Source organism: Pleurodeles waltl, chromosome 9, assembly GCF_031143425.1.
Source record: "Pleurodeles waltl isolate 20211129_DDA chromosome 9, aPleWal1.hap1.20221129, whole genome shotgun sequence".
Classification (NCBI taxonomy): domain Eukaryota; kingdom Metazoa; phylum Chordata; class Amphibia; order Caudata; family Salamandridae; genus Pleurodeles; species Pleurodeles waltl.
Window position 1 is genome coordinate 406,061,518 of NC_090448.1, and position 137,118 is coordinate 406,198,635.

The 137,118-nt window shown below is 47.3% G+C and overlaps 1 protein-coding gene across 3 annotated transcripts; it reads left to right on the forward strand.

The window, feature by feature from the left end:
* The first annotated feature begins 60,051 nt into the window (after positions 1–60,051).
* LOC138259407 (estrogen-related receptor gamma-like) lies at positions 60,052–118,271 on the forward strand. 3 transcript variants are annotated; one of them, XM_069207152.1, is made up of 7 exons: positions 60,052–60,248; positions 92,502–92,847; positions 98,573–98,689; positions 99,671–99,796; positions 103,341–103,508; positions 107,256–107,525; positions 114,627–118,271. In XM_069207152.1, exons 2-7 carry the CDS (start codon positions 92,508–92,510, stop codon positions 114,872–114,874), a joined length of 1,269 nt encoding a protein of 422 aa, XP_069063253.1. In that variant the 5' UTR covers positions 60,052–60,248; positions 92,502–92,507; the 3' UTR covers positions 114,875–118,271. The 3 variants fall into 3 exon arrangements, with proteins under 3 accessions (XP_069063253.1, XP_069063254.1, XP_069063255.1); XM_069207153.1 differs by lacking the exons at positions 60,052–60,248; positions 92,502–92,847; positions 98,573–98,689; positions 99,671–99,796 and adding an exon at positions 101,636–101,721; XM_069207154.1 differs by lacking the exons at positions 60,052–60,248; positions 92,502–92,847; positions 98,573–98,689; positions 99,671–99,796 and adding an exon at positions 102,314–103,181.
* The last annotated feature ends 18,847 nt before the right edge of the window (positions 118,272–137,118 follow it).

The window sequence follows — 137,118 nt, forward strand, 5'->3', positions numbered from 1 at the left end:
TTTGGAAGAGGGGGTGACAGACACACTGGGAGAGGACACAGGGGACGTGTAAATGGCAGTGGGGGTGGTGACTGCACGTGTGCGGACTGTAATGGAGGGTGTGCTGGTGATGGAAGTACTGGCTGATGGTGGTGTGCATGCAGGTGTGAGTGGAGACGTCACAGGGAGGGAGGAGGGAGATGAGGAGGTGGGGGACACAGAGGTGTTAGTGTAGGAGGCTGGACTGGCTTGTAGTGAGTACCAAGGGGTACTTGCACCTTGCACCAGGCCCAGTTATCCCTTATTAGTGTATAGGGTGTCTAGCAGCTTAGGCTGATAGATAATGGTAGCTTAGCAAAGCAGCTCAGGCTGAACTAGGAGACGTGTGAAGCTACTACAGTACCACTTAGTGTCATATGCACAATATCATAAGAAAACACAATACACAGTTATACTAAAAATAAAGGTACTTTATTTTTATGACAATATGCCAAAGTATCTTAGAGTGTACCCTCAGTGAGAGGATAGGAAATATACACAAGATATATATACACAATAGCAAAAATATGCAGTATAGTCTTAGAAAACAGTGCAAACCATGTATAGTTACAATAGGATGCAATGGGGAAACATAGGGATAGGGGCAACACAAACCATATACTCCAGAAGTGGAATGCGAACCACGAATGGACCCCAAACCTATGTGACCTTGTAGAGGGTCGCTGGGACTATCAGAAAATAGTGAGAGTTAGAAAAATAACCCTCCCCAAGACCCTGAAAAGTGAGTGCAAAGTGCACCAAAGTTCCCCTAAGGACAAAATAGTCGTGTTAGAGGGAGAATGCAAGGAAAACACAAATCAGCAATGCAACAACGATGGATTCCTGTCTGAAGGTACCTGTGGAACAAGGGGACCAAGTCCAAAAGTCACAAGCAGCTCGGAGATGGGCAGATGCCCAAGAAATGCCAGCGGTTGGTGCAAAGAAGCTCTTACTAGGCTGAAGAACTGTGAATACTGCAGGAACGACAAGGGTTAGAGACTTCCCCTTTGGAGGACGGATCCCCCACGCCTTGGAGAGTCGTGCAGACGTGTTTTCCCGCCGGAGGGACGCCAACAAGCCTTGCTACACGCAAATCGTGCGTTTGGCGTTTTTGGACGCTGCTGGGACCCAGGAGGGACCAGAAGGTCGCAAATTAGACCTGCAGAGAGAGGGGACGTCGAGCAAGACAATGAGCCCTCACTAAAGCAGGTAGCACCCGGAGAAGTGCCAGAAACAGGCACTACGAGGATGCGTGAAACGGTGCTCGCCGAAGTTGCACAAAGGAGTCCCACGTCGCCGGAGACCAACTTAGAAAGTCGTGCAATGCAGGTTAGAGTGCCGTGGACCCAGGCTTGGCTGTGCACGAAGGATTTCCGCCGGAAGTGCACAGGGGCCGGAGTAGCTTGCAAAGTCGCGGTTCCCAGCAATGCAGCCCAGCGAGGTGAGGCAAGGACTTACCTCCACCAAACTTGGGCTGAAGAGTCACTGGACTGTGGGGGTCACTTGGACGGTGTTGCTGGATTCGAGGGACCTCGCTCGTCGTGCTGAGAGGAGACCCAAGGGACCGGAGATGCAGCTTTTTGGTGCCTGCGGTTGCAGGGGGAAGATTCCGTCGACCCACGGGAGATTTCTTCGGAGCTTCTGGTGCAGAGAGGAGGCAGACTACCCCCACAGCATGCACAAGCAGGAAAACAGTCGAGAAGGCGGCAGGATCAGCGTTACAGAGTTGCAGTAGTCGTCTTTGCTACTATGTTGCAGGTTTGCAGGCTTCCAGCGCGGTCAGCGGTCGATTCCTTATCAGAAGGTGAAGAGGGAGATGCAGAGGAACTCGGCTGAGCTCATGCATTCGTCATCTACAGTTTCCCCAGAGACAGAGACCCTAAATAGCCAGAAAAGAGGGTTTGGCTACCTAGGAGAGAGGAAAGGCTACTAACACCTGAAGGAGCCTATCACAAGGAGTCTCTGACGTCACCTGGTGGCACTGGCCACTCAGAGCAGTCCAGTGTGCCAGCAGCACCTCTGTTTCCAAGATGGCAGAGGTCTGGAGCACACTGGAGGAGCTCTGGACACCTCCCAGGGGAGGTGCAGGTCAGGGGAGTGGTCACTCCCCTTTCCTTTGTCCAGTTTCGCGCCAGAGCAGGGGCTAAGGGGTCCCTGAACCGGTGTAGACTGGCTTATGCAGAATTGGGCACATCTGTGCCCAACAAAGCATTTCCAGAGGCTGGGGGAGGCTACTCCTCCCCTGCCTTCACACCATTTTCCAAAGGGAGAGGGTGTCACACCCTCTCTCAGAGGAAGTTCTTTGTTCTGCCATCCTGGGCCAGGCCTGGCTGGACCCCAGGAGGGCAGCTGCCTGTCTGAGGGGTTGGCAGCAGCAGCAGCTGCAGAGAAACCCCAGGAAGGGCAGTCTGGCAGTACCAGGGTCTGTGCTACAGACCACTGGGATCATGGAATTGTACCAACAATGCCAGGATGGCATAGAGGGGGCAATTCCATGATCATAGACATGTTACATGGCCATATTCGGAGTTACCATGGTGAAGCTACATATAGGTAGTGACCTATATGTAGTGCACGCGTGTAATGGTGTCCCCGCACTCACAAAGTTCAGTGAATTGGCTCTGAACAATGTGGGGGCACCTTTGCTAGTGCCAGGGTGCCCTCACACTAAGTAACTTTGCACCTAACCTTTACCAGGTAAAGGTTAGACATATAGGTGACTTATAAGTTACTTAAGTGCAGTGTAAAATGGCTGTGAAATAACGTGGACGTTATTTCACTCAGGCTGCAGTGGCAGGCCTGTGTAAGAATTGTCAGAGCTCCCTATGGGTGGCAAAAGAAATGCTGCAGCCCATAGGGATCTCCTGGAACCCCAATACCCTGGGTACCTCAGTACCATATACTAGGGAATTATAAGGGTGTTCCAGTAAGCCAATGTAAATTGGTAAAATTGGTCACTAGCCTGTTAGTGACAATTTGAAAGTAATGAGAGAGCATAACCACTGAGGTTCTGGTTAGCAGAGCCTCAGTGAGACAGTTAGGCACCACACAGGGAACATATACATGCACACCTATGAGCACTGGGGCCCTGTGTGACAGGGTCCCAGTGACACATACATATAGGCCACAAACCTATGAGCACTGGGGTCCTGACAAGCAGGATCCCAGTGACACATAACAAACATACTGAAAACATAGGCCCTCATTCTGACCTTGGCGGTCGGCGGAGAGGCGGCGGTCGGACCGCGAACAGACCGGCGGTATTAAAAATGGCATTCTGACCCTGGCGGGAACCGCCAACACAGCCCGCCAACTTAACACTCCGACCGCCACAGCGGTACAAACAAACAGCGCGGCGGTTCCCGCCAACAGCCCGGCGGCAGACAAAGTACCGCCCACCCTATTACGACCCACCAATCTGCCACCTTTTCCGGGGCGGGAGCACCGCCGATAAGAACACGGCGGAAACAGACTACGAACGGGAAAACGCTCACCTCCACGCGAGATTCCGGCAGTATGGAGCCAGAGTTACAGGTCATCCCCGCACTCCTATTCCTCCTCATATACCAGGAGCACGCCCGGCGGCGCGGAAGACATCGGTGAGTACTGCACCTACGACACAGGGGAGGGAAAAGATTACCGGCACACACCCACCCACCCACACCCACTACAACACACACATCAATGCATTCCCACAGATCACTGTCACAACCCACAAACCACCCCCCTCCGAAATAATGCAAAGACCAAAAGAAGAGATCATAAACGGCCAGATATATTGAAATATGGACACCAGTAATCCAAATAAATAAATAAACTATGTACAAAATATATACAGCTACTAAATGTAGTCCAACCACTGTCCGTGGATCACAGGGGTCCTGTGCAAAGGGGCAAGGCCCAGTCCCACGACAAGAACTCCACGGAGAGAACACTGCAGGGGCATCAGAAAGAAAATAGGACAGGCACCTCAGGGGGAAGGGAAGGGGGGGCACCTCAGCCACTTGAGTACACGACGCCAGATCCACGAGGGGACTCCATGACCACTGGCCCATCCTGGGGAGTGCAAAGCCACAGTCCATACAGTCCATACAGTGGGTGGCCTGCCCACTGGCCCATCCTGGGGAGAGCAAAGCCACAGTCCAAACAGTCCATACAGTGGGTGGCCTGCCCACTGGGCCATCCTGGGGAGAGCAAAGCCACAGTCCATACAGTCCATACAGTGGGTGGCCTTCCCACTGGGCCATCCTGGGGAGAGCAAAGCCACAGTCCATACAGTCCATACAGTGGGTGGCCTGCCCACTGGGCCATCCTGGGGAGAGCAAAGCCACAGTCCATACAGTGGGTGGCCTGCCCACTGGGCCATCCTGGGGAGAGCAAAGCCACAGTCCAAACAGTCCATACAGTGGGTGGCCTGCCCACTGGGCCATCCTGGGGAGAGCAAAGCCACAGTCCATACAGTCCATACAGTGGGTGGCCTGCCCACTGGGCCATCCTGGGGAGAGCAAAGCCACAGTCCATACAGTCCATACAGTGGGTGGCCTGCCCACTGGGCCATCCTGGGGAGAGCAAAGCCACAGTCCATACAGTCCATACAGTGGGTGGCCTGCCCACTGGGCCATCCTGGGGAGAGCAAAGCCACAGTCCATACAGTCCATACAGTGGGTGGCCTGCCCACTGGGCCATCCTGGGGAGAGCAAAGCCACAGTCCATACAGTCCATACAGTGGGTGGCCTGCCCACTGGGCCATCCTGGGGAGTGCAAAGCCACAGTCCATACAGTCCATACAGTGGGTGGCCTGCCCACTGGGCCATCCTGGGGAGAGCAAAGCCACAGTCCATACAGTCCATACAGTGGGTGGCCTGCCCACTGGGCCATCCTGGGGAGAGCAAAGCCACAGTCCATACAGTCCATAACAGACCCCACTGCCACTGGAGGAGGCAAGTTGGCCAGAGGACATCCTGCAGCCCTGCCCGAGATAGATCCTGCCCTGCCACGTCTGCCAAAGGGCCAGCGGTTCTTGCCCTGAAGGGCCCAGTTCAGCGGTTCTTGAGACGGCGGGGCCCAGTTCAGCGGTTCTGGAGACGGCGGGGCCCAGTTCAGCGGTTCTTGAGACGGCGGGGCCCAGTTCAGCGCTTCTTGCCTTGAAGGGCCCAGTTCAGCGGTTCTTGAGACGGCGGGGCCCAGTTCAGCGCTTCTTGCCTTGAAGGGCCCAGTTCAGCGGTTCTTGAGACGGCGGGGCCCAGTTCAGCGGTTCTGGGGACGGCGGGGCCCAGTTCAGCGGTTCTTGAGACGGCGGGGCCCAGTTCAGCGGTTCTTGAGACGGCGGGGCCCAGTTCAGCGGTTCTTGCCTTGAAGGGCCCAGTTCAGCGGTTCTTGAGACGGCGGGGCCCAGTTCAGCGGTTCTGGAGACGGCGGGGCCCAGTTCAGCGCTTCTTGCCTTGAAGGGCCCAGTTCAGCGGTTCTTGAGACGGCGGGGCCCAGTTCAGCGGTTCTGGAGACGGCGGGGCCCAGTTCAGCGGTTCTTGCCTTGAAGGGCCCAGTTCAGCGGTTCTTGAGACTGCGGGGCCCAGTTCAGCGGTTCTTGCCTTGAAGGGCCCAGTTCAGCGGTTCTTGAGACGGCGGGGCCCAGTTCAGCGGTTCTTGAGACGGCGGACGGTCTATGGCCAACTGCTAATTGCCTGGTGGTGCCCTCCTGGGCAGCGGGGATGGTGCTCCTTCACTGCCCACCTGGGCTGTGGGTGGTGGGGCCCTCCTGGCCAGCTGGGCTGGGTCCTCCCTGGGCAGCGGCTATGGGGGTGGTGGGCTCTCCCGGGGCAGCTGTGCCGGTTCCTCCCGGGGCAGCGGCTATGGGGGTTGTGGGCTCCTCCTGGGCAGCAGGCCTGCTGCCTGACCTCTCCAACTTGCTGCCCTTGCCCTCCTTAGTCGTCGGCCTGTGGCCCTTGCCTCCCTTTGGAGCTGTGGCTGGTGACTGTCTCTGGGTGGTGTCCGGGGGGGGATGTAGAAGGCGGGCTCCTGCGGCGCCCCTTCCGCCTTCTGCTCCTCTTCCCAGGGGGTGGGCTGGCTGTCCCCTTGCTGCTGGGCGAAGATCCAGACATGCGGGCTGGCGGGCTCCAATACCCCTGCACCCTTGTCAAGGGGGCTGCAGGGCTGGTGGTGGCTGAGGTGCTCTTCTTACCCCGACGAGAAGGAGGGGGGGGCTCAGGGTCAGGAAAGAAGTTAGTAGTGGCGAGGAAGAGCTTCTTGGGACAATGGAGAGTGGTAGGTACAGTGGGAATGGGAGTGGAGGGAGAGGATGTGGTTGTAGGTGAGTCATCTTTGCTGTCTTTGGGTGCAGGTGCAGGAGGGATAGGCTGTCGTGAGGTGGATGGCTGTTGGGTGGGTGGGTGGCTGCGTTTGTGTGGTGTGGAAGAGGGGGTGACAGACACAGTGGGAGAGGACACAGGGGACGTGTAAATGGCAGTGGGGATGGTGACTGCACGTGTGCGGACTGGAGTGGAGGGTGTGCTGGTGATGGAAACACTGGCTGATGGTGAGGTGAATGGAGGTGTGAGTGTAGACGTCACAGGGAGGGAGGAGGGAGACGAGGAGGTGGGGGTCACAGAGGTGGTAGTGACTGTTGGCATGTCTGCATCGGAATGTTGCGTGTGTGAATGTCTGGGTGATCTGTGGTGCTTATGTTTGGATGAGCTTCTCTTGGGTGTTGAGGTGTGTGCAGGCTGGTCTGATGGTGTGGGTGGGACAGGCAGAGGAACAGGAGACTGGGAGGAGGGAGTTAGTAGAGGCAGGCAGGAGACAGGGACAATGGCTGCCGTCAGTGCTGAGGCCAGAGCCTGGAACGATCGCTGATGGGCAGCCTGACCCGAATGAATGCCCTCCAGGTACGCATTGCTGCGATGAACCTCCCTCTCCACCCCCTGGATGGCATTCAAAAGGGTAGTCTGCCCAACAATGAGCGTTCGGAGGAGGTCAATGACCTCCTCACTGAGGGCAGCGGGGGTAACAGGGGCAGGGCATGAGGTGCCTGGGGCGAAGGAGATGCCCGGCTTCCTGGCAGAGCGGGCACGGGGCGAACGCGGAGGGGCTGCTGGGAGGGCGGAGATGGTGCGCTGGGTGGCGGCTGTACCTGTAATGGCGGGGGGCACGGATGGTGCCACCCCCGCAAGGGAGCCCCCTTCCGAGGACATGTCCGTGTCGCTGCAGGCTCCAGTCGTCCCCGTCGTGGAGCTCCCCTCGCCCTCCGTCTCACTGGTCCAGTCTGACTCTGTGGCATGGCCCTCCTGGGCCATGTGAGATGCAGCTCCCTCCTGCCCCGATGCCACTTCTCCTCCGCCTGATGATGCTGATGCACACAAGCACAGAAAGACAAACAAAAAGGGGGGGGGAGAGAGAAATAAAGGGATATTGAGTACATGGATCTCCGGTACAGTTAGCGGACATGACAGACACAGATGCCCCCTGCACTAAGTTGCGCACTTGGGGTCCGCTACGCATTCCGTGGAACATGCCCTACACGCCTAGAGTTGTCAACTGCACCCATGGATGACACGGCCCAGGGATGGCTGTACTGACACACTACTGAGGGTGGTGGCTGGGGACACAGGGGCTTACGGGGGTGCCCAGCCTACAGATATCGCCCTGGCCTAGGGGGACCCACAGCCCTCCTCCCCCACCCAGACACCTCCACTGCACGACAACAGAGTAGATGATGCTTGTACTCACCCCCTTGTGTCTGCTGTGCTGCCCTCACGCGCCCATCCAAATCAGGGTAGGCCACCGCCAGGATCCGGAACATCAGGGGGCTCAGTTGACGGCAGGCACCCCGCCTACGTTGGGAGGCCATCCCCAGCAGAGACTCGGCGGTCTTCTTGGTCCCGCGGCGGATGTCCTCCCACCTCTTGCGGCAGTGGGTGCCCCGTCGATGGTGGACCCCCAGGCCCCGGACTTCCTTGGCGATGGCACGCCAAATCCCGATCTTCTCATGGGCGCGGACCTATGTGACACGTACAGGGAGGGAGAAATACCACGTTCAAGTTACTCAGCATTTTCCTTTCCAGTGGCCCAACGCCCCCCATCCCCGCCAGGCCCCCCGCCAGGCCCCCCGCCATGCCCAACATGCACCCCATCCCCGCCAGGCCCCCCGCCAGCCCCAACATGCACCCCATCCCCGCCAGGCCCCCCGCCAGGCCCCCCGCCATGCCCAACATGCCCCCCATCCCCGCCAGGCCCCCCGCCAGGCCCCCCGCCAGGCCCCCCGCCATGCCCAACATGCACCCCATCCCCGCCAGGCCCCCCGCCAGCCCCAACATGCCCCCCATCCCCGCCAGGCCCCCAAGCCAGCCAGTGGCCCCAAATCCAGATAGAATTAAACTCACTTGTTGGTCTGGAGGACCGTAGAGTAGCGCATACTGGGGGAGGACCCCATCCACAAGTTTCTCCAACTCCTCTCCAGTGAAGGCAGGGGCCCTTTCCCCAGTCGCAGCAGCCATTGTCCCTTCCAGACCGAGGTCACAGCAACACTTGCAGTATAGGTCCTCTCCTGTGAAAGTTCAAGTCGCAAGTGGATAAGTAGATAGAAAATGGCGGTCACGTCCGCGGCGGTGCGTACCGCGGCGGTGCGTCCCGCCACCGCCGGCGCCCTTCGCCATTGGCTCCTGAAACCCATAGGCTTCAATGTTAACCAATGCGGCTTCGCGCCGCGGTCTTGGCCCGCCGCCCGCCGCGGTGTGCCACGCCAGCGCATTGACCTCACATCCCATTGTCACACTTCACAGGTCAGGCAGCCGCCATTTCCAGGGCCCACATGGCTCAATTTCAACTGCGTCACACAGGCCTAGGCCTTGCATAGCCACTCATACACGCCATTCACTGCATAGAGAATCGTATACTGTGCTAGCTGTGAGTACGTACCTGTGGGTTGCCTGACTGTGTGCTCCATGTTGTCCTTCCTAGGCACCGTCCGCTGGGTTGGGCGAGGAGACGGATGAATCCTCCCGTGTACCGACCGCTGGTGGACCTGTCGACAATGGAAGAACGCCACATTATCCTGACCTACCGTCTTAACCGTGCCACTATCCATGAACTGTGTGCCCGGCTGGAGCCCGACCTGATGTCCCCCATCCGCCAACCCACAGGGATTCCCCCTCTGGTGCAGGTCATGTCAGTACTCCATTTCTTGGCAAGTGGGTCATTTCAGACAACCGTGGGAATTGCTTCTGGGATGTCTCAGCCCATGTTTTCAAAGGTGTTATCCAGAGTGTTGTCTGCCCTGATGAAATCCGTGAGGAACTACATCATTTTCCCTGAGGTGGGCGAACTGGCTACAGTGAAGGGTGATTTCTACGCCCTTGGACATATTCCCAACGTAATTGGTGCCATTGATGGGACCCATGTGGCTTTGGTTCCCCCAAGAGACAGGGAGCAGGTGTACAGGAACAGAAAAAGTTACCATTCAATGAACATCCAGGTGGTGTGTTTGGCTGACCAGTACATCTCGCATGTAAATGCCAAATTCCCAGGGTCAGTGCATGACGCCTACATCCTCAGGAATAGCAGCATCCCTTACGTGATGGAACATCTACAGAGACACCGTGTATGGCTAGTGGGGGACTCTGGGTACCCCAACCTGTCGTGGCTACTGACCCCAGTAAGGAATCCCCGGACCAGGGCAGAGGAACGGTACAATGAGGCCCATGGGCGTACTAGGAGGGTGATCGAACGCACCTTTGGCCTCCTAAAGGCCAGGTTTCGCTGCCTGCATATGACCGGTGGATCCCTAATGTACTCACCTAAGAAGGTGTGTCACATCATCGTGGCCTGCTGCATGCTTCACAACCTGGCTTTGCGCCGCCAGGTGCCTTTCCTGCAGGAGGATGGTCGAGACGGTGGTGTTGTGGCAGCGGTGGAACCTGAGGAGAGTGACGAGGAGGAAGACGACGGGGCTGAAACAGACAACAGGGACAGAATCATTGAACAGTACTTCCAATAGGACACAGGTAACATTTCAAAGATAATTTAGTAAAAGTTAACTACTCTGCAGCATCTCTGCTGCCTGTCTATTTGCCCCAGTGTATGATGACTGAGTTTTGGCTTTTCCCTCCCTATTTCAGATCTGGGGTCCCCACTACGAGTCCTGTGCTTCGTTTCCCCATGGACTACAGCTTTGTGGCAGCTGTTTGTTGACTTCACCATGTACAAGGACATATTTGCACTGTCATGTCAATTACAATCTATTGAAATCACAGCCAGACTCCTGATATTTTGGTGCAAAATAGGTGTTTATTGAAGTGCTCAAAATGGGATGGGTGGTTTCAAGTGGGTGGGGGCTATGGTGAAGGAATGTCCATGGCAGAGTCCAGAGTAACAGTCACACAGGTGCATTGTCCAGAGGCCTGTGGAGAGATGGAGCATGGGCAGTTCGAGGATGGACAGGGTGACAATGTGGGACAGTGGGATGACATCAGGTGGTATCCATTGCTGGCGGGGGTCTTGACATCCTACTCTGTCTTGCGAGATCTCAGGGCCCTCTTGCGGGGTGGTTCTTCTCCTGCAGGAGGTGGGGGTCTGGTGGGCTGCTGCTGTGCGGGGGCCTCCTGTCCACTAGCGCCGGCGGAGGTGGATGGCTGTTCTTGGTCCCGGCTAGTGGCAGGGGCCCTTGGGTGTTGTTCAGTGTCCGCCCTGCTGTTTACGAGGTCCTGCAGCAGCCCTACCATGGTAACCAGGGTGGTGTTGATGGCTCGGATGTCCTCCCTGTACCCCCGATAGTGTTCCTCCTGCAGCACCTGGATCTCCTGGAACCGGGCCAGTACCGTCGCCATCGTCTCCTGGGAGCGGTTGTATGCTCCCATGATGGTGGTGAGGACCTCGTGGAGAGTGGGTTCCCTGGGCCTCTCCTCCCCCCCCTGTCGCACAGCTGCCCGCCGAGTTGCCCTGTTTCCCTGGGCCTCTGCCCCCTGGCCGGTGTGCCCACTACCACTGCCCCCAGGTCCCTGTTGTTGTTGGGGTGGTGGGTTATCCTGGGTGCCCTGTAGTGGTAGACACACCGCAGATTGACGCGCCCTGGAGACAGAGGCATGGGCCCGCTGGGTGGGAGCTGTGCTGGTGTTCCCAGAGGGGTTAGGGTCTATAGTGGCCTGTGCCTGTGTGAGGGGAACCGACTGTCCAGAGGTCCCCGATGGTCCGGGCTGGTCATCGGTGTCCAGATCGACAGAGCTGCTGTCATCGCTGACGGCCTCTTGGGTGGGGGGTGTGGATAATTCTGGCCCCTCCGCCGCGGTGTGTTGACGGTCGGGTCCTGCAGGGGTATAGAGGTATGGTTATAGTTTCAATGTGTGGCATATGGGTGTATCTGTGGGTTCCCGTGTCCCCAAGTGCTGGCATTCGTGTGTGGGGGCTTTGGTGAGGGTGGCTTGTGGGGGGGATGTGTATATGCATTGGGCATGCTTTGGTGATGGGTGTCCATGCTTAGTGGACGCATGCAGGCCTAGGTTTTGGGATGTGTGGGTTGTGATGGTGAGACATTGGCGGGGAATAGGTGTGCTGGGGGTGGGGGTGAGGATGGTGGTGGGGGTGAGGATGGTGGTGGGGGTGAGGGTGGGGGTGAGGATGGTGGTGGGGGTGAGGGTGGGGGTGAGGATGGGGGTGGGGGTGAGGGTGGGGTTCGAGGATGGGGGTGAGGGTTGGGGTCTGATTTGGCATGCAGGTGGGGGGGAAGCAGTATTGAAGCTTCAACTTACCAGTATCCATTCCTCCGCCGACTCCTGCGAGGCCGTCAGGATGCAGGATGTTCAAGACTTCCTCCTCCCATGATGTGAATTGTGGGGGTTGAGGTGGGGGTCCTCCGCCAGTCTTCTGCACGGCGATGTTGTGCCTGGATACCATGGAACGCACCTTCCCCCGTAGGTCGTTCCATCGCTTCCTGATGTCTTCCCGATTTCTGGGGTGCTGTCCCACTGCGTTCACCCTGTCGACAATCCTCTGCCATAGCTCCGTCCTCCGGGCAATGCTGGTGTATTGGACCTGTGTGCCGAACAGCTGGGGCTCTACACGAACGATTTCCTCCACCATAACCCTGAGTTCTTCGTCTGTGAAGCGGGGTTGTCTTTGGGGTGCCATGGGGTGGTGTGTATGATGTGTGGGGTGGAGTATGTGTATTTAAGTGAGTTGAGTGTGGTGGTGTGTGTTGTTTTGTGTGTGGATAGTGTGTGGGTGATGGTGTTGAGTGGCTGTGGCTGTTATGTTTTGGATGCTGGTGTCTCGCTCTTGCCTTCTTTACGATTTTGTAAGCGTAGGGGTTTGTGGGTGATGTGGGTGGGTGTTTTATATTGTATTGTGTGTGTGGGAGTGGTGTGTGTATGTGTATCAGGTGTGTGGGATTCAAATCGTCCAATGTGGGTGAGTTTTGTTCGTTGGTGGGTATTCTGACCGCGCCGGTGTGTCCCGCCAATGGAATACCGCGTTTGAATGACCGCCGCGTGGATTCGTGGGTCGTAATGGGATGGGCGTATTTCTGGTGGCGTGGCGGTGGAGGTTTGGTCACCTCCACCTTTCCGCCGACCGCTGGTCTGGCGGTCTGTTGTGGCGGTCGGATTTTCGGAGGTTTGCCTTCTGCGGGTCAGAATGACCGTGGCGGGTTTCCGCGACCGCGGCGGGATTCTGGAGGATTTCTGACCGGCGGTAGGCGCCTTTTACCGCCGAGGTCAGAATGACCACCATAGTGTTTTCACTATGAGCACTGAGGCCTGGCTATCAGGATCCCAGTGAGACAGTGAAAACAGTGACAAACACCCTGACATACACTCACAAACAGGCCAAAAGTGGGGGTAACAAGGCTAGAAAGAGGCTACCTTCTCACACAACCCCCCCCCAAACGAAGGACAATAAGGCTAACCTTGGCCAGTTGAGACTTTATTGTCTAAGTGGTGATAAGTAGAGAGTAGCTCTGCAATAGACTGGTTACTCCCTTTATCATCCACTATATGGTTACTTCCCTGTGGGGATGTAAACCACCCTGTTTGAAGTTTTTTAGCTAACCAACAATGTGAAGATGTATTTTCAGAGTTTCTATCAGTAAGTTTTAGTTTAGAGCAGTGGGAATTATCCACTGAACCTATTTGTAATGATGGAAATGCCAGACAGGGATGCTGTCTCAGTAAAGCCATAGCTGGGCAAAAACTTTGTCCATTTGGCTGGAAGAGGGAACAGGGATGCTGTTTCTCTTGAGTTGGAGCAGGGCAGGGATGCTGTCCTATGAGCTCCACACTAGGGCAGGGATGCTGTCCTAAGTGTTGTGAGGCAGTACAGGGTTTCTGCACTAAAGTTTCTCTGGGAGGGTTGGAGGGATGCTCCATGTTAACTAAAATGGTGCTCTTTTTGTCACCAATGTTAGTTATCCCACAGAGAGGTACTTCTACCTCAGGGAGTCCAGCTTTGCCAGCTGATGATTCCCTTGGAACAGGTGCCACCCCAGGAGAGGTTTCTCCCACCACAGGAATGGTATCCTGAATGGTAGGGTGGTTAGGGGATACTGTGATACCCTTTTTACCTGTTGATGGAGAGGGATCCTGAGTTTTCAGGCCTTCTCTCCTTTGCTTTTTCATTTCAGTAGAAATGAGAGGGAACAATTCCTCAGGGATGCCCAGCATGGCTGCATGGGCATAAAACTCTACATCAGCCCAACCTGAGGCCTCTAGGTCATTACCTAAGAGACAGTCTACAGGTAAGCTAGGTGATACCACCACCTGCTTAGGGCCAGTAACTCCACCCCAACTAAACTGAATTATAGCTAAGGGAAGAAACTTAGTGGAGTTATGGACATCAATAATCTTATACTGTTGTCCAATGATGTGTTGTTCAGGAGGCACTAGGTTTTCAGTCACCAAAGTGAAACTGGCACCTGTGTCCCTGTAGGCCAAGGCCTCAACACCATTTATTGAAACTGTCTGCCTGTACTTATCCATTGTAAGGGGACAAGCAGCCAGTGTGGCAAGGCCAGTGCCACTAGGTGTGACAGAAACTGTCTTGGGACTGATGACATCAGTTTCCACTATGGACCCATAAGTGAACCCAACTACACCCTTTGCTTGACTGTTGCCAGCAGTCCCACCACTAGTACCACTACTGCTAGGGGCACTAGAGCTTGATGTATTAGTGGTGGTAGGCTCAGGGGGTTTACCTGGACAGGACTTATCCCCTGGCCTATGGCCTCTGTTTTTACACACAAAGCACCAAGGCTTTTTAATGTGTGCAGGTTGGGAAGAAGAGGAATAATTTGTTTTATCCCCACCCTCTGAAGAGTGTTTAAGATTTGAAGTGGGATCTTTGGTTTTACCCTTATCCCCATGCTTATCTTGAGATTTTTCACCATCTTTCTTCTTATTGCCATCTTTGTCACCCCCTGTATGAACTCTTCTGTTCACCCTTGTTCTGACCCATTTGTCTGCCTTCTTTCCCAATTCTTGGGGAGAGGTCAGATCAGAGTCTACCAGGTACTGGTGCAACAAATCAGACACACAATTATTAAGTATATGCTCTCTCAGGATTGTGTTATACAGGCTTTCATAATCAGTAACTTTACTGCCATGTAACCACCCCTCCAAGGCCTTCACTGAATGGTCAATAAAATCAACCCAGTCTTGTGAAGACTCCTTTTTGGTCTCTCTGAACTTTATCCTGTACTGTTCAGTGGTTAAGCCATAACCATCCAGGAGTGCATTCTTAAGAACTGTAAAATTATTGGCATCACTTTCTTTCACAGTAAGGAGCCTATCCCTACCTTTTTCACTAAATGATAGCCATAGGATAGCAGCCCACTGCCTTTGAGGGACATCCTGTACAACACAGGCCCTCTCAAGTGCAGCAAACCACTTGTTAATGTCATCCCCCTCCTTATAAGGGGGAACTATCTTGTGCAGATTCCTGGAATCATGCTCTTTTGCAGGATGACTATGGGGAATACTGCTGCTGCCACCATGGGTATCTAAACCCAACTTCTGTCTTTCCCTCTCTATTTCTAAAGACTGTCTATCCAAATCCAGCTGTTGCTTCTTGAGCTTCAGTCTGGTTTGTTCCCCTCTCAATCTATTGAGCTCCCTTTCTAACAATCTGTCATCAGGGTGGGTGGGAGGGACATTTCTAGATACAGAGGTATGATGGGAATGAACAGAAGGAGACCTGTCCCTTACAGAGGGCACCCTAACAGCTTGGCTACCAGCATAATGTGAGAGCACACCATCAGTATGGTGTGATTCAACCTCTGTACCAACTATGCTAGACTGTCTAGTAATGGGCAGGCTGAGAAGTTTCTTTCCTGAACCTTTTCCTGGGGGAGTCCCTGGATCAGATTGAGAACCATTAGCTACTTTTTCTACAGATTGGGCACTTATGGCCTTATCCTGTACTCTAAGCATATTAATTAACAGTTCTAAGGAAGGATTCTTCCCTACACTCAAACCTCTCTCTATGCAGAGACTCCTTGCTCCTTTCCAGCTAAGGTGATCATATGCAAGTTTGGACAGTTCAACATTTTTTCCTGTGCCAGACATTTTTTAGAGAGAGTTAAAGTGATAGAAAAAGAGAAAAAAGTTTTCAGAACTTTTTGGAAAGACAGAAAAAACTTTTTAAACTTTTAGGAACTTTTTGAAAGTTTAGAAGTACTTTTCAGCACTTAGAAAAGAGTGAAAAGAGGAAATGCAAAACTTTTTGGCTATGTGTATATACACTGACCTTGTTTTGTATATTTTTCTCTTATGAAAAGTACAATGACAAGAGTGGTAAGTAGTCTCAAGCACTTATCCCACCACTGCACAACCAATGTAGGAGGCTGGACTGGCTTGTAGTGAGTACCAAGGGGTACTTGCACCTTGCACCAGGCCCAGTTATCCCTTATTAGTGTATAGGGTGTCTAGCAGCTTAGGCTGATAGATAATGGTAGCTTAGCAAAGCAGCTCAGGCTGAACTAGGAGACGTGTGAAGCTACTACAGTACCACTTAGTGTCATATGCACAATATCATAAGAAAACACAATACACAGTTATACTAAAAATAAAGGTACTTTATTTTTATGACAATATGCCAAAGTATCTTAGAGTGTACCCTCAGTGAGAGGATAGGAAATATACACAAGATATATATACACAATAGCAAAAATATGCAGTATAGTCTTAGAAAACAGTGCAAACCATGTATAGTTACAATAGGATGCAATGGGGAAACATAGGGATAGGGGCAACACAAACCATATACTCCAGAAGTGGAATGCGAACCACGAATGGACCCCAAACCTATGTGACCTTGTAGAGGGTCGCTGGGACTATCAGAAAATAGTGAGAGTTAGAAAAATAACCCTCCCCAAGACCCTGAAAAGTGAGTGCAAAGTGCACCAAAGTTCCCCTAAGGACAAAATAGTCGTGTTAGAGGGAGAATGCAAGGAAAACACAAATCAGCAATGCAACAACGATGGATTCCTGTCTGAAGGTACCTGTGGAACAAGGGGACCAAGTCCAAAAGTCACAAGCAGCTCGGAGATGGGCAGATGCCCAAGAAATGCCAGCGGTTGGTGCAAAGAAGCTCTTACTAGGCTGAAGAACTGTGAATACTGCAGGAACGACAAGGGTTAGAGACTTCCCCTTTGGAGGACGGATCCCCCACGCCTTGGAGAGTCGTGCAGAAGTGTTTTCCCGCCGGAGGGACGCCAACAAGCCTTGCTACACGCAAATCGTGCGTTTGGCGTTTTTGGACGCTGCTGGGGCCCAGGAGGGACCAGAAGGTCGCAAATTAGACCTGCAGAGAGAGGGGACGTCGAGCAAGACAATGAGCCCTCACTAAAGCAGGTAGCACCCGGAGAAGTGCCAGAAACAGGCACTACGAGGATGCGTGAAACGGTGCTCGCCGAAGTTGCACAAAGGAGTCCCACGTCGCCGGAGACCAACTTAGAAAGTCGTGCAATGCAGGTTAGAGTGCCGTGGACCCAGGCTTGGCTGTGCACGAAGGATTTCTGCCGGAAGTACACAGGGGCCGGAGTAGCTTGCAAAGTCGCGGTTCCCAGCAATGCAGCCCAGCGAGGTGAGGCAAGGACTTACCTCCACCAAACTTGGGCTGAAGAGTCACTGGACTGTGGGGGTCACTTGGACGGTGTTGCTGGATTCGAGGGACCTCGCTCGTCGTGCTGAGAGGAGACCCAAGGGACCGGAGATGCAGCTTTTTGGTGCCTGCGGTTGCAGGGGGAAGATTCCGTCGACCCACGGGAGATTTCTTCGGAGCTTCTGGTGCAGAGAGGAGGCAGACTACCCCCACAGCATGCACAAGCAGGAAAACAGTCGAGAAGGCGGCAGGATCAGCGTTACAGAGTTGCAGTAGTCGTCTTTGCTACTATGTTGCAGGTTTGCAGGCTTCCAGCGCGGTCAGCGGTCGATTCCTTATCAGAAGGTGAAGAGGGAGATGCAGAGGAACTCGGCTGAGCTCATGCATTCGTTATCTACAGTTTCCCCAGAGACAGAGACCCTAAATAGCCAGAAAAGAGGGTTTGGCTACCTAGGAGAGAGGAAAGGCTACTAACACCTGAAGGAGCCTATCACAAGGAGTCTCTGACATCACCTGGTGGCACTGGCCACTCAGAGCAGTCCAGTGTGCCAGCAGCACCTCTGTTTCCAAGATGGCAGAGGTCTGGAGCACACTGGAGGAGCTCTGGACACCTCCCAGGGGAGGTGCAGGTCAGGGGAGTGGTCACTCCCCTTTCCTTTGTCCAGTTTCGCGCCAGAGCAGGGGCTAAGGGGTCCCTGAACCGGTGTAGACTGGCTTATGCAGAATTGGGCACATCTGTGCCCAACAAAGCATTTCCAGAGGCTGGGGGAGGCTACTCCTCCCCTGCCTTCACACCATTTTCCAAAGGGAGAGGGTGTCACACCCTCTCTCAGAGGAAGTTCTTTGTTCTGCCATCCTGGGCCAGGCCTGGCTGGACCCCAGGAGGGCAGCTGCCTGTCTGAGGGGTTGGCAGCAGCAGCAGCTGCAGAGAAACCCCAGGAAGGGCAGTCTGGCAGTACCAGGGTCTGTGCTACAGACCACTGGGATCATGGAATTGTACCAACAATGCCAGGATGGCATAGAGGGGGCAATTCCATGATCATAGACATGTTACATGGCCATATTCGGAGTTACCATGGTAAAGCTACATATAGGTAGTGACCTATATGTAGTGCACGCGTGTAATGGTGTCCCCGCACTCACAAAGTTCAGTGAATTGGCTCTGAACAATGTGGGGGCACCTTGGCTAGTGCCAGGGTGCCCTCACACTAAGTAACTTTGCACCTAACCTTTACCAGGTAAAGGTTAGACATATAGGTGACTTATAAGTTACTTAAGTGCAGTGTAAAATGGCTGTGAAATAACGTGGACGTTATTTCACTCAGGCTGCAGTGGCAGGCCTGTGTAAGAATTGTCAGAGCTCCCTATGGGTGGCAAAAGAAATGCTGCAGCCCATAGGGATCTCCTGGAACCCCAATACCCTGGGTACCTCAGTACCATATACTAGGGAATTATAAGGGTGTTCCAGTAAGCCAATGTAAATTGGTAAAATTGGTCACTAGCCTGTTAGTGACAATTTGAAAGTAATGAGAGAGCATAACCACTGAGGTTCTGGTTAGCAGAGCCTCAGTGAGACAGTTAGGCACCACACAGGGAACATATACATGCACACCTATGAGCACTGGGGCCCTGTGTGACAGGGTCCCAGTGACACATACATATAGGCCACAAACCTATGAGCACTGGGGTCCTGACAAGCAGGATCCCAGTGACACATAACAAACATACTGAAAACATAGTGTTTTCACTATGAGCACTGAGGCCTGGCTATCAGGATCCCAGTGAGACAGTGAAAACAGTGACAAACACCCTGACATACACTCACAAACAGGCCAAAAGTGGGGGTAACAAGGCTAGAAAGAGGCTACCTTCTCACAGTTAGTGACTGTTGGCATGTCTGCATCTGGATGTTGCTTGGGTGAATGCTTGTGGGATCTGTGGTGCTTATGTCTGGATGAGCTGCCCTTGGGTGTAGAGGTGTGTGCAGGCTGGTCTGATGGTGTGGATGGGATAGGCAGAGGAACAGGAAACTGGGACTGGGTGGAGGGAGTCAGAAGAGGGAGGCTGGAGACAGGGACAATGGCTGCCGTCAGTGCTGAGGCCAGAGCGTTGAACGATCGCTGATGGGCAGCCTGACCCGAATGAATGCCCTCCAGGTATGCATTGCTCCGATGCACCTCCCTTTCTACACCCTGGATGGCATTCAAAAGGGTAGACTGCCCAACAATGAGTGTCCTGAGGAGGTCAATGACCTCCTCACTGAGGGCAGCAGGGGTAACTGGGGCAGGGCCTGAGGTGCCTGGGGCGAAGGAGATGCCCACCTTCCTGGGTGAGCGGGCACGGAGCGAAGGTTGAGGGGCTGCTGGGAGGGCGGGGCTGGTGCGCTGGGTGGCGGCTGTATCTGTTGTGGCGGTGGGCACGGATGTTGCCGCCACCGCTAGGGAGCTCCCTTCCGAGGACGTGTCGGTGTCGCTGACGTCTCCACGGGTCCCCGTTGTGGAGCTCCACTCGCCCTCCGTCTCACTGGTGTACTCTGAGTCTGTTGTATGGCCCTCCGGGGCCATGTGAGATGCAGCTCCCTCGTGCGCCGATGCCACTTCTCCTCCGCCTGATGATGTTAATGCACACATGGACAGGAAGACAAAGAAAATGGGGGGGGGGAGAGAAATGAAGACAGGTTGAGTGCATGCATTGGCAACACCATTGTCGGAGAGGACAGACACAGAAGCCCCCTGAACTAGGCCGCGCAATGGGGGTACACTACTCAGTTATTGTGACTAGGCCTACGGGTCTATGGACAACAAATGCACACATGGGTGAGGCCGGACCATGGATAGCTGTACTTGGCACCCTACAGAGGTGGGGGCGGGGGCACAGGGCCGTGTCTAACGGAGGGGCCTAGCCTACAGAATGCGCCCTGGCCTGGAGATAGCCACAGCCCTCCTCCCCCACCCAGACACCTTCACTGCGCGCAAAGATAGCAGAATGTGCTGATACTCACCCCCTTGTGTCTGCTGTGATGTCCTCACGCACCCATCCAAATCGGGGTAGGCCACCGCCAGGATCCGGGGCATCAGGGGGGTCAATTGGCGGCTGGCACCCCTCCTACGTTGGGAGGCCATCCCCAGCAGAGACTCGGCGGTCTTTCTGGTCCCGCGGCGGATGTCCTCCCACCTCTTTCGTCTGTTGTGGACCCCCAGGGCCCGGACGTCCTTGGCGATGGCACGCCAAATGTCGATCTTCTGATGGGCGCTGACCTATGTGACATGTACAGGGTGGTAAAGGACATCGCATCAGTTTTCTGCCTGGTCAATGTGAGTGGCCCCCCCCTCCCCAACCTTGCCATGTGGCACATGCTCTCATCTTTCGTGCGTTGCACTCCTCATTCGCTCCCCTCCCCACCATCTTACATACACCCCACTCAACACAGGCATAGCCCATTCAACGTGCACCCTGTGTACTAACCTGTTGGTCTGGAGGACCGTAGAGTAGCGCATACTGGGGGAGGACCCCATCAACAAGTTTCTCCAATTCTTCGGCAGTGAAGGCAGGGGCCCTTTCCCCAGTCGCAGCAGCCATTGTATCTCCCAGACCGAGGTCACAGCAGCACTTGCAGTATAGGTCCTCTCCTGTGGATGATCAGGTCTCGAGTGATTAATCAGATAGAAAATGGCGGTCATGCCCGCGGCGGTGCGTACCGCGGCGGTGCGTACCGCGACCGCCGGCGCACATCGTCATTGGCTCCTGAGACCCATAGGGTTCAATGTTAACCAATGCTGCTTTGCGCCGCGGTCTTCGACCGCCTACCGCCACGGTGTGCCACGCCAGCGCAGTGACCTCACATCCCACTGTCACACTTCACAGGTCAGGCAGCCGCCATTTCAAGGGCCCACATGGCATGATTTCTACTGCGTCACACAGGCCTAGGCCTTGCATTGCCACTCATACAAGCCTTTCAATGCATAGCGATTCGTGTACTGTGCAAGCTGTGTGAACTAACCTGTGGGTTGCTTGACTCTGTGCTCCATGTTGTCCTTCCTAGGCACCGTCCGCTGGGACTTGCGAGGAGAAGGATGAATCCTCCCGTGTACCGACCGCTGGTGGACCTGTCGACAATGGAAGAACGACATATCATACTTACATACCGGCTTGACAGAGCAACTATACATGAACTATGTGCCCAGCTGGAGCCAGACCTGATGTCCCCCATCCGCCAACCCACGGGGATTCCCACTCTGGTGCAGGTTCTGTCAGTACTCCATTTTTTGGCAAGTGGGTCTTTTCAGACAACAGTGGCCCTATCATCTGGGATGTCTCAGCCTATGTTTTCTAAGGTTTTGTCCAGAGTGTTGTCTGCCCTGATGAAATACATGCGGAGCTACATTATTTTCCCTGAGGTGGGCGAATTGGCTACAGTGAAGGGTGATTTCTATGCCCTTGGACATATCCCCAACATCATTGGTGCCATTGATGGGACCCATGTGGCTTTGGTTCCCCCCAAAGAAAGTGAGTAGGTGTACAGAAACAGAAAAAGTTATCATTCGATGAATGTCCAGGTGGTCTGTTTGGCTGACCAGTACATCTCCCATGTAAATGCCAAGTTCCCTGGGTCAGTGCATGACGCGTATGTCATGCGAAATAGCAGCATCCCTTATGTGATGGAACAGCTACAGAGACACCGTGTGTGGCTAATTGGTGACTCTGGTTACCCCAACCTGTCGTGGCTACTGACCCCAGTGAGGAATCCCCGGACCAGGGCAGAGGAACGGTACAATGAGGCCCATGGGCGATCTAGGAGGATCATAGAAAGGACCTTCGGGGTCCTGAAGGCCAGGTTTAGGTGCCTGCATATGACAGGGGGATCCCTCATGTACTCACCAAAGAAGGTGTGCCAGATCATCGTGGCCTGCTGTATGCTTCACAATCTTGCATTGCGACGCCAGGTGCCTTTTCTGCAGGAGGATGGTCCAGATGGTGGTGTTGTTGCAGCTGTGGAGCCTGTGGAGAGTGAAGAGGAGGAAGACGACGGGGACGACACGGACAACAGGGATACAGTCATACAACAATACTTTCAGTAGCACACAGGTAAGAAACAGCCACCCCAATTTACATTTACTTGAGGCCTCATGCGTCTCCACTGTCTGTGTTTCCCCCCAGTTCCTGTTAACTGATTTGTGACTTTCCCTTCCCTTTTCAGAGCTGTATGACCCACTGCCTGACTTCAGCTTTGTTTGCCCATGGACTAAAGCTTATTGAAATTGGTATGTTGTCATCACAAAGTAACTGGACATTATTGCACCGTTATGTGTAATACATTTGTTAAGAATACAAGCAGACTCCTGTTTTTTTATGTGGAATAAGTGATTTATTTTAAGTGCTACATATAGGTAAATGATTGGGAAGCAGGGATGGGTGGGGGTGGAGTAATGTCCATGGCAGAGTCCAGTTCTCAGTCGCACAGGTGCATTGTCCATATGCCTGTGGAAGGATGGAGCAAGGGCAGTTCAAGGTTGGACAGGGTGACAATGTGGGACAGTGGGATGACATCAGGGGGTATCTTAGGCTGGCGTGGGTCTTGCAATCCTACTCTGTCTTCTTGTGAGATCTCAGGTTCCGCTTGCGGGGTGGTTCTTCTTCTGCAGGAGGTGGGGTTCTGGTGGCCTGTCGTTGTGTGGGGGCCTCCTGTCCACTAGCGCCGGCGGAGGTGGTAGGCTGTTCCTGGCCTGGGCTAGTGACAGGGGCCCTTTGGGGTGCCACATGGTCCCGCAATGTGGTGACGATCTGGGTAAGGGCCAGGACGATGGTCCCCATTGCGGAACCGATGTTCCTCAGTTCCTCCCTGAACCCCATGTACCGTTCCTCCTGCAGTTCCTGGATCTCCTGGAACCGGGCCAGTACCGTCGCCATCGTCTCCTGGGAGCGGTGGTATGCTCCCATGATGGAGGAGAGGGCCTCTTGGAGAGCCGGTTTCCCGGGCCTGCCCCCCCCCTGTCGCACAGCAGACCTCCCAGTTCCCCTGTGTTCCTGGGCCTCTGTCCCCTGGACGGTGTGCCCACTACCACTGCCCCCAGGTCCCTGTTGTTGTTGGGGTGGTGGGTCAACCTGGGTGCCCTGTAGTGGTGGACACACCGCTGATTGACGTGTCCTGGAGACAGAGGCATGGGCCCGCTGGGTGGGAGCTGTGCTGGTGTTCCCAGAGGGGGTTGGGTCTGGTGTAGCCTGTGGCTGTCTGTGGGGAACCGACTGTCCAGAGGTCCCCGATGGGCCGGGCTGGTCGTCTGGCTCCAGGGAGACAGAGCTGCTGTCATCGCTGGGGGCCTCTTCTGGGGGTGGGATGGACATCTCTGGACCCTCGGTGGCGGTGTGGTGGCCTTCGGGTCCTGCAGGGGTATAAAGGTATGGTTATTGCTTCTGTGTGTGGCATTTCGTGTGATGGGTGGGTGTCCGTGTACCCATGTGCAGGCATTTCCTTGTGGGGGCTTTTGTGAGGGTGGCTTGAGGGGGTGATGTGTGTGTGCAGTGGGCATGCTTTGGTGATGGGTGTCCATGCTTTGGGGTCACATGCAGGGCTTGGTGTTGGGATGGGTGGGTTGTGATGGTGAGCCTTTTGCTAGGGGTTGGTGTGATGGGGGAGGGGGTGAGGGTGGGGTTATGATTTGGCATGCAGGTGGGGTGGGGGTGGGAAGCAGTAGTGAAGATTTGCCTTACCAGAGTCCATTCCTCCGCCTACTCCTGCGAGGCCCTCAGGATGCAGGATGTGCAAGACTTCCTCCTCCCACACGCTAAATTCTGGGGGAGTAGGTGGGGGTCCGCCGCCAGTCTTCTGCACCGCAATGTTGTGCCTTGATACCATGGAACGCACCTTCCCCCGTAGGTCGTTCCATCTCTTCCTGATGTCCTCCCGATTGCGTGGATGCTGTCCCACCGCGTTAACCCTGTCCACTATCCTTTGCCATAGCTCCATCTTCCTGGCAATTGTGGTGTGCTGCACCTGTGCCCCAAAGAGCTGGGGCTCTACACGGACTATTTCCTCCATCATGACCCTGAGTTCGGCGTCACTGAACCTGGGGTGTCTTTGGGGTGCCATGGGGTGGTGTGGTTGAGGTGTGGGGTGGCGTTTGTGGTGATGAGTGTGGTGCGTGTGGTGGTGTGTGGTGTTTGGTGCGTGGATTCTGTGTGGGTGATGGTGTTGTGTGCCTCTGTGTTGTGGGATTCTCTGTTCTGTGCTCTCTCTCTAGCCTTCGTCAATGATTTCGGGTCGTAGGGGCTTGTGGGTGATGTGGGTGTGTGTTTTATATTGTGTTGGGTGTGTGGGAGTGGTGTTAGTATGTGTATCAGGTGTGTGTATTTCGAACTGACCAATGTTGCTGAGTTTTCTATGTGTGTGTGTATTTTGACTGCGGCGGTGTGTACCGCCAATAGAATACCGCGTTTGAAAGACCGCCGCGTGGATTTGTGGGTCGGAATGGTATGGGCGTATTTCTGTTGGCGTGACGGTGGAGGTTTGGTCAGCACCATTTTTTCGCTGACCTTTGGTGTGGCGGATTTTTGTGGATGTCGGGTTTTTGGCGGTTTGCCAGTTGCGGGTCAGAATGACCGTGGCGGTTTACCGCGGCCGCAGCGGTGTTATGGCGGCCTTCTGGCCGGCGGTAAGCAACTTTTACCGCCGAGGTCAGAATGACCCCCTCTGTCTGTTCACTGAAATCATCTACTGATGGGAGCTTTACAGGGGTGGCCAATGTGGCCTTAAGGGCAATTTGTCCCCACGGGCAGGGCACAGACCATGCCATGATCTCCCTTAGTTGGGAGATTGACTCAGAGGTAATCCCTGAGGGTGGCAGACCTCACTTACACTAGGTGGAAGTGAAGGGGGTCTCAGTCACTGCTCTGAGGGTCACCAGGGCTAGCCATACCATGATACAATGATAGTGAAAAGGCTAGTTTCCTCAGAGCAGTACACCGGCCAGGTGGGTGGGGTGACCCCGGCCCATGGTAGGACTTTTTCCGCCATATGGCCCTGGTATCCCTGAAGTGCGGTAGGGAGATGAGCCAGTGGAGGGCCACAGTTAGTACCCAGATGCCCATAGACTGCATTCTGGGGAATGAGTTGCCCTCATGGCAGGGGAACTGAGAGGGGGAGCCCACCAGGGTGCCGTAACAGTTCAGTTTTCTGGGCGTACCACTCCCAAACAGATGGTACAGGAACCCAGATGGAGGAGCAGAGTTGGGGAGGACTCAACTCTGTCCCCTAATCAGCCAAGTGGTCAAGACCATGGGAACATTGACCAGTATCAGGATACCACGCCCAAACTGGTGGGAGGTAGAGTGGAGAAAAGGTGCAAGGCACCAGTGGCGGCTCCTCCACTATGGCGGTGGAACGTCTCCCCCTCCGCCAGCAGCAACTGCTGCAAATCCTTTAACAATTAAAAAGGACAATAAACTAAGTTTATTATCCTTTCATTGTTAAAGGGGAAGGCATTGGGGATAACGGGACGAGGGGAGTGTACTGTGCACTCCCCTCGGAGTGCATGTGTGTTTGGCCAGCCATGTCGGGCTGGCCAAACGCACATGAGCAGTAGGCTATCTCCAGCCTGGCACTGTGCTGCTGGGCTGGAGAGAACTGGCACATGCTCCCAGTCTGCCTGGGAGCACCCTGGCTGGGCAATCCAAGCCAATCCTAATGCTGCTCTGAGCAGCGTCACGATTGGCCACAGGGGAGGCTGGGAGCTTGGGCCTGCAGCTTGCTGAGGAGACACAGGAGCGGCGGCGTAGCATGGCATACAGGTAAGTTTATTTTTTACTATTTTTTTCAAATGTTATTAATATTTTCCCCGCCACTCCCCACCCTGCCCCGTCCCCTGTAACACTTGTGAGCCACGACTGCCAGTCACCTGATGCTACTGCCCCCACTCTGCGAAACCACAGAGGTCAGAGATCCCTGGATGGCCTGGGGCCTGGTTCTTGACACGGACAGTGTCAGTGGCCTCTGTTGGTTGCGGTCCTTGTGGGCAGAGATGTCCCTGGGATGGAGACAGAAGCCTCATCCAAGGGGTAGAATGGGCCACATCACTTTGTTGGCCACAGTGGGACTGTCTGCCTATTAGAAGGCATCTGTGAGAAAATTAAGGTTAGGTGCTCCACAGGTGAGGAGAAGGGTTACCCATGGGTCAGTCCAGTGGCTCAGGAAAGCATAGACAAGAGGTATCCAACTGAGTTCAGAGAGGTGTAGAACTGACAAGTGCCCCTGGAGTAGAGGGCCGCTGACCATGTTTTAAGCAGGGAAGTGCGTCAAGGTATTGATTAGGCTCCCCTGGTTTTAGGCTGGAGGGGAGTTGAATAACCCTCTCTGCTGGATCACCCCCAAACCTTTTGCCTTTTACCCTCCACGTTTTGCTGAATTTGTTTTTCTTGGCCCTAGGACTCTGTGTACTTTACCACTGCTAACCAGTTCTAAAGTGCATGTGCACTCTCCCTAAAACATGGTCAAATTTGTTTATACCCATTTGGCATATTTAGTTTGCTTGTAAGTCCCTTGTAGAGTGGTATAACATATACCAAGGTCTGTAAATTAAATGCTGCCAGTGGGCCTGCAGCACTTACTGTGCCACCCGTTCCAGTAGCACTTCAAAACATGTCCCAGGCCTGCCATTGCAGGCTGAATGCAGTGTCACACTTCCATGTCAACTTGACATTTAAAACCCCTTGCCAGTGGGGGGTGTCCAAGATGGAGCCCAGACGATAGCGAAACCTCGGAGCTCTGCCGTCTGCCTGATAACAGTGGTGGAGATCGGACCTTCAGATCACCGCTGGAAGGTAGGGGTGCATTAAAAAGTTGGAGCCACAAGCCTTGTGCCCCATCTTCGAGGTTCAGATGAAGCACTCTGTGGCTTGCCTGACTTTAAAATGGCAGCTGCCTGGAGCTAGCCGCGGACAAGTCTACTTGCTATGCGGGATACCACGCACTGTAATCCTCGATGCCAGAGACCTCTATCTAATTCAGATCCAGAGTCCTCCCATAGAGTCCCTGACTCCAAATAAGGGACAAGATTGATCCCCAGCAAGGCTATTTTAGTGGAAGAACCAGCGAATGGCCCGTGCAGCAGTAAATAACACGCAGCGGCGTGGCAGTCCGCACTGGGGACATTAGAGGAGCACAGCATGACACCGGCACTGCTGAACAGTGGTGCCATGTTTGGTGTGGGGTCCCCCCTGTGCGCCGCGGGGAACGGACACAATCATAAGGTATTGCAGCACCTGGATGGCCTGGGATGCCGCTTAGGCTCGTTTGGATCCCGCCCACCTTGGCTGAGAATGGTTTGGGCCCACTGTGTCATGACAGTGGGCGGTGAGACCCGGTGGATTCAGTGGGCAGCACTGAATGTCCTTGAGGTGAGTGCTACCTGCCTGTGAGCCGCGCACTCCAGTACAGCTGCAACCAAAAAATTGGGAGCATCAGGCCTCCTAGTGTGCTCTGCCAGGCAGCTGGGTAGACATTCGTGGAGTAGCTGGAAATATGTGCTACCCTTAGAACACTAGAACATAGATTGGTGGCTGACAGAATAACTTTTGTGGAACCTCAGGGATCGGTACGGGCCTACTCCAGGGAGAATCATGCAGGCCCACGCACCCATAGAAGAGACACCTCCATTAGGAATCTGCTTACTAAGCCACTGTGGAAAAAACTGGGCCACCACGAGTAAGCAACCCCCCTGGCATCCCCACCAACAGATGGCGACACCACAGGAGCGACCAACGGTGCTGTGCCCATCACATCTGCCTTCCTGGAGACTCTCTTTGGAGCTCAAAGAGCGGATATCGCAACACTTAAACAGGACATTACAGCAACCATCAGGGGTCTCACAAAAGAAATGAATGAACTGCGAAACTAGCGACGCGCAGGGAGAAGAATTGGATGCCCATTGTCGTGAAATACTGGACTTGCAAGACAAAAATGGAGAACTACGATACCAGGTGGAGGACCTTGAAAATAGGTCCAGGAGGACCAACATAAGAATCAAGGGAGTTTAGCTGCAAGCAGCAGGACGGAACCTGGAAGACTATGGCCCTCATTACAACCCTGGCGGTAAATCCCGCTTACCGCCGTGCAGAAGACTGCCAACACACCGCTGCGGTGGTGGAATTCCACTACAGCCATTACAACCCAGAGCTCGGAATCCACCATAATCCAGACACCCACACAAGTCCGCCACACCAAAGGTCAGTGATAAACTGGCGATAACAAAACCGACACCATCACGCCAAAAGGAATACTCCCACACTATCATGAGCCACGAATCCACGCGGCGGTCTTTCAACCGCGGTATTCCATTGGCGGTACACACCGCTGTGCTCAAAATAAACACACATTTACAAAACACAACCACATTGGACAATTCAAAATACACATACCTGATACACACACCACACCCACACACCCAATCCAATATAAAACACACACCCACATCACCCACAAACCCTTACTACCAGAATTCTGATACCATGCCCGAGAGAGACACCACCATCAACAACACCAGCATCCACAGACACACATCATCACTCACACAACATCCAAGCACCTCAAACAACACACAACACATCCTGTCACACATCACAACACACACCACCTCACACATCACCCACACCACATCATGGCACCTCAACGACACCCCAGGTTCTCTGAGGAGGAGCTCAGGGTCATGGTGGAGGAACTCGTCCGGATAGAGCCACAGCTATTCGGATCACAGGTGCAGCACACCTCCATTGCTAGGAAGATGGAGCTATGGCACAGAATCGTCGACAGGGTCAACGCAGTGGGACAGCATCCAAGAACTAGGGATGACATCCGGAAGAGGTGGAACGACCTACGGGGGAAGGTGCGTTTCGTGGTCTCCATACTCCAGATTGCTGTACAGAGGACTGGCGGTGGACCCCCACCTCCTCCCCCACAACCAACAACATGGGAGGAGCAAGTCTTGGCAATACTGCATCCTGAGGGCCTCACAGGAGTAGGAGGAGGACTGGACTCTGGTAAGGCAAATCTTTACTACCTTATCCCCCCCACCCCACCTGCATGCCATCACTTACTCCCACCCTTACCCTCACACCCATAACCCCAACAACCCACAGATATCCCACCAACACAACCCACACATCCCAAAACCAAGCCCTGCATGTAACACCAATGCATGGACACCCATCACCCAAGCATGTCCAGTACAGATACCCACACAGACCCCAAACCAATTATCACACAAGGACTTAGACAAGAATGCAAGCACTGGAGTACAGGGTCACTCACCCATTGCACACAATGGCACACACAGATGCAATAATCATGCCTTTATACCCCTGCAGGACCCCTACCCAAAGTCACCGGACAGGAGGTACCAGACATATCCAGTCCCCCCACAGAAGAGACCCACAGTGATGACAGCAGCTCTGCACACCTGGATCAAGATGACCAGCCCGGCCCATCAGGGACCTCAGGACAGTCCGTTCCCCTGACACTGGCACAAGCCACCACAGAGCCTCCCCCCTCAGGAAACACCACCACAGCACCCACCCAGCGGGCCCATCCCTCTGTCCCCAGGACACGTCAATCAGCAGTGTGTCCACCACTACAGGGAACCCAGGCAAACCCACCAACCCAAGACAATCTGGGGGCAGTGGCAGTGGGCACACAGTTCAGGGGACAAAGGAACAGGAAAACAGGGGAACTGGGAGGACTGCTGTGCGACATGGGGAGGACAGGCCCAGGGAACCCACTCTCCACGAGGCCCTCTCCAACATCATGGGAGCATACCATCATTCCCAGGAGACGATGGCAACGGTACTGGCCAAGTTTCAGGAGACCCAGCGGCTGCAGGAGGAACACTATCTGGGGATCAGGGAGGAACTGAAGTCCATTACCACCACCCTGGTCACCATTGCATGGGTGCTGCAAGACCTTGACAGACTTATGCTAGCTCCAACAATAGTATGAGATGTGTGAGGCAGTGACATCTTCTTACCTGTGTCTCACTGGAAGTATTGCTGGACAATGTTGTTTCTGTTGTCGATATCCTCTTCTTCTGCCTCCTCTTCTTCACTGTCCACAGCTGCCACAAGACCACCAGCTGGACCCTTCTCCTGCAGAAAAGGCACCTGCCGTCGCAAAGCCAGGTTGTGCAGCATACAGCAGGCCATGATGATCTGGCACACCTTCTTTGGTGAGTAGTAGAGAGAACCACCTGTCATATGGAGGCACCGGAACCTGGCCTTCAGGAGGCCGAAGGTCCATTCAATCACCCTCCTAGTTCACCCATGTGCCTCATTGTAGTGTTCCTCTGCCCTTGTCCTGGGATTTCTCACTGGGGTCAGTAGCCATGACAGGTTGGGGTAACCAGAGTCACCTGCAAATGTTGAGGGACAACTGTTAGACACACACTAACCCGTAGGGACAACCCCAGACCCAGACAACTATTCACACTGTATAGGGTCCTTGTCCTCACCTATTAGCCACACACGGTGCCTCTGGAGTTACCCCATCACATAAGGGATGCTGCTATTCCTCAGAATGTAAGCGTCATGCACTGAGCCAGGAAATTTGGCATTCACATGGGAGATGTACTGGTCAGCCAAACACACCATCTGCACAGTCATCGAATGGTAGCTCTTCCGGTTTCTGTACACCTGTTCACTCCTGGGGGGGGGGGGGGCAGTACCAAGGCCACATATGTCCCATCAATGGCACCAATGATGTTGGGGATATGTCCCAGGGCATAGAAGTCACCTTTCACTGTGGGCAAATCCTCCACCTGAGGGAACACGATGTAGCTGCGCATGTGTTTCAGCAGGGCAGACAACACTCTTGACAACACGTTAGAGAACATTGGCTGGGACATCCCTGATGCAATGGCCACTGCTGTTTGAAAGGAACCACTTGCCAGGAAATGGAGTACTGACAGGAACTGCACTAGAGGGGGGATCCCTGTGGGATGGCGGATAGCTGACATCAGGTCTGGCTCCAATTGGGCACACAGTTCATGGATTGTTGCATGATCAAGCCTGTAGGTGACTATTACGTGTCTCTCTTCCATTGTCGACAGGTCCACCAGCGGTCTGTACACCGGAGGATGCCGCAATCTCATCACCTGCCCCAGCGGACGTACCCTATGGACGAGAACAGCGAGCAGAGAATCAGCCAACACTGAGGTATCACAAAATGTCATTTTCACACATTTATTAATCCGCAATGTGCCTGTTACTGTGTGTATGCAAGGCCTACATTGGTGTGAAGCAGTTGAAATTAATGCCATGTGACTCCCTGAAATGGCGGCTGCCTGACCTGTAAGGTGGAACAAGGGGATATGAGGTAACTGCGCTGGCGTTGTACACCGTCGCGGTAGGCGGTCGAACACCGCGGCGCAATCCTGCATTGGTTAACATTGGACCCTATGGGTCCCAGGAGCCAATGGCGATGTACGCCGGCAGTGACGGTACGCACCGCCGCGGAAGTGAACACCATTTTCTGACTGTTCACTCACTTGATACCTGACCTTCACAGGAGAGGACCTACACTGCAAGTGCTGCTGTGACCACAGTCTGGGAGCAACAATGGTTCATGTGTCTGGGGAAAGGACCCCTGCCTTCACTTCGGAGGAGTTGGAGAAACTAGTGGATGGGGTCCTCCCCCAGTACACACAACTGTACGGTCCTCCAGACAAACAGGTGAGTACACTGTGAGAATGCTGCATGGGCAATGCCTGTTTGGAGTGGTGTGCATGGAAGAAAAATGGGGGGGGACTGAGGCCTGCATGTGCAGACGGTGAGTGTATGTGCGTCAGGGCAAGGGTGGGAACATGTGCCAAAGGGGATGACGGTCCGGACGGGTAAAGATTTTCCTTTTCCCCTGTACATTCCTCTAGGTCAGCGCCCACCAGAAGAAGGACATTTGGCGTGCCATCACCCAGGACGTCCAGACCCTGGGGGTCCACCACAGACAGAGCACCCACTGCCGGAAAAGATGGGAGGACCTTCGCTGCTGGAGCAAGAAGACAGCAGAGGCCCAGCTGGGGATGACCTCCCAATGTGGGAGGGGTGCCCCTCGCTCCATGACCCACCTGATGTTCCGGATCCTGGTGGTGGCGTATCCGGCGTTGGATGGGCGCTTGAGGGCATCACAGCAGCCACAAGGGGGTGAATACACTATCCTTCAGCTGACTGTGCGTGCATTACAAGGTGTCTGGGCGGGGGAGGTGGGCAGTGGGTTCCCCTAGGCCAGGGCAAGCTTTGTAGGCAAGGTCCCTTGTGAGGCAGGCTCTGTGGCACCCCAACCCCACTAGTGGTTAGTGCCATCTACACATAGTCAGGCTCCTGTGACTTCCAGGTGTGCATCAATCGGGCTTAGGCCTTGTACCCCATGGGCATGTGATATATCTAGAAACTATAAGTGCATGGCGTAGTGCAGAGGGCTGCTGTGTCTGTTGTGTCCGCCAACGGTAGTGGTGTTGCATGCACTGAACATGTCTTTCTTCTGTCTTCTTCCCCCTCCTTTTTTGTGGTCTCCCTGTTCTTGTGTGCAGTAGCATCATCAGGCGGAGGAGCAGTGACACCGGAGCAGGAGGGAGCTGCATCCCACTTGGCCCTGGAGGGCGAAACAACAGAGTCTGAAGCCACCAGTGGGACGGAGGGCGAGGGGAGCTCCACGGCGGGGAGAGGAGCAGACAGCAGTGACAGCGACTCCTCCTCTGATGGGAGCTCCCTTGCGGTGGCGGGCCCCTCTGTGCCCCCCACATCAACAGGTACAGCTGCCCCCCCTACCAGAACCGCCCTCCCAGCAGCCCCTCAGCGTGTGTCCCGTGCCCGCTCACCCAGGAGTGTGGACATCTCCTTCGCCCCAGGCACCTCAGGCCCTGCCCCAGTCAGCCCTGCTGCCCTCAGTGAGGAGGCTATTGACCTCCTGAAATCCCTCACTGTTGACCATTCTGAATGCCATCCAGGGTGTTGAGAGGCATTTGCAACAAACAAATGCATACCTGCAGGGCATTCATTCTGGTCAGGCGGCCTTTCACCGAGCTTTCCAAACTCTGGCCTCAGCACTGATGGCAGCCATTGTCCCCGTCTCTAGCCTCCCCCCTCCAACTTCCTCCACCCAGACCCAATCCCCTGTACCTCTGCCTATCCCAAGCACACCATCTGACCAGCCTGCACACACCTCACCACACAAGGGAAGCTCAGGCAAACATAAGCACCACACATCCCACAGGCACTCACGCAAGCAACACACACATGCAGACACACCAACATCCACTGCCTCCACTGTGTCCCCCTCCTCGTTGTCTCCCTCCTCCCTCCCAGTCTCATCTACACTCACACCTGCATGCACTACCTCTACAGCCACTACGTCCCTCACCAGCACACCCACCAGCACACCCCGCTCACGAACAGGGCACCGCCAAATCAAGCACCGCTGAACAGGGCACCGCCAACTCAAGCACTGCTGAACAGGGCACCGCCAACTCAAGCACCGCTGAACAGGGCACCGCCAACTCAAGCACCGCTGAACAGGGCACCGCCAAATCAAGCACCGCTGAACAGGGCACCGCCAACTCAAGCACCGCTGAACAGGGCTCCGCCAAATCAAGCACCGCTGAACAGGGCACCGCCAACTCAAGCACCGCTGAACAGGGCACCGCCAAATCAAGCACCGCTGAACAGGGCACCGCCAACTCAAGCACCGCTGAACAGGGCACCGCCAAATCAAGCACCGCTGAACAGGGCACCGCCAAATCAAGCACCGCTAGCCCATGAGCGGCAGGGACACTGACGCAACTGGGTCAGTCACGGGGTGAGAGATGCACTCTGGGCACCAGTCCCCCTCCAGAACCAGTGGAGACATCCATCCACTACCTCTGTCCTTCACAGGATGAAGCACTCTGGGCACCAGTCCCCCTCCAGAACCAGTGGAGACATCCATCCACTACCTCTGTCCTTCACAGGATGAAGCACTCTGGGCACCATGCCCCCTCCAGAACCAGTGGAGACTGTTATCCACTTGTGAGACTGTGGCTTTGTACTCCCCAGGATTGAACAGTGGGCAAGCCACTCACTGTAGAGACTTGAGAGACTGTGGCTTTGCACTCCCCAGGATTGAACAGTGGGCAAACCACCCACTGTAGAGACTTGAGAGACTGTGGCTTTGCACTCCCTAGGATGTTACAGTGGGCATGTATCCCCCTCGTTGATTTGGCGGCGTGCACTTAAGCGGCTGAGGTGCCCCCCCTTTCCCTCCCCCTGAGGTGCCTGTTTTCTGGCTCTCTGATACCCCTGCAGTGTTCTCTCCGTCATGGTCGGGGATCTTGGGTGGGCCTCGCCCATACCGTGTGGTCCCAGTGTTCCACGGACTTTCTTTGTGCAGTACCTGGACTTCTATAACTGGTATATATTTTGTACATGGTGTATATATATATTTCTGCCTACTTGTTTGTAATATATTCCGATGGTTACACTAATATTCTTTGGACTTTGCATTCTTCCGGGGGGGTTGGGGGGTGTAACTGTGATGTATTGATATGCATTAGTGTGTGTGTTGTAGTGGGTGAGGGTGGGGGTGGGGGTGTTGCGTGTGTGTGTCCCTGTTTTTTGCCTCCCCTGTGTCGTAGGCGCAGTACTCACCGTGGTCTTCGCCGCCGGCGTTCGTGCTCCTGGTAGAGGAGCAGGAAGACTATCGCAGGTAGGATTTGGAGTTCCAGTTCCATGGTGTCCTCGTTCCTCGTGGAGTGTGTAGAGGTGAGCGTTTTCCCTTCGAAATTCCTGTTTCCGCTGTGTTTTTATCCGCGGTGTATCCGCCCCAGAAAAGGTGGCGGATTGGCCTGTCATAATAGTGTGGGCGGTACATTGGCTCCTGCCTGTCTGTTGGCGGTGACCGCTGCGCTGTTTGTTTGTACTGCCGTGGCGGTCTGAGTTTTAAAGTGGCTGTCTTTGTTGGCAGTTTCCTCCACGGTCGTAATTGCTATTTTTTTACCGCCGGCCTGTTGGCGGTCTTACCGCCGCTTTAACACCGTCCGCCAGGGTTGTAATGACCACCTTGGTATCCTTGCTTGCTGGGCTGCATGTCCTCACCAGGACCGGTTTGTTGCACGCTACAGAAATTTAAGAAGGACAACACAACAACACTATTTAGCACTACCCTTCACAAATCCCAGAGGAGGCGTGTTCCTTTCTGTCTTCTTTTTCTTTCCCTATCTTTTCGTTCGCCCCCCCATTTATAAAAGAAAGCCCACCAACAAAACAATTACTTACCCCGTTTTCCTTTGTTCCCTGTTTTCCCTTGGATACATCCTACAGTGGGAACTGCTGGCAATGAGATCGGGAAGATATCTAAATAAACAAAGAAAAGAAAGAGAAGGACCAATAAGCAGAAAATTCAAGAAGTAGTTTTCTGCTTATTTTCTGCCCAGAACAAAAGGAACAGAAAGAAACAGAGAGACCCAAAGAGGAACAGTAAAAAGGAAAAAGAGTGAATAAAGAACTACATAGAGAAACATATAGGAATAATAAAGTCAATTCACTATTCTTTTACCATAAACCGTTGTGGGAACCCTTTTTGTTTCTCTAGGTTAAGCCCTGACAGGATACCTTCTAGCCAACCCACGACATTTTGGTGTCAGAAGTGGGATTTGAATATCCTGTGGGAAACCCAGGAATATAGAGGGCAAACCCTCTTTAGAGGGTATGATACAACAACTTGCTGAGGGATAACAACATTTGCAAATGGTTTGGGAGGAACAACAATGAGAGGCCCAAAATGTCCGAGAGACTCTACAGAAAGCATTAAGGAATCAAGCTACTATAATAGCCAATAATCAATTGGTAAATGAAACAGCGCTTCCGAAATTAACAGACACTATCGCTACCAGTCTGGTACATCCCAACGTCCCCAGTTCTGTACTGCAAAGATTTCAAGAGGGAGAGGACCCTGATGCCTTTTTTACAAACTTTGAAAGGGTGGCAGCTTCAGCCAATTGGCCTCAGGATCGGTGAGGATAATTTGTGGCACCTCTGTTGACACGAAGATTACAAGCTGCCTACCAGGCCGTCAATCCCGGGGAAACGACCCCTATCCAGAGATAAAGAAGGCTATTCTAGAGAGGGTGGGATTTGATTCGGAATAAAAGAAGGCTATTCTAGAGAGGGTGGGATTTGATTAGGAATATTACTGTATAAAATGTAGGAAGACAAAGTGGATTTCTATGGAAAAACCCCGAGCCCTATATTATAGCCTTTGAACCCGCCGTAGCGGGCTCTTCCGGCTATTAAAGGCCCGCTCCCGCGTAAGGGAGAGGGCCTTTAATAGCTGGTAGAGCCCGCTACGGCAGGTTCTAAGGCTATTAGAACATTCTGCCACTCAGGGCAGAATGTTCTATTAAATAAAACAAATTCCTCACGAAGCCCGAGGGGATTAAAATCCCCTCGGGCTCCATGAGGCTTTGTTCACAGCTCTTGCTGTGAACAAAGAGAACAATGGAATGTTGGCGCTGCGGGCTTTTACCAGCAAGTAAAAGCCCGGAGCACTCCATTGTTTTCAATGGAGCTGCCAACGTTCCAATGTTCTAATATAAGACTTGGGATTAAAATGGTTAAGTCCGATAGGTACCAACAGAGAAGAAGCAATTCAGACCATATTATTAGAGCAATTCTTAGAAGCCCTACCTTTACAAACACACAACTGGATCAAACAACATCCTAATGTAGATACGACTACAGCTATAGATTTAGCATGTGCGTTTCACCGAGCTCCTGAGTTTAGAATAGGGTCCCAGAAGGGACAGACTTCTGGAGGGCGTGTATCTATATCCTCTTCCCAAACACGACCGGTAAAAAGCCCAGAGGAATTCCAGATTCCTAGAATAACCGATAGAGAATCAAATCAAACACCCCAATGTTATAACTGTGCTGAGTGGGGACATACTGCACAAAACTGTCCCCACAAAATACTAAAACCAGAGCCAATGGAATTAGGAGTGACCTGAGGCAGGGTATTTTGCACTGCCCGAGAGACATCCCAATATATAAAGGAAATGTTAGTAAACTGTATACCCACTCAGGTGTTGATTGATTCAGGGTGCAGCCAGTTAGTTATTAGGGCAGATTTGGTACCAAAAGTTCAAATAAAGAGTAATGAATTTGTCTCCATCTGCTGTATCCATGGGGATATGGAACAATATCCCATGGCCGAGATTCACACTGAATGGAGAGAAAAAAAAGAATCTCTTATGGTGGGACTGATACCCCCATTTGGTTGAAGAAGTTATCATAGGAACTGATTATGTTAATTTTTCTGACTTACTAGACAATGTACGGTCCAGTCAGAAAACAGACTTATGGTTAAGTGAAGCTCTGTTTGCCCAAAACCCCATTACTTCGGGTAAGGGAAAAATAAAATTAAGTAGGAGTGACAAAAGAGAAGCAAAAAGATTTTTCCGTATGACTAACCCTTCTGATTCTTTCCCTGTAACCTTGACATAAAAACCCATCCTGGCGACCTTACCACCATTCCGGGCCAGTCAAAGAGAAGATTCCACATTACAACATGCTTGTGCTGCCGCCGTTACAGAAAAAACGGGACAGGTTTACTATACAGGGTTGTACGACATAATAATCAGGAAAAGACCCAGCTAGTGGTACCCAATACATATCGCATCCAAGTACTACATTTAGCAGACAGTCAGGTGGAGGGAGGACATTTTGGGAGAGAGAAAACAGAGGAATACCTGCTTCAACAGTTTTATTGTCCTGGGGTATTTTAAGACATTTGCAGGTTTTGTGCACAATGTCCGAAGTGTCAAGTTATTAACCCGGGAACAGTGTAAAAAGCCCCCCTTTATCCATTACCTGTTATTGACATTCCTGTTGCTAGAGTCGGTATGGATTTAGTAGGCTCATTGACCCCTTCCTCTAGAGGCTATATGTATAATAATTCCTGGTAGATTATGCATCAAGTTATCCAAAGGCTATTCCTCTTACCAGTATGACCACATAAAGCGTGGCATATGGCATGATAGGATTTTTCTCTTGAGTAGGTTTTCCAAGAGAACTGCTAACCGACCTAGGAACCCTATTTATGTCCTGTTTAATGACTCAAATATGCCAAATATTAGGGGTAAAACTAATTCGCACGACTATCACCCACAGACAGACGGCCTAGTGGAAAGATATAATCACACCCTTAAGACATGATTAAATAAAACAATATCTGACTCGGGCAAAGACTGGGACAAAAAGTTGCCTCTGGTGTTGTATGCCATACGGACTCACGTGCAAGCCTCTACAGGACATAGTCTATTCGAATTAGTGTTTGGACGTCAACCTAGAAGCCTATTAGATATGGCCGCATAAAGATGGGAAGAGAAAGAGACAGAGGAGAAAGACATTCTTGAATACACCCACCAATTAAAAGATACCCTAAGACACTTGCAAATAGGGGATAAGGTGTTAGTGTTATTACCCAGCTCAGAAAATAATCTATTGGTAAAATGGCAAGGACCTTACGAAGTGATAGAGAAAGTGAACCCCGCTACTTACCTGTTACTAATATCCGAAACACCCAGAAAAACACAGATCTATCATATAAATCTATTAAAGAAATGGGAAGAGACAGACAGCCCCCCTCCCACAGTAGACACCAGGTTTTTGGTAAATAAAGCAAAACCCCTAAAAATAAATTTATGTCCTCAGTCAGAAGATTCTGGTTATTGTCTTCCCCACATTAATCCGGATCTCCCGAAAGAACAATGAACACAATTACTAGAAGTATTATGCCAAAATCAAAAACTGTTCTCTTGGATTCCTGGAAAGACCCCTTTAATACAACATACTATAAAGACACAGGACGGAAAAGTCATCCGTCTTCGACCGTATCATATCCCGGAAGCACGTAAGAAAGTAGTGGACCAAGAAGTCCAGAACATGCTACAAATGGATAAAATTGAGCCCTCCATTAGTCCATGGTGCTCACCAGTTGTCCTGGTCCCAAAAACAAATGGAACTGTGCATTTTTGTATTGACTTTCGTCCATTAAGTAATGTGTCCAACTTTGACACATACCCGAGACCCAGAGTAGATGAGTTGCTCGAACAACTAGGGAAAGCTCAATATATCGCACCCATTGGACCTCACGAAAGGATACTGGCAAATACCCTTTAATCCCCAAGACAAGGAAAAAACAGCTTTTTCCACCCCCTCGGGTTATATCAATTCACCGTACTTCCCTTCGATCTACATGGGGCCCCTGCCACCTTTCAACGATTAATGGATAGGTTGTTGAGTAATCATGTAGGTTATGCTGCGGCATATCTCAACGACATTGTTATACATAGTGAAACCTGGAAAGACCATCTACTTCACCTCTCTAGAGTTTTCCATACTCTAATTGAGACCTGATTAACCGCTAATCCTGACAAATGTAATCTGGCACGAGATGCCATCTCATATCTCGGTTATCATATAGGAAAAGGACAAATACGACCCCAACTGGACAAAGTTGAAGCAATTCTTAAGGTACCTCCACCCTAAACAAAGAAAGAAGTGAGATCATTTTTAGGGATGGTGGGGTATTACCGTCGCTTTATCCATAACTATTCCACTATCACAACCCCCCCTAACTGACCTTTTAAAAAAGGACCATCCCACAAACTTCAGGGTCCTGAATGCAAAACAAATCAATAGTTATGAGACACTCAAACAGTTTTTGACAACTGAACCAGTTTTGCGCTGCCCTGACTTTACAAAGACATTCTATTTACAAACAGATGCATCTGATGTGGGCATAGGTGCAGTCTGGTCAGAAAAAAACAAAAATGAGATAAGCCACCCCATTGTTTTCATAAGCAGGAAACTACTACCATGCGAAAAACATTATCCAGTGATTGAGAAAGAATGTTTAGCAATTAAATGGGCTGTCAAAAGTTTGCAATATTATTTACTAGGTCATCAGTTTGTCTTGAGCACCGATCATGCTCCTCTCACTTGGCTAGCCCGGAAAAAAGATACTAATTCCAGAATATTGCGGTGGTTCATGGAGATCCAACCTTTTATATTTCAGATTCAACATTTTCCAGGAAGTCAAATAAGCACTACAGATTATTTATCTAGAAATCCTGTAGAGGCAGGCCTCGATCAGCCCTTCCTAAAGAGGGGCATGTAAAACAGGGTGGAATCGGACGCCACAAGCGTGGGGCCGACAACAGAGTGCCCCAGTGGCACTCCGAAACTACGTCAACAGGAAAGAGAGCACATGAACCCGGAAATAGAGGGTTCGAGTGGACCGCATGGGAGAGGGAGAAGTGAAGAGGACGAGGAAGACGCGGAAGAGAGGCCGTCCGGAGGGGAAAACGCTGAAAAACAAAGGACCGACAGGAGAAACCACGGAGGAGGACGATGCGAAGAACAAGGACACATTAGAGAGAGAGAGAGAGACGGGACGGACAGCGGACCCGCACGCAAGGGAGAAACAGACTGGGAAGAAGAAAGAAAGAGCCCGCCAGGAGGGACGTGGCTCATGCAAGTATGTGCCTGCATTCGGAGTCCCACTATCTATTTGTGGGGGTGGGGAGAAGGGGGAGACGGAGAGAAGAGGGGAGAGGATGAGGATTGATTTTTGGCAAACAGGGATTGCTCCTAAAAACACTTGGGGAGTCATTACAAACCTGGCGGTTGGTGATAAAGTGGCGGTAATACCGCCAACAGGCTGGCAGTAAATACCACCACATTATGACCATGGCGGAAACCGCTCGGACAGACAGACACTTTAACACACCAACTGCCAGGGCAGAATTAAAAGGCACCATGGCGATAGCCGCCTACAGTCAGGCGGAATAGAATGTTCCGCCCACTGTATTAAGACAGTCCAATCCGCCACCTTTTCTGGGGCAGTACCAACGACATCAAAAGCCTGGCAGAAACACTGCACAGAAGGGAAACGACTCATCTGTGGCGACTCAGGGAACAACCACGCCGCCATGGAGCCCGAGCTGCATGTCTTCCCCATGATCTTCTACATGCTGCTCCACTACGAACACCAACGACGGCGAAGGCGACCACGGTGAGTACAGCCGCCTTGCACACAGGGGAAGGGGGGAGGAAAAAGAGAGTGACACACACACACAACACCCCCACCCCCAACACCATACACACAAGCAGATGTAGCAACATAACATATTTACCCAGTACCCTTCAGGAATAATGCAAGGATAACTACAATAGATTAAAAAGAGTGTAATAAGATAAAATAGTAGCAATACGTGCATCCAAATCAAAAGGTATATACATATTTACAAATGAAGGGACACTGCCCAGTCCTCAATGTTCATGGGCCACAGGGCCACATTACAAAGTACAAGACCCCACTTTACTCCTGTAACAACACAGAGAGAACACTGCAGGGGCATCATGTCGAAAATAGGCAGGCACCTCAGGGGGACAGGGAATGGGGGGCATCTCAGCCAGAAGATGGTACAACGGCACTGGTCCTGGAGGGGCCAACATGCCCTGTGCATGGTCCTGGGGATCGCAAGGCCACAGTCTATTAAGTGGGTGACTTGCCCACTGGCTCCGGAGGGGGCAACATGCCCATTACTCTGTCCTGGGGAGTGCAAGCCCACAGTCTCTCAAGTGGGTGACTTGCCCACTGGCTCTGGAGGGGACAACATGCCCATTACTCTGTCCTGGGGAGTGCAAGACCACAGTCTCTCAAGTGGGTGTCTTGCCCACATGCTCTGGAAGGGGCATCGTGCCCAGTGAGCTTCATCCTGGGGAGGATGTGGTGAGTGGATTGCATCACCACTGGTTCTAGAGGGGGCATTGTGCCCAGTGAGCTTCATCCTGGGGAGGATGGGGTGAGTGGATGGCTTCTCCACTGGTTCTGGAAGGGGCATCGTGCCCAGTGAGCCTCATCCTGTGGAGGATGTGGTGAGTGGATGGCATCACCACTGGTTCTTGAGGGGATATTGTGCCCTGTGAGCTTCATCCTGCGGAGGATGGGGTGAGTGGATGGCTTCCCCACTGGTTCTAGAGGGGGCATCATGCCCAGTGAGCTCATCCTGGGGAGGATGGGGTGAGTGGATGGTTTCTCCACTGGTTCTAGAGGGGTCATCATGCCCTGTGATGCAGATCTTGGGGAGTGCAAGGTGACAGTCTCTCAGGTGGGTGTCATACCCACAGGATTTGCAAGGGGCAGGCTGCACAACAGCCCATGGACGCAGATCTACAGAATGTCAGCCGGCGGTGATGGCTGTTCAGTGGTGGCAGTGGTGCTGCTGCTGCTGCTGGTAGTGGTGGAGGGAGGCTCCAGCCCATCCCCTGCAGCCTCGGACCGCTGCCCACTGGCGCTGCTGCTGCTGGTGGTGGTGCTGGTGGCGGTGATGCTGACAGAGCTGGTTGTGTTGTTGGGGGGAGGCTCCAGCCCATCCCCAGCAGTCTTGGATGGCTGCCCACTGGTGCTGCTGCTGCTGGTTGTGGGGGGAGGCTCCAGCCAATCCCCTGCAGCCTCGGACGGCTGCCCACTGATGCTGCTGCTGCTGGTGGTGGTGCTGGTGGCGGTGATGCTGGGGGGGCTGGTGGTGGTGTTAGGGGTAGGCTCTAGCCCATCCCCTGCAGCCTCGGACGGCTGCCCACTGGTGCTGCTCCTACTAGTTGTGGGGGGAGGCTCCAGCCCATCGCCTGCAGCCTCGGACGGCTGCCCACTGATGCTGCTGCTGCTGGTGGTGGTGCTGGTGGCGGTGATGCTGGCTAAGCTGGTGGTGGTGTTGGGGGGAGGCTCCAGCCCATCCCCTGCAGCCTTGGGCGGCTGCCCACTGATGCTGCTCCTACTAGTTGTGGGGGGAGGCTCCAGCCCATCGCCTGCAGCCTCGGATGGCTGCACCACCATGGATGGTGGTGGGGTCTCTGACTGAGTCCCAGCACCAGGCCCCTTGTCCTTACTGCCTGCTGGTGCAGGCCCCTTGCCTTTCCTGCCAGCATCTGGCGCTGGCTCCTTGCCCTTCCTTCCTGCAGCACTTGCAGCTGACTCCTTGCCCTTCCTTATGCAGCACTTGGGGCTGGCACCCTTTCCGTCTGGCTGGCTCGTGGCCGGGATCCTTTTCCACCTTGAGTTGCTGGGGACACTACTGTGCCCGAGGACTGGGTGGCTGAGGTGCTTGCCTGGGTTTTGACCACCCTGTCCTGACGTGAAGGACGGGGGAGGGGTAGGGAAGAGGTCAATGGTGGAGAGGAAAAGCTTCATAGGGACATTGGGGCGGGAAGAGGGAGGTGGTTAGGGAATGGAGGAAGAGGGGAGGCTCCAGCCCATCCCCTGCAGCCTTGGACGGCTGCCCACTGGTGCTGCTGCTGGTGGTGGTGGTGGTGGTGGTGCTGGTGGCGGTGATGCTGGTGGAGCTGGTGGTGGTGTTGGGGGGAGGCTCCAGCCCATCCCGTGCAGCCCTGGACAGCTGCCCACTGGTGCTGCTGCTGCTGGTGTTAGTTGTGGGGGGAGGCTCCAGCCCATCACCTGCAGCCTCGGACTCCTGCCCACTGGTGCTGTTGCTGGTGGTGGTGCTGGTGGCGGCGATGCTGGCGGAGCTGGTGGTGGTGGTGGGGGGAGGCCCCAGCCCATCCCCTGCAGCCTCGGACGGCTGCCCACTGGTGCTGCTGGTGGTGGTGCTGGTGGAGGTGTTGCTGGTAGAGCAGGTGGTGGTGGTGGTGGGGGAGGCTCCAGCCCATCCCCTGCAGCCTCGACGGCTGCCCACTGGTGCTGCTGCTGCTGGTGCTAGTTGTGGGGGGAAGGCTCCAGCCCATCCCCTGCAGCCTCGGACGGCTGCACCACCATGGATGGTGGTGGGGTCTCCGACTGAGTCCCAGCACCAGGCCTCTTGTGCTTAATGCCAGCTGGTGCAGGCCCCTTGCCCTTCTTGCCAGCAGCTGGGGCTGGCTCCTTGCCCTTCCTTCCTGCAGCACTTTATCTGGCTCCCTGCCCTTCCGGGCGGGAAGAGGGAGATGGTTGGGGAGTGGTTGTAGGAGGTGTCAGTCTGCTGTGTTTAGGTGCAGGTGCATGGGCTGGATGCTGTTGTGAAGTGGATGGCTGTTGGGTGTCTGAGTGCCTGCGTTTGTGTTTTTTGGGAGGAGGGGGCACAGACACAGTGGGTGAGAACACAGGGGACGTGTGCATGGATGTGGGGGTTGTGACTGCCAGTGAGGTGTGTGTTCTGATAGGTGTGGTGGTGATCCTGGTAGTAGATGAGAATATAGTGCATGCAGGTGAGTGGAGACGCAACAGGGAGGGAGGAGGAAGACGAGGAGGAGGGGGACATAATGGAGGTAGTGGATTTTGGTATGTCTGCATCTGGATGGTATTTGTGTGAGTGCCTGTGGGATGAAGTGTGGTGCTTGTGTTTGCCATGTCCGCTCTTGTGTGTTGTCCTGTGTGCACGCTCATCTGCCTGTGTGCTTGGGATAGGTTGGGGTTGAGGGGAATGGGACTGGGAAGAGGAAGTTGGAGGGGGGAGGGTGGAAACAGGGACAGTGGCTGCCATCAGAGAAGAGGCCAGAGCCTGGCTTGATCTCTGTTGGGTCGCCAAGCCAGTGTGAATGCCCTCCAGAAATTTGGGCTGCCAGCCCCTGGATGGCATTCACAAGGGTTGACTGCCCAAAAGAGGTGGATCACAGGAGGTCAATAGCCTCCTCACTCAGGGCAGAAGGGCTAACTGGGGCAGGGTCCGAGGTGCCTAGGGCGAAGGAGATGCCCACCCTCCTGGGTGAGCGGGCACGGGAAACTCGCTGAGGGGCTGTTGGTAGAGCGGTGCTGGTACGGGGTGGTGGCTGTACCTGTAGCTGGGGTGGGCACAGAGGAGTCCGCCACCACCAGGGAGCTTCCATCGGAGGAGGTATACGAGACCTCCAGTCTCTGCCGTGGTGCTCCCCTCGCCCTCCGTCCCACTGGAGCCCTCACCATCGGTGGACTCTGCCTCCTGGGTCCTGTGGGATGCAGCTCTCTCCGTCACCAGTGCTTCTACTGCTCCGCCAGATGATGCTAATGCACATAATGACAGTATGACAAAACAAAAAGGGGGGGAGAGACAAAGGATACACTTGGACAGGGGCGGCACCTACACCACCGTTGGCGTACACAACACACTCACACACAGGGAACAGCCCTACGCACTAGGCAATGCACTACCAGTTACAATGCTAGTCACCAGGCCATGGGTAGGGACACATACCGCCAACTGCAGCATTCCTAAGAGCCACACACCCCTGCCCAGTAGTGGATGCCTACTAGCTAGGTTGGAGGGATTTCACATCAGAACCCTGCCCAACATGGGACCTATTCTGCAATGTCAGCCCTGGCTTGGGGGCACCCACAAGTCCACATCCCCCACCCGGATACCACCCCACCAGGCGTAAGTAGTAATGAAGGGCACTGTACTCACCCCCTTGTTGCTGCTGTGATGCCCCCAAGAGCCCATCCAGCTCCAGATAGGCCACCGCCAGTATGCGGGCCATCAGGGGGTTCAGGGTTCGACGGGCACCCCTTCCTCGTTGGGAGGCCATCCCCAGCTGGGCCTCCTCTGTCTTCCGTGCCCAGCGTCTCAGGTCCTCCCACTGTTTCCGACAGTGGGTGCTCCACCTGCCGTAGACCCCCAGGGTCTGCACATCCTTGGCGATGGCACGCCATATACACTTCTTTTGATGGGCTTTGACCTGCAGAGAAATACACACAGGGAAAGGTATTAGTCCGACCGTTCTGCCATTTACACCCCCATCCCCATTAGCACAGACATGGCCCAGCATACATGCTGCACGCTGCCCAGGGCCCATCCACCAACCCCCCCACATGAGGCCTTCACACACAGCACTCCATGCATTCATGCCCTATGCATGATACTCACAGTGTACTCACCTGTTGGTCTGGAGGCCCATACAGCAGTCGGTACTGGGGTAGGACCCCATCCACTAGTCGCTCCAACTCCGCCGAGGTGAAGGCAGGGGCCCTTTCCCCAGTCACATGTGCCATGGTAGGTTCCAGACACAGGTCACAGCAGCACATGCAGTGTAGGTCCTCTCCTGTTGAAGGTCAGGTAGCAAGTGAGTAAAAAGATAGAAAATGGCAGTCAAGTCCACGGTGGTGCGTACCGTCACAACCGGCGCACATCACCATTGGCCACTGTACCCCATAGGGCCCAATAATAACCAATTATATCTGCAGGTGACTCTGGTTACCCCAACCTGTCATGGCTACTGACCCCTGCGAGGAATCCCAGGACAAGGGCAGAGGAACGTTACAATGAGGCACATGGGCGAACAAGAAGGATTATTGAACCTACCTTCGGCCTCCTGAAGGCCAGGTTCCGTTGCCTCCATCTAACAGGTGGATCCCTGTGCTACTCACCGAAGAAGGTCTGCCAGATCATAGTGGTATGCTGTATGTTGCACAACCTTGCCTTGCAACGCCATGTGCCTTTTCTGCAGGAGGAGGAGGCTGGAGATGGTCATGTGGCAGCAGTGGACCCTGTGGACAGTGAAGATGAGGAGGATGAGGATGAGGACAAAAGTGAAGTCATTTGTCAATACTTCCAATGACACACAAGTAAGACAGCGTTTTTCACAATTCATTGACAGTTTGATGTGTGACAATGTCACTGGCAGGCTGTGAATTCCTTATTCTATGCCCACTCAATGTACCCATTGGCATCTCTTTTTGCAGATGTTGGTGCCCCACTATTGCACCTGCTGTGTTCAGTGCAGCCAACTACAGGTCTTTCCTATGTAAACATTACTGTACAGTTGAATTGCAATGTTTGATCCTTGTTAAACGAATACATTTTTAAATCATTTGAAATACTCCATACTTGTATTTTTTCAAAGTGTGTTTATTGCAGTGCTCTGAAGAAAAGGGGGAAGTGCAATGGGCTGGGGTGATGAGGGAGGAAAGTCCAGGTTAGAGTCCAGTCTGTTTGTATCACAGGTGCATTGTCCAAGGAGACATAGGAAGGGGAGCAATGGCAGGTCAAGGTGGACAGGGTGACACAGTGGGACGCAAGGGTGACATTCAGCAGAGTCTCATTACCTGGCAGGGTCTTGGCAATAGTCTCTGGCTCCTGCCTGGATCGCAGGGAACGTTTGTGAGGTGGTCCTCCTTCTGTAGGGGGAGGGGTGCTGGTAGCCTGTTGGTCCTGTGGCGGGGCTTCCTGTCCACTAGCGGTAGCGGAGGTGGATGGCTGTTCAGTAGTCTGGCTAGTGTCAGGGGCCCGCTGTTGTGCCACTGCCTCCCTCGTGCTGTTGGCCATGTCTGACAGCCCCCCTGCAATGGAGACCAGGGTGGTGTTTATGGCCTTCAAGTCCTTCCTGATCCCCAGGTACTGTCCTTCCTGCAGCTGCATGTTCTCCTGCATCTGGTCCAGAATCTGGGCCAGCGTATCCTGGGAATGTTGGTATGCTCCCAGGATTGCAGTGAGTGCCTCCTGGAGAGTCTGTTCCCTGGGCCTGTCCTGCCCCTGGTGCACAGCAGTCCTCCCAGCTTCCCTGTTGTCCTGTGCCTCTGTTCCCTGAACCATGTGCCCACTGCCACTGACCCTAGGTCCCTGAGTGTCCTGTGTTTGTGGTGTGCCATGTGGTCCCTGTAGTGGTGGACACACTGCTGATTGACGTGTCCTGGGGACAGAGGTATGGGCCAGCTGGTTGGGTGCTGTGGTTGTGTTTCCTGAGGGGGGAGGCTGTGTGGTGGTGTGAGACTGTGCCTGGGTAACCGACTGTCCGCAGGTCCCTGGTGTGCCAGGTTTGTCATCCATATCCAGGCGACCAGAGCTGCTGTCATCACTGTGGGCCTCTTCTGTGGGGGGACTGGATGTTGCTGGCACCTCTTTTCTGGTGACATTGGGTGGGGTACCTGTGGGGATGTAAATGCAGTGTTATTGTTTCTGTGTGTGACATCTTATGCATGGGTGGGTTGCCCTCTACGGTTGTTATTGCCCTGGCAGCTTTGCCTTGTGTCAGTTGTTATTTGGTGGGCTAGGTGATTCTCTCTAGTGTGCATGCTGTAGTGTTAGGTGTCCATGCAGGTCTGTGAGTGGTGTCCATGCATTGGTATGGCATGCAGGGCTTGACATTGGGATAAGTGGGTTGTGATGGTGGGGTGTGTGGGAAGTGGTGGAGTGATGGGAGTGAGGGTAAGGATGGGGGTATGTGATGGCATGCATGTAGGAGGGGGTGATAGTAATAGAGAGTTGACTTACCATAGTCCAGTCCTCCTGCTATTCCTGCCAGGTCCTCAGGATGCATGATCGCCAAGACTTGCTCCTCCCATGTTGTTAGTTGTAGGGGAGGTGGGGGTCCACCGCCAGTCCTCTGTACTGCGAGCTGGTGTCTTTCTGCAATGGAACGTACCTTCCCTGTAGATCGCTCCACGTCTTCCTATTTTCATCCCTTGTTTGGGGGTGCTGTCCCACGGCATTGACCCTGTCCACGATTCTCCGCCATAGCTCCATCTTCCTAGCAATGGATATCTGTTGCACCTGTGATCCAAATAGCTGTGGCTCTACCCTGATTATTTCGTCCACCATGACCCTTAGCTCCTCCTCAGAGAATCTGGGGTGTCGTTGTGGTGCCATGGGTGTAGTGTGAGTGGTGTGGGTAAGGGTGTGTAGGGTGACGTGTTGGGGTGTGTGATGTAAAGTACATGGGTGGTGTATAGGTGATGGTGGTATGTGGCTCTGGTTGTGTGAGTGCTCATGCTGTCTCTCTCTGCTAGCAATTGTTTGTAGTCGTAAAGGGTTGTGGGTAATGTGGGTGTGTGTTTTATAGTGGTGTGGGTGTGTGGGTGTGGTGTGTGTATGTGTGTCAGGTGTGTGTAGTTTGAATTATCCAATGTGGTGTTGTTTTGTATGCATGTATGTATTTTGAGCGCGGCAGTATGTACCGCTGATGGTTTACCACCATTGAATGTCCGCCGTGGTGATTTGTGGGTCATAATGTGGTGGGTGTTGTTCTGTTGGCGTAACGGTTTGGGTTTTGATACCACCAGTTTATCACTAACCTTTGGGCTGGCGGATTTGTGTGCGTGGTGGAATAGTGACGGATTGGTGTGTGTGTGTCATAATATGGTTAGCGGACATCCGCAGGGCGGTATGTTGACGGCAGCCAGCATGGCGGTAAGTGGGATTTTCCACCAGTGTCATAATGAGGGCCTTGGTATCCTTGCTTGCTGGGCTGCATGTCCTCACAAGAACCGGTTTGTTGCACGCTACAGAAATTTAAGAAGGACAACACAATGACACTATTTAGCACTACCCTTCACAAATCCCAGAGGAGGCGTGTTCCTTTCTGTTTTCTTTTTCTTTCCTTGTCTTTTCTTTCGCCCCCCCCATTTATAAAAGAAAGCCCACCAACAAAACAATTACTTACCCCTTTTTCCTTTGTTCCCTGTTTTCCCTTGGGTACATCCTACGGTGGGAACCGCTGGCAACGAGACCGGGAAGATACCTAAATAAACAAAGAAAAGAAAGAGAAGGACCAATGAGAAGAAAATTCAGGAAGTAATCCACTAGAACAAAAGGAACAGAAAGAAACAGAGAGACCTAAAGAGGAACAGTAAAAAGGAAAAAGAGTGAATAAAAAACTATATAGAGAAACACATAAGAATAATAAAGTCAATTCACTATTCCTTTAACATAAACCGTTGTGGGAACCATTTTTGTTTCTCTAGGTTAAGCCCTGACAGGATACCTACTAGCCAACCCACGACACTATGCTACCTGTCTTCTCCCCTTTTCCTACCTATCATGTACAGCGAGAATTAGTTGTTGTACTATATTTACCTGTGGGATGCTAGTTGGTCATTTCCAGGTAAACCATGGTCTGTCTCACAGGCACACACTTCCACACCATTCCCCCAATTATTATACACATTATCTGTTATAATATTTGGTGGCTTAACATGCCCACAAAACGTTTTGCATTTTTGTCTATGCTCTGAGAATCCAAAAGTGATATTTATCTGGTACAGGAAACTCACCTCATATAGGCTGACTGGAAGCTTCTAAGATCCAAGTGGTTTGACCGGCAATACTTTTTCTCTGGCACAGGGAAAAATGCTGGAGTAGCTATTCTCTTGGCCTCCCACTTCCTGTGCAAAGTTGTTCAGACAGAGACTGATATCCCAGACAGGCTCCTGTCTCTTCGCATCACACTACAACAACATACCTTTACACTTGCTACCCTCTATGCACCCAATGAACACCAGGAGGCTTTTATTCTAGAAACCTTCAGTAGGGTGATGGCCACTGCAGATAAGGATATACTAATTGGAGGGGACTTCAGTTTAATGCCCCATACGGGACTGGACAGATCTGCGCAACTGGTGGGACAGACAGGGGCGTTTCCCACACAGTGTTTGGAACAGCTGATTAACTATGGGCCCACAGATGTCTGGCACAGTCGCCACTCCACAGAGAGGGACTACACCTTCTTTTCAGCGGCCCACCTGACCTATGCATGAATAGATCTCTATCTAGCTACACCGCACCTCTTGCAGTCCATCACTCATGTAGATATAGGAACTGCAGCACTCTCAGACCATGCTCCTCTCCACACCACCATACTTCTCTCAGACCTAGCCCCTAAATAACACACCTGGAGCCCTAATCATCGAATCCTTACTAGTGAAGCAGATATCACAGAGTTACCGGGCGCCATTGTGTACGCCACAATGACCTCCCGGACACACCCATTGCAACGCTTTGGGACACACTGAAATCGGTACTTGGCTGCCACCTGATTGTCCCGGTGACCTGCCTTAACAGAGAACAGAGGGATAAAAGAGTTTTGCTTGAGGGGAAGGTGAAAGAACTAGAAATGGACCACAAACTGACAGGGTCTTACAAAGATACGCCAACAATTAAAAATAGCACGCAAACAACTTTGGGCGCTGGACATGGACAGATTGGCATACGCTCTTGTCCACACCAAACAAAAGTTTTATGTGGGGAGAAGTAAAGCCAGGTGACTCATAGACACTGCTTGCGGGCCCAAGTAATCCGACAACTGATAGCAGCACTGGAGGGACCCAAGGACGAACGCCTGGATCAGGATGAACAAATTGCCCACTCCTTCTAGCAATTTTATGCCCAGCTCTACTCCGCTGACTGCTTAACAAAAGGAGACTTTCTGCCATATTTAGCACACACCCCATTAGAGCATTTACCCACATCAGACACTCTGCGTTTACACCAGGATATCAGTGTGGATAAAGTGCTAGCTGTAATCTCCCATTTACAATCCGGTAAGGCTCCCAGGGACGATGGTAATACCTCAGAATTTTACAAACTATTTGCTGGCCAAGTGACCCCTATACTCACTTGCCTATACAACTCCTTCAGCACCATAGGCACCCTTACAGAATCTATGAAACTCACCATTATCACAGTTTTTCCCAAACCAGGTACGGACCTACTATACTGCTCCTCTTTTCGACCGATTTTGTTACTAAATGTGGACACCAAGATAGTTACTTCTATCTTGGCGGGTCTATTGGCCCCTTATATGCTAGTCCTTATTGATCCGGATCAGGGGGGGTTTATCCCCGAGCACAACTGCAGTGATAATACAAAACGCATATGTCACCTGCTGGATAAGACTCAACACTCCCAGACACCGGTACTGTTGTTATCAGTTGACACTGAAAAGGCATTCGACCAGGTGCATTGGCCCCACCTGTTTGCAGTGCTTTGGAGGGTAGGCCTGGGCGAGCGGTTTATCAGCTGGGGACAGTGCAGTTATAATGGTCCTAATACAGCGGTACAGGTGAATGGACTAACATCTTCCCCCTTTCAGGTCGCTCAAGGCACCAGACAAGACAGCCCATTTTCCCCACTACTTTTCGCACTGTACATGGCGCCCTTTGTTAAGCGTATTCGTTGAAATCCTATAATAACTGGCATCCATATAGGGAGACAAGATCACAAGCTAGCACTCTATGCAGATGACATTTTGGTGGCCTTGGGGCACACCCTTCAGTCTTTGCCCCCGCTGATGGAGGAGTTGGAGGCTTTTGGAAAGTCCTCTGAGTTTAAGGTGAACTTACAAAAATCTCAGATTCTAAACTTGACAGTCCCTGCAGCAGATCATGTTCTTCTACAACGCTGCATCCCCTTCACCTGGGCGGCACAGGGAGTGATGTATTTGGGACTTCACATCCATTCCACCATGGTTCAAACAGCAGTATCTAACTATGGTGCCTTACTGTTGAGCGCACGTGGACCTTCACTCCTGGAAGGCCTACGCACTCTCCTGGCTGGGCCACATTGCAGCAGTTAAGATGACCTTACTACCTAGAATTCTAAACATCAAGCAGACGTTGGCTCTACCTCCCCATGTGCTGACTAAACTGCAACATCACACGGAGGACTACATTTGGGAAGGGAAAAAAGCATGCATAGCCAGGAAGCAGACTTACCTGTCTCCAGAGATGGGTGGCCTGGGGATCCCTCACCTTATGCGCTATCAGGCCACTCAACTGAGGTACTTAGTAGAGTGGACCAGACCTCTCACAGAAAAAAACTGGCGCTTCATTGACCAGGCTGTCAATGGCATACCCATCAGGAAGATACCGTGGCTACCTAAGCACCATAAACCGTCAGGAGTTATATCTCCCCAATTTTAGGAGCCACAATGGGACTCTAGGACAAGGTACAGACAAGCAGAAATCTTTCCACCCGAATCTCGCCCCTCACTCAAATCATAGGTAATCCAAACTTCCCCTCGCATATCAGGGACCCGGTTATGTGTTGTGGCAGCAGGCCAATTGTAAGAGGATTGGTGGCTTGTTTAATTCATCCAGTCTTCTGACTTTCGCTTAGATCCAACAACAATATGGTGTCTCTGAAACCGCTCGATGGCAGCGTTTGGCCTTGTGCCATTGGGTCACTCAGCCTTCCACTCAGCCATACGTGAGCTGCCCCGTATTCCCGTTATAAGCCCCACCTGCATCCTCTGCACAGTGGCGCTGGGCGAGGGAGTGCGAGCATTCCTTCACACCTAGGGAGTGGTCCAAAATACTCAAATGGGCTAACTTGTCGGCACGAAGCACCTCGAGTAAAGAGACACTTCTTTAGGTAAGACACTATTGGTATTGCACACCGTACGTGTTGCCCAATGGAAGAGGGATGGAGAAGCTCACTGTTGGTGGGCTGTACTCAAGAGGGAACCCTGACACATCTCCTTTGGAGATGTCCGAAACTACACTGTTACTGGTCTGAAGTTTTAAACGCCATTGACAAAATATATAACATAACAATCCCTAGGTTTCCAAGCTATATCCTTTTGGGCCTTCCAGGAGTCTTAAACTACCCCTTGAAATCGCTACGGGGACGAGCAATCACATTGGACCTATGTGCTGCTAAGCAGGATTTGCTAACACGATGGGGCACTGGCACCATACCCACACATCTAGTTTGGCTATATAGACTCTGGGACTTAATAGACATGGAGAAGCTGACAGCCACAGTAGATCAAAGTTTGCCCCAATTTGATAAAACATGGGGGCATTGTTTGTCCTACCTCTCACAAGAATTTGGAACTCACTTGCCCCGCTTATCTACGGATCCTCCGCCTCACACCCACAGACTCAGTACCGCCCTAGTTTTATACATTATAGAGGAGGACCCTGGCTTGATCCATATCACGCTCTGCAATCTCAGCTTCATTGCTTCAGGCACCTGCTCAGCGGTATAGGTACACATCTCTTTTCCTCATGTTTCTTTTACTATCTTTATTCCTTCTCTCTATTGTTCCTCTCTATGCAGTGGATGCAGGTGAGAGGTGTGTACTGTTTTATAACTATCATGAAAATCAATAAAAATATTTAAACCTAAAATCCCTTTCCAAGCTTTAAACTCCCCTTTCATTACATATAAGGTGGGCCGTAAGTATCCCATAGAGCAGGGTGCTATAGAATTAAAAGGTCTGACATGTGCCTTTCAGTTTTACATGTCCTGGTACTTAAAAACTCCCAAATTCGTTTTTCACTAATGTGAAGCCTACCAATCTCACAGGATAACACTGGGGATTCCTTGTTACATTTAATAAGCTGTAATTCCTGATTGAGAGTAAGTAGATCTGTCACAATTGGTATCTATGGATATTGTAATGATAAATTCTCTTTAATGGAAAAGTCAGGTTTTTGGATAAAGTTTTGAAAATGCTACTTTTAGAAAGTTGTCATGTTTCCACTTTTAGCACTGTGTGCCTGCAAGCCTGTCTCTGATCACATGTCTGGGGTCTGTGGCAGTTGGGCTGTGTATTCCCTCTAAACAGCCACACACAATGGGAGCTTAGGTGTGAATTGATGAGCTTTGATGGCCATCCTGACAGGATGGGGGGAAGGAGCTGACGAGAGGCTCACACTTATACCAGAATAAGCTATGGTCTTGGCCTAACACAAAGGGCTGCATATCCCTCTTTAGTGAGTTTGGAGCAAGGACAGGAAGGGACAACCTCTGTGCGCTTCAAAGAATTCTCGGAATACTCCTCAACTTCAAAGGCGCCACTGGGTATAAGAACTGGACTACAGACCCTACCCCTTCAGTACACTTCTAGATCTATGAATACCCTGCCTGGAAGGACTGCTGTGCTGCTCCAGGGACTGCCTCTGTGCTGGAATACTTCTCTGGAAGAACTGCTGCCTGGCTGTGCTGACCTGCTGTCTGCTGCCCTTCTTGCATTGGTAAGAAGGACTGGACCTGTAACTCTCCAACCCGGTGACTCCAAAGGACAACTGACTGGTCTCCTGATCCGAAGTCTCAGGGACCTAAAAGACTTCCAACTAATCTAACACTGCAACTGGATTCTGACAGCTGTGAGCATGACCTGCCCAGTGGTGCCACCCCAGTCCTGGCTCCTTGGAAGTAGATCTTAAGGTATTGCTCCAGCAGAACCACTGCATCCCCACCGTTTCCAGAACAGAACCAGCACATCTCTGCAGTTCCGTGGATAAAACTGGTGCATTACATTCAGAGACAGCAATGCAGTGCTTCCCTTGGTGCAAAGTCCCTGCATTTTTATCACCGGCAGCCTCAGTGACAACACCAAACTCAGCTTTGCAGCCACTGCGCTCAATGGAATCAGTGCATTGCCTGGACATCGACGCAGCTGGCACCTGCACCCGAACTCCCTTGCATCTCAGCTCTGTTGCATTGCTACCGCTGTGTGGGGAACTTTGTTACATCTTCTTGACTGAGTGTGAAAAATCGATGCATCTCAACAGTGTGGTTCAGAACAAATGCAATACTCCCGCACTATGATTTAAGATACTTTGGTTCAGCAGGCCCAACGGAGTCCCTGCAACCGGCCCGCGCTCCATCGCTGTTGGACTGAAATTTTGACTTTGTCCCAGTCTGACACCACCATATAGCCCAGGTTGGCGCTTTGTGCTTCTAAGTGCTTTTCTACCATTTATTCTTTAAAAATTCATAACTCAAGTTCTACTTATTGGATTTTTTTAATTGCGGTCTTGTATTATTCATTGCATTAAGTTCCTTTTTTCTAATCAGGTGTGGTATCTTTCTGTGTGATGTCTTCACTGTTTACTCTTTGAAGTTTTGCACAAATACTTTACACATTGCTGCTTAAGTTAAGCCTGCCTGGTCTGTGCCAAGCTACCACAGGGAGAGCATATGTTATTTAAGGGTGCGTTTGTGACTTACCCTAACTAGGACTGTGGTTCCTGCTTGATCAGGGTGGATACCCCATTTCTAACAGTCATTCAGATTTCTAGCTTGATCTGTGGGGGTAGGCATATGTCCCAATTCAGCTGGCCACTAGGAGAAGCCCCATGGAGAGCTCCGGATCCCGAAGCTCAGGACTTCAGTATTGTCCGTGATTAGTTTTAGGCAGTCCTCTTTCATCCATTTTGCCATGTTGGTCATGCAGGTTGCAAAGTTGGTTTTGGTGGTGTTGTTATCGTCTCTGAGGAAGAGACTGGGCTGGTTGTCGTCAGCATAGAAGACAATGTTGATTCCTTGAGCTCTAATGACGCAGGTGGGAGGTGCCATGTTTATGCTGAAAAGGGTTGGACTGAGGGAAGAGTCTTGAGGGACTCCGCAGACAAGGTTCTTGTATTTGGAGGTTTACGGTGGGAGTCTGACTTGCTGGGTTCTATCAGAGGAAGGGAGTGATCCATCGCAGGGCGGCTCCTTGTATTCTGGAGTTGTGGAATCTTGAGATGAGAGTGCTGTGGGATGTGGTGTTGAAAGCTGCAGAGAGTTTGGGGAGGATGAGAACAGCAGTATCCCCTCTAACCTTGATAGTCCAGATGTAGTCGGTTACTGTGATGAGGGTGGTTGCCATGCTGTGGTTGCTGTGGAATTCTGACTGTGTGATGTCCAGGAGGTAGTGCTTTTCTAGATGGTTGGAACGTTACCTGTTGATATTTTTCTCCATTACTTTGGAAGGGAAGGGTAGGAGTGAGACTGGTCTGTAGTTACTGAGTTCTTCTGGATCTGCCAAGGGTTTTTCCAAAAGAGCTTTGACCTCAGTGTGTTTCCAGTTGCCTGGGAAGGTTGCGCTATGGATGAAGGTGTTGATGATGGTTCTGAGGTTGGCGCTCATAAAGGTAATTCTCCAGTTGTACATATGGTGTGGGCTGATGCTGGTGGGACTCCTGAGTGGATAGTTTTGATAATTCTGGTAGTGACTTCTGCAGCAAGAGGGCTGCAGTCTGTTAGTTGATGGTTGTTTTTGATGGTGGTGGGCAATAGTCTGATGGTGTTCTTCTGAAGTGTGTTGGGGTTCAAAGTTACTGTATATCATGAGTATTTTGTTGTGAACAAATGTTGGAGAGGTTGTTGCAGAGGTCCTGTGTTGGGGTGATGGTGGCTGCTGCAGAGGTCCTGTGTTGGGGTGATGGTGGCTGCTGAGGGGTTGGAGAATTCTTTGACAATGTTGAAGAGTTCTTTGCAGCTGTTGAAGCTGGTTTCTAGTCTCAGTGCAAGCTGCTTTACTGGCTTTTTTGATCTGTGTGTAGTATCTTCTAGGCATGGATTTGTAGGTGTTCCTTGCGTTATCATCTCGGCTGGTTCTCCATCTTCTCACCAGATGTTTGCAGTAATGTTTAGAGTTATACAGGTCTTTTGTATAACAGCAGGATTTAGCGTTGTTTTTGTATGTCTGACTTCCTTCAGGGGGGCTAGTGTGTCAATGCAGTTTGTGATTGATCCAGTTGTTGAAGGTTCTTATGTCGTTCTGAAGGTCAGCAGTGAGGTCAAGTTTGTTGGAACTTAGGGTGTGAGTCAAGTTCACTTCCGTTATTGTGTTCCAGCTGCGTCTGAAGTTGCTGTCTGGGCTTGGTATTGTTGAGTGGGGTGTCTTGGTGTAGAACTGTACAATGGAGTGGTCAGTGTAGGGGAGCGTGGTGAAGTGGCTGAAGGTGACTTTGTTGCTGGGTTGAGCAATGAGGAATCAGAGTAATGGAGATTACCACCAGTTATCTAAGCATTTGCGCTGTTTTATGATAGTGAATGTGCATGTTATACATTCGGCAGCAGATTTCGTCTGTGGGGCCAAAATGAATGATCACATCCCACAGATGTTGTTTACTCTTGACTGACTACCCATTGAAGCCAGGGCCATATACAAGATGGCTTGTATCACACACAAAGCCTTACACACACACACACACTCCATGCTACATGACAGACAAATGTAAATTATCCACGGGTACTAGACCATTGCAAAATACTGAAGCAATGCTGCTAGAGGCCTGACCTTTAAAAAGGAATGACTCATGTCACAATCCTTGCCAGGCAGAGCAACCAGAATACTGAACAACTTTACCTCTGAACCAACACACCACCTCTTTAAATGTTATCTTTAAATCGGAGATGAAAGCCCTTCCCCTTCAAAGAAATTTTAGCTAACCAATCCTTCTCACGTTTAACCTTGATGGTGTAGTCTCAGCAATGATTATTGCCCTGTGAGCTACTGCACTACTGTCCAGAACATGGCATCACCTGACAACCTGTTACTCAAATGTTATCACTGCTGCAATACATACTATACTTAGGGCCACTGGAATTATGAAATGCTGCAGCTTCTTTTTGCATAATTATGAATTTGCTGGTTTTGCCACATATTCCATGATAGAGGTGGGCGAGCCACTGAAAGCTCAAGCCTGAAGCCAGACTTTTACTCAGCTTGAGGTCCTGTTGGACCCTTAAGCCCATAACGAACCGAGCTTTCATGTGGCCTCTACTCACCTCTCTTTCTATATCCAGGATGTGACCTTACAGCCAGTGTTGCCGACTATGGAAGTGGGAACCAGGTTTGAGTCCTGCATCAGCTCAGCATCCTGTGATTTCAGGCACAGCACTTAATCCCTCATTGCCTATAAACAATGAATGTGACCTAATGTAACTGGTGCTCGTGTAAAAGGGCACAATGGTTGCGCTAAGTAAAAACTGCAGAAAAGTGTACAGAGGGGAAAAACAAAGGCTTAACATAAGAAAAGACAACAAGGTACCTATTTGCTGGCAGATTTGTATAAAGTGAGAACAGAAAACCTGGATAAACTGTGGCTTTCCTGATTAATTTGTGTGATTTTGGGAAAATATTTTATTTAACCAAGTCTTTTTTCTTCATTATTGTGTTTGAAAGCACTTTCAAATATTTGAGTTCAGAATACCAGTGGTGTAACAACATATTCTGTCTACTAGAAATATGATGTTGCTCTATAATATTCTAGGCCGGGTACAGGGTTTACATGACAATTGTTTTGTCTCTTAGTTCACTAATGGTTTACACTTACAAATCATCACTTGTAATAAGTACTTCTCAGTGTAGTGGTATAGTATGAGATATTAATGTCAGAGCTTTCACGTGTTAGAGAAATAAATACTTTTTGATTTTTGAAACAACATTTTCATATTTTATGTGATGTCTACTGTATGATTTCCATAGCAAACATTTTCAGGGCTCAGCTTGTGTATGAGCTCTAAGATCTGAGCCAGACCATTGGTTCAGCTCTGGCTTGGCTCTCCCTCTTAATTTGTTGGTTTGACCATCTCTAATCCTGCTGTATAATCTGCAGATTTAAACAAAACAAATTGTTTCTAGCTCAAATGGATCTAAAGATAGTAAAAACATTGCAACATGTATTTGCATACAGTGGAAGGCCCTTCACAGAGGTTAACTGATCATCTTTCAGTTGCTTATTTCTGTATTTGGTTCTTAGACTGGTACTAATAAGGTAAACACATTGCTCAGACAGAATTAACATATACAAATTACAGAATATTTAAGTAATACTTTCAAAAAATGCGCTGCATTATTCTGCATAATTTGGCTTTTTCGCTGCATAATTTAGTCAACACTGCCACATAATTTGGTGCTGTCCTGCTGCATAATTACAGTGGCCCTAAATATACTCCTGTGTCCACTGCTTCTTTATGGTGCTCTTTAATGTACATAGGTGTTCAGATAACGTAATGCTTCTCCCTATATAATGATCTGTCATCTTCGGATTTTTATTTTTTATTTTGAGCTTCAAGTTGAAAAGAGCTCTGGTACTTTTGGGTACTGACCGCGCTATATAAAAATAGATAAGTAAATAAATAGATGCGTCATTTTGAATTGTGCCATTTGGAGCAAGGCGATACCGATCAGCTTGTCGCCAGGCACCCAAGCCTCCGCGACTCTGTCAGACTGACTTAAAATCTGGCTGCACAGCTAGGCCTGACAAGGACAGCTGGACCTGTCCTCTCTCTCCGTCACTCGGTCTCTGACCGTCTGCAGCATTCGTCCCCTCTTCCTTCTACCACCTCTTTTCCTCCCTTCCTATAGGCCATGAAACGGCAGCACGTGCTTTCTCCTCCCCTGAGTCACATGGCGCCGTGCCTGTGATGGTGGGGGCAGGGGGCGGTGGAGCACTGAGGTCCCCTCCCCCAGCTCCTCCTCTGCCTCCCCACTCCTCCCGTGTCAGCTGGAAGCTCCTGAGCAGGAAGTGTGCTCAATGCCCTTTGCCTGTCCTAGAAGCCGAGCGGAGACAGGAGGCTAGGGGGCCATGCTGGCACCCAGGCTCTGAGGATCCCCTACCGGGGAGAGGGCCCCCACATCAGCCGACAGGGGATGCTCGCCTGCTGGCCTCCGTCCAGGTGAGCGCGCCCACGCTACTGCTTGCTGCCCATCCGCCACTTGCTCCAATCTGTCGCCGGGTGCCAGCGATCCCGCAGAGCCCCCCGTACTCACAGTGCCCTGTCTGCCTCTCGATGTACCTCTCCGAAGACTGCTCCCCTTAACGCCCCCGTATCCTCCGCGACCTGCTGTATACATAGATTTCAAATCGGTTTACCTCCGCTTAGTTTGTCACCACACATAATACAGGCTTGTGTTTTCAGGCTGTTGGATGGATACAAACTTTATGATGCCATTGCATGTGGGGGCGGGGGTCTGAAGGGCAGTCCTCAGGAACCCCTGCCTCCTTCCTGTAACCCACGATTAGTCCTCATTGTCACATTATACTCGGCGCTCTTCTGCAAGGTTTACGGTACTTCCACTCAACAACCGTCTAGAAATTCTATTGTATATGGGGTACTCTGGTATGTTTTTTCCTCCCGCCCACCCAGTACTGGGTAACAGCAGAGGTCTACTGAGGGGTGTCAGTGGGACTAGGTTCTGTGACCCTCCCCATCGCCCCTAAACCATGCTTCACACAGATCTCTCCAGCGGCACACTTGCGATCTTGAATTGGAAACTGGGGGTTACACCTATATCCCTGTAGCAGGCGCATTAACCCTTTAAGTATTTCACTAGGATCAGAACCAGTAACCTGCAGTTTTCACACAGATGGTTGCCTTGTGCATATTAATTTACAGATCTGTTTACAGGGATTAAAACAAGTAACTGTGTAACAGGCGCATTAGTACTTAATACTGGGGTTATCCCATTTCCGAGAGTTCCGGATTTTTATAGTTAAGACATCTGGGGTACACGTCTCTAAATATAACACAGTTTGGTGTCGTTAGTTGCCCCTAATCCTGCTGTATGATGCATTGATCTACACGGAATCATGTACTCTAGTGTTATGATTAATCCTAGATAAAATAATGTGATTAACCTATTATATGCCCAAGGTCACACAGTGTTGTCAAATGGCTTGCACAGCAGCGCCCAGTGTGGTAAAAGTTATTAGCCCAGGATCGAGCACACTGATCACGTTAGTCCAGGATCATACACTTTGTTCCACATCACATACTTTGTTCAAATGGTCTAACGGGGCAGTCTGACCTCTGTTCTCCTGGTTGTACTATTGTTAATTCGGGCACGCATCGCCCTGTTCCCCTCCGGGGAGCCACCTCTCTCCAGTCCCGCTGCTCCCGTACCAGGAGCTGCGCTCCTTTTAGCCCCTCTCCCACTACTGGATGTATGACCTTGAAAGGTCATTCCGACATCTCAAGGTCTAATTCTGTACCCTCGCTGCCAATCAGGCCCCCTACATTTCCACTCTGGACAGAAGAACGCTGCTTTCAAGCGCGCAGGAGGGAAATGACACCTGGAGCATAAACCGAAATATTTTGCAGAATTTATTGCTTGATTTGAATACATATTATTTGGTATTAAACTACCAGATACCTGTGCTACAATTATTAGTGCTTACTGTTAATAATGCTCCAACTGTGGCAGTAGTGGTACGGTTCATTCTTTAATTGGTGCTGGTAATGGTGGTTTTATATTTTTTACTTTATCGTGTGTGTTTTAATAGTTAAATATTGTATTTTGCTGCAGTGCAGTTTATTTTTCGAATATGCAATAAACTATAAATTAATATTATTTCGTCAATCCTATTATCACAAAACGCCTGATTGGATGTGGCTCTTAAGTGAGGGGCATGATGTCGGACCCTGATGTAGTAGGCTTCTGATTTCCAGTACTGACAATCATCTTTTCTTTAAACTATTGAGAATGGAGGGCAGGCGGGTAGAAAGCTAACTTTAAGTAATTTTTCGATATACTTCTGCAAAGTGCTCTGGACGTTGGAAAATGATTTTTGTTTGCTCTAGACATGCCTTGGCAGTGATGGGTGTTGCTGGGCTGGATGGTATCGCTGTGCGCTGCTTGGGCTGTGTGTCCGTGATGGGCAAAGGTAGTGCTGCATATTGCTGGTGTTGGATCGTAGTAATGTACGTTTTGAGAGTTTGGATGTCTGTGCACCAGCCTTCTGTTGTTCGTGCTGTTTCCTATGGGTGCTGGACTTGTCACTACTGTGCTGCTGCAGTTTGAGGTGTTTTTTTCGCGCTGCTGGTCTGTAGTTCAGCAGATGGTTCTATGTGATGCTTGGCTTGAGTAGCAGTGCTGTGTTTTCACTAGAGAATACACATAATAAAGCGCCAGGGAGCCCCAGATGGTGGTGGCAAAGGCAGCCAGCTGTAAAGAGCATTAGGGGTTATGGCACACAGGACGTGTGTAAAGAAGCCCACGAGGCAGTGTTAAAGAAACCCTTGGGTGCACCTATTGGGCATGGTTAGAAGCCGCAGAGATAGTGGGGGTAAGGCTAAAGGACAGAGAAATAAATAGCAGGTGTAAAATACATAGAAAATGACACATTAGTTAACAAAACCCATGGTAAGAGCACTTGGAGGATAGCAGGAGTAAAACAACCCTGGTGTACATGATAAGGGATGTTCAAGAATGGCTAAGGAGCCATTGATCAGAAGCAATGTTGGAAATAACTGTAGGTAGTTCATTCCACTGAACCCCACTCATTTATACCAGTCTGGTCCCCTAAATTGCGTCTCAACAGAGAGTTTGGGTGTACACATTTAACCTCATGCTCCCCAGTGTTTTGGTTTTTAAGGACATTGTAGTCCATCCGTCACACTCCCATGAGAGAGGCACTTTTGTGTGCCTTTTGGGCCTGCCTTCTGCTGCACTTTCGGTTCCTTAATTCTACAGGCAAGAATGGCTTACAGCAATTAAATTTGGTAGCCTTTAGACAGTTTTTACACCTGGCCTTAACACCATACTTAAAAGGTACAGCCATATACATTTCCTATCCTCATCACTGCAGTTTCTTTCATCTGTGTAACCCCAATGCTGTTTTAAAATATTACACCCATGGGCATGCTGAAATCGTTTCTTTCAACATATAAACGTGTATTTTGCTGTGTTTTTGGTGGTGGCCCCAAACCACGTGATTTTTTTAGTCCCAGCTCAAACAGGTGTTAAAAGCCCTAAATATGAACTGAGATTTTTAAAATACTTTTGCTCCCAAAATTGTTTCATCGAATTAAAGCGTAGTTCCTTCCTGTACGTTTCTAATGAGAGGGAAAAAGCACGAAATTCTTCCTTTAGTACTCACTGAAGAGAGACAATACTCTATTGCCTTAGTTCTTGTAGGCTGTTGTTGCTGTGATCGAAAGGGGATCTTCTCTAAGTATTATTTTCTTTCCAAGTCCTCGATGACAAAATTGTGTGTAGCATCACCCCGTCCCCAATATTACAAAGCTGCCGCCATCCTGAAGTACCTACACTTGCTTTAGAGCCAGGCTCGAATTTCGTTTGGAATTATCTGCATTGTCCATCACTTTATATACAGCACTGACCAGTAGTTTGCAAGCTAAGCAATTTAGCTAAGTAACTAGTGCCCATTCCTTGCCCACTTCCACCCATTATCTCCTAAGATCACCAGGATTAAAAAGAATTGGAGCTCACATCTTTGCCACTCTTGATTCTGTTTTGTGGAGTACTTTGCCTCTTGAATTAAGGAAGTAATATTCTCATCTTATTTCTAGAATGAGGCTGAACATCGTTCTTTGCAGCCAAGCACCTTTTGAGATGTAGCTTTTGCCATCTTCACAATTCTAGTGCCAAGCTAACTTTTGGGTGACAGTGCGCCTTAGAAGACTTCTCTTACTTACCCTAACCAAATACTTTATCCGGCCTCAGGGAGCTTTATACAAATTCTGTGGCATGTGCACCTTGGCAATTCCTTAGATAGGCCAGTTACTTTGCCTCTTGAGCCAGGATAGGCACGATCATTTGAATCTGCTTCTCTTGAGCCAGAAGGCAGGAAGGGTCCATTAGAACCTGCAGCCTAGGCAGCAAGGGCCTTGTCCATCCCTAGGTGGACAGGTCTTAGGCCCAGTCCTTTGAAGCACTGAGCACAAGTAACCAACTCACTGACCCTAATTGTGCCAGCAAGATTCTAAGTAGCCATCTTCCAGTCTCCGGATGTGTGGGTTGAATCGTGCGTAGCGCCTGCTCGGCCCTGTTCTCCTTTTATAAACACCCACATTAAATAAATGGTGCAAGGTAGCATGTGAGTGAGTATCTGGTGGGATCTCTGTACTTCATTAGTATGTTGTGAAAGTGCGAATTGGGCGTATTAAGACGTAATTTTCATTCTGCTTTAATAGTGACTTCTTAACTGCCAGGGGGCAGGGCAAGTACACCTAGCAGGCAGATGTAAATATACAAATAGGGCACTGGTAGAAAAGTGACAGAGGCCAACTGTGACAGCGTAAAGCGACAGGGGTGCAGGGGTTGAGAGCTCCTGCGGTAGGGACCCATGGTAATTAAAGCCATGCATCCGTGGTAAATGCACTCTGAATACAGGATGGGGAGGCCTAGTGGGTAGACACACCCCATGTCCTTTCGCTCCCAGTCGGAAATGAGGGCCCCTTCAAAGACTGCAGGGCACGCTTTGTAGTTCCTAGTCTAAACATGATTCCCTGTAGGGGGTTACACAACAGGTGGGGGTGGACAGAATAAACAACATGCCCACACAACCGTCCTATACGTTTCCTCAGTTGTCCTTTGCTGCCCTCCCAGTTGCTCAGATGGCGCCCTGGTTTCTCCTGCCTTATCTCAGACGTAGCCCGATTCCCCAAGGAGCGAAAGGCTGTAGGACGTATGAAGATCAGTGCTGAGCGCAGAGGACGAGCTGACCCCGGCCTTTGGCCGCCTGCTGTCCTTTGACGCGGCACATAAGGTGTCTGACCTCTGCTCCACTGCAGGCCTTGCGGCTGACCATTTACTCCTGATAAATATGTGAGTGTTTGCAGTGGCGTAGCGTGGGGGGTGCAGGGGGGGCCGGCCGCACCGGGCGCAACATCTTGGAAGAGACTAAATCCACGGGTTAGGGGGCACAAATTACTTGCCTTGCCCCGGTTTAGGGGGCGCAAATGACTTGCCCTGCCCCGGTGCTGACAACCCACGCTACGCCACTTACTGTGTTTGCATATCGTAAACAATAGTTGTTGGTCATCAAAAGGTGCACGCTGCCCTCAACCATGTGAGACTGAAACCTGGCCTCCACAGTTCTTGCAGGTATCCTAACAGACTGGCCTCCAAACTTGGTGGTCTCTGAGGAAGAGGGTCCCTCTCCTCACATGTTGCTCACAGTCGCTATGTCTCGGTTCTCGCTCTGTGACGATCTCTGTGTATACTCAGCTTTATAATGATACGCCTCCAGTCAGCTCTGTAGCGATCTCTCATTAATCAGCCTTGTGACAATCTCTCCACACTCAGCTATTTGGCGAATTGGCCTCATTCAGCCTTTGTGACCTCCTGTCTCCGCGCTCTTTCTCAGTGCGCAGCCTCTGTGATGCCTCTTGGTTTCCCCGCTCTGCCCTTAGCCAAGGTGAAAGTTGTTCCCTCTGTCCACAGCCCTGTGTAGAGGTTTGTTTAGGTATTTGATGGAGTCCTGACAGGCCATCTTACAGCCACTTTACAACGCTCGGAGACACAGTATACGGACATGATCAAACAATGTGTACAGTCACAGTGAGCATATTGACCTCTCTTCTCTCAGTCAGTGTGGCTGTCTTTTCTCAAACACTTAATTTTTGTAAATGTGCTTTTTTCACTTTCAACTGTGTGATTTCTCTGCATCCAGCAAGTGTGATTTTTGTTTTCTTTTTCACCCCCCCAATCTTTGTGAAGGTCTTTCCACGCTCAACGGTGCCTCTCTTTAGTGTCACCACCCCACGCAGTAGACCACCATGTTTTTGGTTGGGAAAACTGTTGATAAGTTTACTAATCTAATTCGAGACACCTGTAAGGTTAATTTATGGGCGAACCAGGTGTTACAGTGCTGTGTTAGATTACTAGCGGACACCCATCCCGAATACCAGGCCAGAACATCCAGGAGTAAACATACTATCCGTAGGTCAACGACATCCTCTGCTCCGTGTTCAAGAAGAGCTGTAGTTCTCTATAATTCTTGAGTTGCCGCACCCCAGAGGCACAGAGCAATTAAAAGCCAATCTCCAGTAGTCAGGATGCCAACAGTCGAACACCACTTAGTGTCAATATTGGCAACTTTCCCCCCAGGAAACACTGAAAAGATTACTACTTAGCCAACAAGGAACATAATAACTCGGACAACACAAGGTTCGGTGGAAAACAGAATGTTGCAGGTTTATTTCATAATTGAAATATGCCAGCTTGGTGAGTTAATTTATGGACGATCCAAGGGCAGGCAGCGATGATTAACCTAAGCTGCCCACAAGCCTGATGAGCTAAAGAACAGCACCATGGGCCAGCCCATTCGGTGTTACAATTTTCTCGATGGGGAGCTTTCTCTCTAAAGACTGTGGACCACCAGTCGAGGATTAGAACTCACGCTTCTTGAGGGCGGAGCGTCACCAAGGCAAAGCCTCTAGTTGCTCAGGGTTGCAACTGCCCGAGGGACTAACGGGGCGCCGTGGCTTGCATCCCAGTGCTCTGCCATAAAGACTCCCGGGTTTGGCCTAGAGCAACCATGGTGTGCCCCTTGAGTTGGTATGCTTATGCACCAACTGCCTCCGGATCGCCCTGTAACTCCGCCTGCAGCACAAATAAACAATTAAAATGTTCAACAGCCGAAGCGAAATTCTAACTGCTGCATGCTGGGTATGGGATGGGTGGGGGACAGCGAGGTCAGCAGCGGAACAAAGAGAGTCGCACCTATACAGGGTGGTAAATGTACCTGCCAAGCCGGTGCCGGAAATGACACATGGGAGAGAGCTGGACATGGGGCCCCCCAGGGGGGCCCAATGAGTGGAAGGAAGGTGAGTGTGCCATATGCGGCACTAAGGGGGCGCCCTCTTAGGAGGGCACACGGCATGTGCCGCAGGCAGCCACATTCTTCTCAGTGTCCCCCAATGGCCCAAGGGCATGGAGTTTGTGCCCACCCACCATAATTGGGGCTTTTCTTACTTCTTGCGTTAGGATCGCTTTGTAAGTCTGAGTCCATTGTTGAAAAACAGTAATATAACGTAATTACTTCTTGTTTTCAAAGCTGGATGGGTTGGCGATTTTCACAGCGCCAGGGTGGAAAGAGGGCACCATTTCCAGCGCCAGCCGCAATGTCTCTCGGTGGCCACAGAAGAAATACTGTCTTCACCGGCTGGTGTGAACTACTAAAAGGCTGTCCACGGTATTGTAGCCCAGCGGGCGATGTGGCTAACCACTCCCCCACTCCTCTGGTCTTTTGTTTGAATCTTTTTCAACACCTCAGACAACAACAAAAAACCGAAGGATATAAACAGATGCTACATTTATGATGAGAAAAAGACCGATTTCATGTGACGAGGTTCTGTTTTTCATAGAATCGCTTCCTGCCAGATAATTTCCCAGCAGAATATTGGATGCTGGTACAAATTCTTTCGAGAATTGTGTGCTTTAAGATTTACTACAAGCTTCAAAGTGGATTTTCCTCCCAGTGCATGTGTGCGATTTAAATATGTCGCCCCCCAATGAAACGTTTTTCAGCCCTAGTACGAATATAAATAGACAAACCTTTCTTCGGAAGGCGACTTTCCCAGTTTTCTTTACTTCATCTTGTAGAGTCCATGAAATACAAAGGTCCCCAACAGCCGAGCCATATGCAGCTTTAAGTAGTTCTTGGCACCAGCTCTGTACTTTTAACTTAAGATAATTTTGGGTTTTCGTGTTACTCATCCGGTTAATGTTCCAATTTTATTTTCCAGACTGTCATTTGCTGAACAATCTCTGTATGCCTTTGCCCTTGAGTCTGCCCTGCAGTATCACTAGTATAGCACAAAAGATTACACAATCTCAATTTGTGGGTTTTCCTATCAGGGGGTCACATGGCAAGATGTATCTAATCTGGTTGTTTTTAGGTGAAATATGTCTATCGGTATTTTTACCAAAAAGTAAACTTTCCTTTCTAATTACCGTCATGATTCGCACAATGGGACCGCTGCAGCTGCAGTTCTCCTGCCAGGTACTTGTGTGAAAGAAATGTGCTGGACAGCCACACGGACATCCATCCACGCATCCTTTTACAATTACTGCTTATTTTATAACACTCGTGCTGAAACTATTTTTTGTTAATACTATTCCCACAGCCTCTCCTCCTATTAGTTGCCTTTTAATCTCTTTTGCATTTCAGCGTGTTCCGACGTGCACCAGGTAGTCTCTTTGGGGTTTCATTATTAGATTCAAATGAAGCACACCTTACCTTCCCAATTTCACAAAAAAATGAGTACGTAGTGTATTTGTTCTAAAAAGAACTGAAGTTGGAAAATAGATGCAAAGAATGTATGGATCTTCTCTTTGGCATAGATTCTTCAAATACAAAATGTTTGTTGACGTCTCCATTGACTTGTCCCTCTTGACCCACCTTAATCTGTAAGAAAGGATGCCAGAGAATACTTTACAGCTCCTTGGAACTTGGGTTCTGCAAGCAAAATAATCTGAATTTCAGTAAAGCAGTGGAGTTCAAATATACATTGGCTAGATTCCCTTTGATTGCTGGATTTTACTGCCAGAAAATGTTTGCATGCGCTGGTATGACAGGGAAAAAGTGGGTTAGCATTAAGAGTCAAAACAAGTGATCCCAGAACTCTTGTTTCTAACCATTAGTCATGCACACTGCTCATTACCGGTGTAGGTATAGTATCCTTGCATTTATGTATTTGTAATTTCTATAGTGTGAATCTATCTTGCCAAAAAGCAGGGAAGCACTTTACAGGGTCAAAAGCAAAAATACAGTCTGTGAGTGACTGAAGAGTATGCCGGGTTCTCACATTGTTTCTTTATTTCCTCTTATCACCGTAAGATGGACAAGTCTCGGTGGACCCCAACATATACAGTAGTGTGAAAAAAGGTTGTCAGTAATTCAGTTTGCAGATTTGTGACGGGCATGTCTGCACCTATATCCCCAGAACACTGTGGTGCTGCACTTATAGGACAACCTGTCCCCTCATTGGAATGGAAACCATTTGTCAGAAACTCTATCAGAAAAGAATGTACCTGAGACTAGGATTCCAGAGAAGCAGAAGATAAATTCCCAAATCTCAACCTCTACTACAAGTAACAAGTTTTAGAACCTGTCACATACACCAGACAGGGGGAAATGGGATTGAGAAGAAAGGAGAGACTGCCACTGGATGGTGTGTTGCTTAGTTCTTAGTTCACTATCTGCCTACTGTGTTGCTTCTTCTTGAGTAATGAAAGAGTTTTCCTGCTGCACCTGTAGCCAAAACAAGAAAACAAGCAATATGTACACTCTAGTTCTCTATTCTATCTAAATTTCCCTGTGTTTAACCAATACACAAAATGCAGAGTTTACCTATTATTCACAGTGGAATTGCTGCTCGTGTCACAATTCAACTCAACGCACTAGGAGTGTTTCATGCTTAAAAAAGTTGAGCATAGCGACAAATTGTATATAGTCTTCTTTTGTGCATTTATGTATTTTGATTCCTTCTTGCAATTACTTTTCATTATCTGTAAAATAAATGTTTGATGGCATGTGTAGCTGCAGATACACATGCTTTGCAAAAGTCCGCAATCTAGTGTTGGGCTCTGAGTGTTACAAGTTCTTTTGCTTCGAAGAAGCTTTTTCGAGTCACAAGATCGAGTGACTCCTCCTTCGGTAATAGTGCGCATGGACATCGAGTCCTTAGTTAGATTGTTTTCTTTCCACCGTCTGGTTCCGATTTGTTTTCTCTCGCTTCGGTAGATCTCCATTCAGTACTATCGGAACTTCTCTCTATAAACATTGGTATAGTTTTCAATCGCATTTTCTCACTTATATTCAATCTTATTGTAATCGTCCAGGTTGATTAAACGCCCTTTCGGGCAACCGCACCCTTCTTGGGCCTACTTTGACTTGTGGTTGTCGAACAATGTCAGGCTGATGGAACGACTCCGTTTCGTTTTTGCCCTCGGTGTCATGTCAAGTTCCTATACACCAGTCAACACTCGGTGTGCAACCTCTGTCTTTCTCTGGATCATTGAGAAAAAAGCTGTGAAACGTGTCAATCCTTTCGCTCGAAGAAAACTCTTAGGGATCAAAGAGCATGTCGGTTGGAGATGGTGTCCAAGTCGTTGGAACAAACACCCGACATTTTCGGAGAAGAACATGCCCAAGCTGCAGTTCCCACCTCAGACTGATTCGGAACAAGACTCGGATGGGGACAGCCAATCGCTTCCAGCAGCGCAGTACATGAGTACATCATCCCCTTCCCATCACCCAAAGACAACTAAAAAGACTTCAGCACTGGTCTTGAGTCCACCACTGCTTGCCGGCCATGGTCAGACCAGAAAAACACATGCGGATGACCAACCCTCGGGTTCAGCACCAAAATTTAGGACCAAAGTGCATTCGGCGCTGACCGAACAGCGTGCCACACCTGTTTTGGGATCGAGTCGAAAAGCAGAGCCTTCCACCTCGGAGCTGAAACCTGTGGGTGAAAAATATGCTCCAACTACTGAGGAGTCTTTGAAAATAAGGCCCACAATAGACGTAATGGGTGCTAAACAGTGCAAAATCCAGATACACAAAGACACTGGAAGGATTATTGCTTCTCCTCCTCTTACAACAAAGAGAAAGTTCTCTTTCCAAGAGACTCTAGAAGCTGCCTACAATCAGGTCGTAGGTAGGGCAGCTGCATATCACAAAAGTGCAGTTGCATACAGATCCCAATGAGGATGATGTTTTAGTCAGCACATTAACATCCACTCACAAGGAGTATCAATGTCTACCCATGCTCCCAGGCATGCTTAAACATGCAGATGGCATTTTCAAGGAGCCAGTGAAGGCTTGAGTTATCACACCAAGGGTAGACAAAATGTACAACTCTGCACCTTCAGATCCACTTTTGATTGCACAACAATTGCCACCTGACTCTATAGTTGTCAGTGCAGCAAGAAGAAGGGCAAATAGCCAGTCCACAGGGAATGCTCCTCCCCCAGACAAGGATAGTCGTACATTTGATGCAGTGGGGAAACAGTAGCAACTCAAGCTGCTATTCACTGGAGGATTGCAAAATCTCAAGCTCTGTTAGCCAGATATGATAGAGCTCATTGGGATGAAATGGAGGAGTTCTTACAATACCTTCCACCAGAACACCAGAAAAGGGTACAGCAGATAGTTGCTGAGGGCCAGGCTCTCTCTAATAACCAAATTAGTCCTGCCTTAGATGCAGCATACACAACAGAAAGGGGTATCAACACCAGTGTGATTATTAGAAGGCACGCATGGCTAAGAACTTCAGGGTTCAAACCTGAAATACAACAGGTAGTATTCAATAGGCCTTTTAATAAGCAACACTTAATTGGCCCAGAAGTAGATACCACCATAGAGAAACTAAAGAAAGACTCTTATACAGCTAAGGCTATGGGTGCCCTTTACACTACCCCTACTCTGGAACTTTTTGTAGGCCCCAGTTCAGAGGTGGTTTTAAACCATCAACCTCAGAGTCGTCCATATCCCAACAGAAACAAGGACAACAATTTTACAATAGAGGTTCTTACAAAGGAAATAACTTTAGAGGTAGCCACCACAAGAGGTTCCTCCACCTCAGCCAAACAGTGACTTTCTGCACATCACCACACAGCATACATCTCCTGTGGGAGGAAGACTGGAAAATTTCTACGAACAATGGCACAACATTACAACCGATCAGTGGGTGCTGTCAATTACCCAGAATGGTTATTGCCTAAAACTCATTTCTACTCCACCAAACATTCCCCCTCGCTCGCACAGGCTTTCTCTGGCAAACCTAAATTTATGAAAACAGGAGGTACAATCACTTCTACTCAAGGGTGCAATAGAGATGGTACCTATATCCCAACAAGTGGCAGGAGAATATTATATATACTTCCTCATACCAAAAAAGGATGGTACTCTAAGACCAATCCTGGATCTCAGACCCCTCAATCAGTACATCCTGTCAGAGCATTTCCACATAGTCACTCTTCAGGATGCCTTTGCCCTGCTACAAAAACAAGACTACATGACAGCATTAGATCTAAAAGATGCTTACTTCCACATTCCCATACATCCAGCATATCGCAAATTTCTAAGATTTGTGATAGCAAGCAAGCACTACCAGTTCAAAGTACTACCCTTTTTAGTAACTACAGCACCAACGGTATTCACCAAATGCCTTGCAGCGGTTTCATCATATCTAAGAAGGCAACATATACATGTCTTTCCTTATCTGGATGACTGGTTAATCAAAGCTAGCACCATTCAAACCTGTCAACAGCACTCACTGTACACAGTGGATACCCTACACAATCTGGGGTTCACAATCAATTACCAGAAATCTCATCTGCAACCAACCAAATGCAACCGTATCTGGGAGCAATTCTGAACACTCATTCAGCATTAGCGTACCCAAACCCTCTGAGAATTCAAACTTTCCACTCTCATATCTCAACTACAATAAAATCACACAGTAAGGGTTTATCATGAAACTTTTGGGAATGATGGCATCATGCATATCAATCGTGCCCAATGTATGTCTAAATATGAGACCTCTACAACAGTGTCTCTCGCAACAGTGGTCTCAGGCACAGGGTCAACTTCATGATCTAGTGTTGTTCGACTGCCACACTTACAACTCTCTGCAATGGTGGAATCACACCAACTTATCAAAAGGACGGCCATTTCAGACCATAATCACAACCGATGCATCAATGATAGGTTGGGGAGCTCATATAAACAACCTTACCATACAAGGGGTTGGGACTTAATTTAACAAATTTATTACATAAACCATTTGGAATTGCTAGCAGTGTAACTAGCACTCAAAGCTTTCCAACCACAGATCATGCACAAAACAGTGTTGATAAGGACAGACAACATGACCACAATATATTATCTGCAAAAACAGGGACACACACACTCCTCTCAATTGTCTCTTCTAGCACAGACAATTTGGAAATGGGCAATATACAATCACGTTCAACTACTAGCAGAGTATATCCCAGGGATACAAAACCAACTAGCGGACCTCTTAAGTAGGACGCAGCAACAAATACATGAATGGGAGATTCACTCAGGAGTGATTCATCAATACTTCCACATGTAGGGACCCCCTGACATAGACCTCTTCGCAACAAGAGAAAACGCAAAATGCCCAAACTTCGCATTCAGGTACCCACATCCTCAATCCAAGGGCAATGCTCTATGGATCAATTGGTCAAGGATATTTGCATATGCTTTTCCTCTTCTCCCACTAATTAAATTTAAGTCACACCTCCCTCAGTACGATACTCATAGCTCCCACGTGGGCACGTCAACATTGTTGAATCTGTCTGTAGTTCCACATCACAAGATCCCAAACAGACCGGGCCTATTGACTCAAAACAAAAGTAAATTCAGGCATCCCAATCTCAGTATGCTCAACCTGGCGATTTGGCTCCTGAGGTCATAGAGTTTGGATATCTACAGCTTCCAACAGAATGTATGGACATTCTAAAAGAAACACGCAAACCTACAACCAGACAGTGCTATGCAGCTACATGGAAACATTTTGTATATTACTGTCAACCCAAAAACATTGATCCACTTAAAGCATCAGTACAAGATATTGTCTGTTATTTGCTTCATTTACAAAAAGCAAATCTTGCCCTCTCATCTATTAAAATTAATTTAACAGCAATAGTTGCTTACCTTCAAAACAAACAGAATACGTCTCTGTTAAGGATCCCTGTCATAAAAGCTTTTATGGTAGGCCTTAAAATAAGTATTCCACCTAGAGCTGCACCAGCTCCTGCCTGGAATCTTAACATCGTGCTCACAAGGCTTATGGGTCCACCATTTGAACCCATACATTCTTGCACTCTTCAGTTTCTCTCACAGAGGTTGCTTTCTTAGTAGCAATTACTTCCTTAAGGAGAGTTAGTGAAACTCAGGCATTCACTTTAGAAGAACCTTTCTTCCAAATTCACAAAAATAAAATAGTACTTAGGACAAACCCAAAATTCCTACCTAAAGTAGTTCCACCATTTCACATCAGTCAGTCACTGGAATTGCCAGTCTTCTTTCTACAGCCAGATTCAGTTGCTGAAGTGCTCTTCACACTCTTGATGTTAAAAGAGCTCTTGTGTATTATGTAGATAGAACAAAAGATTTCAGAAAATCTAAACAACCTTTTGTGGCTTTTCAACAACCTCATAAAGGTAATCTTATTTCAAAACAAGGATTAGCCAGATGGATAGTAAAGTGTATTCAGACTTGCTATCTTAAAGCTAAAAGATAGCTATTAGTAACTCCTAAAGCACATTCTACTAGAAAGAAAGGCTCTTCAATGGCATTCTTGGGAAATATACCAATGGCAGAGATATGCAAAGCAGCCATGTAGTCTAAACCACACACATTTTGTAAACACTACTGTATGGATGTGGTATCTCACCAACAAGCAAATGTTGTTCAAGCAGTGCTTAAAACACTATCTCAAACTACTCCAAATCCTACAGGTTAGCCACCGCTTATTTTGGGAGTGGACTGCTTTTCAGTCTATGCAAAGCATGTGTATCTGCAGCTACACATGCCATTGAACGGAAGATGTTACTCGCCCAGTAGACATCTGTCCGTGGCATGTAGTGCAATCCCACTATCTAAGGAGTCTAGATCATAACACTCTTCCTCCACCACTTCTACTTCAGAGCTCTCAGCCCAAGTAATCCACGCTATTTCACCCATAATTCCTTTCGCAGCACCAGTGCGGTTTAATGTGGATCCACATAATGCACAAATATTCCTCACACAGTGTTCATTGCATTTTTTGTATAGACCCATAATCTTTGCTGAAAACCAATCCAAAGCAGCTTTCATACTGTCTTACTTGAGTGGAGATCTGGCCGCTTGCTCCATGCCTTAAATTACCCGTAATGATCCTATCTTAAATCATTTAAAAGAATCCAAAGCAGAATTTTCTGATATTTTTGATCCACAAACTGTTCCATAAGATACTGACAATGGACTCATAGTTAAAACAGGGAAATGAAGGCCTGATTGCTTATTTGGCAAAGTTCAATAAATTAATTGTCACAACTGATTGGCCTAAAGAAAAAAGAGCAGCTATATTCAACCAGGTTTAAAAGACTAGTTGAAGGATGGTTTAGCACAGATTCCAAAGAGACCCAGAGATGTTTCAAAATTAATTGATTTGGTCTTACAGATTGAGCAACTAATTCATTCTTCACAAATAGCCAAGATTCAATAACAGAGAGGAGCCCTAGTCTCTTTCACTTACAGAGCCTCTCTGCCCAACACTACTCACTACTCCTTATTCAAAGAAGGCTGCTCAGAATCACGGAACAGGCTCATTAACAAGACACTTTCTTGAGTCTTGAAAAGTCCGTCAGGAAGCTTCTGTGGCATTTGAGCCACTACCGTAAACAGAAGGGAGGCACGCTCGTGAGACACTTCTCCAAGGCTTGAAGAGTTCTGTCTGGAAACCCCAGTGCAATGCGAAGACACGATCGCTTCTCTCAGGAAGACAGTTGAAGTGCACGTTGCGCTGTCTGTGCACGTGAGTTATTGTTTAGTGCCCTCGAACTGAATGTCTGAAGCAGAAACTTATATTGTAGTTTTTCTGCGAGCCAGCATCTTGGGTGTCCTGTTTTTGAGTCCTTGGAGAGCCTTGATGAGAGTGGGCAACATCAGAATCAAATGGGAGCGATTTTTTTTCCATTGTGTGTATTTAAATTACCTTTTATCTTTAGTGTGCAATTGTTGTTTGACTGTTGATGTCTGTGCATCTGCACTCACAGTCCTGACGCCATTACTCTGGTTCTTGCATGAGATTCCATCTCATAAATGTATTTCGATGATCTAAAATGCTCCTGAATGTTTTTTGGGCTCAGCGCTTCCGCTTTTTAGGTCTTACCTGAGACAGCGCATGCGCTGTCACTTGTGTGACATTTAGTTAGCTTACAGTGAGTTAGAGCCCACTTATTGCTTACCACTGGCGAGCTTCACCATGACTCTTATTTGCATGCTTTGGATTTGTTTTCGCTGCTGGCTTCAGATCCTCCTTTTCTGTTTGACTGTCCCCTGGAGCATGGCCAAAGTACTTGTGTTCTTCTACCACTCGCGTTTTGGGTTCTACTTTTTTCTTTCTGTTGAGTACTACATGAAAGTGCATGTGTCTTTATGTTCCTTGCCCGTTTTCTTTCCCCTCCATGGCCACTTTCTTGAGTTGCTTTTACCATCCCTCTCCTTCATGCCTGCTTCCTTTCCATTGCTTGTTCTCTCCCACATTTTATGTGTTGTTGCCCTCACCTCCTTCTGCTGTTCGTGTTGTTGCTTATCCCGTCCCGCCCTCTGTGTTGTTGCCTATCCCGTCCCGCCCTCTGTGTTGTTGCCTACACCATCCTGCCCTCCCTGTTGTTGCTTGCTCACTTCTGCCATCATCCACCCTCTGTGTTGTTTCTGCCCCCACCTCTTGTCCCTCCCACCCTATCTGTCCTCAGTGTTGTTGCTTGTACTCTCCTGCCCTCAAGCATTGCATCTTGCCCTACCCTGCGGTGCTGTACAACATGACAAAAAAAAAGTGACAAAGCGTATAGTTCTCTCGTAGGTGAGACCTATTGGCTTTGCCAATGCTTGGTTTACATTTTTCTTTTTGTTATTATTATCAGGTAAACTGTTATCTATTCTTCTTCGTGTATCAGCACAGCACTCTCTTTAGTCCCAATACCAAAGAGTAAAATTGCTTTGTAGATGATGCAGTTGGTTTTCAAAAGGTTGCCAGCCGCAAGGAAAGCCAGTGGAGATCTATAGGTTGTGGGTGATGTGGACTACCGCTATCTGAATCATGTCTCAATACTTTCAGACTGGATATAAGTTAAAAAGAAAGCAAAAAACACAGGTCCTCAAATTTCTAAAAATGTAGGTCCTCTTGTGTTTGTTTAAATTTGAGATTACATGTGTTCCATTCTCTTGCACATTGGGACACAGTCTTGCCTGGTGTTGAAAAGGAACCATTCTAGTCTTATCGGAGATTGGCTAAAAGTAGGGATTGGCTAGGTGTGTGGAAGCTTAAATGTGTTTTAGAGACCTGGTAGTCCTGTTGTGTGGTGGCTCTGTTGACCACGGAGAGAAACTTGAATGCGGTTGCATGTTTTAGTGATTGTCTAAGTAATTTGCGAAATAGGGGACTGAGAGTAATATTAAGGTAATATTTCCTTGTTTCTCTGATCAGGCTCTGTCTCAGAGATGGTCACGAGTGAAAAACAGGTGGTTGGCAAGCTACCATAGAGGGCCTTGTTGCTTATGAGCCTTAAATTGTCAGGCCTTTTCCCCAGAAGGCATTCAGTGGTCCCAAAAGGAAAAGGAGTGTACAAAATAACAGTTTTTCTTTGCAAACATACGCAGCGTCCACCAGGTAGTATCTTGTGAAAATAGAACATAAGTGCATACCTTGCATTCCAAAGCTACACACGAAACCAGCAGGACACTGGTTCGAGGAGAAAATATCGCTGCATCCTAGTTCCTGCAAGACCTTTACTGCTCAATCCAGTCTCTGATGGCAAAAACAAAATATTGCAAAGTTTGATGCGTGTGAAATATTGTGACTTTCTTGAGAAATAAATTGCCCAGGCGTAGCTCCTGGGCAGTTCTCTGGTGAGTAACTGTCATGACCACTTCCGTTCGATGGCTCATAGTACTACCACTTTGCTCATTGGGCGCTGAGTGTTACTATTTCAGCCTTAACTCTGTGAGGAGTTTCTAAGGATATAGAAGCCGATATTTAGTAGGACATAAACTAATGACTCCTAAATAGTTAACACTGTCCAGTCCTAGCTATATCTATGGCAAGCATTTGCATAGTCAATAGGTCTTGTCTTTGGGACCTTATAAGTGTTTAGACATGCATCACATTATCCTGGGCGCTGTGTCAGCAGGGATTGAAGAGCTATACAGTTAGTACACACTGGGTCATGCAGTCTGATTCAGGAATACATACTTGCCTCGGGAATCATTTATGGACACATTCCAAGGCTTTTTAACGCACAGACTGAAAGCAAAGGGCCTCAAAGCAAGGTAACAGCACTTAACATTGTGTGTGCGACTGCTTCACTAGAGCATTGAACAGCCTGAAGAATGAGCATTAGGGGAAAGTTATGCTTAACATAATAAGATGACAGATTTAACACACCTCCCGATGAAAAATGTGCACTGACTTTACAAAAGCCTAATTGTTCGAGAAGTGCATGAACCATGCTATATGTGAGTTCAGGCTGTCTGTGAAGCACTAGACCAGAGATGCTGTGAATCACAATACAGCCAGTCATTAGATGCAGCCAATATCCATATCTAGAAATCAAGGGCTACAGCTAATAATTGCAGAGATACACTGAGCAGAAAAAAACGGAAGAGATACTATGCAGAACCATAAATTTAAATAGAATTGTCTCCAGCTTAACTAATGTCATGTTGAAAGGTCTATTTGCATTGCCAGCTCATGAACCTGTTACATATTCATTTTTTAAATCTAAAACATTGTGTGGCCTCAATTATTAATCGCAGAATGTTTTCATGAATGTAACTTTTCATAATATAAATGACTTGGATGAGAAATGCTAAGAAGATTACACACACCGAGCTGCACTGCAGTAGAAGTTAAACAAGCATTGGCAAGGCCAAAAGCCAAATCTAAAAATTAATGATGGCAATTTCCCTTTCTGATAATTACAGCAGTGTCTGCCTTCACAGGAGATCCATAAACTACATCCTACGAAATACTTTTCCAACCATGTCAATGCAGCGCAGCATAACCCGCATACAGTATTGTGGGCAGCTTAACCACTAACAATTCGTAAATTGTGGTGTTGTTTTTTGACGGTTTTGCAATACTAAAGGTAAAACTAAATCACTAAATCCCAGAATGCTGCGTGTTCATTGGTTAAAAAAAACAGACATGTGGTTCTATCTTCTAATAATGATGGGCTCCTTGTCATGCTTGTCAGAAGGTTGGTCTAATGTGCTAGAGGAACACACTTTAAAAAGCGGCGGCACACAGGGTAGTTGTGACCTAAAAGTAATCCGTGGTATTTCTAACCCACAGTGTGAAATGAGTCATCAAAAAGCTTTGAGTGATTCGATCAATTAAAGCCAGTACCAGCTCGCCTTTACATCTGCAGATTACCGTATACATTTGCATTTTAACTCATTGCATACATTTGCACTTCTTCCAGGGAAGTAGACACCCCGGCAGAAAGACTTGTTAAGCTGTCTGCCCGGCATCAGTTTTACAGCACAGGAGACTCACTACATGACGCTTCAGCTGAAGTGTTTAAAATATCAGAATTAACCGTCCTTGGATGGTTCTCTTTTTAGGAAAGTAGGGGAATGTTTTTTCATAAAACAGAAAAGTATGGACAATTCATGCCCTTCGACCATTGCACATAGTAGTAGACCAAGAGCTTTCTCTCTGTACAGTGAGGTGCAGTTACACAGTGAAAAGCGTTCTTTTCTCATGCAGCAAAGCAACATAGTAGATAGTTCCCTCTGTGCAATGGAGTCACCAACTGCAGAGCGCTCCATCCCTGAGGAGTGAAGTCACATACAATAATGCCCCCCCTTATGTAGTAGGCACACACTACAGGCACCCGCTTCCCTGTGTGGTGAAGCCTCAATTGAGGCCACCTCCCTATTAAAGAAATTCGATCCAAGGCAACACAGAGGGTTACAAATGTACTGGCTGCTAAACTCCAGAAACTCAATCTCTTTGACAAACACACAGCTGGGCTCTTTCATATAAAAGCTAAAGTGGTATTTTGTGTATACACAAGAGTTTCTCATTATTATACAATGTATTCCCAGCCCAGGGCTCATTTATACTCAAAGTTTTCACTGTTTCCCGGCTTCGATAAGGCTATGGCCTCCACGTCCCAGAAAGGCATAAATACACTGCAAGCGGAGACAGAGCAGCGCAGTATTACTACAGAGCACGCAGTCTCTAATAAGCCAATGCATACTCTACACTAGGGTGTCACAATTAACAAGCAAACAGCACTTCTCAGACTATCCGCTAAAGAGACCGGCACCACAAACAAGCAACACTTTAAAGTCCGACAAATAAAATTGAACAGGTGCCCTCGGAAAACAGTGTCTGACATTTGATCTCAGTATTTGAATGCACCGCAAATGTGGCAAGGTAACAAGATTTACAGGCCTGTTTAACAGAGGTTAGAGTGGTTGAAAACCCAAACTATTCGAGTTCAGTGATCTTAAAGAAAAAAAAGAGTTTCTGAAGCAGTTGCTATAATGGGACAAGCGTACGGCTACAAGTACTAGGGCGGTGCTCTGTGGGAGGGAACAGTTCACGAAAAGGAGGGACAAATAGGAACGATTAACCACTTGGAAGCAAGGCTTTTTAAAGGACACTCGAAGAAACAAATTAAAAGCAATGGGCAGGCTGTAACCCACTAAGTATATACAACATGTCTCGAAGAGACAGTGCAAGTGCTGACTAGGCTCGACCTAAAAATGGGTCTTTATTAAGAACAGCAAAATGTAGAACAATGAAAATAAAGAATGATTTGGGGCCTTGACATACCCCCAAAACTTTTGTAGCACTAACACAGTGAAGCAATATACTGTGAAATAACATGGGTGTCTATGAGATAGAGTTGTGCCATGGGGAGAATATCTGAATTCTAGGCTATGCTCAGAAACATTTGGACCTCAGTCCCCTTACCATCGTTGTGTTTACTGCCCCCAGTAAGTGAGACAAAGGTGCCAGTCGGAGTCCTCCAATATACGAACATGCTGTTACACATCTGACATTTTTCCTAATTTCTGAGTGGTCTTGAGTGCAAGGAGAGGCAAATGAGTGAGTGAGTTTTTGGCAAGGAGGCTGAGAATCGGCTAAACATTTTGCAAAGCACAACATTCTTTGAATGCCTAATTGCACATCATGCAAATGCGAATCAGTATGCTCTAAAGAAAATGTTTTTAAGGTTCCAGAAACTGATGTAAGGTAAACAGTTCCATAGTCTGTTTTTAAAGTGGCTACCAGGGCTCTGGTGCCTGGTGACAAGTGAGGTCTGGTCACAGTTCTGCAGGAGATAAATAAATTCTCCATCTGGTCTCAAGAGACACAGTTGAAAAGGGGGGGGTACTGAGGCTGGAAATTAGCTGGTAATCATAGTAGGTTTCCATGGCCTGTCTAGGGTTAGTGGCCCATATTTCATGAGCTATTGGTTGTAGTCACATTTTTCAGGAAGTGACAACCAAGGAAACTGGAGCACTCACTAGCATCTACTTTTAGCTGGGATTTATGGTCCAACCGGACCAGGTATTCACAGACCCATAGCTTTTAAAGTGATTGTTCAGAGCATTCTATGACTGGGTCAACCACTGATCAAACAAACCCGGCAGACCTTAAATGAGGTCACAGTGTAGGCTCTTTAAAGGCACAGTTCTTCAATGCCTCTTTCTCGTCCGCAATTCTCCAGATGTCCTTCAGTTTGGCAGTGTGAGCAGACTTGCAAGACCTTCGTGGCTCTTAAGGGATTCATACCCTTGAGGCATCTTTCACATATGTATTCAGTCAACTGTGCATTACTCTTTGTGCCTCTGCTTACATGCCTGCTTCTTGCTCTGCAATCCAGCTGTTTTTCATTTTGGAAATAGTACAACAGCAGGGTTCTAGACTTGGTTCCCACCTTGGGGCAGATAGTGCAGCATGATACGTCCTGGTTTTGTTCAGATTCCTCTGGGCTAGGGTGCAGTTCCCTAAGTTCTAAAGCCAGATCAAGGAACTGTCTCCGGAGGGTTATTCATTATCCACTTCTCAGGCAAACGCTGGAAGATGCACCACTTCCAAAAATCCAGTACAGCGCACGTCTTCCTGAGCTTTTATTTTATTTATAAAGGGAGTGCTGCCAAGCAACAGTTGTTGAAGGAGATGTTTATTCTGAAGAGATAGAGGAGTTTTCTGAATTGCAGTACCTGTAATACCCAAACAGCTCTAAACTTAAGACAAAGGGGGCATCACAGCTGACCACCAGGCTGTGGATTGGGCCCCATACAACCTGTACAGGGTGACATAGGGTCAAGTGATCTTCAGTTAGATCTAGAAGAAGATCTGACTAGGCAGTCAAGCGAACAGCTGAGTCACACTGAGTTTTGGTATGGTAATCCAAAAGCATTCCTTTCCATAGGTCATAATGTTTCCAGGTCTAACAGCATCCAACACCCTCAAACACCTTAACATCGAACCCTTCACAGCTAATTAAAAAGAGACTTGTAGCTGAGAAGCTGGAGAAGGGCGTTGCCTAAGAATTTCCTATATATACCCATTACTGGATATGTCCCTCACCTAGGAGCATCCTCTAGCATCAGGGTTTCTCTCATGCTAGTCTCCCATCTTCGAGGTACCATTCCAGCTAACGGACTCTTAGGTTAAATTTGGTTACTTGCACCATTTTATGTTTGTTCCAGTTTCTGTCCTTGGGGCAGCACTTATGTCTCAGAGACGCTCATACAATTTCATCTCTCTCCGGTTTCTGGGTACAATCTACGCCCATGGTAGAGACCTAATAAGAAACTGAAGGCCAGCCTAAACTGGTTTGACAGGTATTCTGCTGGGAGAGTTCACAATCTGTACCGACAATAAAAAAGACCCACAAATGCAATTGTTCCTAAGTCAACTTGAAGCTATGGGTCTCAACCTATGAAGTCGAAGGTCAAACCGGCAGAAATGGGCATACACTAGACTGGACCTTAACTGAGGAAAATCGTCACCTGAAAACATTTGTACTCATTTATTTTAGTTTGACTTATCATACCCTTGTTTTATTTATGCTTAAATGAGAGGATAATATTCTTATATTGAATGAAGGCCACAAAACATTACTGTGGAGGGTTAGGAGGAACTAACCAAACTTGTTGTGGAGACCCAGTTGCTCCCAAAGCCTCCTCTGTCATTCTAAAGTAGAAAGTATTATAAAGTTGACAATACGATGTTTTAGGGATATATGACAATTTAGCTCCTCTAAGTGAAGTGATAGTATGTGATAAGGCCAGACACTTACAAAGGTTGTACTCTTCAGTGGAGAAGTGTGGCTCAATGGTTAGAGCGGCAGACCCTGAAGCAGAGATCTGGCTCAAGACCAGGGTTCAAGTCCCGCTTCGGCAGGTCTTGGGCTCAATTCCCCTTGACCAGATAATTCTCGCCTCGGTGCCTAATCTAATTCATGGGTCCCACTCTGCAACTCTGGGCAATAGCTTGCTTAATCTCCACAACGGCCCCAACAGCGCTTGGATGCCTGGCTTCACCCTGGGGGTGCTCAGGAGTGGGTGCCTCACAGGGAAAAGCCAGGAGGGGTTCCATAGCGGTATGAGTACAGCGCCTTGAGACCCTAACGGGTGAGTAGTGCGCTATACAAGTGCTAATTTACATTTACATTTCTAAGAGAGGATATTAAGAAATTGCAGACTCCAGAAATGCAGCATTGTTGGTGTTGCTCTCGGCTATATTCAGCGCCATTGACTATGACATTTTTGCTCAGTCATTCTAATAGATAGTTTAAATTGTTCTCACCAACAGCTCATCTCAGGAAGGAAAGTCTCCCCACCACCCCATTTAAGCTAGATGCTGATTGGTGTTATGTTTGCGCTTAATGCTTGACCTTTTAAATATCTCGATGGCACTGGTGTATTTACACTGGTTTTTCCTCTTGTGTAAAGATGCTATGATGAATGCTGCCCGTTTTGAAGGCTTGGACGCAAAAGACTTGGATCACTCTTAACGCTAACAAGATAGAACTTAGGCTGGTAGGTTCTAAGGCTATGGTTAAAAGTTGAGGGAATTCCTCAAGTTTAGGACAGCCTGTGAAACAAGCATTGGCTTCTCAGTGAAGGCTAAGTCTCTTAGTTTAATCTTTTTCTCCAATCTCTTATTTACAGATTTCATTAAAAAAAGTCACAGTATTCCAAAAGTACAATATTGCAACTACCAAATCACATACAATCAACTTGTTTAGAGAATACTGGAGAAAAATAAAAATCACACCACTGTATTATTAGCTTATGAGACATATCTTAGGGTACTTTGAGGCACCTTATGACAAAACAGTGGACATAGTACTGTTGCGGGTGACATAACTTTGATAATAGAAATTTAGAAAAAAATTAATCAATGTTGAAAGAGTGACACTGCATATTAACAGTCAAGGTGTCCGTTTCTGATTAAGCATATACACATACATCTCCAACCAAGGTGTGCTCACGTGTAACGGTACAAGACAACTCCAAATCCAACTTTTCAAATAGAAGAGGACCTCAAACATTGGATCAATCAGCCCATATCCAGAGGGGTTATACTAGTATGGGAGGTGAGAATGGGACAGAGATGAGGCAAATATGTTACAATGCGTCCGTAGATAGGGACAGGTGATTAGGAGAAGGCCGGTAAGGAGAATTAATCATGATTTCCCATAATACTGAAGGAAGTCGACCTATAGTCAGGACCACTGGAATTATGCGGCATGAGAAGGCCAAATTATGCGGCAGGGTTTAGTAAATTATGCAGCAGGCAAGACAAATTATGCCGCATAATGCTGCACATTTTGTAATAATATTAGTCCATTATTTCAACATTTTTTTAACTTCATAACACTGTTTAGGCATTGGTTGCACTTATAAGTTCTGGTTTAATACCCAAATGTAGCAATAAGCAACAAAAAGGTGACGAGTACTGTTTTCCACAGGGCCCTTCACTGCACAGCAACACGTGTTGCTGCACTTTTATTAACTTTTGAACGTTTGAGCTAGAAACTTTTTTTTTTTTTTAAACTATACTGATTATGCAGCAGATGATGGATTATGTGGCAAATGTAATTATGTAGATATCGCCGTGGCCGCAGAATCATATAATTCCAGTGGCCTTGCCTATAGTCCCACAGCAACATGTGAACATCCCTCTTCCAGTGCTGATTGCTTCCCACAATTAATTGAACATTTTCACCCAACACACAACTAAACGTTACACTACCCATTCTCGCTAATATGGTTTAAAAAGGTTCCATGATTTCTGATGCCATTTTCTTTGGGAAGTCTTTCATTTGGCACAGTGTTAACTGGGGGCCAGTGTCAGTCGGAATCCCTTCTGTGCATATGTCTCTGACAAACATATTACTCAGGAACTCAACTACATTGTCTATGTTTCACAAATCTTACTTTGAGGCAACCAAGTACCCAAGGGACACTTTCAGGGACCACATTGCCAAGGATCTTGTCAATAAAAGGCCCACATGTGTCCCATCCTGATCTTTCTCAAGGCTCTATTTGAAAATGGACACAGCACTGTCAGTGTCCCTTGTGACTTATGAGACTTATTGCTCATAATGCAGGGAAAAAAAATTTGAACATGTCTTTTTAGCATCCTGTCCACACCAGGCCACCAACAACCACATCTAGCCTTTTGCTTCAGCGCTAACATGTCCCCATGTCTTGTGAAGCATTTTGACACTTACATCCCCAATGTATCACCATGGTATACCACACCACGATCAACCAGCAATTCATTCTATATTGTCTTGCAGCTATTTATAATATGAATAATAGCATGCACAGCAAAATACTTCTGTATTTTTTTCAAATGCCCACAGTTGAAATTTTGGTATGCAACCCTGGTGCGTGCTCTACACAACCCACGCATATATATTGGTAATGTTAGCTGGTGCCCAAATGGTGTACCAGTCCAAAGTGCACTGCCTTGAGGCCTGTTGGCAGACATAGTCAACAACATTTTTAACAATATTAATCCAATGTACTCCATTTTGTCATCCATTCCTCAAAACTTTATTCAATATAATTTCAATGATCTGAGTTCATACTGCTCCAAATTTGTTACTACGAGATGTAACTTATATGATTCCTCACTGATAATGATTGTGTCATTAAAAACCCAAAGCATTCCGGGGTGAAGGGGTAACTGCAATATAAACATTCAAAAAGGACATCTCAGCACAAACAATAAATTGTGTTGCTGCAATCCACAACACCCCACACAACAATGGTGATGTAGTTTTGCCCATTCTAGTGGTGCCGCATGCATAATTTGAACTTGTGAAAATACTGACGCACAAGCCTTCCACCAAACTGGTCTGTGAAAGTGCTGCCTTGAAACCCTAAAACAGCTTACAGGGTAAACAATGAGAATACCTCACAAAGTTTGACTGCCCAAGCGAAACTAACCCTCAACTCTTAAAACCAGTGATTGTGCTGAAATTCACATCTGTGTCACCGTTAATAAAGGTGACCCCTGCCCCTCTGTTATGTGAACTCGTGCATAGGTCATAACCCATCTCCTAAAAGCTTTAAGCCAAACGGCTACTGTGTGCTTAACCAAAAATAAACCAACCTTACTCTGGTTGAGTGCTAAAAATTCATCCTGGCAAGAGGGAAGCCAACATTCGTGGCTCGCCAGAGTTACAGGGGGCTGCGGCGGGGTGGTGCGCGGGGGTGGGGTTGGGTGGGGGTGGGGTAAAGATATTTAAATTAAAAAAAAGTACCTCCTCGCTGCACTGCTTCTCTCTCCCGCGTCAACTCTGTATGCATGCATAGGCTCCCAGCCTGCCCTGCGGCCAATCCTGACACTGCTCAGAGCAGCGTCAGGATTGGCAGGGTGCTCAAAGGCAGACTGGGAGCCGATGCAGGCTCTCTCCAGCCCGGCAGCAGTGTTGCCGGGCTGGAGACCGCCTTCTGCGGATGTACGTTTGCATACATGCGCTGTGAGGGGAGTGCACAGTGCACTCCCCTCACTGCTCATCACCCCAGGGCCCCTCCCCTTTCACATGGAAGGGACAGTAAACATAGTTTATTGTCTCTTCCTTGTGAAAGGTTTGCAGCTTCTGCTGCTGGTGGGGGGGCGACGCTCCTCTGTCCAAGCGAAAGAGCCGCCACTAGAAGCCAATGCGGTACTTCAAAAAATTAAAACCCATGGCATGACCGTCCGTGCACACCCGCTCTGTGCCACATAAAACTGTAAAATGAAAGATAGCAGCTATTTAGCAATACCACCTTATCGTTTTCATTGGGCAAACGATCACTTGAACAGCATTTGGTCTCATTCAACTCACTATTTTCATCGACACCAGCTGCCCTCTCCTCTTCAGTGATTGCCCCTTTGTTAATCTGCTAAACTCGCAACTATTGAATCCTCATGTTCCCTGTGTTCATCATAGCTCATGTCTTAGACAACCATTAATAATACTGTCGCTGCCCAGGACCGATTTCAGGTTAAAAGAAGATTATTGCAGGTAGTATATCTTCTTTGCTGATATTGGAGTGGGCTTCCTACCGCCTCTTGTGGAGAGAAACTAACGGCTTGTGGTCAGCCCTTAATTCAAAAGTCGGCCTGGAAGTACCTAATTACTTTCCAACTTGCCAACGCTTCCTTTTTGTTAACAAAATACATATTCTCAGCTCTCTTAAACATATGCGGTGCAAATGTTGCTACTCTCTCAGTGCGATTCTTCTCCTGCACCAGTACTGGCCCCTTACCATAGGCACTTGCATCCGTGACAATTATTGTGTGATCTCTCCCATCAAAAGATTTCAGTTCTACGGAATCAATCACTCAAGCCTTGATTTGCCCAAACGCCAAAGTACCTGCTTCTGTCCACTCAAGCAATAATAAGTCATAAGTCCACATAAGCAAAGTTGATAAATATCCTAATGTGGTGTTGTGTGGAATTTGTCTGGACAGTACTCACAAGATTGCTAACGTAGTCCACCTTTTAAGATCTGAAAGGAGTTTACAGACGTCTAAGGATACTGTATTTACAAACACTGTAGTAGAAAGCTATTAGGACGACTCTAAAATATTTTACTTTTTTATTGGCCCAAGTGTACTCAAGTTTATTTTCAGCCAACCGATGTTTTCCTTGAATATATTCAGAACGGTATCTTTTGAGCCGTTCTTTTTTAGTGAAATTTAATGGAACCGTTCACAGTGAATAATGGGTAATTTGCTCTTTTTGCATGTTGCAAGCAGTGTCACCTGTAAGTAGGGCAGCCTTATTGTTCACAAATACTGTTTCCGTTCTCACATTTTAAGGATTTTGTTAATTTTTTTAGAGTCATAGGTTGGAGCTGGCAAAAACTAAAGTGGATATTGAGCATCTAGATCCAGATCCAGCTTTCAGTTGTTTGTAACAGACGCTTTACTATTGACCACTAGATCAGTTGAAGGCCTGGCAAGGTTTGGTAGGAGAGTGTGTCTGAAATTTGTTTCTAACCTGAGTTTATTTGTAGTATGGTGTTGATCTTGTCAGTATCCTACCAAATGCTTTTACAGCATCCCCAGCATGGAGAAGGAGGCATGGTAATCTTAGAACTATAATCTAGTTTCATTAACGGCTCTCCTGGGGTTGTGAAATACATGTCTCGCCTTAATGAAAGCCGTTTGATTAGGCTTTATCAACGTTGGCTGAATTTGATGCAAATCATTTGTTAAAATCTTTCCATATATCTTAATATTTAAATGTTAAAGCACTATTGGTCTGTAAGCTGAATATCACAAAAGATCCATCATGTAGTTGGCTAGGAATATGTTGGGCAACTCAGGCTTAGTTTTCCTCATTGATCTTCATATTAAAAAGAAATTGACTCGGATTACCAATAGCTTTGCCACTTTCTCCTTGTACATTGGTGCTGTGTGACAGTCTAGGCTCCGGAGCTTTATTGATAGTGAATTATTTAGTTTCTAATTCTGCCTTTTCTTTAGTTCCTTTTGGAATTAAATGACACCTCAGCATATGGGCTCTATGTACATCATTAACTGGCAATCTCAGTACAAAGGTATTATTTGCTAACGAAGAAAGCTTCACATGTCTTTTTTACTCCAGGTGTGTATTTAAAAATGTGAAAATAGCACAATAACTTGAAGAGGCCTTGCCCCACATCAACCCAGTCCACTTTCATTTGTGCATTGTTATTACCATTTTATCCCCATGTACATACAACAGTCTTGACCTATGTTTGACCACATTCCCGTTGCCATTGTGACTCGCCCTGTGAGAAGGGTAGATCCATTAATATATATATGGACAGAGTCCAAAAACAATGGCCTCAGTCCTTAGTGGAGACCACGAACAAGGGTCGAAATGTGCAAACAACTTGAGCGTTCACACTTCGCAGATGTAATCATTAGATTTTCCAACAAATTGGATGTTCTCTCACGGACAGAGGGGGAATTCCTAAAACATTTAGTATTGTTTAAATTAAAACACAAAAGAAAACAAAAAAAATTAGCATACGTGCATAATTTTTAGGAAATAAAAAACATAGGGCTATATATTCTGTCTTTTGTATCTACCGCAATATCATCAATAATCAGATTGGGATGGAGGTTGTGTAGGCAGAACGATGGTAACCATGCACAGCCTATAGCAAACAAACATTTGCATAGCCAGTAGGTCTTGCCTATGCAAGAGCTATTTGCCCTGCCAATGTGTTTTAGCCATGTGGTACACCAACATGGCTGTTCTTCAGTGTGGCTAAAGTTAGTGGCATAGAGGAAGGTGGCATAGTGTGGGGTCACGTCAGAGTGGCATTCTCTGGAGTAGCATGGAGTATAGAGCATTGACGTAGAGTGCATTGGCATTGTTTGCAGTGGCGTAGAGTGCTTTGGCATAGAGTGGCGTAAACTGGTGCAGAGTGGAGTGGCGTGGAGTTGAGTGATACAGAGGGCAGTGGCGCAGAGTAGAGTCGAGTGGCATAGAGTTCAGTGGTGTGGAGTTGTGTAGAGTAGCATAGAGTGGTGTAGAGTAGCATAGAGTGGTGGAGAGTAGAGTATAGTGCTGTAGAGTGCAGTGACGTGGAGCACAGTTGTGTAGAGTACAGTGGTTAAGAGTAGAGTGGTGTAGACTGCACTGTTATACAATGGATTGACAGTGGAGTACAGTAGCGTAGAGTAGATTGGTTCGGAGTAGAGTGAAGTGACATAGAGTGGAGTGGTGCAGGGTTCACTGCAGTTGCGTAGATTGGTGTAGAATGCAGTGGTGCAGAGTAGATTAGCGTGGCATACAGTGGTTTGGCGTAGAGTGCAGGGGCATAGAGTTGAGTGTTACAGAGTAAAGGTAGGAGTAGAGTGTATTAGCATATAGTGCAGTGTTGTAGAGTGGCATAGAGTGGAGTTGTACAGAGTAGATTGGTGTGGCCTAAACTTGAGCTCGTAGAGTGCAGTGGTGTAGAGTGGCGACGAGTGCATTGGCATATAGTAGGGTGGTACAGGGTAGAGTAGAGAGGCATAGCATGAAGTGGCGCAGAGAGCTGTGGTGCAGAGTGCAGTGCCATGGAGTGGTGTAAAGTGGGGGTGCAGAGTAGAATATAATGGTGTGGAGTGGAGTGGCATAGAGTGGAGTATTAATGGTGTGGTAGCACACTGTCATTACAGAAAAAACATTTTCAATTAAAATGGCCTTTACAATTGCACAATTGTACAGTTCTAGCAATAAAACTATACAGTGCAAAGACTAAAATGTGTGGAAATTGCATCACCCAGTGTAATGATTTACTGTAATCATATTAAAGAATTTGTTTCCAGCACATTTCAGAAATAACAAAAAATGTGATACATTTGTTTTCCTAATTTTAATATATTCTCAAATACTTTCACTGATCATTTAAATGTTGTTGTGTGCTAAAAAAACAATCCAACTCCCAGTACCCAGCAAGATTGTCATGTAAATCCTCTCACCTTGAAGTCAGAGAAAGAAAAGTTAACAAGTGCCCTCAGAAGACAGCCCCTAACATTTGGCCTCTGTCTTTGAATGCACAGCAAATGTGACAAGATAAGAACAAGATTTAACAGGCTGTTTGCAGAAAGAAAGCACTGAGAAGGATACTGTAAGTACGTTTTGGGCAAGGGAAAGTACAAACTCCAACTGGACACCCTAAAACAAATAATGCCAGCAAATGGAAAGTAAGAAAATGTGAGTTAGAAACCACAACTCCAATGGCAAGCAATGGGCAGAAAGCATTCCTAGGTCAGCTTTTTGAACGCCCCCAGGATGCCTTTACCAAACCAGCTCTGCTGTCTGCCAAGGCTACGACCTAAAAAAGAATACAGGTAAACACAGGCAGGAGAGGGGAGAACTAACACTGAAAGTAGAATTGCAAGATTGGGAGAGAAAAAAAGAGGAATGGGCAGGTGGCAGAACCGGAGGAGACTGGAAATGGGTGTGACGTGGTTTTCTGTAAACAAAGTAGAAAGAAGGGGTAAATAGGTCTGGGATCAACCTCATAGAGTAAGGAATAATTGGAAAGAACAGCATGAACACATAAAAAGTATCACTTCGGAGCCAGTAATTCTGATCTGACAACAAAAATTAAGATTCTTATCAAGACAGATTGGACATATCCGATTGAAATTGATGATCCGATATCAGGGTTACGCTGAACCGTATCCATTTCAGAAATAGTTGGTATGTTAAGACAACTTTCATTGGAAGTTGTGATGAAGTATCAGTTTCATTGGGATTTTAATAGAGAGAAGAAGTGTTTAAGAACTTCTACTCACTTGCTTTGATCCACCGATCCTTCTGGTTTCAGAAAGAGTACGTATATTGAACAAGCCGGGTGTTTTATCTGAAAACTTCCTGCTCAGCTTCCCAGTCTCCTCTACCTGGGTTGTAAAAGCAAAAAGGTGTTAGAAAAGTGAACTTGCCTTGTTTGTGTGTATTGTGTAGACTTTATACTCCAGTATTATGCATCAACCCTTTGGATTTCTGGGTGGGTGCGTATGAAGCTTAAAATTGCATTATTCTGGCCATTCACAACTAAGTCAGGGTTCTGAGAAAGGGTTGAGTTTTGCATGTTGCAGTCCCTGCACCTAGTATGTTGATAAAAAAAAAAGCCAAACTCCATTGAAAGGAATTAATTTAACCTTCAGGTCCCCTTAGGCTTGTGCCTCCAGCACCCTCTTCTCTGCCTGACTCTGAAACTGCCGGATTTTACCTGCACTTTTGCATTCAGTTTCTATGTGGCACAAAGACAAATGTAAATCTGGGCAGTCACAGTGCCTTTGGAATGAGCATTATATAGCGCCTTTGGGGTGATGTGGACCTCGGATTGAGGGAACCGCTACTCATGCTGAAGATCTCACTACTTCCTTCTCCGTGTTTTGCCCCTGCAGGTACTCATGACAATGTCTTCGCGAGACCGGCATATGGAGTTCTACATCAAGGCGGAGCCGGCCAGCCCTGAGAGCATCCACCAGCACAGCCCGAGTGGCTCCTCGGACACGAGTGGCGGCAGTGGGACGTGCCAAGAGCTGGACTCGCAGCTGCTGCACCTGCCAGCTGGAGTCCCCCGGCGACTCGATGATGAGGAGGCAGACGATGGCTCAGGACGGGGCAAGTATGCGCTGAGCTCCATGCCCAAGCGACTCTGCCTCGTGTGCGGAGACATTGCATCGGGATACCACTACGGCGTGGCCTCGTGTGAAGCCTGTAAAGCCTTTTTCAAGCGAACCATCCAAGGTGAGAGGTCTCTTAGGGGAGGAAGGAGTGCGCTATGTAAGATGATGGGCTTGCAAGAGGAAGATGGTCTGGCAAAAAAATTAAAATCAGCCTGTTGGTTGGGGTTTGTTAACTTAAAATGTGCTAGCAAGTGTTACTGCGAGTGCAACATAGACAACATACTTTAGTAAATTGATATAGCAGGGATGTCATGAAAGCCTAAAAGCATTTCATAACATGAGTAATTAAAGAATATTCGAAGCACTTTACAAGGTGATGGACTTGTTAAGGGGAAGGCTTTTGTTTGTACCTCATGATCCCACTTCTGGTTTCTCCTTTGTAAAAATCCCTCTCCTTAAAAGGACAACCTGTAAAAACACCCAGTTGAACGGTGTAGATTCTGCAGCACCCCTGACTACTTTCACCCCTTAAATCTCAGTAAAAGTATATTTGGGTAGAAACTGATGTTCAGTCTATACTTCACTTCTCTAGCAGCAAAGAAATTCTAATTAACAAAGTATTGGCAATCTGTAAGCTTCTTTTGGGGAAACTTAACAATTTTGACGCAATAACAGACAACAGTTACTTCAGAAATCATTTAGCTTTATGGATGGCGCAGATGGGATTGACCCAAGAGTGTCTGGATCGAGACTCGTGTATGAAATCTAGATGCAGTTCTTTCTTGCCTCATGCATGGTGTCTCCTTCAGATCACTTTTTTCCACCGGTGGGTGTAGTAACATTTTAGCAAAGTTGAAGATTCACCAGTGAAAAAGAAAGTGCCTAATGGAGAAGAAACAGACGTTGGCGTGTCACATTGGTGGTCCATCTAATGGGGATAAACTACAATATGTTTTTCCAAACATTGGTCTGGCAAAGTTGTATGGCAATGTAGCTACACCTTAGAACTTTGCACTTGCAACCACAGGTCCCCATAAACAGTTCAGCACAAAGCGTGGGATTGCTTTTGGCGAGGTGATCACTATAGGAAAAGTTAAGGTTTGCACTTAATTCAGGGCCTGACACATAAAACTCAGAAACCGAGGCTGGCACATCATGTCTTCGGAGAGGAGAGTAGACCTGGAGAATTGTAAAGATGATAAGCTGTCACATCAGTTGGAGTAAGAGTTTCCAGTTTCCGATTAGTAAACTTGCAAGGAACAACAGTCTCACAGAACTGCGATATGGAGGGGTAATTCAGATGCATCTTTGACGAAAAAAAGAAATCATTAAAGGTCCCAGTTCCCAAAAGCCACGAACTTCGATAAAACCTATGAGTCAGATGGCATTCTGGGAGTCCTCTCAACCTCCTCCAAGTGAACTCTTATATTTTCACTCACAGAGCGGCCTTCAGACTCGAATAGAAAAAGGTATAATAAAACGAAATCACCAATCATGTATTTAAAGTGTACAGCTTAGTAAGCAGAGTGGATACATTTTGCAATATCCCTTTACATTATACGACACACTTCGTTTTAAAGGTTAGTAAGTTTTTGAACACTTAAACTGATGCGGATTGCCCAGCCAAGTCTCAGATCGACCTAGCTCTGCATGGAATACAAGAGTCAAACCCCGACTCCTGTTTAAGTTTTCACAACGCCGTGTTAGGATTAAATCCAAGGCGGAGGCGGCCACATTAGTGGCTATTGTTTGGGTATGCACTGGGCCCCTAGCCCTTCAAGGGATATATCCAGCAGCAGCATGGATGGGGCATTCCTGTTGTAGAGTGCACGTACTGGGCTAGGCTGAAAGAGACCTATTGCAACTGCATAAACATATCTCAGGTTCGTCCCGAAGATGTTTTCAAAATGTTATGTCATCCATCTTTGAGTCACAGGTTTTTCAACAATACTCAGCAGTTTTGAAAGGAGCCGCCACACATTGAATATCCTGTGTGCCATAATGCATTGCTTGGAAAAGCTAAGGCCTAGTAGAAGGATTAATCAGCTCTTTTTTAACGTATGGATCCTTTGAAACAGAGAGTGCAGTTTTAAAAACGGGCATATTATGATGGATCGTAGTAAGCAGGTAGAAATTGCCTTCAAGGCTGAGTTTACGTTCACCAGACGATAAGGGTCAATAGTTGCTTTTATGACCAGCATATTCTTCAGCTATATTTATAGAGAACTGACTAATCGAGGTACTACTCTCAGAACACAGTATTGGATCAACTTCAAATTAAAACAGCTTCACACTGCACACACCACACTAAAGGTTGTGTAAAACCTATGCATGCTGTAATTGCTGTAGACTTTATTTACAATCCTTTGAAACTTTGAGGAAGAGCCATGCCAGACATGAAGCACGCTTTGGCTGAGAATACACACATTTTGTAAGATGACTTCACTGTTGTAGGTTTTTACTAGTATTACTCTGCCAATAAAAATGTACGTGAAAATAACAATTGCCGTGGAAATAGTGTGTAGAATAAGGCCAATGTGGCATGTACAGTGTGAAGTTGGAGAGCTTAACAGCTTTTAGAATTATTAAAAGTCTGGTCACCAACACCCACTGGCACATGTGAGCGCCTGTGTTTTCTATATGTATACTCCATGTATGAAAACTGAAAAGCCTGGGGTGTTGGTATGGTGTTTGTGTATTTAATGTTGCTTTGACCTCGGACCCAATTAGTCACTGTCACAGTTGTCACTCTAAATCGACAACATACGAATTCATACCAGATCCATAGTACGACACAGATTAGTTTCTCACGTGTAATATTAGCTGTGTAGTGTGAAAGGTTAAAACATTAGGACATACACTGACACACATTTGCATACACAGACACAGATTCAGCACAAGAACACTGACACACATTTGCATACACAGACACAGATTCAGCACAAGAACACTGACACACATTTGCATACACAGACACAGATTCAGCACAAGAACACTGACACACACACATTTGCATACACAGATTCAGCACAAGAACACTGACACACACACATTTGCATACACAGACACAGATTCAGCACAAGAACACTGACACACACATTTGCATACGCAGACACATATTCAGCACAAGAACACTGACACACATTTACATACACAGACACAGATTCAGCTCAAGAACACTGATACACACACACATTTGCATATACAGACACAGATTTAGCACAAGAACACTGACACACACACACATGTGCATATACATACACAGATTCGGCACAAGAACACTGACACACATTTGTACATACAGACACTGATTCAGCACAAGAACACTGACACACATTTGCATATACAGACACTGATTCAGCACAAGAACAATGACACACATTTGCATATACATACACAGATTCGGCACAAGAACACTGACACACATTTGCATATACATACACAGATTCAGCACAAGAACACTGACACACATTTGCATATACAGACACTGATTCAGCACAAGAACAATGCCACACATTTGCATATACAGACACTGATTCAGCACAAGAATACTGACACACATTTGCATATACAGACACAGATTCAGCACAGGCACATTGACACCCACATTTGCATATACAGACCCAGATTCAGCACAAGAACACTGACACACACATTTGCATATACAGACACAGATTCAGCACAAGAACACTGACACACACATTTGCATATACAGAGACAGATTCAGCACAAGAACACTGGCACATGTGCATATCCATACATAGATTCAGCACAAGAACACTGACACACATTTGCATATACAGACACAGATTCAGCACAGGAACATTGACACCCACATTTGCATATACAGACCCAGATTCAGCACAAGAACACTGACACACACACATTTGCATATACATACACAGATTCAGCACAAGAACACTGACACACATTTGCATATACAGACACAGATTCAGCACAGGAACATTGACACCCACATTTGCATATACAGACCCAGATTCAGCACAAGAACACGGACACACACACATTTGCATATACATACACAGATTCAGCACAAGAACACTGACACACATTTGCATATACAGACACAGATTCAGCACAAGAACACTGACACACGTGCATATACAGACACCGATTCAGCACAAGAACACTGACACACATTTGCATATACAGACACAGATTCAGCACAGGAACATTGACACCCACATTTGCATATACAGACCCAGATTCAGCACAAGAACACTGACACACACACATTTGCATATACATACACAGATTCAGCACAAGAACACTGACACACATTTGCATATACAGACACAGATTCAGCACAGGAACATTGACACCCACATTTGCATATACAGACCCAGATTCAGCACAAGAACACGGACACACACACATTTGCATATACATACACAGATTCAGCACAAGAACACTGACACACATTTGCATATACAGACACAGATTCAGCACAAGAACACTGACACACGTGCATATACAGACACCGATTCAGCACAAGAACACTGACACACATTTGCATATACAGACACGGATTCAACACAAGAACACTGACACACATGTGCATATGCAGACACAGATTCAGCACAGGACCATTGACACCCACATTTGCATACACAGACCCAGATTCATCACAAGAACACTGACACACACACATTTGCATATACAGACACAGATTCAACACAAGAACACTGACACACATTTGCATATACAGAGACAGATTCAGCACAAGATCACTGACACACACACATTTGCATATACAGACACAGATTCAGCACAAGAACACTGACACACATTTGCATATAGAGACACAGATTCAGCACAAGACCACTGACACACGTGCATATACAGACACCGATTCAGCACAAGAACACTGACATACATTTGCATATACAGACACAGATTCAACACAAGAACACTGACACACATTTGCATATACAGACACAGATTCAACACAAGAACACTGACACACGTGCATATACAGACACCGATTCAGCACAGGAACATTGACACCCACATTTGCATATACAGACCCAGATTCAGCACAAGAACACTGACACACACGTTTGCATATACAGACACAGATTCAACACAAGAACACTGAAACACGTGCATATACATACACAGATTCTGCACAAGAACACTGACACACATTTGCATATATAGACACAGATTCAACACAAGAACACTGACACACATTTACATATACAGACTCAGATTCAGCACAAGAACACTGACACACATGTGCATATACAGACACAGATTCAGCACAAGGACAACTATGAAGATGGCACTAAGCAAGAGGCAAGGTGCAACTGTGCCTGACGCCATACAAGAGTCTCACAAGAGACCGTCTCTGGTAAGAAGCTACCTTCGATAATGAAGCATTGAAAACACTATTTAAGAAGAATTTCTGACTCAGTCACTACATGTTAGGAGAGTATATAGTGTGGGATTATATACTATGTCAAGAATCAGAACTATTGTTTCAGATAGAACAGAGTTTCTTCTAGTATTACTGTATATGGCCTGTTGCCTGCCTCCTGAGAACGATGGTGTTGTGGGTTACTGGACATGTGGTGTGTTGTTGCAGGATTTCGGGGGTGGTGGTTGGGGACATGGTTTGGGTGGTTGGTTAGCGGATATGAAGGTTGTTAGATATGCTTACAAGTTGAATGATTACCCTGTAATGCTGAGGTCTGTAAGATAGAGTGAGAGAGATCTCTGTACCTCACTACCTGCCCCATCGAGCTCCTAAGATGTTGGCATCCCCATCTCACCAAGAGTCACTAGTCCCACTTTTTTACACTCCTCTGTTTCCTCTTTCACAGGCAACATTGAGTACAGCTGCCCGGCCTCCAACGAGTGCGAGATCACAAAGCGGCGACGGAAAGCTTGCCAGGCGTGCCGCTTCACCAAGTGCCTGAAAGTGGGGATGTTGAAAGAAGGTAGGTGGCCTCCCTCCAACTCTTTGCAGACTTACTCATTGGAGGAAAGGGAAAGTCTTGCAATAGAGGCACAGCAGGGCGCTTACATGTAAATGCTGGTGGGAACACACCCTGTTTCAACCTTCTTTGAGGCTGAACACAGCTCCGATTGAGGCACTCTTTGAGGGTTATGGACATTCTGCTCCCTGTCAGCGACTGAGGCTACTTGCCAAAAAAGAATTGCAGTTTTTTTTGTCTTTTTTCTCTTCTTCTGCTCATTCTATTCATTTCTCCTGCATGTGATCTTAAGAATGACCTGGGAGAACAGTTGTGTAGACCGTCCACGCCCAGGGGACAAGAGGGACAACAGCCCATTTTCTATTTTTTGAGCCCAGCTCTTCATCAGTTATGAACCCGTATGGAATTTGAATAAAAAATCTAATTGTTGGACATAAAGACTGACATTCTGTTTTTCTTTTTTTTGAACCAATAGGTTCAACGACTATTTGAATTGTGGTGTTTGAACCACCATATTAGTTCATTGATCTGTTTGTTCATCCACAGATTGGATGCTGCAAGAAAGTCCTTAGTGTGATGTTGTCTCTCAGGGCCTAAGCCCTGCCTACCTAAGGCAAACGTCCATCTGCAAGATATGTGTCTCCACATGCTTCTACGGGCATGTGTAATAATGTGGGGGTATCTGTCACCAGGTGGCTGTGTGGGACAGAGGTCCCCAGAAATTGAGCTGTTTTCATTTAGTCCTTATGTAAATTAAATGTCCCTTGGTGCTTAGGCGGGGCACATATTCTCTCTGCATGTGGGGATACGAGCTGCTGGTGCCTGTATGTGGCATATATCAATCAGTGCCTGTGCAGGCACCTGTCTATCTCCATTTATACAGGACGCTTGTATCTATGCCTGTGCCATGAAGGTCTGCATTGTACAGTGAAAGCCTAGACAAAGGAGAGAGTGAGTGTTTTGTTTTGGGGTCTCCTCTCCTAGGTGTCCGCTTGGACAGAGTACGAGGGGGGCGGCAGAAATACAAGAGGAGGCCGGAGATGGAGGGCATGCAGTACCAGAGTACATTCCAGCATCCGGAGCCCACCACGCCAAGCAACAGGAAACCAGGTGCGCAAGAACAGCTCTGTAGATGTGTCAGTCACGAGTGAAGACCGCATGCAAGTAGCGGGAAGGTATCCCAGTGGGACTCATGAGATCAGACCAGCAGTATTGTGTTTAGTAAATCAAGTTTCTATCACTAACGTGGCCATAAAGCTCTTATTGGCTGCTTAAATCTTGTATGCATGGTTGGTGGAGGGTATGTTTGTATGCTTCTATGTGGGAAGTTTTACATGCTCTGTTTAAGGGCCAGAGGGAAATTTTTCATTTTGTTGCTGAGGACTTTGCCTGCGTGTATGCATATTTGTGTCACAGAAGATTGCTATATGCCTCTACTAAAGTTAATCTTGGTCTTGAGTCTTTCTGGGGTTGAGCCATCTTTCATAATAAATTGGTACTTGGACATATTGGTGGGAACTTTCTTCGGGGTTTTTCCTATTGAGCCAGTGACTGGTTGGTCTGTGTTTGCATGGTGAGGCATACATCCAGTGGGTGAACAATTATGTATTTAATGCTATCCAGAATACCAACTGAAATGAGTTTCCTTATTCAGGTTGTGTTCCGGTGTTGGGTAATCTGTACTTGAGAAGGACACACCACTCATGCAATACTTTAAGTGCGCGGGGATAATCAGTAGCGGTGCTACTTTTAATACGAGATTCCTACCAGGGTGACCGGTCTGAAGCCCATGTTGCATAGAAGTTTGGTCCGGGCCACCCATTGCTCAGTCACAATATTAGGGACCTTCAAAGAGATCCATCTAGCCTCAGGGAGATAGAGGAGGGAGTCCGTGACTGCTGGTTTGCAGTCCCACCTCACAGGAGAACTAGAAGTGTGGTGGCTGTGATTTGGAGCCTCTGAGTTCTGCAGAGGAGGATCTATTGTTGTCTGAACAGGGAAAAGGCTGGGGACCCAAGGTATATTATATTGGCTTGATCTAGCCTATAAAGTATGATAGTTGCCTGGGCAGTTTAAAGGGGGGCATGGGGAGATGTGCCTCAGCATCCTCAAAGTGTTTAAGGGGGTTTTGGTTACCTGGTTTAGATGAGGTGTGAAACAAGTAAGTGTGGGTGCTAACTAAGAGGTTCCTGACTTTGCTTGCAGGAGGAAGGGTGTTCGGAGTTCTATGGTAACATGGCTCAAGACAGGATGTTGGCCACTTTTCCGCAGGTTGGAGTACAGAAATATATTAGAAATGTGTGGTGCTTGCAGTATGAATAATGAAGGGGATGGGATTCCAACCCCAAGGGCCCCGTGGTGTTACAGAAAGGGGTCCTGCATTCCAATATGTAGCCTGCCATGAGGATAATACTGTTGACTCCAGCATTGAGTGGTTGAGACTCACTTGCCATTTTGAGTCTGGTAACAAAAGGCGCTCAGACTCACAATTTTTTCCTGTGTAAATTTCTTTAGGTTTTATCTGGTGAGATTGGTGCACGGAAAAGGCACAGGTTAAACGTTTTGCAATTTAGATTGAGGGGATAATGTGCAGTTTTAAAGCCAGAGACATATTATCCCTCATTTTGGTCTACAGAAATTGGAATAGGGAAGAAAAACCACAAGGTGCATTGTTTGTTTTTTCCTCTGTAGCTTTATTTCTCAATATGCCTGTGGATCCTAGAAGGAGGATTTGTGACTGTGCTGAACTTGTTGTCGAGATTGCCCGTCCTGTAAGGTGATGGGAAGTGGTGACTTAACTAGTTAATTGACAAATTGATGGGTGCAATCTGTTGATTTGGTCAGCTGACAGGAAGTGGAATACTGCTTCCTAGTCAGGTGACAGGAAGTTGGGTGGTGCTTGAGTCTCTGGTCAGCTGATAGGATGCAGGGTGGGGCTTTCTGTTCTTGGGTACATAGTGAGTCCGCAGTCTTATTGGCTGTTTGACCTGTTGAAAAGATGAGTGCTGAGCAGGCTGTGCCTGGAAGAGAAGCAGGTTTCGTGTCAATGCTGTGCACTGTACATGTTCCTCAGTGCACTGAAGTGCATACTCCTGTTTGTGTTGTATATTATTCCATGTGTAGCATATGCTGATTTTTGCTGTGTACTGCGTGTCCCGTCCTCAGCTCTCCGCCAGTATGTGAGGGGTTTGTCTCTGTGTTCTTTTTCCTTTGCTGCATGTGCCCCTCTCTCCTTGGGTGTATGTACCCCACCTTCCCTGTGGCTTGTACATGCCCTTTGCCGCACACTTTCCACGGGGCTTCTGTGCACGACTATTGCCCCATTCAGCCCCCGATCTTGTACCATTGTACCCATGTTGTTTGTCACCTTCACCTTGGTGGGCTTGAGCACGCCCCCTCTCTAGTCTCTTGACACGTGGCCTTCTGCTCGCAGTGTTAACTCCTCCTCCTGCTGCCTCATCACCTGCTCCTTGTTTAATGCCTGTGACGTAGATAGTGCCTGCAAACTTCTGTAGTATTGGTACTCTTGACAACCCCCGTGCCGTGCCTTGTCGGAGTCGTTTCACAGACTCCTACCACCTACACGCATGTAGCGCTTCTCCTGGTGGCGATGGCCCCACCGGCCTCAGCTGCCCCGTCCGCCTCTCCCCGCCCACATTGTGTGGTCCTCCATTGCCCCCTTTGCGCTTCCTGGCCCCTCCCCTTGTGCAGTGACTGCTCTCTGCCTCTTCACTGGACATTGCCTGAGCCCTTCTTGTTGTGCTTCCTGCTCTCTTCTCGTGCAGTGCCTGTCCACCCTCCCCATATGCAGTGCTTATACCTCGGGTAGTGCCTGCCGCCTTCCCTCCCACGTGTGGCTCGCCCTATCCCCCTCTGTAGCCTCTGAAGATCCACCCTCGGTGTGCACGGCCTGGCACTTCATGTCTGCACGCTACCCCATTCGTTTGCAGTGCCTGGCCGTTCGCCTACAGTGGACTGCGTTGCCGTTCCCCTCCGCCTCCAGTGTCGCCAGGGAAGGGTCGTCCCGTAGCCTAGAACCTGCCCCTTCTCATGCACTGCCCGCCCCCTGCCCTTCCGCCCGCGGTATGACCCCTGGCCCGGCCCGTGCGCAGCGCCATACCTGCTTCAATACCCATGACCCCCCTCTTCCGTGCCCAGAATTTTAAGGACAAACAACGGGACATTTCACAAAAAAATAGAACCGAGCGCACATAATGACAGCGCTCTTTTACCTTGGAATTACAGAAGAGCCACGAAGAACATAAAATGCAGTTTTTAAAACCAGTATAAGGCCTGTTAATTTATTTTAACACCTGCTATTTTTCCTTTGGAAAAAAAATAATAATAATCATCTCCCACAGTTTACACGCGATCCTCTCTAAAAACTGGGACATGAGCTAAATTGCCCGAAATCTGCTGGGACAGCTTCTCTCAACCCCGCCCCCTTCTCTCTGCAGTGCCTGCCATATTCGTCTGGCACTTACCTCTCAGCCCTGTGGGTTATTCTTTATTTTTCCCCTTGTACTGTGCTTTCCTCTCCCATGTTCAGTCCCCATTTCTTTTCGCAGGCTGTGGTCCTGACATTAATAACACCTTTTCTCCTCCCCAGTATGAATCCCCTCCTTCACTTTCCTCCTTATCTCTTCTCTTCCAGTTCCCATCAACACCATTGTCTCGCACCTGATGGTGGCCGAGCCGGACAAGCTCTTCGCCATGCCTGACCCTACGGTGGCCGACAGCTACATGAAGGCAATGAGCACCCTGTGCGACCTGGCTGACCGGGAGATCGTGGTGATCATCAGCTGGGCCAAGAACATCCCAGGTGGGAGCCTCAGCCGCGGGAGCAGCTCTCGCGCCTACCTACACCCTGCGCTTTCTGTGGACTTCTGTGCGCTGCCTACACCGTCAGTCTCAACTCTCTGTCCCTCACAGAAGAATTCTTAGCTGTCCCTTTAACACACATTCCTTTCCACCTCGCTCTCTCCCTTTCTTAACCCTTCCGTCTGGGCTTTTCCGAGCATGGCGCCCCTGTGCTGGCTGCATGTGGATGGGTGGTCTTCTCCAGTGTCTTTGTCCTGCGTGCTCTCCCCTTTCCGCTATTGCATCTCGCTCTGCCATCTGTTGAAGCATAACTTTTTACATTCGCTCGCGCCCTCTATTTTTATTTGCACATTTACCTGTAAGTGTGCGGAGCTAGAAAAGACCAGCCCACGTAAGCTGCTCATGCAGAATGCATTGAACGGACTAAGACGGGGGCATGGCCACGGAGCCAGGAAACTGAGTGTACTCTTAGTCAGGAGATGCAGACATATGACCAAAAATAAGAGAAGCAGGTGCAATGACTACTTTGTCCAGTTACAAGGCGATTGGAACAAATACTTATGATGCCCTCATCTTGAGGAAAACCAGGCCTAGGAAGAAACACCCAAGCTGAGACTCTGGAGAGTCACACACGCTAAGTGTACCACATTTCTCACAAAAAAAAAAATCGCCATTTCGTTTTGTTAAGATATTCTTGAGTGCCTAGGAGATAATACTTGACATCAATTTTGGATGACATCCTTTAGTATTTTTTTTTTTTTAATTGAGTCTGTTTGCTTTAATAAAATACTTTAAAGTGATTCCCTCACATATTTGCTATGTTATGATTGCTCTACAAAGGGGAACATACCAGCTTATGATAACTTCCCGATATTTTTAGCATCCGAGATATAAAAATAGGAGCCAGATGACAACCCCACATACACCGCAAAGGAAAAACCGTGAAGCACTACCTACATATAAGTGGGCGAGCCGCTGAAAGCTCGAGTCACGTTCGAGCCAAATGCCGGGCTCTGGCTTAGTTGAGGTCCTCTCGAGCCCAGGAGGAGCCACGCTTTCTTGTGGCTGCTGCCTCCTGCACCAAGAAACAGAGACAAAGCTTTAGTGACAAACCTTGAATGTAACACAGAAAAGAGAGAAATATATACCCATCTAGTGGCTGCACAGTGTAAAACAAGAAATCCCAACTTCCTTGCTTGACGAAATCGTGTGATTCTAGGCACAAATTGTTTGACCCAAACTCCTTTTTCTTCATTATCACATTTGAGAGCGCCTTCCCATTGGTGTGTTCAGAATGTCCGCTATACAAACCCTTTGTTTTTTGTTTAATCCAGTGCAATGTTGATCTATCTGCAATAACAGCCAACAACACATACATAGGTTACACATGATAGCTGACTTGTCTCTTTGTTCACTAATGGCATTGCTAACAGGGCGAGGAGCAGTAATGCTTTTAAGTTCTTGTGTAAAAATGATCACTTTTAATGAATACTTCTCAGTCTCGGTGCAGCGATAACCTGAAGTACTGAAGGGCATCTGCATGAATAAAGAATACACCTTTTTTCTTTTTTTTTCTTTTCAGTTTGAAGCAACTGCATCACATTTTAACTTGGTTTGTTGCATGACTTACATGCCAAATATTTTCAGGGCCCAGCTCATGCTTTGGCTTAACTCTCCCTGTTAATTTGTTGGCTTGCCCATTTCTAGTTCATAACACTCAAAAATGATAATCATTGCCATAGGTGACACAAGTTAAGCAGAGGAGAGGTAACGGACCATCCGACCACCATGTATGCCATTATCCACGGCTAGAAGGGATGAGCTTTAACACAGTTAAGTCATTAGAGAGCAGCACCACCCCCACCTTTTTCCATTATGGAGCACTAGGTGCAGAGAAAACCCTCAACTAGCAGACTACATTATTCTTATTTACATGGTATGGAACAGAACTTTGCCACTTTCACACCACAAAATCCTTCGGTCGGACAAACCCACAATTGCAGGAAGTAGACTGTCCAAAACCTCCACACTGGCAATGAGTTGCCAAATGTGTTACACAGAAACGCATATCTCAATTTGTTCTTCCTTTCATCATTAATCGGTCCCGATTCTTTCCATAACATTACTTTACTCTCTCCTCCAGATCTCCTTGGATCTGCTCTTCTCTCTTCCATCTCATTAAATGCTTTCTCTCCTTATCTTTGGTCTCTCTCTCTCTCTCTCTGTCTCGGTCTCGTTTCTCCCCCTTCTCCTCTTCTCTATGCCCTTCCCTGGGTGTCTCACCCGTTTTCTCCCTTAGCTATGTTTTCTTTTACTTTCTTCACATGTGCCCTTTCTCTCTCCAACTTGCCCTCTTTGGATGTGTCTGTGCTTTTGAATTTCGTTTTGCGCACTTCCCAAAGAAGCAGGTATTATTTGGCGTACATATTGGGTCAGAACTGGAAGACTGGATTGTAGACTTGGCTAGCAGAGACAGTTTTCATTACAACCTATCTCTGTCTGAAGCCCGTTTGTTTGATTGTATCATGCACTCTGTGTGCTTATAATAAGTATAGATGATGCAGCAGTTTGTACCCTTATGCCTGTCACCCCATCCAACACGCTTTGCTTATTTTCTTCCTCCAGGTTTCTTGTCCCTAGGTGCTAGGCTGCTGCAGCACGAGCAGGGGTTTGAGTATATCAAAACAGGCTCTCGAATTCCAGCCTTAATCAGGAGCCCAGTTTCAGTTGCCTTTGAGTACAACTCACTCAAGAGTTTCAGCCTCTCTGGCAGTCTCTGAAATACTTACCCATTATAAGTGAATACAATCTCAGGGTACAAAGGTCTTATTGCAATAAGGTAAAAAAAAAAAAAAACCTGGTGTAAGACATTGTTGGCTTACCAAGAGCATGCAGAGGTTTAGAGCCTGTCCATTGCTTACCATTGGTTGGCTTGCCTGTCATGCCATTTGGATGCATTTTATTTGATGTTTTTTTAGTCAATCTTGCATTTGTCCCTCCCATGCTGCATAGCCTCTTTACTCATCTTTGATTGGCCAGCTTTTATGCTTCGCCTGGTCACTTAGGGAACTACTTTCTATTTTTATTGAAGCATTCCATGAGTGGGTGTGTTTTCCAACTGTTCTTCATGTATTTTTCTTCCCATTGCTCTCTTCCCATTTGCTTCTCACCCCCCACCCCAGATGCATGTTGCTTTCTCTCACCCTTGTGCTTCTGCCACCCATGCTTCACGGTACTTCCTTTTGCCCTTGTTCTCTCCGTCTTATTGAGTGTCTCTAGCTCGCCTGCCAAATTGCTTCTCTCCCTGCCTACTGTGTTGCTTCACCTCCCTCCCCCCAGCCCCTTCATCCTTTAATTTACTTTTTTTAAATAATGCTTTTGAGCTGCTTTTTTAATACAGCACTTTTGCAGTACTTGTGTTTGTGCGCATGCCTACAAATTGTTGTGATCCCTGCACAATCACTTTTTTAGGTTAGTCAGTTTAGGCAATTTAGTGATTTTAAATCTTATGCCTACATTTGTCTAGTTCTGAACTAATGGCGATTTTAGCCCTTATTTTGTAACACCTATAGGGACTTGGCTACTTGGGACTCCCTCCAAACCATAGCCTACCTTTGTCTACGTTTGTTGGCAGTAAGTCTTACACGACAGTGTGTGACTGTAATAAGTATAGCAGGTGCAGCATTAGCTACCCCCATGCCCCTCACCCCACCCCTCCCAACACACTTTGTTTTTTTTTCCCCTCCAGGTTTCTCATCTCTCTCCCTCTCGGACCAGATGAGCATTCTGCAGAGTGTGTGGATGGAGGTTCTAGTGCTGGGGGTGGCGTATCGGTCACTGCCGTATGAGGACGAGATTGTGTATGCAGAGGACTATGTGATGGACGAGGACTTTTCTCGCACAGCGGGCATGTTGGATCTAAATGGGGCTGTGCTGCAGCTCATCCGCAAGTTCAAGAGCATGAAGCTGGAAAAGGAGGAGTTTGTCATGCTCAAGGCGCTAGCGCTGGCCAACTCAGGTACCTCTCAACTGTCAGCATGAGCATTTAGTACTGTTGAAGCTGCCTTTCAGATTACTGATTCAACTGTCGGAAACCATTCCGGTCCTCATGGTTTATAAATGTCATCCTCTGCTAGAGACCCCAACCTAAATACGTTGCCAGTCATGCAAGCCCTCAAACCCTAAAAGTGATAGTCTTGCTATTACATGCCAATCTACAATGCACATTTACGCATCAAAGTGAGAACATTTCTGTAAATTGCTCTGCGGCTCTAGAGGGCACACACCTTCCATCACTGTGCTGCCCAGCATTGTATCTTCTGCAGTGGCCTATTTTGTGTTGAACTTCCCTCCAAAGTTAAACCAAGAGTCATTTTGTGGTGCATTCTCCACTCCATGATCAGTGCAACTTTATAATTCCTTTTCCTTTTGTAATTCTGAAATCTTCCCTAAAACATTGATTTTTGAGAATTTTTTTTGAGACATGCTTAAATGTGACATTTCAAGAACTGTTTAAATCCTGGTGTCTCTCAGTCTTAAGACAGCGGAGAGTTGGGCACTGGTTTAGGGATCAAACTTTTTACTTTATTAACACTTGCCTTCAAAATGGTACGCAAACTATCAAGGAAATTGTAATTGGGCTTTTTTTGTTTAATGCTAGGTCAGCCTGAGGCACGTTTATTTTCACCTTATTTTTTTTTTTATAAGCTTTGAGAAGTTATGTTGGGTCCTGGAAATGGCAGTAGGGTGACGGGTGGTTTTCCACACCCATGATAGTTATATGTATTCTTTGATACCAGACCTCTTCCCCATATTCTAGTGACTTGAACATGTTATTACTGGAAAAAATTCAGCTTTTGGAGCAGGTTGTGGAGTTGAGGAGAAAATGACCCTGCTAGTCGGAGACTGTGCTAGACATTAGCATTCCCGTCTTAGCTACCTATTAGTCCAGGTTCTGAAATACTCAGCATTTGAACCCCAGGGGATTTGAACCTAAGCATTGGCAAGGTACGTTGCATGATGATATGGTGGTCCTTCTGTTTCTCTTTTCATTTGTTTTAGTCAGTTTATTGGTGCTTAGCTTATAATGACGACAAAATAAAAAAAACAGACTATTTTATAAAATAATTGTTAGCAATAATTATTGCAGAAAACATCTGAGCAAAAGTGAAGCTGTGAACAATATGATTACAGTGCAATTTGCATTTGTGTCCAAAGTGCTACACGTGAGTTATCGTCCTGGAACAACATGAAAATGGCTTCACCAATGCCCTCGAATCTTTCTGTTTCTGTGGGCAAGAGAAGTGGAAGCTTCCAGCATGGAGCGCCAATCAATTCATCACATCCATCCTGCTTTTGGTGGGCTCCTCGGGTAATCTCCAGTGCTTTTGTATAACTCTCTTGACCACTAACTAAAGTTACTTATCTTCGTCAGATCTTTTCCAGTGGAGACTCTATCCAACCACAGATTCCTCACCTTTTGAATATCCCCAGACAAGGCCTGGAACCTGCACCCTCTCCATTGCACCCTTGGCTAAGAGAGCTATAACTTCTTCTTGAAGTATAGACATGAAATCCTCCAGGAAATGTGTTGAGGGTGGTATGTCTATAGGATAGGATAGGAAAGGAAGGGTAGGGAGCAACTTTATTCTACAATCTGGAACACCCATTTATCAGAATTCATCCAGGGATGTAAAAAGTGATCTTACCTCCAACTGGTATATTATGTGTTGCAAAGGTTAAATTAAAGGGTTTTTGCCCCAGCTGCAGAAGGGTGTCTGGGTCTTGGATACAGCGCTGCTATTTGAAACCTGAACTGTGTCCAACAGCTCCCACCTAGTTATCTTTTTCTTTGCAGATAACCCCTTCTAAACCTCTGAAAAGGATACTGTTGCTGGGAAAGCTGGCTTGTTGGTGAAGGGAGGCCCAAAGAATGGACAGTGACAAAACTTTCCTTGAATCTTTCAAGGGGTGAATTCACTTTTGCTCTAAACAGTCTAGATACTGTAAAGAACAAGGGCATCTAAGTAGAAATTCAACAATAGTAAATGCACTGGGGATATAAATATAACCCAGGGAGTGTTAGATTAACATCCTTAAAACATTTAATTTTAGTGGAACCAAAATTGTCGAAACATTGTCGACGAGAGCACTCTGACCGTATATTATATTTGTACAAAAGGAAATTAGGTGCAACGGTGTTAAAATATTTGTCAGATGTCTCTCACTTTAATTTTGCCCAAAATATGTTTTATATCTGTTTACATGTGCCCATGTAAGGATACTTTCCTTACTTTGACAATTTTGGTTCTAATGAAATGTTTCAGGGATATTAATCTATCTGTTCCTGGGTTCTATTTATATCCCCATTGCATTTAATATAATTGAATTTGTGCTTAGGGACCCTTGTCCCTTACAGCATATTACTACCCTAGGTCCATGGTTACCTTTGGGTTTCCCTTGTTCTTTAGAGCCAAATAGTCTAGAACCATCAAAAGGAATGAGTGACTGTTGGACATCATTGGAGGACCCTGTGGACCGAATCCTAGTGCCTAAGCACCACACTGGTTCCAACTGCTCTTCTCAGAGGGTCAGTAGTGTCCAAACCTGACTTTAGTGAACATTTTGCAGCATCCTGTCCATCTGAAACTAAACGCTGTAGAATTTGGCGGACCACATCAGATCACTGTTAAAACATCTGTCACTTTGTCCCATAATGCTTGCGTCTTCCCAGAAGACATAGGGCCAGATGTACCAAAGGGTTTTTCCCATTCTGTGTCAATGGGAAAATGTGTTTGTACATATGGCCCATGATGTATTGACCGACCTGAGGGCAAGGCTAGATTAAAAAACACATCTTTTGGCAAAAGCTCCATTCTTTTTGATTATCAGAAAGGGTGGTAGGGAAAGCATTCAGGTTTGTATAGCTCATAGAATCCTGTTCTACAAGACTTTCCAGTGTAAGATGTTGTAACAAAAAATCCAGATCTTTGGAAGCTGCTCGTGACGTCCTGCCATTTGCTTATTAACTGGAGGGCAAGATCCTTGTGCCCATACATATATCAATAAGAGCCTCAAAGGATGGGAGTAAAGGTTCTTGTGGTGATTTCCTTGAGTTTAATACCTGCACCAGTAGTGTTGTTCTGACCTCCTGAATAGGTAAGACAAGGTCAAGGATCTCTGCTGCCCTTGTAATAACAGTGGCACATGATGAAGTCTTCTTAGCAGCCACTGCAGGATTTGGGGAAGAAAATCCAGTCTCTGGTCAGGTATCCAGACCACTAGTATTATGTAGATCCTTATAAAAACACCCCCTTTTTCACAGGGATTTTACTGGTCATCAAAAACTCTCAAGAATAACCGGGCTCTGATTTGGCAAGGAGTATAGTTCTAGGTGGAATATGTGTCTCAGAATCTGAGGGAACAATTGAATCTTTGACTGGCGAGGATGCTGTCAATTTTGGCACCGATGTTGAAGGCAATTTCGTCAATCGTGTCAACAACTGACGCTGCTCTCAGTGCCATAGGTGTCTTTGGATCCAGACTCAGTATGCTGGGGCCAAACTCTGAACTGGTCTTGGAGTGAGGTGAAGAGTTTAGCTGACGTCAATGACAAAACCGCAGACAGTATCTGGAGGCCCTTTTGGATCCATGCAATGGGAAAGCGCTACAGTGGGATCTGGTGTGGCACCAAAAATGTTGCCAATATGTAACTTAAGGTATTGGAGCTGTTCCGGCGTCGCGGTCTGATCGAAAGGACCCTGACTCTCCTGGAGTGATACAGCTCTTTGGCTTTGAGGTGCTGTGTTCATCATGCAACTCTGAATGGTGAGAGTTGTCACACCTAGGCAACCGTTGTCTGGGCTTTTTTTGTTTTTAATGGCTCTTCTTTGACCTACCTAACTTCATCGAAGATCAGTCATGAGCTTGATCTCAGGAATGCGCTCTTGACTACAACCGGAATCGCTATGCTCCGGACTTTGATTGGGAACAGGGCTTTGAATTTCTCAGCTTCGCAATGGCAAGCTTCGTCTTTGTCATGGATGGCCTTTCGTTTATCTTGACACAGGAAGAAAACCACTACAAGTTGTCAGGAACCAGGACCAAAGACCGATATCGCTAGGATCTGTAACATTTTATCTCCATATTTGCATATTTTTTTAGGGAAAAGTCCAAAACCTGTTGAGTAACAGTTAAAGCTCTCGATCTGCGTTGGTTTGCACGGAAAGAAAGGAACTGACGCCAGCGTGAGCAGGTGGCATATATCTACTGCTCCCAACGTCACATCCGCACAGGATAGAGCAGCACGAGAAAGAACAATGCCACACAACGCCATCTGTTAGCGTGAGGCATAGTTGCTATGCAAAAGTTGCCAAATCCAGTCTGATGCCTGGGGATACTCAAAAGGTGAGGAGTAAGCTGCTACAAGTCTCTAGCAGAAATTCCCATCTTAGGAGCATTGTGTCCCCCTTGCATTGTCAGTCTATTTCATCAGACCTTTTTGCACTCCTTAACAGTTGGAAGCAGGAATTGCTCTACAATTCTTTTCTCCTATTCTCCTGCAATACTCCTTTTCCCCCCAAAGATGAACCCCCAAATTGTAAATGACTAATACGTTTTGTGGGATCCTGATGTCCACCAGATAGTTCAACAGATAATGCTTTCAGGATCGTAAAATTAAGTCAGGCATGAATCCACCAGTGAAGCCAGGGATGCAGGTCTTTTGTCCCGACAGTGGTGACTACTAGGGAACGTCTATTCTCTGTACTTGGTTGCCTAGCTCCAAAAGCGTAAGTCTCCTGTGTTCTGGGTCTGTTGCAGGACAGACTCTTGGTTTAGGGAGACAGTAAACAATCCCATCAGGTTGAAAGACAACTCTTACTTGCCACTGGCCATGTAGAAGTTGATCCACCATGCTTCCATCTTGAACTGCAAGCTTTTTCTTTTCCACCTTGCAATATCTGGTATTTCTCTAGAATAGTGCAGATGAAATTTGACTACAGAAATAAAAAATGTAATTGCAAAATGGAGCCATTTGACATTTTGACGGCCTACTTCATTGTGTATTTGCAACCATGTCTATGGCCTCACCGCCTGCAGACTTTGAATATTGTGTTGTGTATTGTCTGAGCTATTTGAACCCCGGGTATCCAGTGATATTAAATAGTGGCATGAGGTGGCATCCCTCTCTCTTTGTCAACCTCAGTGAGATTCAGAGGCTGGTACAAATATATGTAAAATGCTCTTGCAGCTAAATACACCTTGCACAATTTTAGTGCCTCATGATTACTCATTTAGTAGATGAGACGCAGAAACCCCACACACATCATCAGCAAGATTAGTTTGACTGTGGAGATAGAGCAGAAACAGACAAGCTTTTTGTGCCAGTTTTTCCACTGCAACCAATTAAGAACTGAGCAAAAAATGCTTTTACTCGCATTTTGACTTCACTTAGCCTTTTTGTTGATTGTTGCACCCAACATCTATTGAAACTTTCCAGAAGGGATTGTACTCCCACAATTAGTGCAAGGGGTTAAATGAGCAATAGGATTACTAAAGTGTAATCCTATGGAAATCAGTGGTATTATCATTGTTTTTTTACTTCAGCAAAACCAACAAAAGCCTCAAACTAAAAAATAAAGCTGGAATGTTTTCGGTAGCCCATCTTCATTTAAATAACTGGGATTTTCTATTTGCAAAAGTCTGACTGCCTGATACTATTCTGATGAAACTGTGGAGCGGATTTAGCAACACTACTTTTTGTCTGTGGTGGCTAAACTATTTGGAGGATTCTTTAACCGTCCATGATGCGTTTTTTTTTTTTTAAGACATGATGTTGTTTGAACAAATGAAGACAGTATGGTTCTCCTCCCCCCTCCCCCCTCCCCCCCACCCCCCCCTCTCTTTCGTGGGTCTTGATCACTATTTGGGGCCGCACTAGGAATAGGGCGCATTCCAAAGTGCTCTAAAAGCAGACTGTATGTGGAAGGTCGCTGGACCCTACTGCCCGTCTCACCAGCGACTCCCTTGAAGAGGAAGGAGGCACATTGACTGTGCACCCTCTTTGTGCCACATGGTGTCGTACACGTATTGATGGCCTCTGCATTGTGTGGTTAATATGGTGCAAGCATAAAGGCATATGATTACATCATTTGCATAGAAGCACGTCCTTTCAGAAGTGTGCCGGTGTACATTTAACAGTGGTGCCATCCATATTACAGAAGGGGTCTCACCAAGTGTCCTGAGCCACTTCCATGGTGCCTTGGGGTGCAAAAAGCAGGCGCGCACACTCACTTGGAACTTATGGTGCTTTGCATAAGGCCCTTGGTGTCTACACCACCTCATGATGAGAGAACGTTACACTGAAGACACCCCTTAGATATGTCATTGAAATTTGAACATTATAAATAACTTCAGCTATGCCGATTTATAACCATTTTAGTGTGTAGAGTGCCCAGATTTTAAGTGAGGGAGCAAGTCTTATTTCAGCAGGAAGAGTATTCCATATTTTGGGGGCATTCCATCAGAAGCTACATGCTAGTGGTTTGTGAATCTTGATGTGTTGAAATCAAGCTTAGTTTTGCTTCTTGAGGTCTTATTTATTAGAAGATAACAATATTTTTGAGGAATATAAAGTGGGTGGGGCAGTTAAGGTGGATACACGGGACACGACTGGCTGGCTTGTAAATAAAGCGCTTGTCAGCAGTGGACCTTTCTAGAGAGCTTAGGGCAGGCATGATTCCGTCACAGTGATTAGTAACTTCTAATCCTGTTGGCTCAGATGAGCTACCAGTGTTAATTCTTTAGAATCTTCTGGAAATCTCTCTTTAAGATCTTTTGAGACTCTCAGGGAGGCGGAAGGGAAGTGCAACAGAGTGCTTCAAATTCTAGATGAACCAGTGCTTGTGATGCACGTAAGTAAACTTTAGAATCTTCTGGAATACTCTTGAGAATTTTTTGAGACTCTCGGTGAGGCGGAAGGGAAGCCCAGCAGAGTACCTCTGATTGTAGAAGAAGCAGTGCGTGTTTTGCACGCAAGTAGACTTTTCTTACGAGTTGTAGATGTGAGGGGCTGTGCATCTGTCGTTCACCCCTGATCCTTTCTCTTGCTTCCTTTCAGACTCTGTGCACATCGAGGACGTTGAGGCCGTGCAGAAGCTGCGTGACGTGCTGCACGAGGCGCTCCTAGACTACGAGAGCAGCAAGCACCCCGAGGAGCCGCGGCGCGCGGGCAAGCTGCTTCTCACTCTCCCGCTGCTGCGCCAGACTGCCAGCAAAGTGCTGCACCACTTCTACAGCATCAAGTTGGAAGGCAAGGTTCCCATGCACAAGCTCTTTCTCGAGATGCTGGAGGCCATGATGGATTGATACCAACCTGAGTAAGCCCTGGATATGAGGCTGGCAGGGGTGCCTATGGTAGACCAACTGTAGACTCTGCTACCATGTATGCACCCGAACCATCTCCCCAGTTTAGGCCCTGCTTCATCCCACCTGGAATTCAGCCGAATTTGCCTGAAGCTGGCAAGGAACGTGAGTGGTGTTGGGCTGCTCCAAGAACTGTACAGTGCTCCATGAAGGGAGACAATGAACGCAGAAAGTTGTATTTTTGAGAGGTGGGTGTGCAAGGGAAGGCACCACAACTGCGCCCCACTCTCTTCTAGACTAAGCAGCTCCCTAGTTGATTGGTTCGTGGTAGGTCGGCAAGGGCTGCTGGTACTCTGCAGATGGCAAGATGGCGTATTTTAGTAGTGTACAATTGTGCAATTTGGGTACTGATCTTAATGTGAGATATTTGAGAGGGGTAGACTTCCAGGTTTTTTTTCTATGGTTTTGTAGTCTGGTGAGGGCGAGGCACGGGTGGTACTTTTGAGAGTCACCGATGCAAGACTGTGTGCGCATGGGTATGTGTGCCTGGTGCATTGGTTGGCTTCTAGCGCAGGGAAATGGTAACATGCACATTTGGGGTGAACTTCTCAGTCTCCTCAATAAAAAGCGTTAATGCTGCTTTTAGTTCTGCCTCCTGGTTTAGGGATTCACTGACTCATTGCTATGCCCAGATCGTCCCCGATCGTTGGTGCAGTACAGCCCTCTTTCATGCACACCCTGGTGTGGTGCTAACCCTTGTTCTACCTCCCCGCCATGGAACTGCTGCATCAAAACCAGCCTCACAGAGACACAGCCATTGTCATACTTTGGCTGTCCCATCACTGTCGCTGTTGGAACAGTGGCTGTACCATCCAGTCTTGGACAATGAATGCCTCTGACCACTGTGTCACTTCTGCACATTTGCTAGTGTTCTTCTGCAGGGGCCCACTAATACTACTGGCGTGGTACTTCTGGCTGCCACTGCTCGAATATATTGGCTGGACTTTGGTCGGTGTCGCATTATAGCTGGCCACTAGGTGTCACTGTTGCATCGGTTTGTGTGCGCACTTTCTTCAAAACTTCGCACTTTGTCAGATAGTTAAAGGGCGTTCTCTTTTTGTAGTACACCCGGCCTCCCACCTGCAGGACCTCGGCCATCTCCAATCTGAGACTGGCTTCTCTGTTCCTGAATGTTTCCTCCCTCAAAGGCTTCAGCCGAAGTCCTGCTGCCATTCTCCTTTCTGCCATTGCGGCACACGTTTGTCTGCTCCATCCCAGACCTCAGTAAGTACCATGCTGTGGATACCACTGGTGTCATCCAGCACCTGTATCTGTCTGCTCCCGGCAGAGCTTCTGCCTTTGTCCTGGTGTGGGCGCCCAGTGTGTCTGAGGCGTGTAAGATAACTAGTATAAGCATTGCAGAGATCTGGGTGTAACTTGACAATATCTGAATTACCACAAGAGACCCTTAGGATACACACGCCTGTTATCAAATTTGTAGTCCACAGTTCCACTACAGATATCTGGTGTTGTCAAAGGTGCCCTTCAATCCCACAGGGCACATAAGTAGATCCTTATGTTGCTCTCTCCAAAACTCAAACCCCTCCCTCCGATGCACTCTTTTTTTTGGCCACAATCCTACACCATTTGTTACATTTTTCAACTCTTATTTATCACTCCTCCGCTCCTACGTAATCCAAGAACTCTTTGGATATCGTTAATTTATTAGGGATAACTTTTAAGATTATCATTTATCTCCCTAATAGTTTTTTTTAACATTGAAATAGAACTCGACATCAAGCCTTTCCTAATGCTCCTTGCTATAGTCTCTCTGTGCGTTTCAGACCATTTTCTGGCCCTTCGTGAGGGAAGCGCTGATTGTGTTGGATCAGTCAGATGTCATACTTAGCATTTGTGTTCATTCACTTAGTTTGAGGCTTTCTATTGACCTTCCATCATGGATGATTATTTGATATCATAAATTCGTACATTTATTTAAGGAGTTTTTGGATTACTTGGGAGTGATAAGTAGGAGTTGAAAAACACGACGATTGGTGTAGGCTTTCATCCAAAAAAGGATTCCATTGGAGGGCTGTCTTTTGTTCTAGGAGCACAACAAATGTAACTTGACGATTACAGATTAAAATTCTGGTGGGTCCATATCACTGATTGTGCTAATGTCAATATGAGTTCCCATGAAGGGTGATTGACACCTTTTGCTAGCGCTTAGAAACACAACAATCTTTGTACGCCTGCTATCTTAGCGTACTTATTAGTGTTTACCATTATTGTTCCGGTACTTTACCCTTTGGCATTAGCTGTCATTATTAGACCACTTTGCATCTGCGTAAGACCAGTGGGTGTGATTTCAATAGTCTTCCTCAGCCTTGTTGGTTTTACAGTTGTAGAGAATTCATAAAAGTGCTAATCTCTGTGGCTGACAAAGAGAGGCCCTGCCGCATCCCCAGACATGAGAGCAGCAGGTTATACCTTCCTGCCCCAGTCATTTTAGCACCAAGCTTCAAACCACTACGTGATAAAAGGGCGGCGGACAGGTATGCTGTGTATTCATGTTGAACCGTAGATCTGTCCCCTCTGGCATAAGAACTGGATGCATCTGCTCGTGAGTCAGAATCAAGCATAGGCACATTCTAGCATCCCATGTATTCTAGCTACAGTAGTCTGAAGCCAAAAATAAAACAAACTATGCCCAGTTGTATCCGTGAGCTAACACTGGCTGACAGTGAGGTGATGGCATGTGAAGGGTGGCTTTAGGCGGGAGGTGCAGCGTCATGCCGTTAGATAAGACCCTCTCAAGTTGAAGCGCCGGGAGAAATAATACCCCCTGAGCCCAGCCCATTGTTGCAGTTTCTGAGATGGCCGCCATTTTAAATCAGGGAGCTGATCCCCTTCCTTGGCAGACCTGTCTAATGCATATTCACCAACACTATACATTTGGACAGGAACCTCCCAGTGTTTAAATTAGAAATTTGTACCGTAGATTTTTCCCTCCTAAAACTTAATCTATCTAATGCAAGTTAATACCTGAATTCATTTATCATGATTGTTTTATAATTTCCATCTCTTTTTTACGTATTCTCAAATGTTGGAATGTATGCAGAGTTAGAAGCAATATATTTTAGCAGGATTAAAAGCCCGAGGACCCTAAGAACTGGTTATACATGCCAACACTTGGGCATAGAGACAATCTTTGGCAAAACCAGTATCCGGAATTACTGTGCTAACACAAACAGCATTGGCACATTAGAGCGAAACACAGCAGGAGTTGACGAAGAAGGCTATAGTTGTAGTCTCTCGTGCACTTTAATGCAAGCACTGCAGTGCAGGTGGAAGGATGTACTCGGTCAATAGCGTTACTTAAGAGATGAATACTCCACAGGGCTGAGCCAAGACGTGATTGACTAAGTTTCATGCCAATGGCTGAAGGCTGCTTAGTCGAAAAGGCAATGGTTGAAATTGGAGGACTTAAAGGTCAGTGGGTGTATATTGTTAGGAGTAGGTATGTCTGACAGCTGCCATGTCAAAACTCAGACCTAAAAATCTGAGGAAATTAATTTTCCCATTAACTTCCATTGAGGTTGGAGCTTTGCAAATTGGGTGACAACTAAAAACAAGCCTTTAGAGATTAAAACAATATGGAGTGTTGGCATGTATGCTAATTTGGGACCCTGCTCCTTGTGGTTTATAATCCATGCTACCCCATTGTGATTTTTGCCAGTACTAATACTATCCAAGATATCTTGTGTGTGAGTTCACGCATGTGTGTGATGTTTCAATATGGGCATTATTTTTTATAGTTCTCTGCCAGTCACTGACCAGTCCTGGATCTTTGTCGTGGCTTTCCTTACCATGTTATAAGTTCTTGAGCAATATGTACAGTTGTGTTTGTTCACTGGGTCATGTTCATACGTGGATCTTTCTAAATGTGTGGTTATTGATATAAGAAGGCGGAGGGTTTGGAAGCTGTGCTTGCTTGGCTCGCTGTCCTCTGCAGTACTGTGGAAACACTTCAGACTTTTCAGAAGCCTTACTTGGCTCTTCAAGGAGGACGTGGAGAGTTTTTCACTTTCTGTGTAATGCATTTGTGTTCAGAAAATTCATTTGTAACTGTTCCCTAACTCTAAATCTGATTCTTTCCTGAATTTAGGGATTAGGTGGGGGAACTATCGTAATACTGGCTGCAGTGGCATCCATTTGCAAGAGGCGTTTAATGGTCATCCCTTCTGAATGTGTGTACCAGATGTCATCAGATATGGGGTAGCTTTGTAAGAGTTGTGCCGAATCCTCCATGGTACAGGCATTTAGGAGGTGAAGAGGAGTGATTTTAAGTCCTTCCCATGTCTTGTTAGGAAGTAGAATTGCTCCCTCACTCCAGATCATTAGGGACACTGTCTCTGGTCTTGAACTTTGTAACCAACTATTTTCTGTCAACTCGGTCAATCTAAGTCAGCTAATTGAAACAAAAGAAACTACTAGTAGTAGAGCGTATTATGTTGTAGTAGAAAACGTATAGGGTAGGAAACTGTCTGTCATGGAGAGAAGTGACCACTCTTCCAGGAGGCTTAGTTCCTTAGGGTATCTCATTGCATGTTTTGGGCAGTCCACAAACAATTAAGGGAAATGTTTGTGCTATGTAGATATGGTGTTTTCATTCCTTAAGTAGAGTTCGTAGCTTTCAGATGTAGGTGCACCTGCTTGAATCAAATGGGTCCCCTGAAATTGCAGGTTTCTGGCTTTCACTTTGAAGAGTGCATTTTACTCTTCAGGTTTGTGACTGACGCGGAACGTAGCTCATAATTTTCCTGGTAGAAGTTGCTGTATCTGGCTACCCAGGGTGTTTATTCCTCGTGCGTCCAACAAACTCTTGGGATTCTGTTGCGCTAAAACCACCCAGTGGTGTGTGAACATCGCTGAGTGACACTGCAGTGTGCCGTTCGAGACAAACTTACAATAGAAGCTGATTAAAGGCACACTAGACGATTTCTCAAATTTAAAAAATGCTCTTGCTCCCCGGGTTTACAGTTAATGAAATAATGTACCTTTAGGTTCATTGGCCCTCTATTTCTAACTTTTGGCAAATGCTGACACCTTGTGGCAATCCACGAAACTTCTTTGTAAACTCTTGGTGGGGAGTACTGAACGCGAGCTTCCTAACCTGATAGACAGAAAAAGCATTTGCAGACTGTACTACACACGCTGCCAGCCCCATTCGGTGGTATGGTGTTTTTAATCAGTTCAATAGTTAAAAGCATATGGGTAGCAGGTGTACCGCCTATGTACTCTCCCCACACATCTCCATTCCTTGTATTTTCCTGCACGGTGCTGTATTGCCTGCTTAAAGCTCACTCATCATGCTTCATTTTCGACCCAGAACTCGCTACTTTGGATGGTTTTAAAGTCATCTGACAGCATATGGTCACTCTACTTTTTGTTGAGTGTACGTCTTCCATATCACTACGGTTAGCAGCGGTTTTTTTTTTTTTTTTTTTTTTTTTAACACACAAGTGTCTTCGTGTGCAGACCTGAACAAGTAGTGGTCTCTTTAAGCCATATGACATGACTGTGGTACGAAGTCTGAAGGGCCAGCCTACAAGTGGGCAGAAACCTTTGGCTACGATTAGTATACAGGGAGTGCAGAATTATTAGGCAAGTTGTATTTTTGAGGATTAATTTTATTATTGAACAACAACCATGTTCTCAATTAACCCAAAAAACTCATTAATATCAAAGCTGAATATTTTTGGAAGTAGTTTTTAGTTTGTTTTTAGTTTTAGCTATGTTAGGGGGATATCTGTGTGTGCAGGTGACTATTACTGTGCATAATTATTAGGCAACTTAACAAAAAACAAATGTATACCCATTTCAATTAATTATTACCAGTGAAACCAATATAACATCTCAACATTCACAAATATACATTTCTGACATTCAAAAACAAAACAAAAACAAATCAGTGACCAATATAGCCACCTTCCTTTGCAAGGACACTCAAAAGCCTGCCATCCATGGATTCTGTCAGTGTTTTGATCTGTTCACCATCAACATTGCGTGCAGCAGCAACCACAGCCTCCCAGACACTGTTCAGAGAGGTGTACTGTTTTCCCTCCTTGTAAATCTCACATTTGATGATGGACCACAGGTTCTCAATGGGGTTCAGATCAGGTGAACAAGGAGGCCATGTCATTAGATTTCCTTCTTTTATACCCTTTCTTGCCAGCCACGCTGTGGAGTACTTGGACGCGTGTGATGGAGCATTGTCCTGCATGAAAATCATGTTTTTCTTGAAGGATGCAGACTTCTTCCTGTACCACTGCTTGAAGAAGGTGTCTTCCAGGAACTGGCAGTAGGACTGGGAGTTGAGCTTGACTCCATCCTCAACCTGAAAAGGCCCCACAAGCTCATCTTTGATGATACCAGCCCAAACCAGTACTCCACCTCCACCTTGCTGGCGTCTGAGTCGGACTGGATCTCTCTGCCCTTTACCAATCCAGCCACGGGCCCATCCATCTGGCCCATCAAGACTCACTCTCATTTCATCAGTCCATAAAACCTTAGAAAAATCAGTCTTGAGATATTTCTTGGCCCAGTCTTGACGTTTCAGCTTGTGTGTCTTGTTCAGTGGTGGTCGTCTTTCAGCCTTTCTTACCTTGGCCATGTCTCTGAGTATTGCACACCTTGTGCTTTTGGGCACTCCAGTGATGTTGCAGCTCTGAAATATGGCCAAACTGGTGGCAAGTGGCATCGTGGCAGCTGCACGCTTGACTTTTCTCAGTTCATGGGCAGTTATTTGGCGCCTTGGTTTTTCCACACGCTTCTTGCGACCCTGTTGACTATTTTGAATGAAACGCATGATTGTTTGATGATCACGCTTCAGAAGCTTTGCAATTTTAAGAGTGCTGCATCCCTCTGCAAGATATCTCACTATTTTTGACTTTTTTGAGCCTGTCAAGTCCTTCTTTTGACCCATTTTGCCAAAGGATAGGAAGTTGCCTAATAATTATGCACACCTGATATAGGGTGTTGACGTCATTAGACCACACCCCTTCTTATTACAGAGATGCACATCACCTAATATGCTTAATTGGTAGTAGGCTTTCGAGCCTATACAGCTTGGAGTAAGACAACATGCATAAAGAGGATGATGTGGTCAAAATACTCATTTGCCTAATAATTCTGCATTCCCTGTAGTAACTGGAATGTCTTCCCAGTGGCGTTGGATACCACTTATCTCAAACAGTAGCTTCAACCTAAGACTAACCGAAAAATCCAATGAGATATCCTTAGAAACTAAACACCCTGGAAGAGCGGCACCTGTCTGCAAGTAATTACTGACTCCCCCCCCCCCCCCCCCCAGGTAGGAAACGGCTCTAAACACATATAAGCCAAAAAAGTGCATCCAGTGACCGCTGCAAGAAAGCTTTTAAATAGATCTTTAATAGTTGTCAATCCTGTTGACTGGCTCAGTCCTCTTGACGACCTGCAAAATTGCTGCCCCCACCCGAAAAAGTTTAAAGCTTTTTACATCTATTCTGTATACCTCAGCGATCAGAATCCAGAAAAATGTCCACCGGGACAGGCAGGTCTTTAGCTGAGCTGTAAATGACCTATACCCTGCAGGACTGAGGTAGGAGCCCCGGCTTCACCGTTTATGGTCCATAACCTGGAAGTGCTTTGCAAAGTTTCTTGCTCCAACACTGACCATGCTACCCTCTTTGTAAAAGAATGAGCTCATTATGTGTATTGGAAACTGACTGCAGCTTTTAAGTGTCCACAACAATTTGAAATGTCTACTCGCGAGGTACAGAAAGACTATAAAGGTGGGTTTTCAGTCCACCTGCGTCTTTGCAAATTTGCTGATGGATTGATTCACAAGTGTTCGTAGCTGCCGATTATCCACATCCCTCCCACACTCTCGATAAAGGAACCCAGGCAAACACCTCTGTGACCCCTCTTTTAAAGGTCGCATGATGGCCACTGCCCTTTAAGAGCCATTGTTTCGTTGTTATTTATCAAGTGAATAAGAAAAATAGAACCAAATCAGTTTGCTTTGTTAAAGTCATTTATGGGCATCCATTTCCTAGCTAACATTAGGCTGCACATGTAAAATTGTCCTTAAGTAATACGTAAGTTTTACTTAATATATGATGGTTTTACAAATCATTTAGTCAGTTTTAGACCTGTTGCAAATGCATTTCTGTGGTATGTACTGAAGAGAAATTGGTTTGCTCCATTTCCTGTGAAGCATAAGAGTAGAAAGTGGGTTCACCATCTTTTTGTGTACTAGTGTAAACTGAGTGATGTGGGTCCTGGTATCTCGGCACTCTGATACCACACGCCCCTGTTATTCCTGGATTAGTTTTGGTCTACTGAATATCTGAACATCTGGGAAGAGAAACGGGGTACGCACTGATGGGCTCACATAGGGAAGAAGGTATATTATACCAGCTGCACAATTCTTTCCATTTATTTTTAATATCTTATGGAGCACTTTTCGTTATAAGTTGGTTCTCAAAGAAACCTAAAGTATTATTCGTAAGTAGCTCTGGTGCAGTGGTGTTTAGAGCTTGAGGCTAAATATTTTGAAGTTGAGCGCTACGTTTCTCCTAGCAAAAAAGTGAAATGTTGAAATCTGGCACCTCTTTTGTATCACCCTCAGGCAGCAGCCTTATACTGGTTATATTCATGGCCACTGGAATTAGGCGATTGTGCGGCTGCAGCGTTTTTCTCATAATTATAGATTTGCTGCACTTGCCACATAATCCATCATCTACTGCGTAATCTGCAGATTTTAATAAAAAAAAAAAATAATCCAGTTCAAACGGTTCAAAAGTTACTAAAATCGCAGCGATAAATGTTATTGTTATATTTCGGTGTTAAACTGGTTCTAATTTGGTCCGGTCAGTGTTAGCAAGTTGAAAAATGGCAAGCTAATGAAGAAGTAATATCTCAAAAAGTGTTCAATATGCCGCATAGTTTGCCTTTTCTTACCGCATAATTTAATCAACTTTGCTGCATAACTTGACCCTCCACTGCTGAATAATGCCAGCGGCTCTGGTTATATTGTAGCAGTGGCCCATGCCAAAATATACTTTTTTTTGTTGTTGTTCAGTTTATGTAGGGCAAACTTAGCCCAAGGGCATTAGAATGGTCTACATAAAAGCTAAATTAGGATATGCATTATTAGGGCACATTGTAATCCAGGGATTTACCCAGAATTACAGGATGTTTAGCTGAGACTCTAACCTGGTCCCTCAGTTCCAAAGTCTGCAGCTCTAACGGTTGAGCCACATCTCACATGATTGTACTAAAAACTGCGGTACAGTGGACTCCGCTCTTCAGATTGCCTGGTGCTTTAATATGGGGCAAAGTCCTTCCCTGCTGCCTCTCTTGTGCAATAAAGCTCACCCACAACTCTGGCTTCAGTTTGTTAAAACAGTTATCCCGTTCAACAGAGTATTGCAGTTCTGTCGACAGGAGCGACCTTGCAGTAATCCCCAAAAGGGCACTAAAAAGCAAATGGAAGAAGTTGGTTTGCGACTGACACTTGAAGTCCGGGCAGGACTCGTTAATGCTGCAAAGCCAGCATAAGTTTATCGCAAAGGAATCTAAACTGCCATTTTTCTTCAAAAACAATTTCTAGGTGCAGTTTCCATCGTACATTATACATCTCATACAATCCTGTGAAGACCTTCTTAAGCCATCCCAAAGGAGACACGGCTCCCATTTCGCCATTGCTTCTCTGCCCTACAACATAATTGTGACTATTTCCGTGTAAGCCAGTTCTTTGATCCTCCTACGCCTTGTCCCTCCCTGGTTTTGCTAAATGTTGTCCAAGGACCTTTGAGCATTTGACGGGTAAGAGTTATCAGCATATCATCTACATGTGTTTCAAAGCAATAAACTAACTTCAGGTGGCATATCGCAACTGAAAAACGTGTATTTTGATTGATTTGTGCTTTCCTGTATTAAAATCATCCCCAGTCTATCCCCCCACTTTCCTCAGAATTTCGTCCATATAAGCAACTGTTTTTTTGCCTATCAATCTTCTTGACAGGAGTTTGGGTTTCACAATGTGGTTCTGTTGTGCACTGAGGAGGGTGGTGAGACCCTATATGTATTTAAATAAATATATATTTTAATGTATATTTGCAAACGAAGTGTAATTTGATTTTTGATTTTGGAATCTTGTAGCATTTTTTGTTTTGTTTTCTCTAGCAGATTTTCTAATTGTTTACAAATCAGGAAGCGTTTTTCTACTGAGGTGTTGAGTGTAAATATGATATACATTGCCTACCTGTAAAATATATAAATAAATATATATATAAATAAATCTATATCTACACAGACGCTATATACAGCATAAATAAACAAGAGTTTGGCGTTTTGAAAATTGTTTTGTGTCCATTTCTAATCAAATTGACAGGGGGAAAAGTGGTACTTGATAGCCAGTGTTCTGAGTGCCGTGTATTACTGTCCCTCTGAGGTTCAAAAACTATAAATTGTTTTGTGCATTTGTTGGGATGAGTAGAACCTGATTTCAGATGGAACTCAGATGTATGCAGTATGTGTTGCTGTTAATAGGCACGTGGTTTGCACATATTTACCCTCTAGTGTTGGACTCGGAACATTGTAAGTTCATCTTCTTCGAATTCCATTGTTTCAAGATGACTCATGGAGTCTCACCTGAAACACAGTTTACCATGAAACACTCCACTTCAGATTGTATTTTTCATTATTGGGTTAAGAATCCTTAGAGTGCCCCGCAACAGCTGCACCTCCTGCGATATTTCAATACAGCACACCGTAGCTTCAAGCACACCTATCACCATCGACAAGAGATCCCCTGAACAGCTTAGGGCCAGGTCCTACGAGAATGACTTGTTTGAGAGAAGGCTTTCTTATGCATTTTCTGATGGGCAGTGGAGACAAGTTAATGGGGGGCGTTCCGTAAAACGTTGAACTGCTCTTTTGGGTGCAGTTTATGAAACTATTACTTTTAAAATACTCCCCACACGCAAAAGCAGGTTCATGTGGTCGGACTAACATTGAATCTGTAACCTCAGTCTAAGGCTCCTGTTTGGCATGCAACGTCATACAGTGCAAAAAGCGCAGTTGGCACAGAGGAAGCAGGCTGTATCATGTAGCATCAAGACTAGAGTCCACAACTGGCGTGGTTGCCGAAGACATCAAAGGATTAGAGTCTGACAAATGGGCCATCCAGTAGCCCAGAGACTCTACAAGAGCTGAGCCCGCCAATGCGCTCTTCAGCAGACTGTGACTCAGGAAACCAAGCATTTTTTAGCACCCACAGGAAAGACTTTATCCAGGACTAAGAACAAACCTCAGATTCCCTTCCCCAGCACCATAAACCAGTTGCAACACCCCTGGAATTAGGACAGAATCAGGACACATCTTGAACCTTCTCCGTAGGAGGCCTCAAAAAGACACCAAACTAATGTCTCAAAAAGAACATCATGCCGTGTCAAGGATCACACCCAACATAACGTTTGGCTTCCTCTTACACTACTAACAAAGAAAACCTTTAGCTGCAAAGGAGCCTTTGCACCAAGAGGACCAGACCAACACTTGGTGCTACAATCTTCTTCAAACCCCACAAGGTTCACAATTCAGAATAGGGGTCCAGTCCCCAAGGGTCAGCAAGAAGGCAGTGATGTCCCCCAATGTCTCAACAGAACATACAGTAACATAGTATTTACATTGATCCAAACACTTGTATTGTGCTGTCTTTACACTCCTCACAGCCACTACGCAAAAAACATAGGCGTAAATTTGAAGAAGCCATTTTAGAGGAAATTATGATATTCCCTATCCATAAGAAAAAGTGGCCAGCACTGAAACATCAACACCCTCTTAAACTGTCTCCGCATAACATTAATTTTCTATTTCAGATGGACATGCCGCTTCAGACCCCATGCCCCCTTTCAGGTCTGGTAACAATGAGAAGAGAGAATGTATGGCAACCATGATGCACCATGCCAGCCATACCATGTGACTGCTTCACTAGACAAAACTTGAGCCTACTGCGCAATAATAGTGAGGGCTGCACAACAATGTAATCTCCCACTACAAACAGAAGACGATTTCCTCATTGAAACATTTATTAAGACTGAAAGAAGCAATCAGTATTTGCCTGTGCTATAAATTACACTTACATGTTTGTAGATACCTTCATGTGGTTAATTCATGTGTGAAAAAGAAATTCAAGCCTGATCCTTGGGATCCTATATTTAACTGAGGATAGGTGCCCCCAAACCCGCTCTTTGTCCACACAGCCAGGAAAGGGCTTTGTGCATGGTACAAGATAAACACCACCCATGGTAAGAAAAAGAAAATAAAAACTGTTCGCAGGCGGATGTATGACAGAATAACATCAGTATTTATAACAAATGCCTTTACAACAAATTTAGAACAATGAAAGTCTTTACAAAAGAAAGTCTTTACAACAATGTTTTTTATGCGTATGCCTCTACAACAAAAATGTAGTATTTTTCATGCAAACATAAACCCTATATATATATATATATATGTTCGATGGCATGTGTAGCTGCAGATACACATGCTGTGCACATCCCGCCATCTGGTGTTGGGCTCGGAGTGTTACAAGTTGTTTTTCTTCGAAGAAGTCTTTTCGAGTCACGAGATCGAGGGACTCCTCCCATTTCGGCTCCATTGCGCATGGGCGTCGACTCCATCTTAGATTGTTTTTTTTCCGCCATCGGGTTTGGATGTGTTCCTTTTTCGCTCCGGGTTTCGGTTCGGAAAGTTAGTTAGAATCTCGGAAAAATCGTCGGTATTGTTTGCGTTCGGTATCGGGTTAGTTATAACAGATCAACACCGACTTTTGAAGAGCTCCGGTGGCCCTTCGGGGTTTTTTCGATTCCCCCGTCGGGGCCTGGTCGGCCCGGCCACGTGTCTCTTCAAGGCTGATGGAACGGACCCCATTCCGCTTCTGCCCAAAATGCCATATCAAGTATCCATATACAGATCAGCATCTGGTCTGTAACTTGTGTTTGTCACCAGAACACAAGGAAGATACTTGTGAAGCCTGTCGAGCGTTTCGGTCCAGGAAGACACTAAGAGACCGAAGAGCAAGAAGACTGCAAATGGCGTCGGCGCCGACAGGACAAGGGCGTTTCGAGGAGGAAGAAGAAACCTTCTCCATCCAGGAATCGGACTCGGATGAGATCGATCCCGAAGAAACACCGGAAACCGTGAGTAAGACGTCGAAACATAAAACTCACGAGAAGACCACAAAAACCCAGGGGACGCCACCGCCAACAGGCCATGGCTTAACACGAAAAATAGGTGACCGATCATCGGCACCGAAAAAGAGCACGCTTGTGTCGAAGTCATCTGACTCCGGTCGAGATACCGCCACACAGCAATCTCAGGCCCGAGATAGCGGTTCCGAGCAAGTTCGGCACCGAAATAATTCAGCACCGAGAGACAACGACGCCGAAAATAAAAAAGGTTTCGTCGGAACCTAAAAAAGTAGCCGAAAAGGTTTCGATACCGAAACATCCGGCCTCGGAACCGAAATCAAGTTCCTACACAGAGGAACAAGGACTGTCCTCACAAATGAAAATACATAGATTTGGACAGGAATTGGAGACAATGGAGCCAGACTACACCCAAAGAAGGCTCCACATTCAAAAAGAAACAGGGAAGATCAGCACTCTCCCTCCTATTAGGATGAAACGCAAACTTGGCTTCCAGGAGAAAGACAAGCAGCCACAGGCAAAGGTGGCTAAACAAGTAAGTCCGCCACAGTCTCCACAACTATCACCACAAACATCACCGGTAGCCACTCCACCTATGATGCAATCCCCGACTCATACAGGAATGAGTCAAGATGACCCTGACGCGTGGGACCTTTATGATGCGCCAGTGTCTGGTAATAGTCCTGACTGTTATCCAGCTAGACCGTCGCCACCAGAAGATAGTACAGCCTACGCACAGGTGGTGTTGAGGGCAGCGGCATTCCATAATGTCAGCCTGCATGCAGAGCCCATTGAAGAAGACTTTCTATTTAATACATTGTCGTCCACACACAGCCAGTACCAGAGTCTTCCCATGCTACCCGGAATGCTAAAACACTCCAAACAAGTGTTTGAGGAGCCTGTAAAAGGAAGGGCCATTACTCCAAGAGTGGAGAAAAATATAAACCGCCACCAACAGACCCCGTGTACATCACACAACAGCTAACACCGGACTCAGTTGTAGTAGGGGCAGCTCGCAAGAGAGCGAACTCACACACTTCAGGAGATGCACCACCTCCAGATAAAGAAAGTCGAAAATTTGACGCAGCAGGCAAAAGGGTGGCGGCACAGGCAGCAAACCAGTGGCGTATTGCAAACTCACAGGCTTTGTTGGCCAGATACGATAGGGCTCATTGGGACGAAATGCAACACTTTATAGAACATTTGCCCAAGGAGTTCCAAAAAAGAGCACAGCAAGTAGTAGAAGAAGGACAGAGTATCTCTAACAATCAGATACGGTCAGCAATGGATGCAGCAGACACAGCTGCTAGAACTGTCAACACAGCAGTGACAATAAGGAGACATGCATGGCTGCGTACATCAGGATTTAAACCGGAAATACAGCAAGCTGTGCTGAATATGCCATTTAACGGACAGCAGTTGTTTGGGCCGGAGGTGGACACTGCTATCGAAAAACTTAAGAAAGACACTGATACGGCCAAAGCCATGGGCGCACTCTACTCCCCACAGAGCAGAGGCACATTTCGAAAAAAACACAGTTTCGAGGGGGGTTTCGAGGGCAAAGCACAGAACCCACAACCTCACAAACAAGGCCCACTTATCAGAGCCAATATCTGCGGGGAAGTTTTCAGGGACAATATAGAGGGGGACAGTTCCCAAAAAGTAGAGTTCCAAAGCCCCAAAACTCCTCAAAACAAGCAGTGACTTCCAAGTCACACATCCCCAGCACATAACACCAGTGGGGGGGGGGGGAAGACTAAGCACATTTTACAAACATTGGGAGGAGATAACAGACACTTGGGTACTGGCAATTATCCAGCATGGTTATTGCATAGAATTTCTCAAATTCCCTCCAAACGTCCCACCAAAAACACACAATATGTCAAAACAACATATAGATCTTCTAGGACTAGAAGTTCAGGCATTGCTACAGAAAGAAGCAATAGAATTAGTACCAAACCAACAGAAAGGAACAGGAGTTTACTCTCTGTACTTTCTCATACCCAAAAAAGACAAGAGTCTGAGACCTATATTAGATCTCAGAACATTAAATACCTACATAAAATCAGATCACTTTCACATGGTGACATTACAGGACGTAATCCCACTGCTCAAACAACAAGACTACATGACAACACTAGACCTAAAGGATGCATATTTCCATATACCGATACATCCTTAACACAGAAAGTACTTAAGGTTTGTATTCCAAGGGGTACATTACCAATTCAAGGTGTTGCCATTCGGAATAACAACTGCGCCAAGAGTTTTTACAAAGTGCCTGGCAGTCGTAGCTGCACACATGTGTTCCCGTACCTAGACGATTGGTTAACCAAAACCAACACGCTAGAACGGTGTTCACAACACACAAAGTATGTCATAGAAACCCTCCACAAACTAGGTTTCTCAAACAACTACACAAAGTCACACCTTCTGCCGTGTCAGACACAGCAATACTTAGGGGTGACAATCAACACAGCAAAAGGGATTGCCACTCCAAGTCCACAAAGAGTTCAGGCATTTCACAATGTAATACAGGCCATATATCCAAAACAAAAAATACAAGTCAAAATGGTGATGAAACTCCTAGGCATGATGTCCTCATGCATAGCCATTGTCCCAAACGCAAGGTTGCACATGCAGCCCTTACAACAGTGCCTAGCATCACAATGGTCACAGGCACAGGGTCAACTTCTAGATCTGGTGTTGGTAGACCGCCAAACATACACCTCGCTTCAATGGTGGAACAGTATAAATTTAAACCAAGGACGGCCTTTCCAAGACCCAGTGCCACAATATGTAATAACAACAGATGCCTCCATGATAGGGTGGGGAGCACATCTCAATCAACACAGCATCCAATTTCTTCCATTTATCCATCTTTTCTGGAGGTCCAGAGGACAGGATATTAATCAGAAACTTATATGTATACACATCATAATATGCCTCAGTTGTATAGTTAAATAATAAACCACAGAAAGGAATAGAATATTCCATGTAGTTTCTATTGTAGATACATCTCCTTCATTTTTAAAAAGCTTGTTCAATGCCCACTATGACCAGTTGGCAGAAAATGTGTGTTGGGGTATTCAGACATGACCTGCAACTGCCCGTTGATAATACAGAAGGGAGAGAGCTGTTGTCTAAGAGAATCCATGTTCTGTGTGTTTTCAGTATTTTAAAGTGCCACGGTACATCTAGTCAAGTTCTGCTCTATCATCTTTTATTTCACATAATTTACATGAGATTCTGTGACGAATGTCCATATGACATTGTGTAGTTTATGACGCTCCATATCATGTCAGATCAGCAGCATCGAGACTTAGGTTTTCAGTCTTTGACCAAGAACATTCCAAGTGGTAGAATGTAAACCTGGGCAATACTCAGCCCTCTTGCATTAGAGTTAAACACTGATAGTGCATAACTCACCTCAGCCCTAATTGCCTCAAACAGAAGAAATTGCAGAACTGGGCCACCTGAATAATGATGCTGGTACTTCTAGAGGTAAAGTTCTAAATAACAATAATATACATTGGAAAACATAGACACCTTTATCAAGTTTTCTCTTCTACATAGGAAAAGGGGTAGATTCTCCGGTCCTATATTAATGCATTTCTTCAGAAACAATTCATATATTGCCTTACAGATATTAGCATTTTTGTATGTTACAATCTTCATCAGTAAGTTTGGTATCCATGTAGTCTGTGCTTAATACAATTTCCCCTTTGACTTGGAGGTGTTTAATGTGTACCATCAGCCCGCCCTCTCTCAAATGTCCCAGGCAGTAGAACTATAGCAGGCATTACAATCGAAGGGTAAGGAATGCAAATCAACATATTACACCCATGAGCTAAAATCTTAATTTCACAGACTGCTACCAATAATGGAAGTGCCTGCTGAACAGGAGAAAATTTGTGTAAAAGGTTCAACATAAAATGCACACGACCTCAGAAGGCAGACTATTTTTTCGCACCTCTGGCAATTCTAAACCTTTGAGATATAGCCGGGTTAACATATATACCACAGTATAGTACCTATTAAAGTGCATTCATACAGTAAATATGTATGGACGGTTATTATCTCCATTACTGCCCATAAAAAAAGTTCACTCGACCCTGCCAAAGGTCTACTCAGCATTGAGGTCTGAGGATAATTCGAAATCCTTGACTTCTGCCCTGTCTAAAACAGAGGCAGCTAGAATCATATGCTCGCCTGTACCCCTGCCAGGTACAAAGCCACTGATTGGTAGAAACCAATGAGCAGATCATTTCATTCAATCTTCTCGATACCGCACAGTTTTTGGTTCCTGTATTTAGACAAAATACGGGGTGATTAGAGCTGGGATAAAGTGGTGATTTAGCCAGTTGTTGAAAAGACTACAATCCTAGTGTCTGCTCTAGGAAAGAGTCACCTTGCCATATAAATTGGATTCGGGAAATCCTGCTGAGAAGGGAGAGTTTAGTTGTATTAAAAGGAGAGTCAAAGAACTATTGGTAGTTAAAAGAGAGAGTTATTGAAATGACGTGAAAACAGTGTTTAGAAAACATTGAAGTGCACCAAGACCGTTTTGGGAAAGCAGGAGCTATCAGTGAGATAAGAAAGAGTGTCCAGTTCTGAAAATCTCTCCAACAAAGGCATGTTTAGATCAGTGTTTTGGATGTTTAATATATGGAGCAAGGCTGTCATCAAAATAACATCTGAGCACATAACTGATGGAGCGATTATGCCTTTAGAGAAACATCCCCTTAATTCCTTTTTACACAGGATATAATTATCAAGAAGAGGAGCTGGAAAAAGCTAAATACATGAAAACAAACTTAAAATTAAAAAAAAAATTGCAGATGTCTAAAGCAAAAAATATCAGAGGTGGAAACTCGCCTATCAATCAAGTATAGTTAGGAAAATCAGAGGAGCGGAGTGAAGACATCCTGTCACTTAACATTTCTACTGTAAACAATTTTCTAATCTCTGGGTTCAGGACGGGTTTCTAGTGTTACCAATCTGAATTGTGCTGGGACCTCCTCCCCTGTTGTCATGTTGTGCCCACACACGTAGGATGGCCAGTCATCGAGCACACTGGAGCCGCATAAGGCACACAGAAGGGGTGCCACGAGACTCGCTGTAGGTCTTGCCACCCTACCCTGCCTAACCCAAAGGCCATTGATGCTCCCTGCGGGTGGTTTGTTAAGCATCCTAGTATTGGACCCTCATGGCTCAGGGGCTCTCCCTTCTAATTTGCAGCCTGCGGTTGGCACTGCCTTCGCCATCATAACTGTGACTGGCTCCTGAGAAGCCAGGTGAGTACAGTAGTACAGCAGGGCGGCTGAGGCAGCTGTGTGGGGGAGCTGGAACCGAGGGTATTTGGGCTCTCATGACCTTTGAGGTCATGGGGCTTTCTGGGATGCCCCTTCGTCAGAGTAAGCTTGCAGGACCGCAAGATTGTACTTTGCTTTGGGTACTTCGAGTCTGGAGCCTTTTTGGTGCCATTGCTGTCATTTTGAGGATGTTGAAGCCATTTTGAGGGCACTGGAGTGCCCCGGAGTCCAGCCCTGTCAGCTGCCCAGGTGTACCTAGGTTCCCAGGCCGTATTGGACTTCTTTTTTTTTTTTTTCTGTAGGTGGAGGAGGCAGCCATCGGAAAAAAGGATCAAGGGAGTAAGTGGCTGCTGCTGCATTGCATTTATCTCATTCTTTTTTTCATGTTCTATATTTCATAATATTATATTGCATCATCACATATCATCACACACAGGGACTCTAACAGACTCTGAAATTTTGTTTTTCCTTTTTCCTTTCTTCCTGGAGGAGGTGAAGTCTGAACATAACTTAAGCCTAATTCAAGCCTGCTATCACTTGTACTGGTATCACCAAAGAAGCGAAGCTGACCATCTTTTTTCCCTTGGGAGGCCCCACCCCTCATCCTGCACAATGGGTAAGAGGAAAGCTGTAGGGAGCAATTCTATGTCAACACCAATGGCAAAAGGCACCTCAATAGATAGGATGCTTCAGATGGCTGTGGGGGTCATCAGCACAGAGAGAGAGCTCAGAGAAAGGAGACTTTCACTTCACTCAGATGTGACTTCTAGCCCAGTTCCTGCTCCCTCTCCAATCATTCTACCTATGCATCTCCAGATGACCTTACAAAAAGCAACTTGTGGAGCACACATATATATAAGTTTCTAACTGTCCAATATAATGGATTCAATGATCTGTAGACAGTGACAATAATACCTGGAATTACAATAAAATTTCCAAATACAAACCAGAACAAAAGTTACACAAATAATATAACTGGTATGTGGCAAGTATAAATAAATCTTATTTAATCAACATATTTCATTCAAAATACAACCCATGTTAACCATGATTCAACAATGTTGAGATATGTTGGTGTAAAGTCCAACCTAGTTGAACAAATGAGTCAACAATGAGTCCATCTGAGAACAATCTCGCTTGTGTTTGCAGGATTCAGCCAAATGAGTCAACAATGAGTCAATATGAGAACAATCTCACTTGTATTTGCAGGATTCAGCCGACACGTGTTTTGTCCTGTTAAGGACTTTTTCAAGGCTCCTTATAGTTAATGTGATCCATAGTATTCCAAAAAGTCACTTGAATGCTGAGTTTTGTAAAGAGTTATGGTTCTTCATAGTGCGTCGATATTCACAATTGTAAGGTGAGGTTCATATGTCCCAAAAAGCTAGATTAATCCTCCAGCATCTCCCATGAAATACATCTTCGTAAACTGTGTAAGCTCACTAAGAGCAGATGGCATGTAAAATCCACGTCAGATGCCTCCCATTGAGCCAAAGGCAGATCAATGCCTGGGGTTGCGCCTAACAATACCATTAACCCCCCCGCCATCTGGTAGGCCAAACGACCTGGACATATGCTGTGCCTCTTAACTATGCATGAAGCTACTCAAACCAATCCAGTTCTACCACGAATCTGTCTGGACCAGCTGGGGTTACAATTTACAGAGAGTCCCGAAAGAGCCTCTCAGTCCAAGCTCTCTTGGGTGGAAAATTTACTGGAGGGTTGTATTGCCAAAGTCAAAGAATTTTTGCTTAAAGAACTTTCCTCGCCTATCAACTGACTAGAAGCTATTCAGAAATATTTATCCGCCCTGAAGTATATATCGGCCCCATCAACAGCACCTATTTGTTGGGCTCCTAAGGCATCACAAGCCCCAAGTACTGAGCCATTTCATACAATCTGGGGCGTAAAATCTCATCTGCAGTTCCCTTGACTAGGACAGGTCTTGCCTTGACGTCACTGAACCCGGAGCAGGACCACAATGTCCCTCATCCCCCGCATCCCCTTATCCGCTCTAAACAGCAACATCACCACACAGAGGAGACCAACCCTACTGGAGCCCCCACCAGCGCAGATTCAAGAACCGGAGACCCACGCCCAAGCTCACACCTAAGCTACCAGCCGCCGGTGGTGAATTTCCCACTGGCATCATGCACGTATGTGGTGATCCTCAGAGTGCCCTGTCTATGTACAGACCAGAGGGAGAGACACAACAAACTTTTTAATAAAACACTGGACTGGCCTGTTCGCCACAGGGACTTTCCTTTTTCCCTGGCAAGTAACATTCTGCTGACCTGAAGGGTGGGTTGGACTGGGCAGGGGGAGGTGGACAGCTGTGGTGATTATGTCAATTTTACATCTCAGCTGCTGGTGCACAGCCTGCTCTTTGGTCATTTGAGCATTCCTACAGCCAGGAGTAACAATGAATTGATGCCTCTAGGATATTTCTATAAGCCTTGCTCTCAATCCCTGCCAGCTGCAAGCAGCCAGCTGACTCAAGCCTGTCACCTCCAAGCTCCCATCCATGTTAGTCCTAGGCCCAATAATTACATTATTTCAGTCCCAATTTCCAATCGCATGATATTTTAACAGGTGTAGATTGATTCGTTTTTGACAATCACCATGTACCCCACAGTGACAGCCTAGTGGGGTTTCGTCCTATAGATACCATACTAGCGAACCATGAGGGGAGGCAGCAGATACCCTCATTTATTAGTGTTAATACACAATATCAACCCACTATTAAATCAGCATCAGACTAGGACTAGTTGCGAGCCTCTGATAACATAGGTCTGGTCACACCTGGGATGTCGGGTAGTGTTCTTTTGGCATTCTGCCTTAGCAAGGGAATGCATTGACACATGCAATGAATGTGAGTGAGTGTTCATCTGGTGTTTACGATTGGAGTATAGAATGTTAAGTGGGCAGTTCATGCTGGAGACTTGGAGGAACAGGAGCTGTAGCTGTGAGTGAAGTCTCAAACAAGCAAATATGTTCTCTGCTGAAGAAGGGACTAACCCAGAAACACATGTGTCCAGAGATGCACAGTAAAGGCTGTACCTACTTAAAGGTGAAATATTTAAAAATTAATGGAGTTCGTTTTTTGAAGATACTACATCTACCATGATGCAATGGGGCAGATTAATTGCTGGGATGTCAGGCAGGTGCGCTCCTAACTGTTTGTGACTGTGAGTGAAGTCTGTTGATGGAAATAAGTACTTCTTTCACCAAGCCTTCGTGCACAACGCATTTATTGGCGACAAGCAGAGAACTGGATTTTGAGGTGAATGAAGGTGTTGGCAGACTTCAATACAAATTGAAACAGGATCATATTTCGTAATTGGACGTACTAGCGTTTGTGGTGTGTCTGTATACTTCCCAACTGACGCTGGAAAGATTGCCTGTACCTGTGTTCAGCAGCAGCATTTTGGATTTAGAATTTTTCGTGCTGTGCTGCTGGCTTCATTGCACAAGTCCACAGAGCACGCAATTCAATAAAAGCATAAATAAAACTTTATAAGAGCAATACATCATTACAACACTAAAATCCATAAAACATAGCAAGTAGAAGTTAAATAGTCTAGTAACATAAAAAAGCTGGAATCATGAAAAATTAGAGTAGGGCTCCAGGGCGCAATTTCACACATTTGCATAAGCCAAAAGCTCTCTC

What these genes read in the sequence shown, in the direction of transcription:
- LOC138259407 (XM_069207152.1), top strand. Translation starts at nt 92,508, where the DNA reads ATGACAATGTCTTCGCGAGACCGGCATATGGAGTTCTACATCAAGGCG. An exon ending in TTTCAAGCGAACCATCCAAG is followed by an intron (nt 92,848 to 98,572) that starts GTGAGAGGTCTC and finishes CCTCTTTCACAG; the next exon opens with GCAACATTGAGTACAGCTGC. An exon ending in GCCAAGCAACAGGAAACCAG is followed by an intron (nt 99,797 to 103,340) that starts GTGCGCAAGAAC and finishes CTTCTCTTCCAG; the next exon opens with TTCCCATCAACACCATTGTC.